At 40.7% G+C, this 144179-nt stretch overlaps 2 protein-coding genes across 4 annotated transcripts; one reads left to right on the top strand and one right to left on the bottom strand.

Moving 5' to 3' along the window:
* Positions 1–29850: 29850 nt before the first annotated feature.
* Positions 29851–124530, top strand: LOC127622828 (neprilysin-like). 3 transcript variants are annotated; one of them, XM_052096929.1, is made up of 23 exons: positions 29851–30193; positions 68014–68184; positions 69932–69967; positions 70686–70847; positions 106991–107071; positions 107983–108078; positions 108276–108394; positions 108737–108802; positions 109859–109993; positions 111345–111446; positions 114175–114311; positions 114791–114884; positions 114972–115100; positions 117292–117390; positions 117686–117763; positions 117923–118026; positions 119025–119083; positions 119187–119306; positions 119396–119529; positions 119915–119980; positions 122742–122837; positions 122931–123007; positions 123118–124530. In XM_052096929.1, exons 1-23 carry the CDS (start codon positions 30133–30135, stop codon positions 123215–123217), a joined length of 2322 nt encoding a protein of 773 aa, XP_051952889.1. In that variant the 5' UTR covers positions 29851–30132; the 3' UTR covers positions 123218–124530. The 3 variants fall into 3 exon arrangements, with proteins under 3 accessions (XP_051952889.1, XP_051952891.1, XP_051952890.1); XM_052096931.1 differs by lacking the exon at positions 29851–30193 and adding an exon at positions 67480–67534; XM_052096930.1 differs by lacking the exon at positions 29851–30193 and adding an exon at positions 67557–67792.
* A 9988-nt stretch (positions 124531–134518) lies between these two features.
* On the bottom strand, positions 134519–139179 carry LOC127622826 (extracellular calcium-sensing receptor-like). The gene is made up of 6 exons (XM_052096927.1): positions 138974–139179; positions 138144–138435; positions 137165–137983; positions 136792–137022; positions 135897–136020; positions 134519–135537 (listed from the first exon to the last, which is right to left on the bottom strand). Exons 1-6 carry the CDS (start codon positions 139177–139179, stop codon positions 134639–134641), a joined length of 2571 nt encoding a protein of 856 aa, XP_051952887.1. The 3' UTR covers positions 134519–134638.
* Between the last annotated feature and the right edge of the window lie 5000 nt (positions 139180–144179).

Below are 144179 nucleotides of genomic sequence, written 5' to 3'. Positions count from 1 at the left end.
CGCGGCGACCCTAAAGGCCCAGGGGTGGCGGTGCCACCGGCTTGGGCCCGTCATCGCTGCTCGCAGCTTTAATTATTATTATTATTATTATTTTTTTACGACTATTGGGGCACTTTTGGGGCTCTTAACGTGCTCAAAAACTCTTGAAACTTTGCACACGGGTCAGAACCCGCGGCCATTAGGGCCGGGCTGAAGCTGGTACCCGGGCGTGGCAGGGGGGCTCGACAGCGCCCCCTGGAACAGGGTACGAAAACTTGGTCTATAACTCAAACACGCTTGCATGTAATAATATGAAACTCGGTACACATATAGATCTCATCGTTTCATATATCCTTCATACTTTTACTTTTTACCCCAGACCAACAGGAAACCGTCTATTTAGGGTTGTTTGAAAAACGCACGCAATGGAATTTGGAATACTCCTCCCAGAGAATTCCACCAATCGCCACCAAACTCGGTCAGCATGATGTCAAGACATTGAGCATGAAAAATTGCCGGCAGATTTTTGATATCTCTAACGGTTTGGCCGTGGCGAGGAAACGAAATGATGGCGCGAAAAGAGAAACAGGAAGTGTGTTATAACTTCTGCATACATTAATTGATCTCCATGAAACCGCAGCAGCGTGATCGCTGGAAGAAGCCGATCGCATGGATGTGACTATTGTCAGTCAAAGTTATAGCGCCACCAACTGGCAGAAGGAAGTGTGTCACTTTCAAAATGCTTTGAAATCACCCACTTATTTTTACCCGATTTACTTAAAACTTTAGGTGTATAATGTAAACACACGGCAGATGTAGACATGTGAAAGGATTATTGATATCTTCGATACTGTCACCGCGGCAACGCTTCAAACTCGAATATTCTTTTTTGATGCTTTTGAGACTCTTAGCATACTTGAAATTGCATGAAACTCGACAGACACATCACATTTATTAGCCAGTACACATGTGCAAAGTTTCAGAAACGGGCGTGGTGCAGGGGCTCAGTAGCGCCACCTTTTGACAAAAGTGGGAGGGTTGCTTTACACTTTGACCCACAGTCACAAAACTCAGGAATTATATTGTTCTCATCGAGCCGGACAACTTTCTAATTTACAGTCATTAGCTCAGACCAACAGAAAGTCAGATATTGTGGTTTGAATGTGGATGTTTTGGAGAATTTTCTCTCCCTCTCTCACTGACCCTACGTCTCTCTGTGTCTGTGGGGAGGGTGCTGATTTTGCTGAGGAGTGAAAATGCTTTTATTTTTGTTTTTCAAGGTTTTGGGGCCCTTAACGTGCTCGAAAACTCTTGAAACTTTGCACACGGGTCGGAACCCGCGGCCATCAGGGTCGGACCGAAGATGGTACCCGGGCGTGGCAGGAGGGCTCGACAGCGCCCCCTGGAATGGGATTCGAACACTTGTCCATATATCAAACATGCTTGCATGTAATGATATGAAACTCGGTACACTTGTAGATCTCGTCGGGCCAAACAACTTTCGTGCTCTAAGATTTACGCCAGCCCAACAGGAAGTTGGCTATTATGGGTTGTTTGGAAACATGTGGTCTGGAATTATATATATTCCGCCTAGAGAATGAATCCAATCGTCACCAAACTCGGTCGGCATGAAGTCAAGACATTGAGGATGCTACATTCCGGATGGATTTTTGATATCTCGAACGGTTTGGCCGTGGCGAGGAAATTGATTTATGACTAAAAAAGGACACATGAAGTGTGTTATAACTTAGTTAGTTCTATCTACAGTTACAAAACTCGGCGTGTATATTATATATTATATAATTATATTGTTCTCATCGAGCTGGACAACTTTCTAATTTACAGTCATTAGCTCCGACCAACAGAAAGTCAGATATTGTGGTTTGAATGTGGATTTCTTAAAATTTTTCTCTTTCTGAGTGACCCTCCTCCTCCCTTTCTGTGTTTTTTCTCTCAGTGTCTCTCTGTCTGACAGACAGAATGGGCCTGCCAAATTTTTTTTGTGTGTGTGTGTGGGGAGGGGAGGGGGGTTCTCTGTTGGGTTTAGATTTGCTTTTTGATTGTTTGATTGTTTTTCAAGGTTTCTGGGACTTTTGGGGCCCTTAACATGCTCGAAAACTCTTGAAACTTTGCACACAGGTCAGAACCCGCGGCCATCAGGGCCGGGCTGAATCTGGTACCCGGGCGTGGCAGGGGGCTCGACAGCGACACCTGGAATGGGATTCAAACACTTGTCCATATATCAAACATGCTTGCATGTAATAATATGAAACTCGAACACTTCTAGATCTCGTCGGGCCGAACAACTTTCTAATTTACAGTCATTAGCTCAGACCAACAGAAAGTCAGATATTTTGGTTTGAATGTGGAACACATTTCAAATTAACTTTGAAGCTCCAAAAAGCACATCAAAAGTAACATAAAAGAAGGGAGTGTGTTATAACTTCTGCATACATTAACTGATCTCGATGAAACTTCAGCAGTGTGTTTGCGGGAAGAGGCCGGTCGCATGGATGTGACTACTGTGAGTCAAAGTTATAGCGCCACCAACTGGCAGAAGGAAGTGTGTCACTTTCAAAATGCTTTGAAATCACCCTCTTATGTCTCAAGTGAACAAACAGACCAACAGAAAATCAGATATTTTGGTTTGAATGTGGAAAACATTGCAAATGAACTTTGAAGCTCCAAAAAGCACATAAAGGCAGCATAAAAGCAAGGAAGTGTGTTATAACTTCTGCATACATTAACTGATCTCGATGAAACTTCAGCAGTGTGTTTGCGGAAGAGGCCGGTCGCATGGATGTGACTACTGTGAGTCAAAGTTATAGCGCCACCAACTGGCAGAAGGAAGTGTGTCACTTTCAAAATGCTTTGAAATTACCCCTTATGTCTCAATTGAACAAACAGTTGATAAAGAATTCGGGTATCAATATATTGAATTATGAATTATTGCAGTGATCAACTTTGATGTCCGGTTAAGATGAAAATAAACTATCAGCTCTGTCTTCGCGATAATCTTTCTGAAATACGTCACAAAATTCAAGTGAACAAAATCAGCCATTCACGCTGTCTGTATTTTATCATCTCACAATGAATACAGATGCAGCAAGCATGGCACAAAACGAAAATAATGATACATCTCAGTTCTCAAAAGATTAAACTGAACTGTGCCTTGAATATCGTATCATGCGATAAAAGCCTCTTAAAGAGACAGTAACAATTTAGCCTTCGCCCTGAACATAGACATTCCAAGTAATTGAAAAGTACAAATGGTATTATTTAAAGTTTTTTTTTAATTTCTCTCTTACGTTGTAAAATGCCACGTGTTTGAATGGCATGTAAAATGTAAAAATAATCACTCAATCTCCATTTTTTTCTCTGATCTGTTGCTATTTTTATGATTTAAAAATCAAAGCACTGACCATTTAAAGTGTGAACTTGTACATTTTGAAATAGTTATAAACAGTCACAGCAATGCAGTGTTATTATGTGCCTAGATAGTCTATCAAATAAAATGAGTTTACTCCAAAAATATATTTCTCTCATCATTTACTCACCCTCAGGCACGTGCACACATCAAAGGGGGCTTGAGCACCTGCCCTTTTTCTTCCTCGAGAGAAAGTGCCCTTTTTCTGGGGTGTTTTCTTAATTTTTTAAATAAATAAATTAATCTATATATTCCTGTTTGCTACAGCTTCCCTGTCAAACAAATGTATTTATTAAATAAAAAATCAAAACATCAGGTCGGTAGATGAGATTTTGTCGATGCCCGCCCTCCCTCCCTCCCTCCGCGTCGTGTACAGTGCATCGACTATACAGCTAATTAGCCAAAAGCAAATATAGTTAACTTGTGTCTTGCTAACATTCATGACTCATGAGCTACTAGCTAATGTAATAGGTTAGCTAAAGTCTAGCTAAGGCAATATATCATGGCCATACAGGCCAATATACTGTACTTATTGGAGACATTACAGGTGAATACAGTCACATTTGTGTGATGTACTTAACATAATGATAAATAATCTTAAAATATTATATCGTATGCTATGTATTGTGAGTACACCCATGTTAAACATGAAAATTTACTTCCATTGCATATCATAGGAACACATAAGCGTAAATTATAATTACATTGATAAACCTGTACAAAGACCTCCAGATAAATACTGGCCTTCTGGATTAACACGTTTAAGTGCTGCAAAAGATATTGACCTATGACATCCTATGACATTAAAAATTATTCTACATTTGAATTATCTCATAGATGTGACTATTGTGGTTCACGGTCATAGACCCTGTCCCAAATGGCACACTTCATATGAATTTTCAGTCTTGTGTACTTATTTCATGTGTCCATTAACTCCATGAGACCGTAGGGTGTCTCATTTTTCATTTTAGGTATCGGAAGGGTGCTCACGCATACTTTGTGGTTGATATGTGCCCTCGATGCGCACTTTTGCAGAGCACACACTGATGCGAGCACTACAGCACACACCTTCTCGACGGTCAAAGCGAGGTTACGTTATTGCCCATCGTGCACAGTGACCCTAAAGGCACGGGGGTGGCGGTGCCACCGGCTTGGGCCCGCCATCGCTGCTCGCAGCTTTAATTCTAATTGCTCCTGCTTTTGGAGATCTGTGAACAAAGCTCTTTCATTCCAGTAAACCTGCAACTTTTGGCTTTTGCAGCACACTTAAGGGATCAGAGAGAAAAATGTGCCAGATATGATTTTTATATTTTATATGTAATATGCATTATGTATTTATTGGCTTTTTGAACAGTCTGATTTAATACATTTGCATTTCAGCAGCCTGATCTCATGTAAGTTATGTGACTGTGGCAACAATTTTGCTAAATTAAATGACTTGGTTTATTACTCATTTCATTGCAGTTTCAAGGTAAAATTGTCCACCAAAAAAGCAAGTTAAATGTTCTTCCAAAAAGATGAGTTTTTAAGGTTAATGCTCTAAGGACTTTTAAATGAACACAACCTACCTCCCTAACTTACACCTAATCCTAACCAATATTGTCATAAAAAGCAAATGTGAGACGAAAGAGCATTAACCAAAATACAAACAAACAAAAAAAAACATCTGTTTTTCTAGTAAAAACAAACTGCCACTGCACACTGAATATGTTTGTTAATCTTCTGTTTTGTTACTTTCAGTCTGTTTTTCTCCATCTCATAGTACACCCATCTCTATTATGAGCATTCTTCAATTTAATCCAAACAAATTTTTGCGCTTTATTGCGCTCTGTTACCGGGCAGCTGCGACACGCAAGCACTCTGCCGGATGAACACCACCCGTTTATCCATGATCTGCACCTGACAGCTGCAGGTAGTAGTTTGTTTTATCACTCCAGCAGGGACCTTTTGTTTGGACACTTTATCTTTTCACTTGCACTCCTCCTGTATGGACTGTATGGTTGGTCACACATCTGCTGATCAATATCATACCATCAATCTGGACAATACTGTTGACCTCTATTTTTGTCTGTAGTGAGTATATTGTGTTTGTTGTTGTTTTTTTTGTTTTGCTTGTTTTTCTTACATGTACATTTTATGTTTGTTATTGTATAACATGTGCATTATGGTAGTAACTTAGTCAATTATTTGACACAATATCGTGCTGTCAACATGGCTGCGCCAATGAGGAGGCGATCAGCTCCATGTAAAATTAATCAGTTTTTATTGGGTTTCTGATATGACAAGAGTCTTCATCTAATCTGAGTGTACATCATTTTCATAATTAAAAAAGAAATGCTAATAATGTCTTCGTGTCAATGTTTTTAGTTAGCAAAATTTACTGAGTGTACTTTTAAAAGTGAGATTCAGTACTGTGTGACAACACTGCACTGTCAGCCATTCTATGTATTTTGTTTTCTGCTTCTATTTGTGGTTTCTTAAAATCCTATTAGCTGGACTTTTAGGAGATCTGTTTTTAACCTTGTCCATTTGGAAAATGTATTTGATTAATCTTAGTAAATTTGATTTATTGACATTTAAGTGAATTTGGATTTTTGTAATTTACTTTAGAATGATTACCGTAACTTACTGGATATATAACTTACTGGATTGGTGAAGTCTGCAGGGCTTAAAAGGGGTACAGTCCTATCCCTGCCAAAGGAGTCGCCACTACACACACAGACATGATTCACACCCATTGACCCTTTGTGCCAATGCTGAAGGTTACAGCCAGCTTGCATGAATGGATATGTAAGGAAGTTTAATAATAGATAGAAAAAGAGGGAGAGTACAAGAGCAAAACATATTTATATGGCTTTTATGTGACTAATAAGGAATTTAAGTTAAACAACTTTCTAAGCACTACCAAAAAAAAGATTTATACCATCAGAAGTATTTTTTTTTATTATTTATTTATTTAGGTTTGATAACCACACATCTTTTTTCATGCAAATGAATCATGAGCAATTCCCAGACAGTTTATTGTAGGAGTGTACTCAGCCATGTCAATCAATCTGCTTGTAATTATGTTGTATAAGAAAACTAGGCCAACATAGAATACCAGCGTGTATGTGGGTATTTCAAAAGGACAAGTTTTATTCCTTTCAAGCTGTTGTAATTTATTTACAGTGCTTTTAAGGCTAGCACTGTACTGATGTTCCTCCTGATTCTATTCTTCTTCATCTACTCCTAAAGGTTTAGCCTAAACTTCTCAACATACAGACTGTTTTGAGACTCCACTCACTTTGCTTTGTAGATAATTGAAACTTCATACTTTTTCAGAAATGTAACATTTATGTTTTAAAATCTCCATTTGACATTAAAAGAATGTTACCATCATAGGATTTGAATACTAACTACATACTGTATATACACAGTGTGTGTGTATATACACTCACCTAAAGGATTATTAGGAACACCTGTTCAATTTCTCATTAATGCAATTATCTAATCAACCAATCACATGGCAGTTGCTTCAATGCATTTAGGGGTGTGGTCCTGGTCAAGACAATCTCCTGAACTCCAAACTGAATGTCAGAATGGGAAAGAAAGGTGATTTAAGCAATTTTGAGCGTGGCATGGTTGTTGGTGCCAGACGGGCCGGTCTGAGTATTTCACAATCTGCTCAGTTACTGGGATTTTCACACACAACCATTTCTAGGGTTTACAAAGAATGGTGTGAAAATGGAAAAACATCCAGTATGCGGCAGTCCTGTGGGCGAAAATTCCTTGTTGATGCTAGAGGTCAGAGGAGAATGGGCCGACTGATTCAAGCTGATAGAAGAGCAACTTTGCCTGAAATAACCACTCGTTACAACCGAGGTATGCAGCAAAGCATTTGTGAAGCCACAACACGCACAACCTTGAGGCGGATGGGCTACAACAGCAGAAGACCCAACCGGGTACCACTCATCTCCACTACAAATAGGAAAAAGAGGCTACAATTTGCAAGAGCTCACCAAAATTGGACAGTTGAAGACTGGAAAAATGTTGCCTGGTCTGATGAGTCTCGATTTCTGTTGAGACATTCAGATGGTTGAGTCAGAATTTGGCGTAAACAGAATGAGAACATGGATCCATCATGCCTTGTTACCACTGTGCAGGCTGGTGGTGGTGGTGTAATGGTGTAGGGGATGTTTTCCTGGCACACTTTAGTCCCCTTAGTGCCAATTGGGCATCGTTTTTAATGCCACGGCCTACCTGAGCATTGTTTCTGACCATGTCCATCCCTTTATGGCCACCATGTACCCATCCTCTGATGGCTACTTCCAGCAGGATAATGCACCATGTCACAAATCTTGAATCATTTCAAATTGGTTTCTTGAACATGACAATGAGTTCACTGTACTAAAATGGCCCCCACAGTCACCAGATCTCAACCCAATAGAGCATCTTTGGGATGTGGTGGAACGGGAGCTTCGTGCCCTGGATGTGCATCCCACAAATCTCCATCAACTGCAAGATGCTATCCTATCAATATGGGCCAATATTTCTAAAGAATGCTTTCAGCACCTTGTTGAATCAATGCCATGTAGAATTAAGGCAGTTCTGAAGGCGAAAGGGGGTCAAACACAGTATTAGTATGGTGTTCCTAATAATCCTTTAGGTGAGTGTGTATATATATATATACACTGTCGGCCAAATGTTTGGAATAATGTAAAAGTTTGCTCTTATGGAAAGAAATTGGTACTTTTATTCTCCAAAGTGGCATTCAACTTATCACAATGCATAGTAAGGACATTAATAACATAAATGACTATTACAACTTTAAAAAAAAAAAATCTTTAAACTACTTCAAAGATTTCTCATCAAAAAATCCTCCATGTGAAGTAATGATAGCTTTGTAGATCAGTGGCATTCCAGCTGTCAGTTTGCCCAGATACTCAGGTAAAATTTCACCCCACACTTCCTGTAGCACTTGCCATAGATGTGGCTGTTTTGTAGGACAATTATCATGCACCTTACAGTCTAGCTGATCCCACAAATGCTCAATGTGGTTACGATTTATAGCACTCTTTTCAAATTATCTGTTGTCCAATGTCTGTGTTTCTTTACCCACACAAACCTTTTCTTTTTGTTTTTCTGATTCAAATTTTCCTTCATTCCTCAAAACAATTATTGACTGACGAGTTTCTAGAGAAAGCAGTTTCCTTTTGCCTTTTTTGACCTAATATTGAGCTTAAGACCTGCCAGTCTATTGCAAACAAAGACAATGTTAAGCTTCATTTAACAAACCAAATAGCTTTCAGCAGTGTTTGATATAATATCAAGTGATTTTCTTGTACCAAATTAGCAATTTAGCATGATTACTCAAGGATGAGGTGTTGGATTGATGACTGCTGGAAATGGGGTTTGTCTAGATTAAAAAAAAAATGACTTTTTCCAAATATTGATGGTGCTGTTTTTTACATCAGTAATGTCCTGAATATACTTTGTGTTCAGTTGAATACCACTTTGGTGAATTAAAATACCAATTTTCCTTCTGAAACAGCAAAATCTGTACATTATTCCAAACTTTCGGCCGATTATCCACCACATTTCACAGTGGGTGCGAGACACTGTGGCTTGTAGGCCTCTCCAGGTCTCCGTCTAACCATTAGACAACCAGGTGTAGTATCAGTGATGATATATGGGTGCTTCTGCAAGGCTGGAATCGGGCAGATTCGTCTTTAAGAAAGAAGAATGAATCAAGCCACTTACAAGGCTATCCAGGAAGAAAACTTGCTTCTATCTGCTCTGACAATGTTCCCCAACTCTGAGGATTGTTTTATCCAGCAGGACAATGCTCCATGCCACACAGCCAGGCCAATCAAGGTGTGGATGGAGGAGCACCAGATCAAGACCCTGTCATGGCCAGCCCAATCTCTAGACCTGAATCCCATTGTTATTTTCTGCAAATAAATGCTTTAAATGAGTGTTTTTATTTGCAATTTTTGGAGAAATGTTGTCAGTACTTTATAGAATAAAACAGTATATATATATATATATATATATATATATATATATATATATATATATATATACTGTATATACAGAACTGTGCCAAAGTCATATGAGATATTTTACAAAAACTTTTGTTTTAAAATGGTTATTTATTTCTTCAATTTTAGTGTGTCAATAGGAAATATACATTTTAGACTCCCAACAATTTATTTTGCTTATTGAATAGAATAGAGGAACAGGGAGCACTGCAACAGATGGCATTGCCCCTGAGCCACCCACTCAACATCGAGTCAGTTTGGGATTACATGAAGAGACAGACGCAGTTGAGACATCTATCCTAAATAGATAGAAGAACTGTGACAAAATCTCAAAGAAGCTTGAAACATCCTATCTACCAACAACCAACAAAAACTGTGTCCAGGTGTACCTAGGGGAATTGGTGCTGTTTTGAAGGCAAAAGCGGTCACACCAAATATTGATTTAGCTTTTTATGTGTACTGGACTTTGTATGATGACTGATAAATGAAAACTATTTATGGAATTATTTTTGAAGATAATTAGAAGAATAATTGAAGAATAATTTTCACTATGCAAAATTTTTCAAAAGTGCCTAAAACTTTTTTAAAGTGTACTGTGTACTTTTAAACTGTACACACACACATGGTGGTAAGAGTGATGTGATAAACTGTGGTAGCACAGCAGGATAACTCGACTAATTTTGCCTTTATTATTACATTATCATCACTTGATCAGCTTCGACCCAATAAAATATCATAGCATCTTAATTTTTGTTTGTATTATTCAATCAAACCAGTAACTCTAAAAAGAAACATGATAATTGTACTAATAAAGCAATACCTTTGAAATGTTCTTTAGAATAAATAGTGCATATATTTTCAACTCAGTTTATCTCCATTTTCTTTCACAGCTTAAATGAGAGCATAATAAAGGTCCTGCAATTCTATGCTCATTTATGAGGTGTTTTTGAATAAAGCATATCTTATGGAGAAATCATACCTCCTGCCTATACCTCCCTCCCTAGATATCTCTCTCTATCGGTTTCATGTTTCTTTTATGTATTCAGAAGCAGTACTCACCGCTGTCACTGCTCCACTGAATATGTGAATGTGTCTGAAACACTTAAGGATCTTATTTCATCATTTCATATTTTCCTGTATCTCTCTCTCTCTCTCTGCCTGACTCCTAGATGGCGTGGACAAGGCTTTGAAAAATGAGATGTGGGAGATATCACATCTGAAAAATCACACCTTACACTCATCATCTATATGCCATTTCTCTACTCAGCTGACACGCTCTCACACACACACACACACACACACACACACACACACACACACACACGCACACACACACACACGCAAGCATAACAGAGAGTCAGACACAACATCACTCAGAGCAAGTCTGACTCACATGGGCTGCCTGGCTGCATCTGGAGTCAATCAATTTCAGGATCACAGTTGGTGGGTTGGGCCAAGGGAGCGTGAGTAGTGGGAAGCCGTTTGATGAGAACCATGCCTTGGGTCTTCAAAATCCCTCTGGTGCTTATATTCAGTATGAGACACTAGGGCAATAAGCATCTCATAACCTCCTGTTGCTCTGGCCCAGAAGTCTGATATGGGGCCACGACGTTCATCTATCAACCAGTCACCTCCACAGTACCCCCTATGTCACACTCAGCAGCATGCATGAGTGAAGGCCTAGAGGGATAGCTAAGTTTAACCAACAGTCCACTGGGTGGCTTGGCATGGTAGATACAACATATGACGTTCCACATGATGGAGAGAAAGATCTGGTCAATTTGGCTTATATGAGATCACAGAGGGCAGTCCTCTTCATAAAATTTTCACCACCCCAACAGTTCTATACACAAACATCTTGCAAAACAGACAGTTTAGGGGCACATAGGACCTTTGCAGTGTGCCACACAGACAAAGAGTGGCATAAATGTATGAAATGTTCACTGAGGAGCAGCTAGCTACAATAACCTGCAGATCAATTATTGAAATATACAGGCAAAAGAAAAATAAAATTTGTATTTTTTTCATAGGATAATGTCAAGTTTGTAATGGAAGTAGCAGCTGTAGAAAATGAAGATTGAAGGACGTAACCGAGGAAAAACAAATCTGTTTAGTCAATTTCTATGTACAGTACCAACCTAAATATAATTGTATATAAAATTTCCAATTGACATTGTTAGAATATATATATATATATAAAGACTCAAACGACCACATGTTTATGGAAACAGACAGAATGGCATCTGTCGTTATTTGAAGCTGGCCACTGCGTAAACAGTGCGTCATTGCCTGCACAGCATGGCAAACTGGGACCATAACGTCAGCCTGTGTGTGTGTGTGTGTGTGTGTGTGTGTGTGTGTGTGTGCATGCTATAAAAAGCCAGTTGGCTAAAAGTAAAAGGGGAGGGTTCTAATATATGTGTGAAATAAGTGTTAAAAGCACATTTTTAATGGTGTGATTGTATTGTAATAAGTGATTATGACAATGCCTGAATATTGTTCTACTGTTATTTTCAGCTCCCCTGATATCTAGGACATATTTATAACATAGATTATAAATTTTATCTTATCTATCATATTTATAGTGTTCAGCACATTATTAAGTGATTACTGCTTTTGCTCATGAGTGTGTTTAAAGTGGCAGTCTTTAAGATGCATTCAGTTAAAGGGTTTTAATAAGAAAAAATGACTGAGAACACCTTTTAAGGAAAATCTTTCTAAATATCACCAGATTAGAGTTGCTTGGATTGTAACCATAGTGGAACCCATAGAATGCTATTTTTTTAGGTTCCATAAAGTAGCCTAGAATCTAGAGAAACAAAGAACCTTAAAGCCAATATAAAATGACATTCACAGCACATTTTACTTCTGTAAAGTGACATATTTCCCAGTAAAACAGGACATTCAAAGGTTCCATTTGTTAACATTTGTTATAAACATTAGTTAACATGAGTGACAATGAACAATACTTAAACAGCATTGTGGCAGGGCGGAGGGCGGGGTCGTGATCCTAAACACCCGGTCCCATATTAGGCTAATCAAGCCTCCCGAGAGGGATAAAGGTCGACCGCAGAGGATCGTGCGGGAGAGAGAGATAGTTTACAGATATGTCCGTCATGTGTGTTTGTGTCCTTGTTTTAAGTTTCTCATTAAAATATTATTTATATCGTCAAGCCGGTTCTCGCCTCCTCATTTCCCTTGAACTACTTTACACTGGAGCCGAAACCCGGGAATTAACTAAGAATAATAAATGCTGTAAAAAATATATGGTTAATTGTTTGTTCATTATAGCAAATGCATTAACTAATGTTAATGAATGGAACCTTATTGTAAAAGCGTTACTGAATAATATTCAGTGATGCATCTTATATAATAAGATTAGGAAAATGTATTAAGAAAAAATGGTCAATTCTAATTTCATGTTCACTATATAGCGTAATACAAAAAATATATGTAGCGTACTGAAAAATTATGATTTAGAAAGATGGTTCAAAAATGTTTTTTTTTCTTTTTTTTTAACCATGAACATGGGACAATTTTAAGTTCTACATACAAATACATATTTATATATATCTGTAATAATACAGGTGCACTGAGATTGAAAGAGAAGATTATTCCACCTTGCCTTATTCTGTGATCATGTGCAAGTGTGTCTTGAAGAATGCTTGATTTTTGAGGACTGAAGGTTGATTGTCACAGCACATTCTCTTTCTGATCCTGTTAAATCCACTGTGATTGAAACCAGGCTAAAAATAGGTAATTTCACAGATGCTGTGGCAAGTGGTGCTTTAAAGTACCTCTGGGCCCATGGGCTCACTGGTCTGCAGAGGCCCCCTTCCAGTTGTTGAGTGGAAGCATACAGCGAACATGGATGGGGAATATGGGCCCCATGTCCACTAGCTGGCCCCCATGGGAGATGTAGGCCCCTGGGCTTCAGCAAGCCTGTGCGTTAAGGTGCCCCTGGCTGTGGCAGCAAAATTATTCAGACCCAATCATTCATAGTTACCACCTCCAACATGTACAAACACCTCTATCTTGATCAGTTCAGATGAGAGTATCATGAGAGTCTTAACAATAGAAGGACAATCATCACAATCGCTCTTTGATTTCCATCCCAGCAGACTCCTCTGTTTTAATCCTTCTCTTTACCTCCATAATACCATCTGTTCTCTCTTTTCAAGCACTCCCTTTTGAGATGTGTATTTTTCCACAATATATTGATATCTGAAAGATCTCCGGGTAGCTTACCATGGCAGTATGATTTGCATGTTAATATATGTTTGTTTTTCTATAATAGTGGGGACGTTCCATGGACTTCTACTGAGCTAACAATATTTCTATCCTCTATAACCTTACCACTACCTAACCCACACAAAAACTTTTTATGCATTTTTTTAGTTTTTCACTCTCCTTGTGAGCACATTTGATCCCCACAATTTAGACAAAACCTGATCCCCACACATACAGATAAGATTACGAGGCACATTCTAACTGACCTTTAGTGGTAAAGTATATGGTTAAAACATTATTTGGACAGCAGCAGGGACAATTCAGTTTTCAGATAATAAAAGACATTGCCACATGATTATAACATTCATGGAGAACACTGAGAAAAAGCCTTAACCTTCTCTTCTGGTATCTTTAGTTTTTGTTCATGTGTGTATGTACTCTGGATGTGTGAAACTTTAAATGACATGTGATATAAGGGGGCCTCCTAACACCCTACCTAACACCAACAGCTTGTTTCTATGGATACGGTGAAAGTCACTGAATGCAAACATGGGAGTGTTTGATTGTGGGGATGGGTGACGCCATTCATTTAATAAGAAAAATTAATGGCTGTGCCATCTGCATTACATTGTGCTGAAGCATCTGGCACAGCCCTATTCAACTTATCGATATCATCCATTTGTGGTCAAAGCATCATAATAAAGGCATAATCAAACTTTTATCAGCTGTGCTGTAACCTTTCACTACCTACATTTATAAACAAGAGTGGTCCACTTGCAAACTGTCTTACTCTTGGTTATGGAACACTATCAGTAACCATGGAAACTACCATTCTGTCAAACACTCCAAGGCCGGTGAAAGCAACTGCTAATGAATTTGACCAATTTGTCAGCGGTCAGGGCTTGAGAATTCAGACTGTGTGAAATGCTGTCCTGAGGCGCTAAACGTTCCATGTGTCTTCACCCTAATGATCAGTTCAGACTGACTGCATGTTATTTAATATCCTAATTATCCTGTGAGGTTAAAAAAAGTCAACACCAAAGGTATAAAAGCATCCTTTGCTAATTTGCACTGTTTCTACACACTTTTGCTTCGTTTTTTGGAATAAACATATATTATAAAACACTGTACTGCATTACATTGCACTGAAGCAACACGTGTTTTTCATTATTTTCTCCAATTTCTTTTTATTTGTTGCACCAGATAATATTAAAATACATCTGTTAGAATGATCCAATGAGAATTAGCTATGATGTTTTGATTGAATGTTCCCAGCAAAAAAATAAATAAATAATAATAAAAAAACACATTGTAAACCTGCCTAACAATGTTTGCTGATCTTAGCTGATCTCCCAACCTGGTTTGGCTGGTCTGTTGGCTGTTTTTTGATGGGTTTGGGCACTATTCAACCGGTCAGACTGGGAGACCAAATGGCCACCCACCTAAACCATCTGAGTCAACCATTTTAGGCTAGTTAATTTATGTATTTAGTTGTTTGTTTGTTTTTCAGCATGGATGGGACAGTTTAGGGAACACACATCTCATGACATTACTTGATCTGTTTTAGAATAATCAAATCATTATGACTTCACATATGTATTATATTCATATAAATGAGCCTGCAAGAAAATACCTTTCAGACATATATACTGTGGTTTTTATTGTGATTTAAATGTTTGTAAAACTAAATAAAAATTATAATCTTTATGTTGCCATAAGGCAATATTGTGCACTTAGGTCATGTTTCTGGGATGTTTAGTGCTCCATGCAAAACAAAGCTCAACATGAAACTAGTTTTAACAAATCAAATCATGCTCATCGGATTGTAGATACTGGACACAAATGTGTAAACATATATTTGTACCTGTTTGTGAGTAAAACGTTTGCACTGGTGTGCTCACAACATTTCCCACACAGCCTACACGCCATTGTAAATTAATATCTAAATTGTGAAAGTACACACAGGCAACATAATTCAGGATTGTGATAAATGTTAAATGGTAGTGCATGGATCCATGATTCAAATATGTGATATAAGGGTTATTAACCTCTATTTCTAGCTTGAATTGCCTAACTCTCTAAGTCTGCATACAGTGACATCATAGGTATGCCCCAAAATGCAGAGGAGCAGAATGCAATGGCACTTCAATCATCATGTGCAGACAATATCATGGCAACCTTTTCTGCTACTAGTTTAGTTTACTTTAGTTTAGAACATTTGTGTGGATTTAGAAGAATTACAGATTTGTCAATTTTTCAAACTTTGAGTGACCTATTATTAAATTAACTATTAAACATTCTATGCATTTATCTTATATATTTTATATATATTGTGTTCATTTAGTATTGTATAGTTGCTTTGCTCTATTAAAAACCACTAATTAAAAAGTTCATTTGATCTTCTGCCAGTTGTATTTATTGGTCCACTTGATTGTCCTTCATTGGTGGTATCACAAGAACCATCTTTTTTATTTTTGCTAATGCACCAGAATCGATTTAGTTGGGTTTAAGCTAGAATATGCATCTGTTCAATATTTTTTTATTTGTCATTCTCCTGACAGTTTCATTCACACTGACACCCATTTGGTTCCTGTGTTATTATCAGATATACACAATGCAAACAAACATCCTCCAGTCCAGACCACTTATTGACACATCTCCCCGGCATTTGCTGATGTCAAAGACATGATTACATCTCCATGCTGCAGGTCACTTTCCAGATCTCCCCATGTATGCAGACCAGATCTTAAGGTTATGCCACTAGATGGACCTGTTGGACAAAACGTCAACCCCTGTGTCTTCATGAGAGTCCTTCCATACTGCCTGTGTGTGAGTGCTTTAAAACCTTGTTTGTGGAATTTTTAAAGTTGCAGTAAGCTAATGCCTGAGCCCTTTGGTAAAATCAGAGGACATGGTAATTAAAAGCGAAGATCCACACACACACACACACACACACACACACACACACACACACACACACACACACACACACACACACACACACACACACATGTTGTGTTTCCATGTTTTATGGGGACTTTCCATAGACATAATGGTTTTTATACTGTACAAACTTTATATTCTATCCCCTAAACCTAACTCTACCCCTAAACCTAACCCTCACAGAAAACTTTCTGCATTTTTAAATTTTCAAAAAACATAATTTAGTATGATTTATAAGCTGTTTTCCTCATGGGGACCGACAAAATGTCCCCACAAGGTCAAACATTTTGGGTTTTACTATCCTTATGGGGACATTTAGTCCCCACAAAGTGATAAATACACGCTCACACACACACACACACACACACACACACACACACACACACACACACACACACACACACAAAGACCTGGGAATAAATGTCTATGAGACATGAAATTGATGGGAACATCCGCATGATGACATACAGCCCCCAGAGTGTCACAGCAATCACAAACCCATTTAAGAATCTTATCAGAGATGGCTGTCCACTCAAAGCTCACGCAAATCAAGATAATGTATTCATGCAACCTGCAGCACTGAAGAATCAATTACTATAATAAAACCAATTACAACAATTATGGAAAAAAATCAAATAAACAAAGAAACAAAAAAAACATTGCAGAATGGTTCAGAATGTTCTCTATTTCCAAAATAACTACCTTTACATTGAGTAAATACTACAGTCCTGAGAAATGATGGAGGGTACAAGTTGTGCATGGCCTGGACATGCGTGCACATGCTCACTCCCACGTCTTCAACACCCATCCATCTGGACACTTCAAAGCGCAGATCACTGTGAAAACAACTAAAGTCCAAGGGATTAAACATCAGCCATTATGTGAAGGTGAAAAGGTTGAGAAGAGAGTAGGAAGTTAGTGTATACAGGTAAGAGATCTCATTCAGAGTCCAGTGAAAATACCATCTGGTGGTGAGATCTGGTGAGGTAGGTGTCTGTGTAAGTGCAAGTGCGTGAGGCTCTTATAAGAAGTCTGGAAACAATTAATTAGTCAACACCTGCACATTAGGGAGTTTTGCTTTGATCTCCTGACGACCACAATCATCAGAGTATGAGGTAGTATATGACCTGCCTAAGTGTAAACATAAGTATCCTGGGAGTATTATGTAATAAAACATTCTCACATACACAAGGCATACACATTTACAAGCCATACACAATGACCTTTGGTCAATCCGCATTCTCTGTTAAAGTAGTGGGGAAGTGGTGTTCAATACCCACAAACATTAGAAACTCAGGTTTCACAGTATTTAAAGCCAGCCTTAAAGTTTGGCTAAAATCAGTGCAAGAGTGTCACCATTAATGATTGTATTGTATTTTCTGTATAATGTATTTGGTGTATACATCAAACCGTTTTTATCAAATTTGAATTGAGGGATAATATGTATTTTGTAAATGTATGTAGTGTATTTGTTGTTTAGTGGTTGCTTTGTGTCTTTTGTTATGGTTTAGTCTACCTGTCCAGGGACAACAGATGCAAATTAGCTGTTAGCTAACTCTGGTACAATTGTTTAAATTGTGCGCTGTCCCTGTCAAATAAACAGAAGAAACTAAACCATACACTTGTATTATTACGGACTTAAAGTGCATTCATAAGTGTTCAGTTAGTACATATTTATCAATACATGTGTTCCCTTGGAGTCAAACCCTCCTTAGCATTGCTAGCATCTTGCTCTACCAGTCAAGCAACAGGACCACAATAATCTATCTATTTACAGTTGAAGTCAGAAGGTTATATACATCTTAACCAAATACATTTATACTCAGTTTTCTTTCACAATTCCTGACATTTAATTGTAGAAAACATTCCCTGTCTAAGGTCAGTTAGGATCACTACTTTATTTTAAGAATATGAAATGTCAGAATAATAGTAGAGAGAATTTTTTATTTCAGTTTTCATTTCTTTCATCACATTCACAGTGGGTCAGAAGTTTACATACACTTTTCTAGTATTTGGTAGCATTGCCTTTAAATTGTTTAACTTGGGTCAAATGTTTTGGGTAGCCTTCCACAAGCTTCTCACAATAATTTGCTGGAATTTTGGCCCATTCCTCTAAACAGAACTGGTGTAACAGTGTCAGGTTTGTAAGCCACCTTGCTTGCTCTTGCTTTTTCAGTTCTGCCCTCAAATTTTCTATCAGATTGAGGTCAGAGCTTTGTGATGGCCATTCCAATACCTTGACTTTGTTGTCCCAATGCTTTTGGCACTGTGCTTGGGGTCATTGTCTATTTGGAAGACCCGTTTGCGATCAAGCTTTAACTTCCTGGCTGATGCCTTGAGATGTTGCTTCAATATATCCACATCATTTTCCTTGCTCATTATGTCATTTATTTTGTTAAGTGCACCAGTCCCTACTGCAGCAAAGCACCCCCACAACATGATGTTGCCACCCCATGCTTCATGGCTGAGATGGTGTTCTTATGCTTGCAATCCTCACCCTTTTTCCTCCAAACATAATTATGGTCATTATGACAAAACAGAAACATTTTTGTTTAATCAGACCAGAGGACATTTCTCCAAAAAGTAAGATCTTTGTCCTCGTGTGCACTTGCAAACTGTAGTCTGGCTTTTGTATGGCGGTTTTGGAGCAGTGGATCCTTCCTTGATGATCAGCCTTTCAGGTTATGTCGATACAGGACTCGTTTTACTGTGGATATAGATACTTGTCTACCGGTTTCTCCAGCATCTTCACAAGGTCCTTTGCTATTGTTTTGGGATTGATTTGCACTTTTAGCACCAAACTACATTCATCTCCAGGAGGCAGAATGTGTCTCCTTCCTGAGCGGTATGATGTCTTCGTGGTCCAATTGTGCTTATACTTGTGTACTATTGTTTGTACAGATGAACGTGGTACCTTCAGGCATTTGGAAATTGCTCCAAATGATGAACCAGAATTGTGAAGGTCCACAATTTTGTTTCTGAGGTCTTTGCTGATTTCATTAGATTTTCCCATGATGTCAAGCAATGAGGCACTGAGTTTGACGATAGGCCTTAAAATACATCCAAAGGTACACCCCCAATTCAGTATATCTTCAATTAGAATCTAATTGTCTAAAGGCATGACTTCATTTTCTGGAATTTTCCAAGCTGCTTAAAGGGACAGTTAACATAGTGACCCACTGGAATTATAATATAGTCAATTAAAAGTGAAGTAATCTCTCTGTAAACACTGTTGGAAAAATCAATCAATCAATCAATCAATCAATCAATCAATCTATCTATCTATCTATCTATCTATCTATCTATCTATCTATCTATCTATCTATCTATCTATCTATCTATCTATCTATCTATCTATCTATCTATCTATCTATCTATCTATCATCTGTCTGTCTGTCTGTCTGGAATGATGCAGATTTAGTTGTATTTTTGGTGTATTTGGTGTAAATATTTTCAATGATTTCAATGGCTTGCAAGAGCTTATGAGTTGTAGCTCTTTTGTAAGGTTACTGTACTTTCATATTGCAACAGACATTAGCAAAATACAGTACATGTTCACTATGTACACTAGAGGGCAGTACTTTTGCATGGCTCCTACTAACTAATCGATTATGCCTCATGTGCGATACAGACTTCTATATGTTTATTTTCCACCTCTACTAACAATAGATATTTTAATAAAACAAATGCTTTGATACAGCATCACAAAAAACACGATAATACTGATGCCACCTAATGTCATTGCAGGGTTTTATGCTATTACAGTAAAAAAATAAAAATAATAACACTGTAGATTAATAGACATACACACACACTCACAGTCACATTGGTTTTGGCAGTAAATTAGTGGAATGTTCAGTCAGTATGTTCACCAGTCAGTCAGGTTCTGGCTTTAGGTGCACATTCTAAAACAACTCTATGGTGGCCTGTGGTTTTTTTCTTGTGAGAACTGTCTGCCTGGAAAACAATGACAATGACAGTGGCAGAAACTTGCAAATTTATGATGAATCAGTGATGTTCAGTTCCTCTCTTTATTCTGACTCCTAGTCCTGGGACAACTAAGGTCAAGTGTACACTATTAGTATGAATGATTCACTTTCGACTTGTCTCAACTCTGCTCACTTTACTTTTCTGAGCTTGCGTTTCCATTGCAGTTTAGTACTGCCTCAACGTGGGTGGGATTATAGGCTGATCGTCAAAGTTGTGCCGCTCTACTGTCGTAACATAATCATGACACAAATTCCAAAACAATAACAACTGCTAGCTCTTAGCTACTAGCTCATTGTGCTGCATAAAGCAGTTGTTTCATGGTGATTTTACACAAGTGTAACAGTTAAATTGGCCTGGTTGTTTTAGAAGCAAGCTTCCCAGTAGCTGGTCAACTAAATAAAGTGAAGCTTTCAAGCAGAATATAGAGTTAACATAACAAAAACATACCATCCTCCATCATGGATCATCGCCGTGGCACTCTCCCTCCCATTGCTCGCTGGTTTAGATAGCGCCCATTTTGTCGAACCACTTCCACTTTCCCTTGATAGTTCTGTAGTCACTTTTACGTTTTTTTTACCTTTTCCCTACACTGTTAGTAGGTCCGGTTGTAGCTGTGTGCGGCCAACAGCTGAGACACTTCCTGAAATAAATGTTATTTTCGCTCGTTACTAACGAGTGGACCGTCTACATAATTTTTTTTTCACAATTCAAAAGATATCTGAATATACTGATATCGCTGTAATTTAAAACTAGTGGGTGGTGTCAGAAATCCAGTGCTGCTGGTAGTGACGATTCTCTCTGACCGATCTGTGACCTGCAGGATTTTGACGTCACATTTAGTATTGACTCGGCTCGCCTGGAACCTTGACCGAGGTAGTACTAAAAAAAGTGTGAGTCGAGTTATACCGTGCAGTGGAAAAGCCCCACACAGGGGATAGTAGATTATATATGGACACTTTGATGGGCCAACTCAAGCAAAACAGACATCAGTGAAGTCTATTCACTGTATCAGCATTACCTAACAGAAATGTTTTGTAATGTTTCGTAATTTTCTTGCAAAATATTTCAAGGCCACAGAAAATGTATGCCAGTAACCAAAAGAAAAATATTATTTTGTTAAATAAACTTAACTTTATTAAGTTTATGATGTCCTTGACAAACCTTGATCCTTGAACAGCTATCAGTGGGTGTAAAAAGTTATGCTTTTCTGTGGTTCAAATAAAATGGATTAAGAAATGTTGAATTTGGGGAGACACATATGCAATGGGAGTCTACATTGAAAATGTATGAACCAAATCTAATTTAAACCTGGAAATAAACTTTAGGATTAAAAGAAATATTACAAAAATCGGAGAAGTTATGTACTATTTCCAGGTCACTAATCAAATAAGAAAATGTGTTGCATTGACTATGCTAACTCCTAACAAAAGGTCAGATTTCCTTGCTTTCATTACAGCACACCTGACGCTCTTTGGAACATTCTTAAATCATGCCGGGATATTATGGATCATCAGGTTTTGCACAAACATCTGCAGGCCATGCCAGCGCAAGTATATTATATAATTGACGCAAAAGAGGGACATACTAAATATTCATGTTGATTTTTATTTTCAACTTTTTAATCAAATTGATTGATTGACAATATCATTTGTAATGGAAAACTGCATATTAAATCAGAAAACCAGTGTATTTTAGGTGAAATTTACCATTTTTATGTGTGCCGCTACAAGGTATCAACATACTTTGTAACAAAACAGCAAGAAAAAAAAAACTAAGGTAAGTTTGGAAAATATCACCAGCACCTCAGTTTGCTCTTGTCCCATCTCAAGCCAGAGCCAAGAGAAGCTTTCTGTACTAGAAGAGTCTTATCTCACTTCCGTCACTCTGTGTCTTTCTAGGTTTATTTCACATACAATAACTTTTCAAAATGAACAAAGGTAACAGACATTATGACGTCAACCATATGTGCGTATGCAGGTATGTGTACATGAATGTGGGTGTTTTGTTGCAAAAGAATCTCTACATTGAATCCCATCTCTGATTTCTATCTACAGTTAGTCAACCATATCAGCACTTCATTATAGGAGCAGATATCTGTGAGTGGCAATGCCAGAGAAGGAATGCAGAGAGATAGCTTTCATCAGCTACTGCCTACTTAACATGCCTGCCGTGAAGACAGATCACCCGCTAATGTGCCTTGGGACTCTGGGACACACCAACACTGATAAAACAGACCAAATATTCCATCAAACAAAGTAGAGACTCACAGCATTCACCCTTCACATTAGTAGGAGAATGCATGAGAAGTGAATTACAGGTGGCATTGGTGGGCGAGTGGAATATTGTTACATTTCACTGAAGAACTTTATAATAATAATGCAATAAACCAACAAATATGCATTGGAGTGGGATGTTTGTTTTCTTTGTCCTCTTGATGCCTAATAGGAGTATCATAATAATGAGTGAAATGCCAAACATATGTCGACATGGACCATATTATAATTTAAAACAATGATGTGTTAAGTTGTTACTTTGTATTGAATAGTTGAATAGTTCAGTAAATGGCTTAAACAACTGAAAAAGCACATCAGGCTTGCTTGAAAAAATTGTTCTGTCACCAGAAGGGGCTCTTGTGTTCTCTCCAAGAACTGACAAGACGTCAAGCTGATCTGCAGCTATCATCGCACTGAGCTGCATATCATCACAAATGCAATAGTGCATAGTGATTCTGTCACCAAGCGTTTTTTCCTACACTAAACTGACATCAGAAAGCAGAGGCACAACAATTTGTTTTTATTAAACAGAATTTCTTTACTGCCTATGGAAAAACGCATTCTACTGCATGCCCAGAGGGGATAATTACACAATCACGCACTTTCAGAAGGTAAAGTTACTCTATGAATTGCTTCCTGAGGACATTTTCACGTCTGGCTCCTTTGAAGCATTTGCTTCGGAACCTGTTGTGTTTTCTATCTTGGTTTGGTTCTATAGGCATATATGAACACAACAATCGCAATCAAAGCCACACCAAAACAATCGGTCCATGACCATCTGGATAGGGAAGAAATCTGTTGGTCAGCTCGTCACTGTAATTCTTCATTACAATGCAGATATAGCCTTTTGGCGGCTATATTATATATAGGTTGATATTCATGATCGCTTCTCTCTTTTGGATAGCGGCAGAACAGACACAAGTAGGACAGCGTCAGCAACTTTATGACAGATAAAAACGTGGCTTCACAGAAAGAGAGCGCTCTGTACGAACGTACTTTTCAATGTAGAAATAATGCAAAAGCAATCAATGACTGATTAAACTAACCACAACGGAAATTTGACAGTTTTAGTCCATTTTGAAATATTACCTTGTTAAACGTGAGCTGAACCAGGAAGAAAATGCAACATTGCAACTATTTTAGCCTCTGTTTCATAACAAATCAAACAAGCTTCAAGTCTGAAAGCACTCTTAATCACTCTATTGCAATGGTTTATTCCTCACATGGTACTCATGTTGTTATTTTGGCGAGCTACACTTGACAGGGATTAAGAGAGAGAGAGAGAGAGAGAGAGAGAGAGAGAGTTGTGGTGCGTTGGTATGTCTGTCACCACTCCACAATTTTTTTTATAAGCAAGTGTGTCATACCTCTGACTGAAGAGAGCAAGATCTCAGAAAAACAGTCTACATGTGTGACACCCTCTGCCAAAATAAAGATGTTTGGAGTCTGCTAGTGTGGCGCCGGTTTAGGCAGAACTTCTTTTTGCGGCAGATAAAGCTCTAAATTGCCATCTTTTGAGCATGGAAGTCTTATTTGAGAACCTAAAGCACTTTTTTTAAGTTTCTCTGGATAAGAACATCTACTCAATGCCTTAAATTAATGTAAATGTAATGAGAAAACTTGCTCTCAGGGTGGCATGAAATGTTTAGATGTAAAGATACTGAGAATTAAAAATTTAGAGATAGATAAAGAAAACTTAGATAGCAATGAGAGAGAGCAGAAACATCAACAACATTTGTACAGTGAAATTAAAATGTGCTTCTTGTGGTAACATCTAAATTAATTGGTTTAATTCAATTTAAAATTATTATTTAACATCATTGAATCAACCTGAATAGATTAGGTTAGATTAAAGGGATAGTTCACCAAAGAATGTAAATTCTCTTTCGTTCTTCTGCAGAACACAAATTAAGATGTTCAGAAGAATATTTCAGCTCTGTTGGTTCATCCAATGCAAGTAAATGGTGGCCAGAACTCTGAAATTCCAAATATCACATAAAGGCACCATAAAAGTAGTCTATTTCCATACGACAGTGGTTTCCAGCGGTATTCTGAAGTGATCCGGTCAGTTTGGGGTGAGAAAAGACAAAAATGTAATTCCTTTTTCATTACAAATCTTGACAACAGTCTCCTTGGTGGTTATCACATTTAATGAAGTTCTTGCTGCAAAATAAAAACAAATTTCAACATTTAATGCACATTAAACCTCATAATGCCAGATGTTTGCAACAAGCTCATAATTGTTACTCTAATTATAGAATTTGAAAGACCCAAAAGAACACAATTTTAGTTGTCCATGCTAAGAATCTGACGCATACCGTATCATTGTGGGTTTGGCTGAAATGAGCCAAGCTTGCTATTTTATGTGTGAGTTTGCTTTCTGAACATGCACCAACCCTCTACACTAAATTCCAGTGACCCAGAGCTCACTCTAGCCACATACATATCATACAACCCTGCTAGATTTGTATCAGAAAAATTACTTTACTCTTTATATGACAGAGAAGTGTGGTTAGTGGGGCATTGGACAAAGATAAATTCGAACTTTCTATTCATAGGGCTTTGCTAGAGTTTGATTGCTTTTTTCTCTGTGTTTGTAAAAGCAAGAGGCCAGCCACAAATTCAGAGTAAATTGCAAATAAAATGTTTACCCGGTCCCCTAGGCCTACAAAGGGGAACTAGAGAGACTATGTGCGTGTGCAATCAAATGGGGATGTAATCAGACTGGATGATGATGGCCGCATGCCTATAAAATCACTGATTTATATGCCAGTAAAGCTTTAACACACACGCATATTTGCATATTTAATTGTTTTACAAAGTCTACAGCAGCCATTTATGTATTAAATAACAATAGTACAATTATTTTAATGCCCTACAAGCAGGTATAGGGGCCAACAAGAACATTTTATTTAAATTACAAAGCAATATTGAATAAAGTGCCATTTTGCTAAGTAGATGTCACTGTGTTGAGATACTTAAATCTTGCTACACACCAATAAACAACAAAGGTTACATTCTGTGAACATAATATATTCCATAAAGCCCACTTCCATTAGTGCAAAACCACTGACAACAGCATGTTCTGCTTATACAGTAAATGGGTAGAGGGATATTTTTTTGACCATTAGCATAATGGTATTTGGGCAAATTAGAGTTGTGTATGAATTCTCATTATACGGCACTTAAAACTAATTCAAACCTGCCATAAAACATACTGTATAGTTTGTTTCTAAGTGTAAACGTTAATGTCCACATTCAAAACAAAAACACTCCTTAATTTACCTTTGCACACACACACACACACACACACACACACACACACACACACACACACACACACACACACACACACACACACACACACACACATGTTGTGTTTCCATGTTTTATGGGGACTTTCCATAGACATAATGGTTTTTATACTGTACAAACTTTATATTCTATCCCCTAAACCTAACCCTACCCCTAAACCTAACCCTCACAGAAAACTTTCTGCATTTTTACATTTTCAAAAAACATAATTTAGTATGATTTATAAGCTGTTTTCCTCATGGGGACCGACAAAATGTCCCCACAAGGCCAAAAATTTCGGGTTTTACTATCCTTATGGGGACATTTGGTCCCCACAAAGTGATAAATACACGCTCACACATACACACACACACACACACACACACACACACACACACACACACACACACACACACACACACACACACACACTACTCAGAAACAGACATATGCTAACATCAATTATTCATCGGACACTGAGCATTCATCATGGATTTGCTGACAGCATTTGTAAAACAAATACCTTTTGTTGGTGCACATACTTTACAATTTGAGCTATCATAACAAAATACGCAATTTTAGATTACATTTCTACACATGTGGCATTAACCTGTGCTATTATGAAAAACATATTTAAACGACAAAACATTATGTATGATATCTAGCTTACTGTTGTGATGACATTTGTTAAAAAAAGGTAAAATGCTTTAGATTATAATCATATCAGTAATAAATTATTGATATTTCACAGTTGCTGGTAATAACCACACCTACATATCCAGTGTTGGGTGTAATCTGATTACAAAGTTATATTCATTACCACAAAAAAAAAAAAAAAAAAAACATCTGGGTTGGAGAGAGGCACTTACAATGGATGTCAAACAGGCCAATCCGTAAATGATAAAATGCTAACTTTTTCAAAAGTACAGCCACAAGACATAAACAATATGTGCATTAACACAATTTATTGTGCTAAAATCACTTACTAAACTTTTCTGTATAACGTTATAGCCCATTTTTAAGCTTTGTGGCATAACGATGTACTGTTAACAAACACTTCAACAACTGTAAAATAAAATACAATTTAAACAACTTTACATCAAATAATACACATGTTTTAACATAAATATTTATGCAAGTGCTTTTATTAATAAGTCTTGCATTTCTGCCTTTAAAACCTCAAAAAAATGGTCCACATTCACTTCTATTGGAAGAACCTCAGTGTAATTTGGATCTTTTAAAGAAATGGAGGGACTGGTCGAAATACATTTTTGTGGTAATCAACATTATGCCACAAATGCTGTCGAAGAAGCTTAAATTGTACTGAACCCGGAATATTCTTTGAAGTTAATTTATTTTATTCCTTGGATTACACATTTTGAAAATACATCTCTAATACATCTATTACAGCTGAAGTGCAGATGATCCCTAATGAATCATTGTAAGGGAGAACCACGTGGTGCTGAGTGTATGACTTGCGTTTGTAAAAGTACAAGGAAATATAGACATAATTTTGAATTAATTGAGAAAAACACAAACCATTTTCTGTGAAAAGTGTTTTATAAAGTGTGTTAAAAGTGAGGAAATAAATAATGTGATTACTATTTTGATGAAGTAATCTTACTGTAATGTTATAGAAGTAATTAGTAATTTATAGTGGATTAATTTCCCTGAATAACTTACCAAACACTGATAATCTCTGGAATATGACATGCTCTAACTGCGAAAAATGACATGCAAGATTTCACTGAACAATTAGTAATCCCAGTGATCACAATATTTCAAAATTGACATTTCCCAAAATGACTCTGTCTTCCCTGTAGATATTTCAGGAAATGCAATAATGTCATTTCACATCTGTTCTTGTACATCTAAGGCACCACCCAAATAATTGTGGTTTTCAGCTGCAAGATTCACCTTAACAGTTTTTGTGCTGACACAGTGGCAGAGAATGTATTTGCTGTTGCCATGAATCATGGTAATGGCAGAATTAGCATTAGTAATTATAGGGGAATGGAAAAATGCATTGAGAAATGCATATGGTTATATGAATTGAGTGCTGTAGTGGATCAGGGAGCTGTTAAGGTCCCTTTTTTTAAATGAAAATCTGGGCACATCGACTCAGTTTGTTTGTTTTTTGGGTGGTTAGCAATGAAATATGAGAACACGCAAAACACAAAAGACCTGGATCAGGATTTCAGTTGCAAAAAATAAATTTATACTGTACATAATAATAAGAATAAGAATAAATTGTAGTTTACATTGTATTTTCATTCCACAAATGTTGAAATCATATTCAGAGGAACTCTGTAATAACAAACATAAATATGCCACTTTTGTGCATGCCATTCTACAAAAAGAAAAAAAAAACCTTGTATAAATTATTTTGAATCATATTTAATCTTATATTTCATGCCTGCAACTTACAGGCTGCTGCTGACAAGTGGTGGTGTCATACTTCTCTATAGTGTCACTGCTATGCTAAACCTATATGGCATCTCGCTGACCTCACAGGTTTGTGCTGTATTGACACCTTCTGCTTTTAAATCAAGAACATGTTGTGTAAAAGGGCATATAGAGAGCCAGCAGTGTTCTCAACAGTGTGAGCAATGCCTTTCCAACATGTAAAAGACATGAATAAATGAAAAAAGCTCATTTGAACTTAAGGTAGTATGTCAGTCCAATCAATATGCTATTTACCCTTTGACTATGAATGTTTAATTTGTCACACAGTTACAATTATAAAGCCACACTTTCTTTTAATATCAAATAAACATAATTTCATGACAAGCTGGACATATAACACTGTAAATAGTGGTTATATGCGGTTGTTTCATTAAGGTACTGTTTCTAATTGATTTGAATGTTGGTGAAACCTAACATATTCTGGTAGCTATTTTTTTACTTGAATAAAACACTTAATTTAGATGTTACCACATGAAGCACTTTAAGGTTACCTGATAAGTTTTACAGAGTATAAAATGCATAGCCTATAATACAAAGCCTTGTTTAGGAATCTGGTTACAGGAGAAGCAGACTTTTATAATATTATAGTTTAATAATACTTAGTAAAATTCTCTGGACATTAAGAAGTGGTATAACCTGCAATTGCTAACTTAATGAGCTATTTCCACTTGATCTAACACCCCCATAAAAAAAAAAGAAAAAAAGAAAAGTGTTGTAGGTGTAACAAAGTATTCAGGTTTAGTGATGTAATATCTTTGACTTGAATAAAACCAGTTTATTTAGATTCAAATGTTAAGGTTATGTATGTTTTTCAGTGCAGAACTAAAGTCAAGCAACACATTACATAGTCATATTTTTCCAAATAGTTTTTAACGGTGAAGGTTATAACTCCTGAACTGAATGCTTTAACTAACCATAATGGTCATACTGTAACAACCACAGGTGGACGAACTTTTGAGGTAGTTTGCACTCGCGCAAAGTAAGAAACATTTGAGCTCTAAAATTAGTCATTTTGTTATACACGAATTAATGTAAGAATCCAGAAAAACTCCGTACACAACCGTGACATAAGCTAAAAACATTTATTTGCCTTTGCTGAGAGGAGCGCACAGTTGAGCGTGTGCGAGATCACCGCACAGTCGCGCGCTCGACTCCGCGCTGGCATCGCCGGCAATCTCAGTCACTCCTAAACACCGCCTTTCGTGGGAGGCAACATTAGACACCGGCTGAACTTAAGTACTTCGGTTTGTCTCACATATTTCATTTCGCTTTATTAATCATAAGGTTTTTTCTTTTCTTCTCCAGATGTTTGCTTTAGGCGCGCAAGATAATTACTGTATGTGACACGAGCACATCCCGCTGTCGCGCGGTAACAGGTAGCCAAGGGAACTGACATCACTAAATTTCTTATCGATATCATAGGCACCCAGAATACGCTAAACTTATAATCGATCGTCCGCTGGAGTGACACGCTGCATGGAAAAAGGAATCTTTCTCACGGATTTGATGGATGTTTGATCGGTTGGTGATGCCCATTTATATCATCGACCGCAAATTTCCAGATACACCTGGTGAGTCTGTTACACATGCTGCACATGGCATAGAAACATAGTATGCTGATCAAGGTACTTAATTTAAGCACATGCTGAGAAACGTCTACTTGAAGTTATTTTCGTCTCTGGTTTCGATAGCTGACATGGAATGCGCACAATTAGTTGTCATGTCCTACAATATATGAAAATGCGCACTGCTCTGAAAATATGGGCTGCATTTAATGCATTTGAGCCTTTTTACCACCTCTAAACAGAGAGACGTAGAGAAGTACACAACAAGACATGTAAGCTTGCAACACTGACACCTCCTCACTGAACGCATGATAAGTGATGAGTGAGCGTGAGGCATGCTCAACCAATCTACATTTGCTGATTATTATAATGCTTTCATATATAAACATTTAATGGAAAACCCAGGCAGTGAAGGATCCAGTCTGTTACATCCTAGATCCTGTTGAACTGATTTTATGGCAAAAAAAAAAAATGACCCATACGCCACTCTTTACCAAACACTGCCTATTGAGATGTGTTATCCAGATTACCCTTTGTGTTTGTGTGCACATGTTGGATGTGCAGAACATTCTGCACTTTTAATCTGCTTGTTGTTTCAACACAAGAGTGAGATCATGTCAGTTTCTTGTAATAGATGGAAAATCATATTCAAAGTTTAATTTAACCTGTTTGGGCATTCGGCAATAAGTGAAGCTCCACTACATTTCTTAAACATTTTCTGAAACTTTTGTGACACACAATACAGTTAACCATGCAATTTCAAGAAGCAAGACTTTCAAACCAGAGAACACATTTCCAGTCCCTTTAGTGACATCTTCTGAAGTTTAATTAATGCATCTGGCCACTGCCCAAACACATAAAAATAATCTCATAAAAATAATTTACTCTCAGTTCCAGTATGATATTAGAAAGTAATAAGTACAATAATTAAAGCTAATTTCACGTCAGTTACCCATATAACTATGTGTAAATGTATAACAATCAATGAAAACAGAAAGTTGGCCAGAATATGTGCAAAGTGAATGTTAAAACACCAGTTGAAATCTGGCAGCAATGTTGGGGGAACAAATATAAATACAATTAGGCATATTTATTTTTGTAAATTTTTATTCAGAGCTCATATTATATGTAATATGTTGCTTTTGGTTGTCACTATTATTGTGATTTGTATGTCAAATAATCAGGTCCATAAGTGTTGCGTGGCAAGATCGTCCTCAGTAAAATGTGCCAAGAGTGGAACTTATTTTATAATAAAAGTCATTGATGTCAACAAAGTTGTTATTTGTTAATTGATTATTTGTTTATTTATGGAGCTCTCTCAGGCATGGGCCAGCCCTGATCATTGTTTCTTTATACTTGCGTAGCAGCTGTTTACATTGCCCAGCGGCCCACCAGGAAAACTCCCGGTGCTCCCAATGGCCAAGTCGCTCCTGCTGACATCCACCCCATTCTGCCAAATTACTGACAAGACCCATCTCCCATTAGACATTTTAAAATTAATTCAAGTACGTTTACATTGCCCTGCAGGTCAACGGAGTGCACGCTGGGTCAGCAAAATCACAGACCTGAGTTCGTAAACCATTTTAAAACAAGGAAGTAATTATGTTTTCATAATCAATGATGAGTGCCATTTGATTACATTTTTACTCCATTCAATTTGCATGAATTTTCATTGAATTAGCCGAAAAGAACTCCCTTCACAACTAGCTTTTTGCAACCTCTCCAGGACATGAATGGAGCTCACATGTGCCTATACAGCCTTCACATGTTGGCCAATGGGGGTAATGTTTTACATTTTGGTCAGCAAATACTGATTTTTGCTAAAGAAAAGTCAACCTACTCTTTCTGATTTCACTGTGAGATCAGGCTGGCTAACACATGACCTTACATTTAAAAGTACTTCCCACTTCGTCCACTGGCAACAGTTCGAGAATGCACAGTAAATGAAGAACTTTCGATCTTCTGTCTGAATTCACAGTGAGATTAGTCTGTTCCAACCGGTTACATGTTTAAAGGGAATATCTCCTACAACAGGATCTGCTACATGTGTTTAACGATTTCTGATTTTCAGAGCACTAAACTGAGAGGTAGCAATCCAAAACATCCTTTAGCTTTCTCTAACCTAATCTTCAAATGCTCCCTGACTCCCCAACTAGTGTCCCCCTAATGAATTGCAGCATTTCCACCACTGGCCAGGACAGCTTAATGTTTTAAGTGAGGTCTGATTTGAGAATTAATTAGTCTCTTGTTTTAAATGATTTCATCTCTTAATTGGTAAAACACATTTACAAACTGTGTTGAATTGAACTCTTGAGTCAAAATGAATGGAATGGACTGATCAAAGAGTCCACAGATCCTGCAGTGAATCAACATCAAGTTCCTGATCCTGTATGCCATCATGTTCAACTCAAAATGAACATAACACCTGAAAATGATCAAGGCAGGAAACCAATGAAGCCTATAGTTATCAAAAGGCCCACTTTAGTTCATTAAGTTCATAAAGGCCCAAAGGAAACCAGACCTTACGATTCATAATTCTTCTATTCAGTGAGAAGGTGTTTGAGATGTGTTGCAGAGCACTGCTAGGTCAAAGTGTCATGTGTTAAAAGAGGCCTGCACAAACCCATTCCAATTGTTGAAGTCTTGGTGTTGATGTTGTATCAAAGTCAACTACACAGGAAAATTATGTAGTTGTACAACACTAATTCCAAAAAAGTTGTGACACTATGAAAAATGCTGATAAAAACAAAAAAGAGTGATTTGCTACATTGAAAGTGCTACAACTACACATGATATGATGTTTTACCTCTTTTATGAAAATGTACAGTAATTTCAAATAATTTTATTGCAACACGCTCCAACAAAGATGAGAGGGGCAATTTAAGACTAATAACAATTTGACGAGTTGAAATAACAAGGCAATGTGAAACGGGAGATGTTATACTGGTGAGGCATTTGTGTCATAGCACTGTATACTGTATAAGAAGCCTCCAAAAACAACCTAGTCCTTCAAGTGCAAGGATCATTCAAGACTTGCCAATTTGCCAACAGATTCTTCAGCAACTAATCCAGCATTTTGAAAGCAATGTTCCCCAAAGACAAATTGGAAGGATTTGGGGCATTTCACCCTCTAAAGTGCACAATATAGTTAAAAGATTCAAGGAATCTGGTTAAATCTCGATGTGTAAAGGGCAAGATGAAAACCACTTAAAAAACCATAATTCATATGTAATGATTATCATGAACATGGGCTTGCGATAAATTTAGTAAACCTTTGTTAGTCAAAACCACTTGCTGCTGCATCCATAGATGCAAGTTAAGTCTTTTTTAGTCTGAAGAGTCCACATTTCACAAAGTTTTTGAAAAACACAGCCGTCGCGTTATCCGGGCCAAAGAGGAAAAGGACCATCCAAGCTGTTATTAGCATCAGGTCCAAAAGCCATCTTTATGGGCCAGGGGTGTGCCAGTCCCCATGGTATGGGTAACATGCACATCTGTGAGAACACCATGAATGTAGACAGATATGTAAAAATTTTGGAGCAACATATACTGCCATCCAGCACCGTCTTTTCCAGGGAAGCCCCTGCATTTTCCAGCAGGACAACTTCAAACCACATACTGCCCGGATTACAAGTGAATGGCTGTGTGAGCAGACAATGTGGGTAATAGATTGGCCTGCCTGCAGTCCTGACCATCTCCACTTGAGAGTGTGTGCACATTATGAAGCGCACCATACGGCAACTAAGACAGCTAAAGACCTACACTGTTAATTTTTTATTTTTTATTTTACAGGAAATGTTCTGTATTATTTATTTTTTATTCTTTTCTTTTTTTTTTTACAGATTTTCCCTTTTTTTTTTTTTCATAAAACAACTAAATGCCTGTTGTTTTCAGATATTTGTTTTACCCTTTAAAATTACTGGTAATTAATCATATCTTGAGATTACATCAATATTATGTTTTTTAATGTCAATTTACAGTACTTTTACAAATTAAAAATGTAGTTTTACATAAAATGTGAAGTAATATTTTACAAATTTTTCCTGTTCATGATAACAAAGAAATGAATGTAAAATTACAGAAACTTGACTTTATGGATTCATGTAATTTGTGGAAGGGGGACAAAGTGTCATGGTATGGTACCCTGGAAAAAAAAGCACATTGTTTTTTCATAATTTATATTCTTAAATTGTTATATAATATATATATATATATATATATATATATATATATATATATATATATATATATATATATATATAATATAAATATTTGCTTAGCAAATCTGCTTTGTAAAGGCCACAGATTGATGAAATAGTGATTAAGGTCATTTCATTTGATGTGCTGCATATATTTTGTGCATGCTGTAGGCTCTTTATTGATAAATATGTGATTATCCCTGGTTTCTATTGGCTAGATTTGGATTATTATGGGAGATCTTATGGTTGTTATGGGCTCTGCATTGTAATTATGGTCTATCCTGTGATTGCTATGGGCAAGGAATTGCTTATTATGGTCTGCCCCCGATTGCCATAAACCTACAAACCACTTACAAACACCTTAGCAACCACTTGAAATCATATAGCAAACACTAACACCGAAACCACTAAATGCTTACCAATCACCTTCAAACAGCTTAGCAACCACTTCTACTTACACACCTTTATCACAGGCAGCAAAATTACCCATTATGCTTAACTTGTACATCTAATGCGGATGCTACAGACTTCTGCTTCGCAGCTTATTCCCATTACCAAGCACTAAAATATCACTAACAACAGTCAAAAATGAGCAAAAAGTCTGCGTTTACTTAATGTAAATCCCTTTCTCACTAAAGGCTGCATGTGAACATTCGGTTTCGACGGCAATTCCTGAATAGATTAATAATCACACACATTTACGTGGTAAAGTTTCTGGACACTAGAACTCTCTGCACATGCCCTGTATGTGTGTGTGTGTGAAGAGAGACAGAGAAAGAGAGAGAGAGAGAGACAGACATACATCACATAGAGTGAGAGAATTCACGTATATGATGCGCTAGATTTAATTACGTTTTTTGTTGAGCAGTTCAATATGAAAACAGCCAAATCGCAGACATTTAGGGAATCTAGAAATCCCAACTGGTCACTTTTTAAGGTTCGAAAAAGAAGAAACATTTTTGAATGGAGGAGGGATGGTCATAATAGGTTCCAGTTAAAAATTGTCCGATTTGAGGCAAATAGCTTTGCATTATTTCTGCATTAACAAGTGCCGCCTTCTCACGCACTCTGCCGAGAACAACTGGGTCTCTCCCTCATTCACATACACTCACAGCACGACATGAGATATGAACCTTGAAAAGATTATTAATAAAACAAAGGCTTGGTTTAAATGTTTTTCTTCTTTGTTATCTTTCAAAATGACGGACAATATTAGGAATTATCTGTCAATGTTTTTTAAAAAAAGGCAAGTGACAGAGAATTAGTTTAATGCAACCTCTGATTATTAAATATGCTTCAACTTGGAATATTTCAGCATTGTCAGATTTTGGGGGGCTTATCATTGTGACATTAAAGACATTTTTGAGCCACCTGTAGTTGTTATAACACCCTATAACAGCACATAATTACCCAGACCCTTAGCTGGTCACCAACACTAGTAACGTTAGTCTAGCTGATAATAACAACTAAGTGGAAGCGTGGAGCATCTGAGAGGAAGTCTCTTGCTGCAATGGCACCGCCCATGGAGAAGTCAGGAAAAAGGTGGATAGCAAGCCTAAAATAATGAATAATGTCATCCAGCCCATTGCACTATATAGTGAAGTATAGGGTCCACTCAGTCATCACAGCTATACCCATTGGGATAAACACGCAACAGAATCTTTATATGCAGAATTGGGTTCCTTTATAGTCAATTACATACAAAAGAAATGCTGGAATCACTACAGGCCTATTTCAATTTTGGGCATCAAAAATAAACAAATTTTCAAAGAATCTGAGTGGTTTTCACCAGGTGTGTGGTAAACCATATCTGTTCTAACCAGTAGTTGCAGGTTAATAATCTATATATATAGCTAGGGGCCAACAGTTTGGAATAATGATTTAGCTGAGGACATCTGAGGTGTCTATTTCTCAAACTTGAGTCTCTGATGTACTTATCCTCTTGTTTAGTTGTACATCTGGGCCTTCCTTATCTCTTTCTGTCCTTGTTAAAGCCAGTTGTCCTTTGTCTTCGAAGATAGTAGTGTTAACCTTTGTATGAAATCTTCAGTTTTTTGGCATTGTATAGCCTTCGTTCCTCAAAACAATAATTGACTGACAAGTTTCTAGAAAAAGCTGTTTCTTTTTTGTCATTTTTGACCTAATATTTATTAATAATATTGAATATTGATTTTTGACCTTAAGACATGCCAGACTATTGGATACTGTGGTAACACAAAAACTTATGTTAGGCTTAATTTAACTGACCAAATAGCTTTCAACTGTGTTTGATATAATGATTACTTAAGGATAAGGTGTTGGAGTGATGGTGCTGGAAATGGGGCTGCTAGTGATGGCTAGTGACAATACTTTGTGTTCAGTTGAATGCCACTTTGGTGAACAAATGTACCAATGTCCTTCCGAAACAGCAAAATCTGTACATTATTCCAAACCTTTGGCTGTGTATATTTAAGTAATATCACATGAGAAAGAGTGCGATATTGCTTATATACAACAGTTTGATGAACAAGTTAATTAAAAAAATTAGGAAAAACTGAGTACGGTCATAAAAAATGCATATGTGGATGAAAACACATTCTTACGTGATGGATCAGAATCTGCTGTTGCTGGTTCAAACTAAATGATGCATCCAAGCCTTAGTAATTCAAAAATTTCACTTTAGAACTAGTATCATGGCTTGGGCTGTTTCTAACAAGTTATTGTAGAAACAAAGATGTATGTGTGTGTGTGTGTGTGTGTGTGTGCGTGTGCGTGTGTGTGTGAGCATGATAGAGCAGTTGTGGAGAGAGTGGAGAGTTTCCCATACCTGGGCAGTGTGCTGTGTAATGTCAAAAAATTTTATGTAAAGAGACACATACAGTAGCCCTTAACACATCTGCACTTTAATTTAGAACAGCACGAACACATGTAGAGTGATACACACAGTGAAGTGTCGGAGTGCTGATGGTGTGAGACCACTAGAACTCATAGAATGTCTCTAGTCCAATCAGATTCGAGGACTAAATGTTGTATAGATAAACATTGATCAGAATATTTCCAAAGCAAAATTGAAACAGCATTATTCTAATTTCAACTCCATAAATCAAATTAACTTTCAAACTTTTAATCAATAACACACTTTATTCTGAGGCATATATATTTGTGTGTGTGTGTGTGTGTGTGTGTGTGTGTGTGTATGTGCACGTGCATATCCTTCATCAGATGATGCAGATTCAAATTTGTAGTACATTTCCAGTTTGCTTCATCCTGCCAACAACGACCAACGTCGGATGTGTCTTGTTGACTTTGTGGGAGAAAATAATGTGCCCTTTCAGCAACGCTCTTGCACAGCACCTACATCACAAACATAGCAGCCTTTATCAATGCCACAGCAGACGTCAACCGACAACTGGTTGAGGTGTCTCAGATAACATGTGAACGATATTTTCAATGTGTCATACCATGTGGCTGCAATTTTATTTTGTCAAGTTGACAGTCTTTAAGCTAATGTTAGCAATCCTCTGATAAATTGCTACTGTAACGTTAGCTATTGTTAGCTTTATTAAAGCTATGTAACCTTAACATTATTGGCAAGTCTACTAAGGCAAATCTTCAATGTATGAAACACAGTTAAGCCAATTATCTTAATTTTCAAATTGCTCTTGTTCAGCAAGTTAATGCTAATGACATATGGGTTTGGGTTGCTGGGTTGCTGTGTGAGAGGTTCCAATTTGTATGATTGATTTAGGAATGGGTACCGAAACCCAGTGTTTTGTTAAACGTCTTGGTTACTGTCATAACCTCCGTTCCCTGATGGAGGAAACGAGACGTTGTGTCGATGTAGTGGAACTTGGGGTCGCTCTTTGGAGCCCCAAACACCTCCAATCTTTGAGAAAAGGCAAATGAGAATTGGCAAGTGGAATTCGCATGCCACTCCCCTGGACATACGGGTATAAAAGGAGCTGTAATGCCCACTCTCATTCAGGTTTTTTACTGAAGAGCCGAGACAAGGTCCCAAGCAAGCTGCTGCGTGCATAATAGAAGGTGCATCATGAAAAGTGTTCTTTTCCTTTCCTATACTTTTATGGGGAAAAAAATGTGCGGAGACCACATCATGCCCAAAAGGGGAGGTCAACATGTGGCAATATGACACATGGGCTCACCAGCCGCACATGGAAGAGGTGCGGTGGTAGGTCCAGCCTCAAAAGAGAGGAGCTCTACAAACACAGCGACTGGGGACAGAGAATGCTCTGCCCAAGGGAGACGTGTGTCTTCCGGTAGGGACTGTACCATGATCCAGCCCGACTTGGAGGCATCTGTGGTGACCACGACGCATCTGGACACTTGCTGTAGGGGAGGACAGAGGGTTCCGGTTAAACCCTATGCTCGCAGTGGCCCGGGCAAGCATAGCGGTCAGCTCTGCGTCGGCCTCAGACAGGGCGGGCAGACCCGAAGGTGGCAGCCCAATCGAGTCCTCAGCGTCTGACATCGGCAGTGCGCTCTCCGATGCAGCGATCGAGAACTCATCCTGCTCACTTGCCCCGAAAGAGATGTTAAGCTGGACATGAGGCAAGCTGGTTCCATACCGTAACTCGATGGGGGCAAACGAATGTGCTGGGGTACGTGAGGTCCATGGGGATTTACCCGGCAAGACCGCTACCACACTTAGGTAGAAGGCACAGTGTGGGGGGTGGCTGGAGTGGCTTTCCCCTGGAAGAAGGAAAGCCGTGACCGCAACGTTGCCATGGTCAAGCGCCCTGAGGCGTAATCTGCACTAGGCGTGCAGAAGTGGAGAATGCCGCTGGAATGCGCCATATATCCAACAGCATATGCTTCTTCGAGGTGAATGAAACAGCAGTATCATTCAGCTCGTTGATACACAACCGCTCAGCTCCAAAGAATAAATCTGAATTGGAGTGGGCATTCCAGCTCCTTTTATACCCGTATGTCCGGGGGAGTGGAATGCAAATTCCACTAGGAAATTCTCATTGGCCTTTTCTCAAAGATCGGAGGTGTTTGGGGCTCCCAACAGTGACCCCTAGTGTCACTACATCGACACAACTTTGAGTGAGTGACAGAAGGGGAACTCTGTCTCCCCATTGGGATATTTTTCCTCCCAGCAGTTCTGTATGGGGGGAACAGTATCTGATGAAAAAATTCTCCATGGTTAGAATGCGTTTCCATATACACAAACCTAACCCTAACCATTACCTATCAGGGCTAGGGGGAAACCAATTCCGGCAGGGAACACAACTCGATACAACATTGGTATTAAACATGCCAGTGGCTAAATTATTAAAGACTGTAGTAATAAGCTCCTAAGTTATCGGTTCTTTTATCGATACTTTTTAACGTTTTGGCGTAATTTATTATCAGACTTCAGGTGCTCTCCCAGCCCAGTATGTGTCGAAAAGAGCAGAGGTTTGTTTTACACAAGCACAGCACACTAGTTTGGCTGATAGCGGCTGAAAGCTGTCTGTATGTAGTCTAACTCTTTAGCTTAGTTTGCCATGTATCTTAAAATCTGAAAAATTCTTGTCAACTTGAAACTAGAGATGAAACAGTATGAAAATTTCATGTCACGATTATAGTGACCAAAATTATCACAGTTATTAGTATTATTGCGATATTGATAAAACGTTCTGGCAATGCTCAAAAAGTACTGATACAACACACTGAAATAATCTCACCAAGTTTTATATTGAAGCCCAACTCTACAAAAGGAATTATCTTATGTATTATTATTGGTGTTGTTAAATTATAATAATAATTATTATTATCACACACACACACGCACACACACACACACAGTCTCTCTCTATCTGTCTATCAGTCTACACAGTCTGTGTTGCATTTGAGTATATGCAATGACCCACAATTTACATAAATAAACTGAGTCTTAAGCAGACAGTTATAGTAATGGCAATGAGCGCAACAACTGACATAAATACAGGAGTATTGTATAGTAATCTATAGTGTTTCTCCTGTTGGAACTCATTTACAACCAAGTCGATGACTGCCAGATTTTAAATGAACAAAATATGGTGGTTGGGTGACTAAACGACATAACGTGTTATCGTTTATAATGGGCAAATAGTGTCTGCAGACACATGACACATACAACCTGTAGTGTTTTAAAAACTGTAGCTTCAGTTCACATTTTTGACAAGCTATTAGCAAGTTTGTCAGACAAACCAGGACATTTTCCCCCATTCCGTTGTCCCAACATCAAGCATTGAGCAAAAAGTTAACTAACCTTCTAACTACTATAAAGTAGTGGGTGGTGGTCACAAAGATGACTCAAGAGATTTTAAGTGTTGCCCCCTTTTGCAGCATTTATTTTTTTTGCATGTTCTGCCGACAAGGTGACCATCTTCGATTAAGTTTCCCTCAGCACTCTTGTAAAACACAAAATATGACCACACTTCAGATTTGGTCCTCTTAGAAGGTTCAAAAATATCACGAGTGCTGTCACTGCCTACCGCCATGTTGTCAGACTGTTGCTAACTTTGGTTGATGCTAGACAGTATTTACCATGAGTTTTTCAAACCGCGGTAATCAAACATGGTTTTAATGATAATTAAAATTTGAAATAGTAATACTAACCGTGAGGAATTTACTGTGGTTTATTGTGAAACCGATAACCGTTTCATGCCAAGCTGAGACAAACCAGCCTCTTTTCTCTACCAGCAGTACTTGCAGGCAGTGAATCACATCAGCAGTAGTAGGAGGACAAAGGACAGGAGGAATGACTGATACTGACTGATGTCTGTGTTCTTCATTCTTTCTAAACTTCACTCAGTATTTTGATGTCAGGAATATTTATTGACATTTTAGATTTGTTTCCAGTGAGATATTGAGTTTATATAGTCACTCATTACTGACCTTCAGTAATGTAAACATTACTGTTGCTGTTCTAGAAACTACATTTAGTTATATTTAAAATATATAAATAAATTGTAATCCTGTTCTGAATTTATAATTTTTTTAAATAAAATAGTTTTTTAAAAAAGTAATTATTTAGTAATGAAAAAGAACCGAAAAGATTATCGATAAAGAACCGAACCGATAAGGAGTATCGATAAGAGTAGTAGTATGTAGTAACTGATGGTCAACCAAACTAAATGGCTAAAGCTAACTGATCTATAAATGCAGTGCAGCAATGTAGCTAATGTTAAGGGCACCATAACATTATCATGGAAAAACAGCCTTGTTCTCATTGATTTTCTGTTTCCAAGCTAATGTTACATTTTAGATATTACAGTTAAGCTAAGGAAATACATTAGTGGCCAAAATTCAAGTTTGGTTGGTGGATCTGTAAGCTTGTTTTAATTACAGATTCCCATAGATTTATATCGTTTTTCATGTTAGGATGGCCTAGGTTCTACCTGTGATGTGTGATAAGAAAAAAGCAACTATATTGCCATATTATCAATCCTAAGTAGAACATTTGTTTACTGCCATACCCTTGATATGTTTTAAAATCGAACTCGGAGGAAGTCTGGATAGTTTCTAGACAATTAGGAACAATATTGTAAATATAGACCTTTATCTACATCACCTAGACGTCCAATCCTTTGTCACAACAACAGTGTTGGTAAATGTGGCAGGGCGGAGGGCAGGGCCGGGTCGTGATCGTACACACCCGGTCCCGTATTAGGCTAATCAAGCCTCCCGAGAGGGATAAAGGTCGACTGCAGAGGATCGTGCGGGAAAGAGATAGTTTACGGACATGTCCATGTGTGTGTTTGTCTTTTTGTTATTTTTTATTATAACTTAAACAAAAGACAAACACACACAGAATGGACATGTCCGTAAACTATCTCTCTCTCCCGCACGATCCTGCCCTCTGCCCTGCCACATTATAAGAGATTGTCTGTAAATGCATATCTTTTTGTTACTTTGCCCCAGTCACACATTGAACCGAATGCGAAACTGTTGAATGCAATTGTTTGGAAGAAAGCTCACCTGGCAGTAATTTTTGGGTGAACTATTCCTTTAATCACAGTCATAGCCCCTGTCACTTTCCTGATAGTAAAATTTTATTTTGTGACAGAATGCAAAGATTGATGAAATTGCACAGTCTGATCACATCTTCATTACCTTGTCTTCAGGCTTTTTATCTGCGACCTGAACTTATTGCTGGGCACAGCCTCATACCTTTGGTTTATTAGCATCAGCCATTTCCCTTGAAGTGATATTGAACTTGTGTTGAGGTTTGGGTTGTGGAGTTTAGTGGCCATGACACAAGTCCAAATATTGCTGATCATTTTCATCAGCTGCTCCCATGCTTTACAAGTGTGGAACAGAGTATAGCCTCCCAATACACATTCATTGGATTGTGGATAAAGGTCTCAAAAAGACTCTTATTGCACATAAATGGGCAAAAGGCAGATCCTTCTAGTATATGTTACAAAGATTCTTGTAATCATGTCAAATTAGGCCACCTTTTGAACTGTGATATTACTGACTCAGTACACAGAAGGTAAAAAGGATCTGGTAGGCTAATCTTACCACTTGTTGGTGAAAAGCGTTTGCAATTGGTACTTTTAATAGATTCCACTCAGTTTCTGTTTCTGAGGGCTATTCAACGTTACCTACTTGTGTAGCATAGGAGCAGCTGCTGGAGAAGATCAATATTTTGAACTTACAGCATGGACAGAACAACACAAAGTTCTACCAATTCAATATCACTTTAAAGGATAAAGCTGTTGTATTTTTGTATTTTTCTTATTGTAAACATGGCCTGTGAAAAGAGCAAAAGCTTGCATTTCTTTTCTGTTACTAAAACTATGGTCCATCTTGCCACCACCAGATATACTTCATATCATGTAATTAATTAAACTCTGTGGTATTCTAAAATTAATCAAAAATGTATGCAATTTTGCTTTGGTCTGCATAATTTATTGTTACGATGACATTTCATGATGTTGTTTTCCAGAAAAGTGTAATGATGAATTATGCTGATCAAAGAAAAAATATAGGTCTGTGACTTGTTTTCACAGTCTTTTGGAATACAGTGTTTCTGATAGTGGCTATATGGGGCATAGCTGAATTGCACAGTAGGTCTTTTTCATAGGCCTTGGGGACAAGAAGTATAAATGTACAATCCCCATTTAGAGAAAAGTCGTGATATTTTGTAAAATGCTATACATTTACCAGATGCTTTTATCCAAAGCAACTGACAGTGCCCTTATTGCAGGGACAGTCCCCCCAGAGCAACCTGGAGTTAAGTGCCTTGCTCAAGGACACAATGGTGGTGGCTGTGGGGATTGAACCTACAATCTTCTGCTTACCAGTTCAGAGCTTTAGCCCACTACGCCACCACCACTCCATGAATGCTATAAAAACAAAAATCTGGGATAGGGATGTTAATCCTCTTGAACCTTAATTTAACTGACAAATGAACAAAGAATAATGTCCAATGTTTTTACATACCAACTTAACTGTATTTTGTAAATATAAACATTTTGAATTTGATGCCTGCAACCCTCAAAAAGTTGGGACAGAGGCATGTTTACCACTATGTTACATCACATTTCCTTTTTATTACCCAGTTTAATCGTTGGAAACTGAGGACATTAATTGTTGTAGTTTTGCAAGTGGAATTTTTACCCATTCTTGCTTGATACAAGATTTCAGCTGCTCAACAATGGTTGTCATTGTCTGTTTCTCCTCTTCATGATGCGCCATACATTTTCAAGAGGAGACAGATCTGGACTGCAGGCAGGCCAGTCAAGCACACACTCTCTGTGTCTACAAAGCCGCAGTGTTGTAGCATGTGCAGACAACACATTATTACTGCTTATTGTGGAATGTTTCAAAATGGTGTAACTTGAATATTCTATAAACTTTAATAGAATTTTGCCCCAGTCCTAACTTTTTTTTTTAGTGTGTTGCAGGCATCAAATAAAAAATGTGCTTATATTTACTAAATACAATCAAGTTGGTTAGCTAAAACATTAAAAGTAATTTCTTTGTATTATTGTCAGTTAAATAGAGAGTATGAACAAATCATTTTGTTCATATCATTTGGTATTTAGGCGAGGCAAATACTGGAGTCCATTCAGAAAATTTCTTCGGAGCCGATGGTCGTGCATGCAGTCTGCTGCGAGTCACACACCAGTTCCTGTTTAATCCTCTGACGCTCTGGATGCTGTTGGATCTTATGGCGCATAACAGCGGCTTTCTCCTTCCTTGCACGGCTGTGCATTGTTGCCCCTGGGCGCTTCGACAGCGCAGACAACTATAAAGAGTTATTCTAAAAGTGTAATTTCACTCTAAAAAGAGCAAAACACAGCAGCGTTGAACATCCTTTTCAGGACGCGTCTTTTTAAAGACGTTTTCTGCGTCCCTGTGTAGTTTCTGGATGCGGTTGATTTCTCCCCACCTCTGACGGTCATAAAAACTGCCTCGCTTACCTGGGTTGCGATCGCAGCGTTTTTATGAATGGTCTATGTTTTCAGTACGAGAACATAACCATGACAGCATTGCAGTTGCTGCTTTTTCTTGTAGTGAGAGAAAGCCACTTCAGCCCCGCGCCTCGCATCCTTCCTACGGGATTGGGGCAGGCGCCGTGGGCGATGAAGACGATCTGGGGACAATGACGGGCTCCGTTTCCCCCGGGTAAATCCCCTTGAAACCCCCCGCCTCCCCGGCAGGCTAGCTTGTTTCTGTCCGAGCTCAGGATGAGCATTCTCTCCAATGGGTTATGTTTGCAGTATGAGAACATAACCGCGGCAGCGTTACAATCTCTGCTTTCTCTTGTAGTGAGAGAAAGCCACTTCAGCGCCCCCCCCCCTGTGCCTCGCATCCTTCCTACGGGATTGGGGCAGGCGCCGCGGGTGATGAAGATGATTTGGGGAGAGTAACGGGACGTTTTCGCCAGGTAAATCCCCTCGAAACCTCCCGCCTCCCCGGTACGCTTGCCTGCTTCCCCCGAGCTCGGGATGAGTGCGGTCCGCTTAACGGCCGACCGTCCGGTCCAACGCTCTCCTGGACATTGGATGACGACATCACCGCTGAATCGGAGAGCATCACAGCGGAGTCTGATGCGGATAACTCACCTGGGCCGCCACCTTTGGGTCTACCGCCCAGTCTGAGCCTGACGCACGGAGGTCCGCTATGGTTTCCCGGGCTTAATTGGTTCCGCGGGCATGTGCGCCGCTCACAGCCACCTCCCCCCCCCCCCCGGTTCCTTCATGGACGTGCATGACGAGCTGAGCAAGCCGAGCTTCCTCGCTCCTCCGCTCTCGCTACCCTTGGTGGTAGAATGGTCCCAGACCGCTCCCCCCTGCACCTCATGGCCCCGTCCTGCAAGTCCACCGGGCCAAGGCTCTTCAAAATTTGCACTTGGATAGTCCTGTTCTTCACATGCCGCAGGGACTGCACTCGAACAGGCGATGGCCACCCTCGTGGTCCAGAAACGTAACACATGGACTGGACCTGGTCGCAGTACAGGAGGTAGACAAAGCATGCTTTCTCAAACGCTCCCGTCTCCCAGCTCCGTCCATTCTGCGACACCACTTGACGACTCTGCCCAGCAGTCCTCAGCGGTGAAGAAACAGACAGAGGCTACTTCACACATCTTGCCCTGCCGCAAACCTGCCGCCAGGGGCCATGCCCTGTCTGCTCGCCGAGGGCGTCCTCCTGCGGCTTTCAAGAAAGAAAGAAAGTGGTGCTCCGCCTCAACTAACAAAAGAGAGTGGGCCCAGCTCTCAGCCCCAGCGTCAAGCTCCCCGCAGAAGTTGGACGCCCCTCGTCTGACGGACCCCCTCGAGGACCCGGAAGGCTCCCAGGCGCTCCTGAGATGACTGACCTAGAGACCGAGACGTTAGCTCCTGAGCTGTTCCCCGGTGGAGGGCCGGGAGGAGAATCTTTTTGTTAAATTCATTACATTCTCAATAATAGAGCTAATTCCTTTTGTCTCTGGGTCACCTGGCCGACAAATGCGTTCTCACGGCACTCTGCCGCCAGATCACAACAGCCCCGGCTCACTGAACGCAGAACCTCCGCCCTCAGCCCCACGACTGTTCCCCGGCCGGCCGGTTCTGATGAGTCCAGAGGACGCCAACATCGGACCTCCTCCTCAGTCATGAACCCGCCCCCTGCCAGGTGCGCGGAGCAAGGTAAGTGTCCAGAAGGGGAACGTGTAGGTTACGTATGTAACCTCCGTTCCCCGATGGAAGGAATGAGATGTTGTGTCTTCCCCGCCACGTCGCTGAGCCGAGCCACTGTTGTGGCCGGACCATTTCCGGCTCCTCAGAAAAATCCTGAATGAACTCCCGTATTTGCCCCGCCTAAATACCTGTATGTCCGGGGGCGGGGTATGCAAATACAGTCTGCCAACTTCATTGGCCTTTTTTCATAGATCAGAGGCATATATCTGCGCTCAAGAGAGACCCCTAGTGTCGCTTCTCTGACACAACGTCTCGTTCTCTCCATCGGGGAATGGAGGTTACATACGTAACCTTGACGTTTAGTGCCATAAATTAAAAGAACATATTCTGTGTTTATACATTGTGTTTTAGATTTTTTACTTGGAGAAACAAAACTCTTACAGGAAATAACTAGGTAGAGAGGGCAGTTGCATAACATAACTACTAAATACCCTTAATTTACAGAGGTTGGCCATAAATGTAGCTATTTTTGATGTACTATGCTTGTTTTTCCACTGTCTAATCAACTTTTAAAAAATATAATAGTTCTGTAAAATGACTGATTAATACTGTACATGTGCATACATTTGTCTTTGGTTTTATGTACTTATTGCATTTTTATACATTATTTCTTAATTATTGTACAAGAAATTATTGTATTTTTTGACTGTTTAATGAACATTTATCAAAAATAATATACTCTAATTTAATTTTGACTTAAATCTGCTCTGTATTTTTACAGTTTATTGCATGTCATTTTGTGGTATGTTTATTTACTGTAATTTGCTGATGTCCATCTGGAAACTTTGCTGCCATACTTTTTACCATTTTTTTTTTTTACAGTTTGTTTTCTGTACAGAGTACATAATGGATGAATGGGGGAAAAATCCACTTTCTAAACTTAACAAACTTGTGTCTTCAGTGCCCAAATACTTAATAAGTGTTATTGGAACAAATGGTGTTTCACAGTGGAAATTGATGTGAGATTGTTGCAATCATCTGATTTAAAAAAAAAAAAAAATTTAAATAATGAAATTCAAAGGTAAAAACATTGTATAATGTGTAGTTGTGGTGCTTTCTATATAGCAAGGGTTAATATAATTTAAATATCACTCATTTTTGTTTTTATTGGCATTTTTTATACTGTCCCACATTTTTCGGAATTGGGGTTGTAATTATGTAGCTACTTTAAGATGAATATAGGTAAATTGGTTCACTTTTAAAAGCACTCTTAATGTAAAAGTGTGACCCAACCAATAATTGACCTTACTTAGAAAGGAATAAGGTTTTTGTATTTAAACTAACTATTTGTCCTTAAGATTTCAAACTATTCATTCATCTTATAAAATCAGATATTTTACAAGTCAATGTATTTTTACACTGATCTCTGAAGAACTTAAGATTCAATTTTTTGAGTATTTTTTATTAAAGCACACTGGTAGACTAATGTTCTTTATGCCAACTAATATGGAGTGATACCAATGCACATCTTTCATGTTCACTGTCTAGGAAAATGTCTGTAAGTCAGTTTCCAGTCATTATTTTGCTGATATTTGCTCAGTATTACCTTCATTCTGTGTATTGTTGATGATTACAGATGTTGCCTAATTGGCATGAATCTTCATTTTTTTTCTCTTCATTTGTTTGGCCTTTTGTTCTCTGTACCTAATCAGATAAAATTTACGATCAATGTTGGGCAATGTTTGACACCTTACAAGCAAGAGGATTAGCAATTCATTTCACCATATTCAGTAATACATTTTAATGTTGCCTTCAAGAGTTTATGGTTGAAATTAGGTTGGGGGTTTGGATTAGATGCAATAAAAACACACTATATCGTGCATTTCTGGTATGCTTTGTAAAATGTGCTCACTTCACCTCATGAATTAATAATTTCTTAACATCCATAATGATTTTTGTGCACTGGTTAAGCTGGCATTCAGAACACCATGCGAGTGTTTCGAATGAAACTTAAAAAGGGTCATGAAATACTATTTGTTTTAAAATAATTGTATTATCTTCCCTGAGGTCCACTGATAATGTCAGTAATGTTTTTTACACCAAACATGTCAAAGTTTAGTAATAAATTATAATTTCCCACCCTGTCTCTGGCCCTCTGTCTCAAACCCCCATTTTAGCCTCAGCATCCCCTTTAAACTTCTGTGTTAATGCCCACTGTTCTGATTGACATCGTGCAGCCCCTAAAATACAGCCATTCTGAAACACAATTGGAAGAGAAGGAACAAGCTCCACAACATTATAAAACTTAATTTGTAACGAATGAAGCTAGGAAGCAAGTTGCAAGTGACAATAAGTTTATTAACAGTCAAAATGTGAAGATTGGGGAAAAGTCCGGGGTGACGGTTTAGTGGTGCAGGAACTCCAATGGTCAGATGAATCCGGTGAGAAGCGTGGTGAGGAGTGCTGAACAAACACGACGAATCCACATAACATCCACACGAACACGAACAGGAACAACGAGGGAACAGGACTGGAGCTTAGAGGGATCAACACAACCGGACATCACAAAACCACGATCTGACAATGAGATCTTCTTCTTCTTCTTCGTTTTTACTGGCGACTTGCAATCATATGGAGCATTATCGCCACCTACTGTATCTTAGTTACATTTGTTTAAATCCTTATGTTTAGTCCAGTTTGTTGTAGATACGATGGCACAATTTTAAGCACCATCTTTCCGGAATTATTTGAGAAAATATTTGTAATATCCATTTGTTTGATTCCTTCATGTTCCAGTCCATTCCTTAGAGCCAGTCTTTGATTTGAGTATTTAGTGCACTCAAACAGCACATGTTCCACAGTTTCTGATTGACTGCATATCTCACACTTTCCCGTTGGATGCTTCCCTATTATGTGCAGAGATGCATTTAACCTTGTGTGACCTAACCTGATTCTGCTAATCATCCCCTGCTCTCTCCTGTTCTTCCCCAGAGTCTTTCCTTCCCCCACCTTCTGCTGTATTTTAAATAAATGTCTTCCTTTACTTCCATTATCCCATAATTTTTGCCACTGTATCTTAATTTTGCTTTGTACGTATGATTTAATCTCTGCTTTGCTAATTGGTACTGCCACTTCTACCTGATTTATCTTTAACCCTTCCTTAGCTAAAGAATCTGCCATCTCGTTTCCTTGGATGCCAATATGTGCTGGGATCCATAAAAACTGAACATCAATCCCCAGACTATTTATACGATATAGTGATAACAAACTTTCAAACATAATATCCTCCCTACATTTTGATGACGCACTTTTGAGACTTTCCAATGCTGCTCTTGAATCTGAACAAATTAGTATTCTCAAGGGTTTGACTTCCTCTATCCATTGTAATGCAAACATGATTGCCATCATTTCTGCTGCATATACTGACAAATGATCAGATATTCTCTTAAACACCTTAATTTTTAGTTCAGGAATGTAAAATGCACAGCTTGATTTTCCATTCTCTGGATTTTTTGACCCATCTGTGAATACATGTACATAATACCCATATCTCTCATGCAGCACAGTATTCACACAAGCTTGCATACTAAACATGCTTTTGCTTGAACTAACCTTTTTTAATAGAGAAATATCAACTCTAGGTTGAGGTAGTAACCATGATGAAACAGCTGGTATTACGGCAGTTGGACTAATTACCCAATTGTTGATTCCTAGCTCCTTAGTTATCTCTATAATTCCCCTACTAAATACCTCCTTTTTAATTTTACTGCTTTCCCAACTTTCGTTTAAACTTCTTTTTGTTGGGTGTGTTTCCTTTTGACTTTGTAAGTTAGCCCAATAATTTGCCCTCAACTGTTTCATTCTCAGAATTAATGGCATTTCCCCAACCTCCACTTGAAGCGCTGATATTGGAGTTGATTTTACTGCTCCACAACATAATCTCAATGCTTGAGCTTGAATTTTGTCCAGCCTTTTTAAAGATGAACTAGCAGCTGAACCAAAAACAATACATCCCTGACAAAGAGATGAGAAAGTGGTGAGTATTTAAGGATGACGAAATGGGTTGCAGCTGGTGAAGGGAAGTGATTACAGCTGATCGCTGAACATGTAAACGAGCAGTCACGCCCACACACATGGGACCGGAACCGGCGGATTACTGCGGGAATAAAAAACGGGTTTTATTTTGGATACATGAAAGACGGGGTGAATTCTCCTGTATGCCGGAGGAAGGTTGAGGCGGACTGCCACCGGACTAACAATCTTGGTGACAGTGAATGGGGCGATGAATTTGGGTGCAAGTTTATTCGATACGGAGCGGAGAGGAATGTTCTTAGTAGAAAGCCACACTTTTTGATCAGCGACGTATACGGGAGGCCTAGACCGGTGGCGATCGGCTTTGTCCTTGGTGCGCGACCCCACTTGGAGTAGAGTCTCACGGGCCCTAGTCCAAGTGCGGTGACACCTCTGGACGAAGGCGTGAGCGGAGGGGACCGTGACCTCGGATTCCAGACTAGGAAAAATTGGTGGCTGGTAACTTACACTACACTCAAACGGAGATAGGCCCGTGGATGACACTGGCAACGTGTTGTGGGCGTACTCCACCATAGAGAGTTGTTGACTCCACGAGGAAGGATTCTTGGATACCAAACATCGTAACGTACTCTCCAAGACCTGGTTGGCTCGCTCAGATTGACCATTGCTCTGGGGATGAAACCCTGAGGACAAACTGACAGTCGCTCCCAGTAGTTCGCAAAACTCTCGCCAAAATTTTGACACAAATTGGGGTCCTCTGTCAGAAACCACGTCTGTCGGGAGGCCATGTAATCGAAAGACGTGGTCAATGACGATCACCGCTGTCTCCTTGGCTGACGGTAATTTGGACAAGAGAATGAAATAAGCCGCCTTCGAGAATCGGTCCACCACGGTTAAAACTACCGTGTACCCCTGGGAGGGTGGTAATAAAATATAGAGCAATATGGGACCAGGGTCTCGAAGGCACCGGCAGCGGTTGAAGTAACCCGTCTGGGGGTCGATTGGAAGTCTTACCAGTGGCACAAACTGAGCACGCCAAGACAAAACTGTGAACGTCACGAGCCATCAGAGGCCACCAGAATCGTTGCTTGACTAAAAACTTAGTTCGATTAACTCCCGGATGACAAGCCACATTGGAACAATGTCCCCACTGAATAACGCTGGACCGTAACCCCTCCGGCACAAACAAACGATTCGGTGGGCACCGAGCCGGGGGCGTTACCCCTTCTAAGGCCATCTTGACCTTCGATTCGATCTCCCATGTGAGTGAAGAGATGAATAGAGTCTCTGGTAAAATGCACTCGGGAGTGGACGGGCGTTCGGAGCGATCAAAAATACGCGATACAGAATCGGGTTTGATGTTCTTGGAACCCGGGCGGTATGAGAGAGTAAAATCAAAACGACCGAAAAAAAAAAAGCCCACCGAGCCTGCCTGGAGTTTAGTCTTCTAGCTGTGCGAATGTATTCCAAGTTCTTGTGATCTGTCCAGACGATAAAGGGTACCCCCGAACCCTCCAACCAGTGGCGCCATTCCTCCAAGGCTAACTTGACTGCCAACAACTCTCTGTTACCAATGTCATAATTACGTTCGGCCGAGGACAAGCAATGAGAAAAAAATGCGCAAGGATGCATCTTGTTGTCTGAAGGAGCACGCTGGGATAACACTGCGTCTACCCCCACCTCTGACGCATCGACCTCTACCACGAACTGACGTGACGGATCTGGGGTTATCAGAATGGGAGCTGAAACGAAGCAACCTTTTAGTTTGGAGAACGCAGCCTCGGCTGCATCTGACCACCTGAACGTCGTTCTGGGAGAGGTCAAGGCGGTCAGAGGCGTGGCTAGTTGACTGAAATTGCGAATGAAATGCCGGTAGAAATTGGCGAACCCCAGAAACCTCAGTAGAGCCTTACGGGAATCTGGACTTGGCCAATCCACCACAGCCTTGATCTTCTCAGGATCCATGCGCATTCCCTCAACCGACACGATGTACCCTAGGAAAGGAACAGACTGTGCATGAAAAGCGCATTTCTCCACCTTGACAAAAAGCCCATTCTCTAGCAACCTCTGAAGCACTTGCCGGACGTGCTGCACGTGTTCCTGGAGAGAAGAAGTAAAAATCAATATGTCATCCAGGTAGACATATATGAACTGGTCGACCATGTCTCGCAGCACGTCATTAACAAGTGCCTGGAAGACCGCTGGGGAGTTGGACAGGCCGAACGGCATGACCAAGTATTCAAAGTGTCCCCTGGGGGTGTTAAAAGCAGTCTTCCATTCATCCCCCTCCCTGATGCAGACCAAATGATAAGCATTACGTAAATCCAATTTCGTGAAGATAGATGCTCCCTGCAACCTCTCGAAAGCTGAAGACATCAACGGCAACGGATAAGTATTCTTTACCGTGATGCTGTTCAGCCCCCGGTAATCAATACAAGGTCGCAGAGATCCATCCCTCTTCCCCACAAAAAAGGAGAAGAGGAAGGGCGGATGAACCCTGTTGCTAGAGCATCAGAAATATATTTCTCCATAGCCTCCCTCTCTGGAACCGAGAGTGAATATAACTTGCCCTTAGGCGGAGACGTACCTGGCAATAACTCTATGGCACAGTCATAGGGACGATGTGGAGGGAGAGAAGCAGCCCGAGACTTACTGAACACCTCCTTCAGGTCCAGGCACTCCGCGGGCACGTTAGATAAATCCACGGTCTCCTCCTGAAACACAGGGACAGAAACAGACGGACAGGCAGACATTAGACAAGACTTATGACATTGAGTGCTCCACGCCGACACAGACTTCAATTGCCAGTCCACTTTAGGGTTGTGACGGGTGAGCCAGGGATGACCAAGGACGATGGGGGTGAGAGGATTGTCCAGGATGTAGAAGGAGATGGTTTCGGTGTGATTGCCTGACGTGATGAGGGTGATGTCTTCAGTGGCTAGTGAAATGGTGGGAAGTTCCTGGCCATTGAGGGCGTGTACAGCAATCTGATGTGTGAGGGACCTGAGGGGAACTTGGTGGTTGCGTGCAAACGTGTAATCCATGAAGTTACCTTCAGCCCCAGAATCCAGGAGTGCTCGACAGTTGTGACGGTGGGTGGACCATTGGAGTCTTACCGGAAGGAGAGTAGATGTCGATGAGGTCTTCTCGGCGGAGATCCCAACCGATAGTAGCCTCATACTTACTATCGGGCTGGACCTTTTAAAGGACAGTTGTAAGCGAAATGTCCAGCTCCTCCACAGTACATGCAGAGGCCCTGGTATCTCCGCCTTTCCTTCTCCTCCCGGGAAAGCCGGCGCAACCCACCTGCATGGGCTCGGGATGGCAGATGGGGCTGACCGCGTCCCCACCTCCAGAGCGTTGGCCTCCAAGTCCTCCCGAAGGATGGTTGGCTCTGTGCTCGCTGTTCCACTCTGGACAGCCTAGCGTCCACTCTTAACGCTAGAGCGATGAGGTCGTTGAGCTTGGTGGGAAGGTCCATGGCGTATATCTCACTTTGGATGTGGTCAGACAGCCCATGCAGGAACATGTCCCACTGCGCCTCCTCGTTCCATTGGCTCTCCACCACTAGGGTCCAGAACTCGATAGATAAGTCCGATACGGATCTCTCTCCCTGACGCAAATCGGCCAGCACTCTACCGGCAGCGGCACGGTCAAAAACTTGCTTCATCTCGGCAGACAGAGCTTGGAACGAGGCGCAGCATTCGTCTTGGTTCTCCCACACCGCTGTTCCCCATAGCGCCGCTCTCCCAGTCAGTAGTGTCAGGACAAAGGCGACCTTGGTTCTCTCATCCTGGAATGTTCTGGGCTGGAGAGAAAAATGCATTGAGCATCGTGTTAGGAAAGCTCGACAAAAATTGGGTTCACCTGAATACGGCTCTGGAACCGGTAGGCGGGGCTCCGAGTGGGAGGGATCCGCTGGTGGTGGTTGGGGAATCGGCGGTGCGGGCGACGCAGTGGGAGCTCGCAGAAGTTGGATTTGCTGGGTGAGTCCGGACACCTGTGCCACTAAAGCCTGAACAGCGCGAGCTGTGTCATTGAGATTCTTCTCTTGGTTCTCCATACGAAGTCTGCTGTTGTTCACGAATTCCTCCAGTCTCTCTGAACTGTTACTCACTGCTTCCATCTTGGGTCAGATTGTTCTGTAACGAATGAAGCTAGGAAGCAAGTTGCAAGTGACAATAAGTTTATTAACAGTCAAAATGTGAAGATTGGGGAAAAGTCCGGGGTGACGGTTTAGTGGCGCAGGAGCTCCAATGGTCAGATGAATCCGGTGAGAAGCGTGGTGAGGAGCGCTGAACAAACACGACGAATCCACATAACATCCACACGAACACGAACAGGAACAACGAGGGAACAGGACTGGAGCTTAGAGGGATCAACACAACCGGACATCACAAAACAACGATCTGACAAAGAGATGAGAAAGTGGTGAGTATTTAAGGATGACGAAATGGGTTGCAGCTGGTGAAGGGAAGTGATTACAGCTGATCGCTGAACACGTAAACGAGCAGTCACGCCCACATACATCCACACACACACACACACGTAAACAACAGAGCACGAGACGAGGAAGAGACAGGATTTATGAACCGTGACATAATTTCACTCAAGCACATCAGCACCATAACCATCAAACAGTCGTGACCTTTGAAATATTCATGTATTAAACTGTTGACTTAATGTTTTGCGGTCAAGACCAAGTGTTCTTAACTGACCCATAACTGTTCCTCTGCAAAGCTTGAATCAAATTATGACTGGTTCACAATCAGTCCATGCTGATAATAGCCACACATACACAGTCCATAGCACAGTGAAACATGATGGAAACACAAAGACGTCCAGCTGGTGCTTGTTTACATACACCAACAATTAAAATTATCGCATTGTTTCAGTGATGAACGACTCAATTTTGTGTAGAAAAATTGTCATCTAACTTACAACATAAAATCTTTTTCACAACCTGCTGACATAGACCTGTAATTGAGTGCAACAATCTTTTTCTGGAAGTAAAAATCGTATAAAAATTCTTCTATAGAAGAATTTATTTCAGTGATAAATTTTAAACCTTTAAAGACAGACCTACCGTGAGGCCCGAGGTTGTTCATCGTTTGATATTCTTCCACTGCCATCAGTCAACTTCTGTGTTTTGACAGTGGAATTCATTGTGAACAACTACATTAAACATGCTCCACCAGAGAACGCTTCACCAATCAGAGAACTGCGGCCAGTAGAGTCTGTATCCCTTCACCCTTAAACTACTTATACATTTGAACATATCAGAGTATTTAGGAATAAATGTAAAATATATTGTTTCTATACTCATAATCAAAAAATATAAAAATTATATTTTTATGTATTCCCATCGTTCCCAATGGCAATGCTTTATGGGACTGTGGTTCATTCCTTCGTGAAAGATGGTTAGTACACAGTATTGTACCTATGTCATTTTGTCCGATTTTCAAATACTTTTGCCTCAGTACAAAGTTTGTTATGTTGTGATTCACCTCGGTGCTGGTTGGCTTGCTCCGTGGCTTACAACTCTTTTATGGAGGATTTTATGATAAGTCTATTCAAAAAATTTAAGGGAAAAATACTTCAGGAACCCAGACGTCTGAAAAAGTAGGCGGGTAGTGTTGCGCTCAGTTTGCAAAAGTGGTCACCGAACGAATCCGCAAAAGAAATCAAAATCAAAGCTGAATCAAATTTTATATTTACCCTTATACATAGTGTGTATTGAAATGTGAGAACAGTTTTGAAAATGTGTTGCACAAGGAAACCTGGAAACTATTTGAGACTGGCAGTGGAGACCAATGCAGAAATCTAATATCCCAGCTGTTTGATTTTGAAGAGCACTGTAAGACTTAAAACTTAAAATAATTGCAAAAGTCTTGTCATGTACTGTTAAGCTTCAGCTAGAGTGCCAAAACATAGAAAAGGACCTTTTGGAGATGCGTTTTCTTCTATGGACCTCTGGATACAGCTACAATATCTATGAAGTGTTTGAAGCCTAGTATGTTCAGTTGGGCTACTTTGGTGAGTGTAACGGCATTGAAATATAGTCTAATTCAGGAGCCTAATATGTTCAAAGACTTTTAAGATTGGATGTGTAAACAGTGTGGATTAGCTACAGATGTATACTGTCTGTACACCAATAAACTGTACAAACATAACAGTTCTCTTACGAGAGGTTCTCTCGTATTGCATAAGCTAGCTTACGCTACGGGAAAGATTCATCTTTTCTGAGATATTGAAGCCAAAAAATTATCCTTAATTTTTGTATCCATTGTCAACGCAGTGCGGCAGCTGCAGACCTTGAGCGGGCTAGCTAGCGAGCTCATAGGTTGCTCTGCGGCAACTGCTGCAGCCTATAGACGAGCTTGGGCTGAACTCGCGATCCAATGAGAGGCGCCCGCGCTCACTGCATCAAAGCCCACCAAAATGGGCGTGACTAGAGTGCATATAAGCGTAGTTCGTAGGCTGGAACCCTGATTTTCATCTCTTCAGCGAAGCTCTTCGCATCGCTGACCTGGAAGCCGCGTCGCCGTTCGAGGGGCATCAAGCAAGCGTGGACAGCGCTAGAAGAAGCCGGCCGTCTCAGCCACCTTCAGCCATCCTGCGAGCTACGCCATCCGACGACGTATCCTTTTTATTCAGCAAGCTAGTTCTTACGAACTATTCACAAAAGAGTACGAGCGTCTTTTTCAAGATGCCTCGTTCCACTTGCGCCTCATGTCGCACCCTTCTCAGCACCGGAGACCGCCACATCATCTGTGCTCTCTGCCTGGGACTGGGACACGCAGAGCTTGCCCTCACTGAGGGTGGATGCGATTTCTGCGAGGAGCTACCGATGTCGACCCTGCGGGCTCGACTCGAAGCGCTCAAAGCAGAAGCCGCCACGCCGCTTTGATTCCGCCACAGCAGAAAGAAGCGCCGCTCCCAAAGGCTGCCGGAAACTGTGGTTGAAGCGACTGCCTCGCCGGAGCCTCTCCCTCGAGCATCATTTTCACCCTCCCCGCCCCGGACGCCAAGCAGTTGCCGGCGAGCGGCCGCACTGCTGCCATCTCGGATGATGAGGTGGAGGATAAGGGCTGCTGTTCCATCATGGTTTCGGACAGCGAGGAGTGGTCAGGCTCCCAAGCCTCCTCCTCGGCCCAGGAATCCAGCAGGACCCGCGCTGGAGTCGAAGGGGAGTTAACACGCCTCCTCACACAAGCCGTTGACCGCCTCGGGCTCGATTGGTCACCGCCCCCTGAGCAGGCACCCAACAGACTCGACGGCTGCTTTCTTCAAAGCCATCGCCGCTCTACACCCGCGGCCCGGGCCGCTCCCTTCCTGCAGGAACTACACACGGAGCTTGCAAAGTCGTGGAACGCTCCTTTGTCGGCCAGGTCCCGTTCCCACGTCTCCACCTCTCTCGCGTCGGTGGACGGCGCCACTGAGAGAGGCTACTCCTCCATCCCCCCGGTCAAGGACTCGGTAGCAGCACACCTTTGCCCGCCCTCCGCGAGATGGCGATCTAAGCCTGTGCTCCCGTCCAAGGCCTGCAGAGCGACTTCCGCCTATGTTGGCCGCGCCTATTCCGCCACCGGCCAAGCCGCATCTGCTCTGCACTCTGCATGTTTTACAGATCCTACAAGCGGACCTTCTTCGGGAGTGGGATGAGAAAGGCAGGCACCCAGAGGCTGTTACTGATCTACGAAGCGCAACAGACCTCGCCCTTCGTGCTACCAAAGCTGCAGCTCAAGCTCTAGGGAAGTGCATGGCCTCGTTGACTGTGACCGAGAGACACCTGTGGCTAACGCTAGCCAACATGGGAGAAGCAGAGCGCTCCACGTTCCTCAACGCACCGCTCTCTCCGACCGGTCTCTTCGGCTCCGCGGTGAGTGGCATTGTTGACCGCTTCTCAGAAGTCCAGAAAGCCACTCAAGCCATGAACCTCTTCCTGCCGCGTCGCGCTAGCTCCTCTGCAGGCCACTCACGTGATCAGCCTCCTGCACGAGCCTCTTCACAGCGCCCAGCTCAACAAACTCAGACTTCTCAGACAGCCGCCGCAGACCACGCCCCCGCGGGCCTCGATTTAAGGTAACGCTGAAACCAGAGCAACCGAAGTCTTCCTAACTTTGTTGAACAAACGACGGCCCAGTCCCGCCGCGGCCGGACCACCGTCAAAGCTTTGCCCCCTGTCAGTCCCCTTCTCTCAGGCTACTACAGTGGTGAAATTAGCAGCCAACAAGCCGGTGACACTGCCCGCTTGCCTGCACTCAAACGCCGTTTTTACGGCGACCCAAATAAATCTTGTAAAGAGCAAATATGTCTTATGTGTAGAACATGTGCCCACAACCCAGTATTCACCCCTACACACAAGCATAACACATTCCGTGCCCCTATCAGAGCACGCTCACATAAAGCGGTTACGAACCGCTCGAGCGCCAGAGTCAATGAAGGCGCTCACGAATGCGTCGCGCGCTCCATTCTCTGGCCAGCTCTGTCACACGACCAGCCCTATGTGTAGAAAATGTGCCCACAATCCAGTGTTCACCTCTACACACAAGCACTACATTGTCTCGTGTCCCCACCAGAGCACGCTCACATAAAGCGGTTACTGAACCCCTCGAGTGTCAGAGTCAATAAATGCGCTCATCGAATACGCGGCGCTACCATTCTCTGCCCGCTCTGTTACACGGCCAGCAAACATTCCTCTGTGTGTAAGTCCCGTGTCCATGACTATGCTTACGCATCAAGTAACAGATGTGACTCTTTCCCCATTCATTCCAATCGGAAGTCACTCACAAAACAGCCTGTTCATGCTGTCTCGCGAGCAATCATGCATAAACACACTAAACGCTCACACATTTTGTTCAGCGCTCTGTGTGCGGCAATCAGAGCAAATTGGCCATTCACCCTCTAGCGTTACGCTTCAAAGCGTGGGAAGCTATTCCAGGGATATCCAAGTGGGTGTTAAGCACAGTACAACAGGGCTATTTGCTACAGTTCGATCGCCGCCCTCCTCGCTTCAGAGCACGGCTCGAAACCACTGTGAACACGGAAGCAGCGTGCATGCTTCGGTCAGAAATAGCAAGCCTTCTGTGCAAAAGGGCCATAGAGAAAGTGCCACCCTCTCTGAGCGAGTCGGGGCTTTACAGCCGTTATTTTCTTGTTCCCAAGAAAGACGGCGGCCTCAGACCCATATTAAATCTCAGGGTTTTGAACAAGGTGCTTGCAAAAAGACCATTCAAAATGCTTACAATCAGGAAACTCCTCGCGCATGTGCGCCAGGGGGACTGGTTTATTTCTCTCGATCTGAAAGATGCATACTTTCAGATTCAGGTAAATCCCGTCACAGGCCATTCTTGAGATTCGCCTCGACGGCCAGGTTTATCAATACACCGTCCTCCCGTTCGGCCTGTCCTTAGCACCTCGTACTTTCACGAAGTGCATGGATGCGGCGCTCGCACCCCTGCGGAGTCAGGGTTTGCGAATTTTGAACTATTTGGACGACTGGCTGATTATGGCACAGTCACATATGGAGCTTCTGTCTCACAGAGCAGTTCTCCTCAGCCATCTGAACAGTTTGGGTCTTGCAGTCAATTGGACCAAGAGCTTACTACAGCCCAGTCAGACAATTTCCTTCCTTGGAATAGAACTAGACTCCGTGGCAATGACGGCTCGCTTATCTACACAGCCGCGCGCCGTGTTCAGCGACTAGCCGCATCTTTTCAGATGAACAGCCTCACGCCTCTGAAGAAATTCCAGAGAGTGCTAGGTTACATGGCCTCAGCCGCAGCAGTACTTCAGCTGGGTTTACTGCACATCGCTCGCTTCAGCATTGGCTAAACACCGCGCGTCTCGCCGGGCTTGGGCCACAGGCCGCCAGCCCATCAAGGTGACTCAGACCTGTATATCAGCTCTGCAGCCCTGGACAGTGGCCGAATGGTATCAGCGGGAGTGACAATGGGAGCTGTATCTCGCCGAAAAGTCATCTCGACAGACGCGTCCAACACGGGTTGGGGCGTGGTCTGCGAGGGCTCTCCGGTTTTCGGCCTATGGTCAGTTCAGGAAAAGCTCCTTCACATAAATTGTCTGGAAATGATAGCGGTCGAGTATGCGCCATGCGCTTTCTCCGGTCATTCAGGGTCACCACGTCCTGGTCCGTTTGGACAACAGATCTGTGGTATCCTACCTAAACCGTCAGGGCGGTGTCAGATCCAGGAACCTCTTCCATCTGACGAAACTCATACTGAGTTGGTCCCAGTGCCACCTGCGCTTGCTGAGGGCAATGCATGTGCCAGGCCACCTGAACGACGGCCCGGACAGACTGTCCAGAGACAATATTCCCCCAGGGGAATGGTCCCTGCACGCTCAAACAGTCCAGATGTTATGGCACCTATTCGGCAGAGCAGAGATAGACCTCTTTGCGTCCAAAGAGAACTCTCACTGCCCAATATTTTTCTCGAAAAGCGAGGACGCGCCGGCCCAGGACTGGCCCAGACGCCTGCTTTACGCCTTCCCTCCCGTCTCGCTATTGCCACAGGTAATGCAGAGGATCAGGGAAACGCGTCACTCGGTGCTCCTCATAGCCCCGCGTTGGGAGAATCAGACATCGTGTCCCATCCCAGTGAGAGCAGATCTCCTCTCTCAAGCTCGCGGCACAATCTGGCATCCCCACCCAGAGCGCTGGGCGCTGCATGCGTGGGTGATCAACGACTACCCGTCGCTCTGCCAGAAGGAGTAATAAACACCATCATACATGCTAGATCCCCTTCCACGAGAAGACTCTATGCGTCAAAATGGTCTGTGTTCTCAAAATGGTGCACCGACAGAGACCTGGACCCGCGGACATGTGGGGTGTCGTCGCTGCTCATATTTCTACAAGAGCTGCTGGATAAGGGCAGATCCCCATCCACGCTCAAAGTGTATGTGGCGGCCGTTGCGGCGTTCGCTGAACCCCTGCACGGCCAGTCATGGGGTAAAAACGAGCTGGTCATCCGCTTCCTCAGGGGAGCTAGAAGGATGAACCCCCGCGCCCCATCGGTTCCTATCTGGGATCTGTCTATAGTTCTCGAAACTATGAAAGCCCCCTTTCGAACCACTTCAATCCGTGGATTTGAAATACCTTTCACTCAAAACCGTTTTTCTGACTGCCCTGTCATCAGTCAAACGTGTGGGAGACCTTCACGCGCTGTCTGTCAGCGCTGCGTGTCTTGAGTTTGGACCAAGTGACTCCAAGGTCATTTTAAAGCCTAGACATGGCTATGTTCCCAAGGTGATCGGTACTCCTTTCAGAGCACAGGTCATTTCCCTATCGGCGCTGCCAGCACCCGATAGCAAACGCGACGCCAATCTCCTTTGCCCGGTCAGAGCACTGAGATTGTATACGTTCAGACGCTCTAAGCAGCTTTCCGTTTCATTCGGAGGGCGCACCAAAGGTCTCGCCGCCTCGAAACAGACACTATCTAGATGGATAGTGGACGCTATTGCTGCTGCATACGCGTCAAAAGACCTGCCATGCCCGTTGGGCATTAGGGCTCACTCCACTAGAGGCATGGCATCCTCGTGGGCATGGTCCAGCGGGATTTCCATTCACGACACATGTGTGGCAGCGGGATGGACTTCCCCCTCCACCTTTGTCAGATTTTACAATATGGAAGTGCCCGCTCTGCAGGCAAAACTACTAGCGGTTTAATACGCTACAGCTCCCCTGGTGAGCTGCACTGATGGGACACATTCCACACAGACCGGCACCGCCGCTCTGTCGCTCCCTTCCCACTATGTGCTTATGTATTACACAATCAATGACCCGCATTCTTGCCGGCCAAATATTATTTCCCCACTCATAAGGGCTCCCCGGGTCCCCCTTAATTCCCTGGGGCTCATACAGTGGATGCTTGGCGCGCACGGCGTTGACAATGGGTTCCCGTAGTGTAAGCTAGCTTACGCAATACGAGAGAACCTCTCGTAAGAGAATGTATCGGTTACCTAACGTAACCTCGTTTCTCTCTATATGAGGGAACGAGTATTGCGTAGCCGGCCGTGCTCGCGCCACGAGCGACTTTTCGCTTCAGTCAATGAAAACCAGGGTTCCAGCCTACGAACTACGCTTATATGCACTCTAGTCACGCCCATTTTGGCGGGCTTTGATGCAATGAGCGTGCGGACGCCTCTCATTGGATACGAGTTCGCCCAAGCTCGTCTAAAGGCTGCAGCAGTTGCTGCAGAGCAACCTATGAGCTCACTAGCTAGCCCGCTCAAGGTCTGCAGCTGCCGCACTGCGTTGACAATGGATACAAAAATTAAGGATAATTTTTTGGCTTCAATATCTCAGAAAAGATGAATCTTTCCCGTAGCGTAAGCTAGCTTACGCAATACTCGTTCCCTCATCTAGAGAGAACCGAGGTTACGTTAGGTAACCGATACGTTTTCTAGGGGTGTTACTTGTGCATTACACTTTGATGGAGAAGTCATCTGGATGATATGTGGACATGTTTGTATAAACAGTCATGCTTAGAGGATTCACCATTTCTTTGCCAACATGAAAGCAGATAGCAGCTACTATAGCCAAGTCTATGATTCACCATTGCAGTGCCAACAATGAAACAGACAGAAGCTCTTGTGAAATACCCCATGCAATTGCTTAACAAACACAGTTTTCTTTTCTTGTGTTGACATAGTTCCTTTTAAAACAGGAAGTTTTCGAGGGTGTTGTCCTTACCAGGATTTTCTACTTGCTATTGCTTGTCAGAAGTTGGTGGGCTGCATTTAAAAGCTGAAAAATTATTTTAAAAGCTGAAAAAGCTGTGTATTCAGAGGTTGGACATGCACAAATTCAATGTTTGCATCACATCCTGTCCACAAAGATGCCCTCATCTGGCAGTACAGATAGTCTCCTTTACAGCCTTTTGATATTCCAAAAACCTATGCAAATGATTCCGTAGTTGGCTGATGGAATGCAAATGGCATGTGAAGGACTGGTTGAAAGTAGGGCTGCAGCTAACGATTATTTTGATAATCAATTAAACTAACGATTATTTTGATAATCGATTAATCTAATGATTATTAGAAAGGTTATTCGACTATTCTGCGATTATTGCACGGTTAATCATCAGCTCTTATCCGAAACATGCTTACTAACAATAAAGAGGACAAAATCATCTTTTAAAAATACCTCTTAATGAATAAAATACTTCTTATGAAATTTAATTCAGTAAAGAAATTCATTTTCCATTTAAAATGTTCTAAAAATCTTTAAAAAAGATACCTTAACTTGAGAAGCAAGTTATAAGAAATTTAGATTGCTTTAAGAGAATGTATCTTAAATATAAGTGGATTTTGTATGTAAGTGGATTTTTATCACTTGTTTATACTTCTGCGAGTGCAGTAAAGACAAAATATACTTCTATTCAAGCTCTGTTCTGTAAAAGCAAGTCTAAATATCTTATATGCTGCTCCTCATGTGAATGCATTTTTAAAGGATTTTTAGATATTTTAAAATATTTAAAGGATTTTTAATACTATATTTAACATTCTAAGATAACAGAATAGCTGCTAAGGAAAATTTATGTTGTTTTGAAGACGTTTTATATATTTATATTGGAAAAAAAGCCAAAACAAAAACAAATCAAAAACTTATTTTGTTGCAGTGTATAATGGGACGAAGACCGTCCTCTCTCTTCTTAATAATATATTATGAGTCTATAAGTCATGAGCCATCACGTTATGATCTAGCTGCATTAAGTGTGCACGCTCGAGGGATGAGCGTCCCAGCAATAGAGTGGGCATCAGCCGGGTGCAGTTTCAATCTCTCCCTCTCCAATCTCTGACCGCACAGGAAAATGCCCGTTTCTGAGCTTTTAGTTATTTACATGATCTGCTTCCATATTATTTTAATTTTAATAAAGCTATAACTCATTAAATATACCAGCATTTAAGATGTTACGCTGGGGTGTTTCCATTAAAGATGCTCGGCACGCAAGTTTTGCTTCAGCGGAGCGGCAGATCAGCTCCATATATTCAACAACAAGAGTGCTTCTGTATTTACTTGTTTTGTATTTTTGCATAATAATTCCGTCTTAATTTTCAATCTACATCCCCTGAAGCTATTGGTAAAGTTTAGAATGCATCTGGTCTGTGAGTTGTTTTCTTCCTCTCCTCAGTCAGGCGCGAACTGCAGTGCTGTTCTCGCGTGTCATCATTAAAGTTTAATGTGATCTCATGTTACGTTAGATGAGATCAAACGACTATTCGACAACGAAACATTTTTTAGACAATTTTTTTATTGTCGACAATTTGTCGATAATGTCGACAAATCGTTTCAGCCCAAGTTGAAAGCAATTTTTAGCTAATAAATGTCCCATTTTCTTTTCTTTTTTCAACTTATGACTTGATATAATGACTTGGGCATGTCCAATTATTTATTAATTTGGCAAGTAATCCTGTAAAAGGCTGGATAATGTATATTCAGCTGGTTGTTTACGCAAAATAAGCCCCTTTAGGATGATTCTAGACCCCTCTGCTTCTCGCATGGGTCCTAATCACCCTCTAGGGGATTATTTTGCACTAACAACCAGCTTACTGTACATTATCCCTTACTTGTCATGCTTTTTTTTTGCTTATTCATTGTGAAATATGATCAAATTAATATTTGCTTACATTTCATCCTAGTGTGTCTTAGCTAGCCAATGTTAAATCTTGCTAGTCAGAGCTGTTAACCTATAACAATGACAACGACAAACTATGGAACTGGATTGATTTTGTCATTCAAGCCACTATCGTCAAACTATCTCTATAATATAAGACAAATGATTCGTTCCACTTGGAAGAATCTGTAAAAAATTTTAAAATACCATCTTATGTCGGATATGGGAAATGCATCCAGTCTGACCAGAAGCAGGGATAAAACTTATCTCCTCAGGGGATGAAAAATAAATGAACAAAAGGGGGGCTATTAAATAGCAAAGGCAGGTAAAATATCCTTTTAACAAATTGCGATTCTCTGCCATTACTTTCTGTGGTGAAAATAGGATTAATGTTCTTGAAGTAGATGTCTAATGAAAGTGTGGCTTGTAAACACACCAGCATGGCTAAGCTGGAAGAGATTAGGTTGAAAGGTCTTCCTGTTCCTTAGTCCTCCAGGGAGATTGTAGTTCTCCGGCTAAGGCAGTTTGGTTCCCTGCTGTTGCACATACGTCAGACGATATCCGATCCGGGGGTCCTGGGGATCTCCATGCATGTCAGGATTATGCCTGATGTGGCAGTTGATTCATCTGCCACTATCTCATGCACTCTCCCTCCCCTTTCACAATAATCTAAATTTACTGAGAAGCTCCCTGCCTGTGTGCCATAGATGGATTCGGAAAGTTGATGAAGGCACTCTGATTCTGATTTGCTCCAGTCCTGCCACAGTCACGAGTAGATACACAAGGAAAAATATTTTTGCACTGAGCTCTGATCATGTCCACGGTAGGGAGGCAGTGGACATGCATAAACTGGTGCATGGACACTTAGGGAAATATCACAGACCAGGGCTGGTAAAGATATCCAGCAAGACTTTGTCCATGACTGCAGATGAGCTTAGATGTTGCCCATCAGACAAAATTGGATGGTTATGGGACAGTCCTAGAATATCTCCCTAAAGATAGAGATGTAGACATAATGAGTTCCAATGTGAGGGATGTCACATTGCAGGTATTCGTTTTACTGCAGATGTAGAACAGATGTTAAAGAAAAAGAAAAGAAAGATAGTGAGCTGGTTTTCCATCTTTAACTTATGTAACTATCTGACCAAATATTTGTCTCTCAGGCAACTGCAATCAATATTCCAATCAGCCAAGCAAGCATCCAAATACATAAATACATGCAAATTGAGACTTTTCTCTTCAAATGCAATAAAGAGTGGATTTCTTAATTAAAACATGTTAACTCCTGTTTAGTGGGATGCCCTGGAGCAGCTCTGTGGGCTGTTAATCCTCTCAATTATCCAGCTCAGAGTACATCACTCTCTGTTTCTTTAATGCTCTATTATTGGCACATGTGGCCGACACCAATAAACTACAGTTCAACACCATATATTAAGCATTTCAGCCATATTGATGTTCTAAGTACATACATTTTAAGTGTTTAATGTCAGCATCATTATCGTCAACAAACAAAATCACAAAAAAATGCATTCCACCTGTCCTCTACTGGTCGGTCAAACATACACTCAGCAGACAATTTCTCATAATCTATGGTTTTTAAGCAAAGTGGCCCCTTGCTTTTGAAACAGGAATTTGTTGTTTGATGTATTGAAGGGATTGTTCCTTTTTATTTATTAGCCAATAGTTTTCAGGTGACATCACAGCAAATGTCTATGATCTGCTGCTTGCTATAGTCACATAGTGCTAACAAGACATGACAGGGTTGTCTGCACATGCAAATGATTCACATGAAAGAGGTTCACATTAAATTTGTACAAGTAGTTTATCATTTATATTAAATATAAGTAACTACAGTGCATTTATAAAACCAGCCCCTGTCTCAAATAGTTACACCAGTCACAAAGTTTCCTCTAAAAGTCCACAAGATTAATCAGCCGTATCTAACTCATGTAGAAGTTGAGATGTTACAGATATAAGAGCCATTGCCCCCTGGAACTACATATTAGCCACAAGTGACTCATTAGCCAAATTAGCCTTGACATTTTTCCTTCCTTTCCCAAAAGAAAAAAAAACGTCCCCTACCGCTAAAGAGACTTTACTTTTATTTTCCATAAAGACCACAGTAATTGAAGAGATAAAACTGTGTGTAAAGAGGGGTGCAGAGTGAATGTGATTCTAATTTTGTGTGTATATTATGCATGTGATGCTGAGCTGTGTGTGTGTGTGTGTGTGTGTGTGTGTGTGTGTGTGTGTGTGTGTGTGTGTGTGAAAGAGAGTTTCATGTCAGGGTCTCCTTCAAAGGGAGACTTAAAGACTTTGTCCCCAGGTCGGGGTCCTGTCATCTCAGCCTACACAACAGGAATTGCCTGTCCGCAGAGTCAGGTCTCTGCCTCTGCTTCTATGTGTGTGAGAATGTGTTTGTGTGTATTTATGAGTGTTTCTTTATGTGTGACATAGTGGGTATCTATACCCATTATTATGTGTGTGTGTGTGTGGTGTAGGGGGATAAATGATTAATTGCCTGTTGCGATAAACTTAAAAGCTTAGAGTGTGGACACTGCTTTTTTGAAAGCTGGTAAACAAGCTCATTCTGGAAAGAAAGACAGAAGAGACTGTAACTTCAGTACAAACAAGCTAAAGGTTTTCAATACTTTTTACAGGTGCATGTGTTAATCATAGACAGCAGCCTTATCAAGCCTTATTGAAGCTGATACTATTCTCTTTCGATTTTTTGCCACTTTTTTGCCACAAGTTGCCTTTGTCACTATGGGTTTTAAAACTGCTTTGGGACAATATGCTAAAAAATGCTTTACAATTGAAGTGAACCTAACTGATGTGAATTAAATTCTATAACTTTTAAGGTGAGTCTCTACAAGCTGCTCCAGAGGGACAGCAGACCATGGCCGACAACAACACCCAGAAAAAAAAGCCCCATTGGACCTCATTGGAGATCGGTCTCCTGACAATTGTTTCTTTACTCTTTGTCATTATTGTGGCTCTCATCATCCTCTTCATCACACAGAGTGGCAAAGGTGAGTGCACGTACATTATTTCAGAATTGTATTAATAATTTACTGGAAGTGCCGCATGTTAATTTCACAATATACTTATACATTTTTAAATCAAAAGTTATATTAGTTAACATTAGTTAATGCACCATGAACTAATATGAACTAACAATGAACAATTGTATTTATCTTAACTAACATTAAACATGTTAAATGTTAGTTCATGATACCTATTGCATTATGTAATGTTAACAAATGGAACCTTATTGTAAAGTGATACCATTATAGTTGATGTTGAACTATCTGTAGGACTAGGAAGATAAAATCCCTAGAAATACTCTTGATAACTAAGGGTTTGGCCTTTTCCACTTAAAATGCTAGGTTAAAGAGTGTATGGAGCAAATGCTGAATCTTGTCTTGCGGAAGTCATTTTACACATGCAAAGCATAATTTGAAGCATAAGTCTAACTCGTACAAAAATATACATAAAAGTTATAGCTGAAGGGACATGTTTTCTTGGTTGTAGGAGCTGGGCGATATATATTAGAAAATTGCATTTCAATTTTCATTTTAGTTATAGGAGGCGTAACATGAACCAGAGAGTAATTGTTGCCAATAAGTGTTTTTTGAAATGTTTATCGCAATAAGTAAAATACATCAAATATGTATAGTTAAAATAAACCTGTCGATTATATCCCTTGATATTGTAATCATGATTATTAATGTTGATAAATAAATTCCTTGTTGATTCTAATGGAAGTGATCTAGTTTTGTTGCATTTGCAGTGTATCTCAACATCTACATTGCAAGTGAGCTGCGCAGCATGTAACAATTCCTAAATAATACCAAATGTTCTAAAGCTTCTTTTAGAGTATCAGGTGATGTTTTTTCAGAATTCATTTTTGTGTGCCACCTCGAACAGATGTGAAACATAAGCATCTGGGCATCAGACTGTTTTAATTCACGCATTAGGATTGGTTGTCATTACTAATCGGACTATTACTTAACTATCACTGGTCTGTAGACTAATTTAAGGGTCTCTGATTTTCATTTACCGTTTAATTGCTTAAAGGACATGTCTGGGATTGCGTGGAATACTCAGCTATTGCAAAAACTCATTGGAAATAGAAACCTTTGACATAACAGGAGTAGACTTAAATCGATTGCTGCAATCGTTAATTTTCACTGCATACCACAATTTATTTTGGTTTTGTGGGTAGCTTCACAGAAAATTCCTGAAAAAACCTGCCAACAATAACAATTCCCCAAACAATTTAACAACATACAAACCTTACAATATGCTATAGCTGATTACCCTTTTATGCCCCTCTACCCACCTCATTAGAGGCCTCAGAGCAGCAGATGGAGCTTCTAGAGACTCAATGAAGCTTCTCACACCCTAATCATCTGCTATTAATGTGCTGATAAATGTTTAAACAGCAGATGAAGACAGAATGCAGAATACGGAGATGATCTCCACATACTCTTCCTCACAGCCACAGGGGTCTGGATGGGAGGGCAGGGTGATAGAGACTGAGGCCAGAGGGTGTCAGCTTGGAGGCTATGGGCTGATGCCTCTTAGCACAGTGAGAGCTACTGATAAACTATCCTGTACATGCACAGAGGACATTTTCTGTTGTCAGAGTTCAGTGAAGCCACTGATGAAACATTTTCTTTAAAAATATTGTAGATGATTTATCATTAATTAAATTATGAATGATGTTTGTTTGCTCATGACCTCGGACCCCTTCTGTTTTTTAATGCTTTATAGATGGAGTTTGCATAACAGCTGACTGCACACAGTCAGGTAAATATATTTTTGCAACATACTGCAAATAATTTATTACTTTGTTTGGTCTTGCAATGTCTGGTAGAATTTTACAGATTTATTTTGTTTTCAACTTATTGGAAATGCTTTGCCACCATGAATAGGGTACAATTTCCCATTAGTTTATTTTATAATCATTGGATGTGTATCCAATCCCATGCTTTTGGGAATGCATACAAGAACTATGTTAGAAACTATTATTTTTAATAACATAAAATTAACCTAGCATGAAAAGTAACAACTTTTCAACACATCAAATGCCTGTATCCTTATGTTAACATAGTGATTTTAGTCTGTCCTACCTCAGTGTCTTGCCAGTCTTGACCTTCTAGACTGTATTCAACAATTAAAATAATAATAAAATAAAAAATACTACAATGTTATAATTTTGAAATAACCTTTTGAAGTGGTATTTAATTAATTATAGTAAAAAAATAGAAACTAATTGTAATGACCAAAATGCCCCACAGACTGTGGACAATCTTATTGCATAATAGTGTTAAACAAAATATAACTAATATTTTTCTTTCTTTTCTTTTTCATAAAATCCTTCACAGACCATGTGTTGAAAAATAAAAAACGTAATTTTTAAGCTTTGAGGACCTATTTTGTAACCTATTTGTGGAAAGTGACATTTAGCATGGTGTATTCATGATGTTTGAGCATAACTAAATGGTTCCCTTTCATTATACTGTAGCATCCCGGCTTATTGATAACATGGATCCCACAGTGAATCCATGCAACAACTTCTACCAGTATGCCTGTGGTGGCTGGCTAAAGAAGAACATCATACCAGAGACAAGTTCACGTTACAGCACCTTTGACGTCCTAAGAGACGAACTGGAGGTGGTACTCAAAGGTACAATTACACCGTCTTACATTGAAAAAATAAGTGCTTTATGTGATAACATAGAAATTAACTGGTTTTATTCAAGTCAAAAATATTACTGAACATCACTGATGGAGAAATTACAGAAAACATAAGGGAGAAGGGGACTGGGTTTGGGTAATGACCTGTGCTGGATTTGAATTCAGGTTGCCTGTTTCCATAAGTGCCACCTTGCAACATGCCAAGAGTATGTGTGCTACCCACCAGTCCAAAGCTCTGACTAAGATCACCTTTCTGACACAATATTGTAATGTACTCTATGGTTCTGCTCCAAAACCTAGTGAGCTGCATTACTGTCTGTGAAGGAAAAATGGGCATGAGGTAATTACAATGTAAAGTCAGACAGGGTACTAGACGCTGCTTCTAATTCTTCGTTTGCTGAGTAGAGTGATTAACAAAAGAGGAAAGCTTTTCTGGCATATTTTTTTATATCTCAATAAAGCAAAAACACCAATTACAGACTTGGTGCTATTCTCACTTTCTTCAGAACACAACAACTGATGCTCTTCGCATGCGCAGAAGTTTGGTTCAGAATACATGTAATGCACATGTAAACGAATATTTGTATTGGATTGCAAAGTTTAGGGGACATAACAGTACAGCAATCTGCAATCGGATTGAATTTATTCGGATTGATGAAAATTTGTGCTTTTAAACACACTGTGTCGAGATTTATCCAGTGTCCATGTTGCGTTCATTAATGAGAACACATGCTCAACAGATGCAGATGTCCCAGATAGGCATAAAGCAAACTACACAACCTTGGCTAAGACTCCGAAGTTGATGGTCTTTCTCTCCAGCTCATGTAAAACGTCTATCCACTCAGTGATGCGATGAGTAAAAATGTTTGTCGCACAAGTCCACTCAACAAAGAGCGTGGTTTTGTCAATCAAACTGAGAGCAGGGATTCTGGAGTAGAAGTGGTGGTGGCGTAGTGGCTTTCTCAGTCACGTGAGTATTCTAATCAAAGTTAGCCAATGGTGGTGGCGTAGTGGGCTAAAGCACATAACTGTTAATCAGAAGGTTGCTGGTTCGATCCCCATAGCCACCACCATTGTGTCCTTGAGCAAGACACTTAACTCCAGGTTGCTCCGGGGGGATTGTCCCTGTAATAAGTGCACTGTAAGTCGCTTTGGATAAAAGCGTCGGCCAAATGCATAATTGTAATTGTAAGTGTTCGAGGCTGCTCTGAATGTCTTTCCACTCTGGGATGTCTCTCAGTAGAGTCCACTCAAGTTTTTCCTGTGTTCTCCAAAGAGCGTCTCCAATTTTGGAGGTAATTTTCTCACTATTCAAAAGAAATCATCTTCTCGCATCTGCTGTCACCAGCTTCATCCAGGGTATCCAACTGCTTTTTTAATGTCTGAGGGTATGAATGATTTCTCCAGCCTGGCCTGCAAGACTTTTCTCAGGTTATGAGTGTACAAAGCTATGGCCATGCACAACAGAATGATAAGCAAAAAGTTCTTCATTTGCGTGAACCGTGTTAGATTCTGGTCTTTGCTTCCCAAAAAAATCACTAACATTGGTATGGCACACTTACTTTTAGCAGCATCCACATGCTTTTTTGTATGAACATGCTGCGCGATGTCTGTGCGGCCTCCATGGGTGATGGAAAAGCGAGCTCCACAAATCTCACACCTCAATTTACTAGGCTCTGTCTGTGACTCCTTTTTTAGAAATGTTAACTTTTTTTGAAGATCCTCATTAAATGTACATGCACGCTTCCTTGATATTTTTCCAGCCACAATTTCAACTGTTTGCTCTTTCAAACTGACGTTCACTAACTGGACGTCTATTGATAGGCGATTGTGATTGGATAGTTTAATCCAATCATGTACTTCAAATAACACTTTGTGATTTTAATGGTTTCACAAGCTGTATTTGGTTAACTTTGATTAGAATACTCACTTGACTGAGAAAGCCACATAGGCGATAGAGACATTTTCAGAGAGGGGAAATACGGGACAAAACACAATTTTTTCCAAATAAGTAGGGACACTAGACAAAGTGCTTAAATACGGGTCTGTCCTGGGAAAAATTAGACGTCTGGACACCCTAGGGAGATAGTATTGATGTTTAGTATGTACAGGAAGTGGATTGACGATGTGGGAATGGCTCTGGGGCGATGTGAGCCCTCAAATTAAGATCGACCCTCAGCTCCTGGAGAAACTAGAGATCTGCCATCTGACCGGGAATGAAAAGCTTATTAGCCCCAGCATGGGCACTGATTTATAGGGACAATTCCAGAGCAGCACCTTGAGGTCAAGGGATGTTTTAGAGGTGGTGTGAATGGGGAAACGTGTGCTAATGATCATGTTCCAGGTGGTGGAGGGAGGACTGCTTGACCTGAGAGAGCAGTGGTAAGTGCTTATGGTTTGGCTGGAGAGGTTGGAAGCTGTGGGGGGCTGGGCACAGAGGGAGGCTCGTGAATGTGTTGTTAAGTTACATGTTATGGAATCTGTGGGGAGCTCTGCTACAGGGGTCAAATGCTACCAGTGCTCTCACATTACCTGAAGAGATGTGCTTTTCCATATACACAAGCAATGATAAGAATGTCAAAACTAATCTCACTATTTTCTCTCTCTCTGATATTATATATATATTTTTTTAGGTCTAATTAAATTTAATTACCTCTGGATTGCCTCTGACCTAACTCTTGTTTATTTGGTGTCACATGCATTTGAGTAGGATAATCTATACTATTTTGACATACTGTAATCTTGCTTAAATACATTTAAAAAGCTTACTTAATCAAAATATGAGTTTTGATATGAGTTTTTGGGTTTTACTGTGTTTGGGTTAAATTCCGCCTTTTGTCTCTACTCTTAAAATTTCCTTTAAAATTACTTAGAATAATAATAATAAATAGTACTGAAAATAAAGCTTGATTTCATCGCAGTGATTTGGTCACGGTGAAGATTGGGGAGTTGTGAGAAAGGTCTGATCCGGATATAATTAGCCATAGTTTTAATATAGTAATATTGTAGGAACCATGTTTTGTTAGCGGAAGACATAGTTTTAATGCAGTTACCCACCGTGTTACTATAGTAATATCTTATTAATATAGTAACCATATTAATTTTGCGGTAACTATGATTTCACTACAGTACTATGGTTCCTTTAGTAAAATCATGGGTAATTTTTGTTAGGTTTAGGGGTAGGGATTTTTTGTAGGGTGTAGGGAGTTTGTGGGACTCGATAAACACAATAAACACACTACAGTGATGCAACTATGCTGTATTTTAGTATTTAATTAGGGGTGAAAATAATATCTGCCACTATTTGCACTTTGCGCAAAGAAGCATTCCACTCTTATTTAATCTACAAACAAATAGAGAAAAACAAATGTCCAGTCAGAATTTATTCCTTGATGCTTTTTATCGAAGTGTGATAACTGTTTCACAAATCACATGCACAAAGCAGCACGTGAGTTTGAGCTCCACCCTATCAGGCCTTTAGAATTTTTTCAGAATCACTCAACAGTTCAAATGAATGCGCATCTTATGTCAGATTGTCAGATTCATCAGCAAATCAGATTGATTTATTTGTTCTTAGTGGGTGTGATCTTTAGGATATGTCCTGGTCGAGGCCTTCTAGCTGGCCTTGAGTGACGCAATCATGTCTTAAATAATATACATAATTTGAAAGCGAAGAGCCTGATATCTTGACTAGTAGGCTGTCATCACTGCTGGTATTGCCATTGAGAAAGAGATACTTACGGATTTAAAAAAGTAGTTATGAATGTAACTATGGATCTGTGAGACCAAAGAATGATGTCACTATGGTCTAAATAGAATGATAACCTTTGTTCTGTCTTCCTCGTGACCTTATGTAAACAAAGTCAAGCCCATGACCCCGGAGGCAGAACTTCCCGCACTATAAAAGTGGGTCGAATTTCCAGCTCGTCCTCTTACCTTGAACGCCCCAGTGTTCTGAGGCAAGGATAGTGATGATCATCCTTTGGTCTCACAGATCCATAGTTACATTCATAACTTACAATCTGTTTCGACCTCACTCTGACCGTCACTACGGTCCAAATAGGATGACTCGCATCAAAAGGGTCGTGAGGAACTGAAATTTCTAAATGATCAGAAACTCACTGGTCAGCAGACATCAGAACTGCATTGCTCACAGGTGTTGCACAGGTCACATCAACTCTGTAAAATGTTGTAAATATACATGGTGTGGACCATGATGCTGCAGCAAAAAAATCTCCCACAGCAACTCATTTCAGTGCAGCCATTGAAGTGGCTACACTTCTGGTTGAGTGGGCTCATATTCCTGTAAGAATTGGAAACCCTTTTCCTGCATACGCATAGAGATGACATCAATCAACCAATGTGAAAAATGCTGCTTGGAGAGTGGTTAACCCTAATCTGGCTTTTCTGTAGCAGACAAAAAGCTGAGAATAAGACTTCCTTGAAGGCTGAGTATGCGTTACATAGGAACATAATGCCCTAACTGGACATAGAGTCAGTAACCCCTGCTGCTCTGCCTGTGAAGAGGAAGAGGGTTGAAATCGAACCACATCCAGTACTTGATTTATAAACTTTCTGTGAGAAATGTAATGTTGTACATATTGTTCTGTTCTGTGTACGTGTCTCTTGGCCTCCCATGTATGATCTGTTGACCCCAGATGCAGGCTGCAGCGCGCACGATAGTGAGTCAGCATATTTAGCAACTGCTGACTGCATTCTCTTCCCCTTTATCATGTTCCGCATACTTATTTCTGTGATCTGATTAAGGTCACACCTCGTCCACCGAGGTCAACCGTGAGGCATCACGGCTGGAACACCTATACATGGCCTCTTTGCATTAGACCCATATTCTTCTTGTTACCGCTCTCCCATTGGCTGCTTACTGTCTCATGAACATATAAATTACCTGCTTGCTCTAATAAACATTGAGTAGATTGAATACAAACCGAGTGTGTGTGTCATTCTTTCTATTCCCTTCGCGAAGTCTACAGAGACCCAGCCTCATGACTGCGCTTCACTGGGCACGAACATAGACATACGGGACCGGGAGAATTGGAGATCGTGACCAGATCCAAAATATTCCTAACACTTTCCATCTTAAACAATCCTCACTAAAGAGAGTGTGCACAGTTCTCCTACTTGTCTGGCAGAAACGAGAGAGAATAGAAAAGACATCATGAGTGATAAAGCTTTCAAATCTGCTTCAGAAATCAGCTCATTGGGAGATTTAGTGAGAGAGTTCAAAACGAGAGGTAAGTCCCAGCTTGGTGTCTGCAAAGCGTGGCTTGGACACAAGCGACGAGTTCCCTTGATGTACTGACACACTAAGGGATGTCAAGCCAATGGCAGGCCATTCACCCCCTCATGAAATGCTGAGATAGCCGAGGCATAAAATTTAATTGTACTAGTTACTTTGCCCAGATCTAATTGAGACGGCAGGAAGCAAAGAACAAGCAGCACAGGACAGACTACTGGGTCAACTTTTATGCCCAAACACCAGTCTAATAAGATTCTCCATTTAAGTGAGGAATTAGCTTGTGTAGATAATAATAATAATAATAATAATTTAATTTGTAAAGCACTTTATATTTAAGCAAATCCCAAAGTGCTACATGATAAAAACAGGTAAGTGCTAAACATATAAACACATGGAGAGCATGAAGATAAAGTTCAATCATAAGCTCTCCTAAAAAGGTGGGGTTTAAGGCCATGTTTAAAAGCATCCACAGTCTGAGGTGTCCTCAGGTGGTCAGGGAGAGCATTCCACAATGTGGGAGAAGCAAAGCAGAAAGCCCGATCTCCCATTGTACGGAACTTGGTCCTGAGAGGTTTCAGTAGATATGCTGAGGCAGATCGGAGGGCTTGTGTTGAGGTCTGTGGGGTTAGGAGTTCCTTGAGGTAGGAGGGGGCTTCACCATGAATACATTGGTGGGTAAGGAGGGAGACCTTGTACTCAATCCTGAATGAGACAGGAAGCCAGTGGAGTGATTTAAGGATGGGGGTGATGTGGTCATGTTTGCGAACCCTCAACAGGATCCTAGCAGCGCTGTTCTGGATGTACTGCAGGTTCTGAAGGCTTTTCTCAGGGATCCCGGTGAGGAGCGCATTGCAGTAGTCCAGCCTGGAGGAGACAAAAGTGTGGACAGGCTTTTCCGCATCTGCCGGAGTGAGTGTGGGACGTAGTTTGGCGATGTTCCTGAGGTGGAAGAAGGAGGTCTTGCAGAGATGTTTGATATGAGCCTCAAAGGTCAGATGGGAGTCCATTTTAACACCCAGGTTGGTAACTGATGTTGAAAGTGGAATATTTTGACCAGAGAAGGTGATGCTGGTAATGTCAGATGACCGAATCTGATGTGGAATGCCGACTAAGATGGCTTCAGTCTTGGAGCTGTTTAGCTGCAGAAAGTTTTGCTTCATCCACGCCCTTACCTCCTCCAGGCAAGTAGTCAGAGTGGATGATGGCAGGGCAGCAGAGGGGATTGGGTTTGTCCTGAGGTAGAGCTGAGTGTCATCAGCATATCAGTGGAATGGAATTCCATGCCGACTGATGACTTGGCCAAGGGGGAGCATGTAGAGAATAAACAGGGTGGGGCCGAGCACTGAGCCTTGAGGAACACCACAGGTTATGTTGTGTGTCAGGGATTTAGCCTCTCCCAAGGCGACATGCTCAGTTCTCCCGGTGAGGTAGGATGAGAACCACTCATGGACAGAGTCAGAAACTCCAATAGTGGAATTTAGACGGTGGAGGAGGATGTTGTGGTCCACAGTGTCGAATGCTGCAGTCAAGTCCAGGAGGATGAGAAGAGTTGGGTAGCCAGCATCCGCAGTCATCAGCAGGTCATTTGTGACCCTGACCAGGGCTGTTTCTGTGCTGTGGCCAGGGCGGAAACCAGACTGAAATTTTTCGAACAGATTGTTTTGTTTTAGATGGTCCTGGAGCTGTGCGGCAACTACTTTTTCCAGAACCTTGGAAAGGAAAGGAAGGTTGGAGATGGGCCTGTAGTTTGCAAAGACTTCTGGGTCTAGGGTGGGTTTTTTGAGAAATGGCCTGATGACAGCGGTTTCCAGTGTTGATGGAACATGGCCAGCCTGGAGGGAGTGGTTAATGACCTTTGTGATGAGGGGACTTATGGCATGAAGGTTGGATTTTACCAGGGCTGTGGGGAAGGGGTCCAGGGCACAGGTGGATGGTTTCATCTTTTTGATGATGTCCTCAACCTCTCGCTGTGAGATGACCGAAAAACAGCAGAGAGGTTTGGACATCCCAGGCTGTGGGTTGGCAGTCGGGACAGGCAGTGTGGAAGAACTGGATAGCAGGGAACTGATGGTGTCTATTTTTTTTCTGAAAAAAGTGATGAAATTGTTGCACCTCTCTTCTGTGGCTTCTGAATGAGAGTGAGTTTGCGGTTTGAGGATGTTATGTATGGTAGAGAAAAGTTGCTTGGAATTGCCAGGGCTGGTGTTGATAATGTTGGAATAGAACTGTGAACATGCATCTTTTAAGGACCTTGCATAGTACTTCTGATGTTCTCGGTAGGCCTGCCTATGAACAGTTCAAGGACACGCCCAGCTGTTTTCATTTGCTGGAGTTTGTAGGTGTACCAGGGGTTGTGCGTAAGAAGCTGATAGTTCTAATTTTAACAGGGGCGTGGAGATCTAGGAGACTGCTCAGAGATTGATTGTAGAAGTCTGACTCAGTGACTGAGGAGAAATCAGCAGAGGAGAGATGTTGGAGGTCTATGGTCAAGATGTCCGGGTTTATCTTTTTCAGGTCCCTATAGCAAATTTGACGCTTGTCTTTGTTGTGTGGGGAAAGGAGTGTCAGCTACATTGAGATGGCCTTGTGGTCAGACACACCCAGATCGTGCGCCAGAAGGTTGCTTATGGGGGCGGAGTTGGAAATGACCAGGTCCAGTGTGTGCCCCCTGGAGTGTGTGGGGACATCGACATGTTGTTGGAGGTTGAGACAGTCCAATAGTTGCAGAAACTCAGCTGCAAAGTGGCAGGAGGGGTTGTCTACTTGAATATTAATATCTCCAAGTATAATAATGTTGGCAGAGGTGGTGCAGAGTGTAGTGAGAAGGTCGTGTATCTCTGAGATGAAAGCTGAGTTGGATTTGGGGGGCCGGTAGATGAGGAGTATTGTCATAGGGACGGGGATTTTACATTTAAATGCAAGGCATTCAAATGAGGACAGTGTAGGCAGGGGGAGGGGGGACAGCTCCAAGTTCTGTCGGTGTATGACAGCAAGACCGCCACCACGACCAGTGCTGCGGGCTCTCTCCAGAAAGCTGTAACTGGGGGGACAGACTTCATTAAGCGCTGAGTAAACCCCTGGCTGGTGCCATGTTTCTGTCAGGCACATAAAATCTAATCCTTTGTCCATGATGTGGTCTTGTATGAAGGATGCTTTATTTGTGAGGGATTGTGTATTGAAAAGTTCAATTTTAAGTGTTGTTGCTGTGGTGAATCTCTGTAGAGGCCACAGTACACTGGAATCCACTCCGCGCTTTCTGGCCTGCTTGGTGTGGAGAGATCTTGCGGTGTTTCCCGTGCTGCTCAGCTGAGCGTGCAGAGATCTCACAATGTTTCCCGTGTAGCTAGCACATAGAGCGACACTGCTCTGATGACACGGCAGACGTGCAACAGTGCTCCAGATGGATGGAATGTGTAAAGCAGGCTGGCCAGGCTGATGGTAAACAAACTTTCGACGGGAACTTCTGTGGATGTAACGCGGATGGCGCTGAAGTCCAAATTCTTTGATGGCTGCGATGCACGTTGGAATGGAACGGTTGTTGAGAGTTAGCAGCTGTGGGATAGAGTATTTGAGCTTCATGCCGGTCGCCGAAAGTGTTAGCCAAACACAGAGATGGAAGACTGTCAAGCACAGGGAGAAGATGGTCCATATCATAGCAGCGGGGTGCGCAAGTCAAAACCGGACCGGGACAGCTAGATGGCTGCCCCAAGAGTGAAGTTAAAACTTTGTAGTAGCAGCGCTGGAACGACGGAGAAATCCGGGTGTTCACCACTGACAGCGGGAGGTGAACAACAATCCGCTGATGTTGAAGGAGATGTCAGTAGGTGAGTAAAGCCTCTCCTGATCATCGTTGTCTTAGGTGATGGATGATGGATAGGATGGAGCTCTAGTATTGCTCAGTGTCTCACGGATAGTCTCATCTAACTGCTGAGAGACACACTCTGCAGAGGCCAAACCCATAATCACAGAGCAGTTTGGTTTGGATGCCAAATATGTCCCTCTGCTTGTGACAGAAAATATGCTTGTGACGTTGTTGTCACAGGTAACCCTGCATTAGCTGAATCAGGTCTGGAAACCATGGTCTTCCTGGCCAGCATGGAGCTACCAGCAGATCTGTGCAATAACCCTCCTTGACCTTCCTGCAACAACACTGTCGACCATTCTTGTGACAGAGCATCTAGGCCTAAGCTGCCCCTCTGTACCATGAGGGAGTACCACTCCTGGAAATGAGTTGTTTCGCTGGATGCAAAGAGATTGAACTGAGACTCTCCTGGGAGAGGCCTTGTCCTGGACAAAACGTCAGCTGCTCTGTTTGCCGCACCTGGGATGTGAATGGCTCTCAGAGAGGTCAATCAGGGCCATGCCCATGTTGTTAGTTCTTTTTCCACCGTAGTGACCATGTTCCCCCCTGGTGATTTATATTGTACACTGCCGAGGTGCTGTCCGTTCTCACCAGTACATGCTTGTGGTGTTTGAATGGGAACAGTCCCTTGAGATCAAGACGCATGGCCCTCAGTTCAAGTCAACTCAAGTGGTTTTTATTGTTGTTCAACCATATACAGTTAGTACAGTACACAGTGAAACGAGACAACGTTCCTCCAGGACCATGGTGCTACATAAAACAACATGGGACAAACACAGAACCACATGAGACTACACAGACTAAATAAAATACCTGTATAAAGTGCATGTGCAAATGTGTGCAAAAAGTATGGAACAGTACAATAAATTACTAAAAATTGACAGGACAATGGGAACAGTGAGAGACAGTGCAGCACCGAACAGTAAACATTAGTGCAAAAAGATGACAGTTTCTAAAACTGTCAAATGTAAACATAACATACTATGAGATAGTGCTCTATGCACATAGCAGTTATTGAGGTAGCAGCCAGGTATAAAGTGACAATAATTAAAGTGCAGCTCAGGACACTTGTGTGTGTGTGTGTGTGTGTGTGTGTGTGTGTGTGTGTGTGTGTGTGTGTGTGTGTGTCAGTCCAGTCTCTGAGTACTGAAGAGTCTGATGGCTTAGGGGAAGAAGCTGTTACACAGTCTGGCCGTGAGGGCCCGAATGCTTTGGTACCTTTTGCCAGATGGCAGGAGGGTGAAGAGTTTGTGTGAGGGGTGTGTGGGGTCATCCACAATGCTGCTTGCTTTGCGGATGCAGTGTTTTTTGTAAATGTCTTTGATGGAGGGAAGAGAAACCCCGATGATCTTCTTGGCTGTCCTCACTATCCTCTGCAGGGCTTTGCAGTCCCAAACCAGGCAGTGATGCAGCTGCTCTCAATAGTCACTCTATAGAATGTAGTGAGTATGGGGGATGGGAGATGTGCTTTCCTCAGCCTTCGAAGAAAGTAGAGATGCTGCTGGGCTTTCTTGGTAATAGAGCTGGTGTTGAGGGACCAGGTGAGGTTCTCCGCCAGGTGAACACCAAGGAATTTGGTGCTCTTGACGATCTCCACAGAGGAGCCGTCGATGTTCAGCGGGGAGCAGTCACTCTGTGCTCTCCTAAAGTCACCATCTCTTTTGTTTTGTCCACATTCAGAGACAGGTTGTTGGCTCTACACCAGTCCATTAGCCGCTGCACCTCCTCTCTGTATGCTGACTCGTCGTTCTTGCTGATGAGACCCACCACGGTTGTGTCATCGGCGAACTTAATGATGTGGTTCGAGCTGTGCATTGCTGCACAGTCGTGAATCAGCAGAGTGAACAGCAGTGGACTGAGCACACAGCCCTGGGGGGCCCCAGTGCTCAGTGTGATGGTGGTGGAGATGCCGATCCGGACTGAGTGAGGTCTCCCAGTCAGGAAGTCCAGGATCCAGTTGCAGAGGGAGGTGTCCAGGCCCAGCAGGTTCAGCTTTCGAATCAGGTGCTGAGGAATTATTGTGTAGAATGCTGAGCTGAAGTCTATGAACAGCATTTGAACATATCGTCCTTTTTATCTAGGTGGGTGAGGGCCAGATGGAGGGTGGTGGCAATGGCATCGTCCATTGAACGGTTTGGACGATATGATGTGCGCGATACGATGTGCGCGCTTTGCCTCTCTGATGGCATGGGACAATTTGTCCCTCGCTGTTCTTAGGGCGGCCTTGTCGCCTGCTCTGAAGGCGGAGTCTGGGGTTCTCAGCAGCGCACGCACCTCCACAGTCATCCACGGCTTCTGGTTGGAGCGTGTGGTGATGGTCTTGGAGAAGGTGACAACATCAAAGCACTTGCTGATGTAGCTGGTCACAGATGCTGTGTATTCCTCCAAGTTGGTAGAGTCGCCATATGTTGCAGCCTCCCTGAGCATGTGCCAGTCAGTACACTCAAAACAGTCCTGAAGAGCTGAGATGGCTCCTGCTGGCCAGGTTTTAACCTGCTTCTGGAGCAGTTTTGTGCATCTGAGGAGCGGTCTGTATGCTGGAATTAGTATAACAGAGATGTGGTCTGAGTAGCCGAGGTGGGGGCGGGACACCGCCTGGTACGCGCCTGGGAAGTTTGTGTAAACAAGATCAAGCATGTTCGCCCCTCTCGTTGCAAAGTCCACATACTGATGGAATTTAGGGAGCACTGTCTTGAGATTCGCATTATTAAAATCTCCAGCGACAATAAACAGTCCGTCAGGGTGAGCATTCTGCAGTTCACTCATAGCCCCATACAGTTCACAGAGCGCTTCCTTAGCGTCAGCGCTTGGGGGAATGTAAACTCTTTGTAACGTATTCAATGGAAAGGAGGAGGCGAGAACCGGCTTGATAATATAAATAATAGTTTAATGATAAACTTAAAAGAAGACACAAACACACACATGACGGACATGTCCACTAACGATCTCTCTCTCCCGCACGACACCCTGCAGTCGACCTTTAAACCTCAGAGGCTTGATTAGCCTAATATGGGACTGGGTGTGTATGATCACGACCCGGCCCCACCCTCCGCCCTGCCACACTCTTGTTATAATAACAGTGGTGAATTCCCGTGGTAAATAAAAAGGTCTGCATCTAACAGTCACAAGCTCCACCAGCGATGAGCAGTAACTAGAGACTAGCATAGAGTTATTGCAACATTCCGTGTTGATGTAAACACACAAGCCACCACCGTGAGTCTTACCGTTTCTGTTGGCATGAACAGCCGTGCTTTCACTTCCTCGCACACCGCTTACGACGTCCCCTCACCTGGGCACTGGCATCAGGTGGCGCCGAGGACTGGAAGCCTGGTCTCCGCAGCAAGCTGAGTTTGCGTAGCTACTCCTGCAGATCATCATGCAGCTTGGTTGTTGCATGAATCTTATATTTTTATCCGGAGTGTCAGCTGCGTGCTACCGCGCCACCATCTTAGATCTAGTCCTAGTTCTAGTTCTAGTACATTTATATGCTGTGATAACCAAGGGGGCTTCCACGGCCCCTTACTGACCTGCCTTTCCAGACTGCTCCCCAACCTGTCAGTGATGCATCCGTTGTGATCACTGATCTTCTGTGAGGAAGATTTCCCAGTGGGGTTCCTCTCATAAGGAAGTTCCTGTTTCTCCAGGGGAGCAGGGCCCATATGCAGGACTGTGCCACCTGCAACCTCACCTCTTTGTCCTTTTTTGGTTGGAGATGAAAAAAATTGAATCAACGCTGTTCAGGGCATGCCTTCAACAGTCCCAAGGGAATCACCATTGATGCTGCTGTTATAAATACGCACAGTTTCTGAGCAGTCACCAGTTTCCCTGGCTGAAAGTGTCTTAAAAATAAATTTTCACAGAATCAAAGTGGAGTCCAAGAAAGATTATTTGTTGACAAGATTGGAGACTTCTTTTCTTCCAGTTCACTATAAACCCCAGAGATTGAACATGGGCCAGTACTTTCTCTGTGTTCAGTAAAACGTGATCTCGAGAAGGGGTGCAGATTAACCAATCAGCCAGACATGGCAGGATTTTAATACCTATTAACTGAAGGGGGGCTAAGGCTGACAAAACCACCCAAGTAAAGACCATTGGTGCCAGGGACAGGCCGAATGGTAGAACCTGAAATTGGAAAACTTGGTATTGGAAAGCAAAGCGAAGAAAAGACCTGTGTTCTGGACAAATCGAAATGTGGAAATATGCATCTTTTAAGTTGAGGGATGTAAACTACTCTCCTGCACTTATGGACTGCATTACTGTCTTGAATGAGTACTTTCAGGTATTTGTTGAGACGCCTGAGGTTGAGAATAGCTACAGCCTGCACCCCTGCCTGAGTTCCTCTGTTGACCTCCGCCTCGGGACTGAGGTCTCCTCTGTGAATGTGTGGGATTCTGACTGTGGGTACAAAAACTCTGCTCCTGAACACCAGCAGTACCACCACTCACATGCCTAAACCAAGCAGAATACTGCAGCTTTTGAGGTACTCTAGCCATTTGTCTGAAAGCCTGGTTTGGTTTATGACAAGCCCGTTGAACAGTTTGTCTCAATGCAATAGAGCGCTCAGCCCTATCCAGCACATTATGAGAATCTGGATAAAAGACTTGACCGGGCATTAATTGGAAATTCATCAGTTCATTCCTTATGGCATCTGGCAAAGAAGTCTGTGCCAGCCATATTTGCCTGCGACATAAGAGAGCTGATGACATACTCTCCCCTACATCACGTGTCAGTTGTGAATGAGCCGCCAAAGCGGAATCAATAAGAGTTTTGGAATCCTGATCCTCTGCACCTATTGTTTTCCGCAAGGCTGCCAGGAGGATAGCCAAAGCATTTCCCATACGAGCTGCACGTGCAGCAGCATTAAAAGAGCATGAGATCATGCGGTCGATTTAGCACACTCCTTACCAGGACAGTGAGGATTAGCAGATACTCAGGCTGGCCCTAGGGTTGTCCATGATGCTACTGACTGCTCTACCCATGGCATATCCCCAAGACCGGTTTCTACTGGGTAACAGGCATTAGCTAATCATCTACAGCCTGTATTAAATTGGGGCTTTTGAGATGGTTCCTTCCATACTGTTTTCAGCATTAGTCTGAGATATGCCCTCCCAGACACCTCCCACAGGAACTGGTTCAGACGCGAGTGGTTTTAAACCAACAATCTTGGCTGCACTAAATATTCTATTAACAAGAGTATTTGCATAAGATTCTTCCACCTTTGTCGATTCCACATCCACTTTCACGTTATCTGAATGGAAATTTCCCCGATGGTTTTCCCTTTCTGATTGCAGAGAGTGGGGAGCAAAACTAGACAACACATCAACCTCATCTGTATCACTGAAGTATAAGTCTCTACAGAACAGTAATATGCATTTCTCAATCAGTGGGTGTTTTCGAACAGGGATAGGCATTTTTCAACTATCCAATGTAAGTGAATCTCAATGTAGTAGGCAAATTGTGTAAAGCGGCAGAAAAATAGATATGGGCGGATCGATCCTAAAGTATCGATACTTTCGATACTGATGATGCATCGAAAGGATCGATTCTCAAATTAAAGTATCGATTCTACTTGGGATTTTTAACACAATTGATTTTTATTCAGTGTGAATATTTATATGGTATAAAAATATGCACTTAACGTGAATAGGAACTATTCTTCCGCTGTGCGCATTCTGCTGTGCACATGCAAACAAGGCATAACGTTCACTCTGTCAGAGTCAGAGAGCACACTCAGCTCAGTTTTAAAGAGGGATGCAAGTGCATTACTGAGGCCATGGCTGACAGAAAAAGAAGCATCATATGGAGGTATTACACTCCACTTAACAATGATGAAGCTACTTGTGACATTTGTCAAAACACAATACGCCATTGTGGCAATGCCACAAATATGAGGTAGCATCTAAAAGTCAAACATCCTAAAGAGCATGACGAAGTACAGCTGAGGCGAACAGAGGAGGTTACACAGACATGATCCCCATATTCTGGCATGAGGCAGAGTTCTTTACCAGAATCCTTTCAGAAAGGCAGGCATTATCCAGGTACAAAGAGGTTATATTAGATTATTTTAGTTATGTGAATTGATATCTCATGAGGAGGAGAATATTACAGTAAAAAGATGCTGTGTATATAGTATAAAGCTTTAGAATTGACCTTATAATTCAAAAAGTTAGATTTCTATCAATACATTTGAATACATTTTGCATTAGCCTATGTCTATTTTTGTCACCTGGTATCTAATAACTATAGATTATTTATTTATACATAATTTAAAAATGATTTATTAAATAAATTACATTTACAGTTAAATGTGAAGTAATACCTGGTAGAGAGTTTTACTGCCATTATAAATTATTGTCTACATGTAGCACAGCTTTGAAGACATATATATGTAATATATTTTATAGATGACTCACAGAGAGCATCAGAAATTACAAGAAGCATAGGAGAGATGATTGCGAGGGACCTCCAACCAATCTCGGTTGTAGAAGAGGTTTTATTGCATTCGTCAAGACTCTTGATCCATGTTATCAAATCCCTAGTCGGAAATGGTTAATGGAGGGCACAATTAACTAAATGTATGCTGACTGTAAAGTAATTGAAACATTACAACATGCAAATCATGCGATTCTCACATCAGACATTTGGACCTCAAGGTCCACAGAGGCATATTTAACTGTGTCCTGTCAATTTATTGATATCTGGAAAATGCAGGAATTTGTCTTGGAAACCTACAATATTAGTGCACAGCACACAGCTGAAAATATTAGTGCAGAGCTGAAAAGAATATCTGAAGAATGAGGCATAACTCAAAATGTGCTTGCAGTGGTCACAGACAATGGTCATAACATGGTTTCTGCAGTGCATAAGGCTGGGTGGACGCACTACCCATGTTTTGGCCACACCCTGAACTTGGTGGTCCAAGATGCGATAAAAACATCTCCTGAGATCTTTCACCTTCTGGAAAAATGCAGAAGCATTGTATCGTTTTTCCACCATAGCACAAAAGCCCCAGAGAAGCTTTAACAGATACAAAAGCAACTGAAGATGGCAGAACATAAACTGATCAATTCAGTTGAAACCAGTTGGAATTCAGACTTTTGCATGCTGGAAAGGTTTCAAGAACAACGGGAACCAGTTACCACAGCCCTCTGTCTATTTGGGAAGAGTAACCTGTGCTTTTCCAATGAAGAGCTGTCTGTTATCCACCTGGCTTTTGAGGCCTTGAGACGTTTTGAAGAGGCAACACGAAAATCAGCAGAAAAACATGTTTCTGTCTCAAAGGTCATTCCCCCTGTGTCACTGCTTTTTAGAGCAATTGTTGTCAGTGCGCATCAAGGTAGCTCTCTTGCCACAGAACTAACACAGCAGTGTCAGCGAAGATTCCGTGAAACTGAAACCAATACACAGCCTTTCTGCCAGCACCTTCCTTGAAATTAGATTTAAAAATCTTGCATTTCGTGACAAAGATCATGTACAGGTCGTGAAAAAGCGACTCCTATGTGAAATACTGGATGTACACGTGCCCACATCAAAGATAGCTACTGCACCACCACTAGAAGCTACCTCAACATCTGGCATAAGCTCTGCCTCAATACCTACAGAAAGTTGTGCCTCATCAGTGACTTCTCCAATGACCCCATGTACTGCCTCAGCTGCAGCTACAGGAGGCATATGGGAGGATTTTGACTATCAAGTTCTGTCAGCACAACATCATCAATCGACAAACACTGATTCAATAATTGAAATGCGCCGCTATGCAGAGGAAAAGGTAATTCCCTGCAACCATGACCCATTGGTTTGGTGGAGAAATCACGAACAAACCTTCCCATCTCTCAGCAGACTAGCAAAAAAATATCTTGGAATCACTGCATCATCTGTACCTTCTGAGAGAATTTTTTCAAAAGCAGGAGAGTTGATCAGTCAAAGAAGAAACAGACTCAAAGGGAAAAATGTCAACATTCTCTTGTTCCTTCACAAAAACCTATAAAGGGGAAGGAATGTAGAAAGATAATGTGACAATTATAAATAGTTTGAATATGGTTTGTGTGACATTATATTTTGTTAAATGTTTATTTGATTAATAATGTTCAGTATTTTTACAAATAAATATAACAAAAGAGAAGTCAAGTCCATTGTCAAGTCCATTTTTAAAGCTGTAATTCCCAGGAAGACCATTTGTCCTGCATTTCCGTTTCTTTATCCTTAGATAATTGTATGCTGTTGGTCACAATATTGTTTCTAAATGTCACTAATATTTATTTTCTCTTCTCTCTAGACTTATACTTTTTCATAGATGATTTATTCTTCACAGGGTTGTGAATTGTTTTTTCTTCAGCAATGCTTGAAATTGTGCCTTCCGCATGGGTTTATCCAATATTACTTACAGCAGGTCTCTGCGATAGCCCATTTAAAATCCTGTCACTGAATTGTATGCAGGTTTACCTCTCTATCTCGCTTTCTCTATCTAGGTGTCTTTCCAAGACTTCACCATTACCTACCGAGGAGACAAAGATGGAAAACATTTTCGTTTTTAAGAAAGCACAACTGCGGTGCCCCTGCCATTGGCTCAAAACCTCCCTAAGCAGCACAAATTTGCTGTCCACGTGCCACAACTGTAGCATTTTCCGGGTTATGCAACAACTCCCATGACATCACAAAGCAGCGCAAATGTGCTGTACAGGTGCCGCAACTGCGGAACCTTTCAGGCCGTCCAACTAAATCTCTCAAAAAACCGCAACCATGTTTCCTCTTATAAAAGTCTAGAGGCATAGCTCATAAATATATACCCATCGCAAACCGCAATTGGTTTTTTTATTAAACATTGTGCATAATAAATGGTTCTACTAAAGCATACAATCTTCTATATAGCATTTATGATTTATCCATGTGCTCGCTGACCTTTATTGTAAGCATCTTTTTGGGGGGTAAATTTAGAGTTTGAGATGAAGCTGCTTCCTTGAACCCCTCCACCATGGACAGCAAGCCAAATAAGTTTAACCTTAGTAGATAAATGATTATATGGGAAAACGAACTCGTGAAAGAAATGTGGTCTTACTCTGATAATTTCGGGATTAAAAAGACCATCCACATGTGGAAACAGATCAGACCAGTTGAATCAATGTCCCAAAGGTTAGCACAAAAGCAAGAGTTAATAAAAGTAAAATTTAAAGCAGGGTGTTTGGAATACATTTTGAATACGAAATTATGTATATTTGGGCATTTTTATGTGTTTATGTTTTATGTGTAATAAAAAATGTATGATATGTCATAATCAGCAATTTTTTATGAGCATAGTAATTCAGATTTGTAATGATTTCTTGATTTATAGCAAACGCAGACAAAAATCAACAAGGATGTCCTTTTGTTACCATTTATTATTTTCTTGATGAGAATTTCCATGACTCCTCTCACATTGTTTAATGTTTCATGATTTGAAATCATTGCTAATCAATGAACAAACACAAAGGGTGCAATAAAAATAATTATCAACGAGGGAAATTGTAGTGGAGATTGTGACTTCCCTGGAGAAATCTAAATCCCCTCATTAGCATTTCCATTGTGCTGAGCCTTTGAGGGATGAAAGGGAATGCTGATTGGAAAGTAAGAGTCTATTTAGGAGCTTGATTAGACTTTTATGCAAATACATTGTTGATGAACTTAGTGTTTAGGGCCCTGGCTCTGGTTTTGTATCCTAACTATCATTTTAATGGTGGGTGGTACTGAAAGACAGGTTTAAATTTGTAGAGGAAGTGCTTATAAAGGCTTGTGCATCATGATACACAAGGTCATAACTACTGTAATGAAGCCTCAGGCAAGTTGGGATCCATCTGCAGTGATTTATTATACACAGAACACAAGTCGTACAGGCAGGGTCAAAGGCAGGCAAACAGAGGATATAGTAGGCAGGCAGAAGAGTAACTAGAACAGGCAGGGGTCTGGGCAGGCAGCAAACAATCGTAGAACGGAACAGGCAAGAGATTAACAAGGCAGGCGGCAAACTAGCAAGGTCTAAACAACAGGCTGGAACGGTACACAGAGTAACTATAAGGGTAAACAGAGGGTAACTTGCTTGGAAATGTAGCCGGAGCGAACAAGACTTCGCAAAGAGTGAATGAACTGAGTGGCTTTAAATAGAGCGTGGGAAACAGGGAACAGCTGTGGAGTAATCAGACCAAGGTATGCGGGTTTATGGGAAATGTAGTTCTAGCGATCAATACTCCGGTGAATCAGATCTCCGATGACTTGAGAGGGAGGCGCTCTCTGTGTTCGTGACAGAGCCCCCCCCGTGAGCGGCTCCGGACGAGAGGATGTGACCTGCGTCGAGGTCTTCCCCGAGGTCGAGGGGCCGGTCTCTCCGGTTAGATCTGGTGGAACTCGGTGATGAGGTTGGGGTCCAGGATGTCATTGCCGCTGACCCAGGATCTTTCTTCTGGGCCATACCCCTCCCAATCCACCAGGTATTGGATCTGACCTCGGTGACGCCTGGAGTTGAGCAAGGTGCGTACCAGGAAGGCCTCCTCACCGCCCACAACCATGGGGAGGGGCCCGGGAGGCGCCCCCTCCTCAGTCCTCGGAGCATCAGCCGGTTTGAGCAGGGAAACATGGAAAGTAGGAGAGATACGGTAATTAGCAGGGAGTTGTAAACGGAAAGAAACTGGATTGATTTGTCTAAGAATTTTGAAGGGACCCACATACCTAGGACTGAGTTTTTTGCATGGTAGATGCAAATGGATGTCTTGGGTAGAGAGCCAAACCCATTGGCCAGGGATGTAACTGGGACCGGACCGGCGGTGATGGTTGGCTTGCTCTCTGGAGTAATTCGCCGCCCGCTGCAGGTGGACGTGGGCCTAGTCCCACACTGCCTCACTGCGCTGCAACCAGTCGTTGACGGCGGGGACTTCGGAGGGTTCGCCGGACCACGGGAAGAGAGGAGGTTGGTAACCCAGAATACAGGTGAAACTCGAAAAATTAGAATATCGTGCAAAAGTTCATTAATTTCAGTAATTCAACTTAAAAGGTGAAACTAATATATTATATAGACTCATTACAAGCAAAGTAAGATATTTCAAGCCTTTATTTGATATAATTATTATGATTATGGCTTACAGCTTATGAAAACCCCAAATTCAGAATCTCAGAAAATTAGAATATTACATGAAATCAATAAAAAAAAGGATTTTAAATACAGAAATGTCGGCCCTCTGAAAAGTATAATCATGCATATGTACTCAGTACTTGGTTTGGGCCCCTTTGCATTAATTACTGCCTCAATGCGGCGTGGCATGGATGCTATCAGCCTGTGGCACTGCTGAGGTGTTATGGAAGACCAAGATGCTTCAATAGCGGCCTTCTGCTCTTCTGCATTGTTTGGTCTCATGTCTCTCATCTTTCTCTTGGCAATGCCCCATAGATTCTCTATGGGGTTCAGGTCAGGCGAGTTTGCTGGCCAATCAAGCACAGTAATACCATGGTCATTGAACCAGGTTTTGGTACTTTTGGCAGTGTGGGCTGGTGCCAAGTCCTGCTGGAAAATGAAGTCAGCATCTCCATAAAGCTTGTCTGCTGAAGGAAGCATGAAGTGCTCTAAAATGTCCCGGTAGACGGCTGCATTGACTCTGGACTTAATAAAGCACAGTGGACCAACACCAGCCGATGACATGGCTCCCCAAACCAACACAGACTGTGGAAACTTCACACTGGACTTCAAGCATCTTGGATTGTGTGCCTCTCCATTCTTCCTCCAGACTCTGGGACCTTGGTTTCCAAATGAGATGCAAAATTTGCTCTCATCAGACAAGAGGACTTTGGACCACTGAGCAACAGACCAGTTCTTTTTTTCTTTAACCCAGGTAAGACGCTTCTGACGTTGTTTGTTGTTCAGGAGCGGCTTGACAAGAGGAATACGACATTTGAAGCCTCAGTCCACTCCTTGTGAAGCTCCCCCACACATTTGAATGGCCTTTTCCTGACAATCCTCTCCAGGCTACAGTCATCCCTGCTGCTTGTGCACCTTTTTCTTCCACACTTTTCCCTTCCACTTAACTTTCTATTAATGTGCTTTGATACAGCACTTTGAGAACATCCAACTTCTTTTGCAATTACCTTTTGAGGCTTTCCCTCCTTGTGGAGGGTGTCAATGATGGTTTTCTGCACATCTGTCAGGTCAGCAGTCTTCCCCATGATTGTGAATTCAACTGAACCAGACTGAGAGACCATTTAAAGGCTCAGGAACCCTTTGCAGGTGTTTTGGATTAATTAGCTGATTGGAGTGTGACACTTTGAGCCTACAATACTGAACCTTTTCACAATATTCTAATTTTCTGAGATTCTGAATTTGGGGTTTTCATAAGCTGTAAGCCATAATCATAAAAATCATATCAAATAAAGGCTTGAAATATCTTACTTTGCTTGTAATGAGTCTATATAATATATTAGTTTCACCTTTTAAGTTGAATTACTGAAATTAATGAACGTTTTCACGATATTCTAATTTTTCGAGTTTCACCTATACATTGAAATGGTGTGAGGTTGGTCGAGGGTTTGAGGAGGGAGTTCTGGGCATACTCGGCCCATGGAAGGTAGCGACTCCAATCCGCCTGATTGTGATGGCAGTACGTTCTGAGGAATCTTGTGATTTCCTGATTCAGGCATTCCGTCTGACCGTTGGACTGCGGGTGATACCCGGAAGTGAGGCTGATGTTGACGTTCAGGCGGTGGAAGAAAGCTTTCCATACCCGGGACGTGAATTGTGGGCCCCGGTCGGAGACGATGTCCTCGGGAAGTCCGTAGTACCGAAAGACATACTGGAAAAGGTGTTCGCGGTCTCCAGGGCAGTGGGCAGTTTGGGCAACGGGATAAGACGGCAGGCCTTGGAGAATCGGTCAACAACAGATAGAATGGTGGTATGGCGTTGAGAGTTGGGGAGATCCGTGATAAAGTCCACAGCGATGTGCGACCAGGGACGTCGAGGTATGGGTAGAGGTTGAAGCAGGCCGGCTGGTGGTTGTTTGGGGGTTTTGGCGACGTTGCAGGCTTGGCATTTGTTAACAAAGTCGGCCGCGTCATCCGACAGCGTCGGCCACCAGAAGCGGTTCCGCAGCAGGCGGATGGTGGCAGTGATGCCAGGGTGACCGGAGTACGGGGCGTCATGTACCCAGCACATGGTCCTCTCCCGCAGACTGGGAGGTACAAAGGTCCGGTCAGGCGGGCATTCGGGCGGTGGAGGAGCGGAGGCATGGGCCTGAGTGATGTCCGCCATGAGGTCCCACTGGATAGGGGCTAAAACCAACTCGGGAGGAACTATGGGTTCGGCGCTGCAACCTTGAGGTGTGGCTTCGTGCTGTCGGGAAAGAGAATCGGCCTTGACATTCTTGTACCCGGGGAGGTAAGAGATAGTGAAATCAAAGCGAGTAAAGAAAAGAGCCCATCTGGCATGCCTGGGGTTGAGTCTCTTGGCAGAGCGAAGATATTCGAGATTTCGATGGTCTGTGAACACTTGGAATGGATGTCGGGCCCCCTCCAACCAATGTCGCCACTCCTCCAGTGCGGCTTTCATAGCCAGGAGTTCACGGTTGCCGACGTCATAATTTTGCTCGACGGAAGAGAGTTTGCGGGAGTAGAAGGCGCAGGGAAACAGCTTAGGAGGGTTACCTTGGCGTTGGGAGAGGATCGCTCCAATGCCTGTGTTCGAGGCATACACCTCCACGACGAACGGTAGGTCGGGGTCTGGGTGGTGCAGAATGGGTGCAGAGGTGAAGCGCTCTTTTAGCTGAGCGAAGGCCCGGAGGGAGTCGGGGGTCCAGTGGAGCTTGTGTTGATTCCCCTTTACCAGGTTGGAGAGAGGTGAGGCGACGGTGCTGAAGTTTCTGATGAATCTTCGGTAAAAGTTGGAAAATCCCAGAAAGCGTTGGAGTTCTTTCACTGTGGAGGGTTGAGGCCAGTTTAGTACGGCTTGGACCTTATTATCGTCCATGGCCACCCCTTTGGGGCTGATGATGTACCCCAGGAAGGTAACAGACCTCAAGTGGAACTCACATTTCTCGACCTTGGCATACAATTGGTGCTGGATAAGACGCTTCAGGACAGCTCTCACCTGGATGATGTGCTCCTCGAGGGAATCAGAGTAAATTAGGATGTCATCGATGTACACAATAAGGCACCTGTTGAGCATGTCCCTGAAGACATCGTTCACGTAAGATTGGAGCACTGAGGGGCTGTTGGACAGGCCGAACGGCATGACCCGATATTCATAATGGCCGCTGGTGGTGGAGAAGGCGGTCTTCCACTCGTCCCCCTCCCGGATGCGGATCAAATTGTAGGCACTTCGGAGGTCCAGCTTAGTATAGATCTTGGCCGACCTCAGTTGTTCCAGGGCTGAGGGAACCAGGGGCAGTGGGTATCGGAACTTCACTGTGACGTCGTTCAGGCCACGATAGTCAATACAGGGGCGTAACGAGCCGTCTTTCTTGCCCACGAAGAAGAAGCCGGCTGCGGCTGGAGAGGTGGAGTGTCTGATGAACCCCTTGGCCAGTTCCTCCTCTATATCGGACTTCATGGCGAGGGATTCAGGTTCTGACAGGGGATAGATTCTGCCATGGGGCAGTGAGGCTCCGGGGAGGAGCTCGATGGTGCAGTCGCGTGGGAGTTGTGATGCCTTGGCCTTGCTGACAGCCTCACTGAGGTCGGCGTATGCCGGAGGAATAGCGGGGACAGCGCCGGAGTTCCCTATGACGTGGGCAGCCCCCACGGGGGTAGGTCGGCTGGAGCGTAGGCATCTCATAAAACAGGTGGCCCCCCACTGCGTGAGCTGATTATCCCGCCAGGAAATTCATGGGTTGTGTAGTCGGAGCCAGGGAAAGCCAAGAATCACAGGGTTGCGAGGAGATTGGATGACGTTGAAGCGAATAATTTCAGTATGAAGTGCCCCCACCTGCAGGAGGAGGTCACGGGTGGTGTTGCACACTATGCCGGATTCCAGGGGACGACCATCTAGTGCCGCCACTGTCAAAGGAGGATTACACGCCGTCAGAGGAATTTGATACTGTACACAGAACGACTCATCGATAAAATTCCCCGCTGCCCCCGAGTCAATGAAAGCTTGGGTGTTAGTACTGGTTGACCGGAAGGTTATTTTAATGGGCACCTCGAGACAGGTGCCTGGCAGAGTAGAGGAAACGAGCAGACTCACCCCAGGACGTGAAGCTTGTGCGGGACGCGTCGGGCAGTTGACGCGCTGATGTCCAGCTTGACCGCAATAGAGACAGAGGCGGTTGGCGTAACCTTCGTCACGACAAGCCAGCTCAGACTGGAGTTCTGCCTCAAGGCCCTGCCGGAAAAGGAGTTTGTGCGTGGATTCGAGCCAGCCGGTTTGAGCTGCGAGGGTTCAAAAGAAGAGTGTGTAGTCCGCAGCTGTCCGTTTGCCTTGGTGGAGAGCCAGAAGTTGCTCGCCAGCGTTCTTGCCGCCCTCAGGGTGATCAAAAACATCGATCAGACTTTGTCGGAAGGATTCGAAGGTAAACTGAGCAAATCCGTGGTTGGTCCACAATGCGGTCACCCAGTCGAGCGCTCTGCCAGAATTTTGCTTTCGTCAGTGGGGTAAAGTGCCGGTTGCTGAGAGAGGAATAAGGAGCATTGCATGACAAACCCCTTGCATTTCGACGGTGAGCCGTCAAACTTCTCGGGCAGCGCGAGTCGCGGACTCGCGGAGGTTACTAAGAGGGCCGTGGCGGTCGTCGCCGAGCTGGCTTGAGTTATAGCGGGTGCCGGTGCGGGTGCCGGCTGAAGGAGTACCTGAAGGAGTACTTAAGTGCGCTGACAGCTGATTAGCTTGGGCTGTGAGTTCCTCCGTCATGCGTGAAATCACCGCTGGATCATGGTGTGGCGAAGTCTTCTGTAATGAAGCCTCAGGCAAGTTGGGATCCATCTGCAGTGATTTATTATACACAGAACACAAGTCGTACAGGCAGGGTCAAAGGCAGGCAAACAGAGGATATAGTAGGCAGGCAGAAGAGTAACTAGAACAGGCAGGGGTCTGGGCAGGCAGCAAACAATCGTAGAACGGAACAGGCAAGAGATTAACAAGGCAGGCGGCAAACTAGCAAGGTCTAAACAACAGGCTGGAACGGTACACAGAATAACTATAAGGGTAAACAGAGGGTAACTTGCTTTGAAATGTAGCCGGAGCAAACAAGACTTCGCAAAGAGTGAATGAACTGAGCGGCTTTAAATAGAGCGTGGGAAACAGGGAACAGCTGTGGAGTAATCAGACCTAGGTATGCGGGTTTATGGGAAATGTAGTTCTAGCGATCAATACTCCGGTGAATCAGATCTCCGATGACTAGAGAGGGAGGCGCTCTCTGTGTTCGTGACACCTACATTTAATTTTTCAATGGTTGATTCTTAAATAATTACATTTGATCTCCTGCAATCCAGAATATGTGACTGCATGAGTAACACCTGTTAAATTACTTTAGTTTTGAATTTTCATAAAAGTAGCATATGCTGTAGAATTCACTTTTATAGTTTACATTCAAATTTTTGGCAGATGCCTTTATCCAAAGCTTACACATGTTATCAGTATGTGTGTTCCCTGCGAATGAAACCCACAGCCTTGGTGTTGCTAGCTCTACCAGTTGAGCTACAGGAGCGAACGGTATGTGATTGGTTGAGAATGTGAGTATACAGTATGTGTAATGTACTGTAAATTTGTGCAAGCGATTAGGGAGTAAAGATCAAGGTTTATGCTATTGTGTAATCCCTGGTGAAAGTGTTTTAGACCTGGTTTGCTTGAACTTTCAAAGCCCCTACTAATAATTTAAAAAACAAATGCTTCATAATGCTTACAGTGCACCTTTGGCGGTCCAGAGTCTAATGTTTAGTTAATAAAAGCATAGACCCTTTACAACAGTTTAACATGATGGGCTACAGAAAAACACTTCCATTTAACTCTATCTGCAGTATATATGCCTCAGTTTAACCTGCATTTTATTGACCCTCACTGTTTGCTATTGACAAGCAAGCCTATATCTGACCTGCTAAATCTCTTAAATTTTAAAAAGGTGTGTTTGTGAAGTTAATTCTGTTCCATTTTATCATAAAAACTTTACCAGTTTTAGCATGTAATTGCAATCTTAGACATAACCAGGGTTGGGAGGGTTACTTTTTAAATGTATTTCACTACAGATTACGGAATACATGCTGTAAAATGTCATTTATAATGTATTCCGTTAGATTACTCAAGGTCAGTAACGCACTCTAAATACTTTGGATTACTTCTTCAGCACTTATAGATTTTTTTCATTTGTTTTGATCAAAACTCTACAAAATACACATGTTAAAATACATTCTCTGAAAAATCTAAATATCTTATGCAGTGTTGTTTCTAAAACAAGATAAATCAAATTGATATTGTTTTAATGATTTTTTAGATCATTTACAGGAAAACAATAAAAAGATTAATATCAAGATTATGATTTTTGCCCTAATATCAAAGATCTTACAAGAAAATAAGAAGTTATGATCCAACATGAATTTTCTTGATATAAAAATATGATCGTGTCTGGTAACATGTGCATGTAAAATGGCTAGAAAGAGCATGTTAGCTTAGTGTAAAACTGACAATTTACACAAGGTTTATTTCTATTTCTTCTGCTCCAAACTTTAAACTTAATTCTCTGTCTGCTCGTATTAATGTAACACATCATAAGAAAGTGTTTCACTGCTGTTCAAATGCTCTTTGGATCGCATCATTTATATGTATAAATGTTTTCCATCTGAAAGGACTAAATATTAAATTAAACAAATGACAATAAAATGCAAAGTAAACTCTTCAGCAATCAAAATACTTTTTGAATGTAACTGTATTATAATTACCATTGATTTCAATTGTAACTGTAGTGGAATAGAGTTACTTATATTTTGTATTTTGAATACTTAATCCCGTTACATGTATTCTGTTACTCCTCAACCTTGGACACAACTGGCCACTGTCTTACATGTACTCAACACCATATGCTTGACATACTTGTGACCACTGAACAGGTTACAAAATTAACTTGCACCTGCCACTGGTGGGTTCATGCCAAAAAATTGCTGAACATGATTATTTATTGCCAGCCATGAAACGGCATTATTTTTTATTTAATATCCCTTTTATAATGCCCTATGACAATGGGATTGTTCAGCTGTTTGTTTTCTGTCCATTTTTATGAAAAACAAAGTAAATGACATGAAGAAACCATGAAGACCAACAGTAATTTTGTTCCTCCAATTTTCGATTTGGTTGCTTAATGCCAAATATTTTAACATATGTGTCTACTTAAGGAGTCCTGGAGAGAAAAAAAAAACTTACTAGATAAACCATGATAATGATAACATTCACACAGAGGTAAATTTGTTTGATGACACATCCACATTTTTCTTTAGATAGTTTGCATGCCTTTGATTTCAATTGTGCATGTAACTTACATCAGCGAGGGTCAGACTATCATTTTTAGATTCAAATTTTAATCATGTAATATTGCTGTTCCTCAAAATGTTACCAGCCAGTGTATTTACTTATCAAAGCCAATTTGTACTCACATTTCACACTTGGATAGTTTTGAGGACACGAAAAGTTGACTCTGCTTTTGCCTTTCAATGAAAGTGGCCTTTTACCCTGGATGCTATTCTAATACTTTATCTCGTCAGTGAGAGTTTTTATGTTTATGGCTGTGGAGCATGTGTTCTGCTCAGGTGTGAGGAGTTGTAACACATTAGACATAAACTCTAGCATGCAAAACTGCTGAAAAAACCTCAAGTTACAGCGTAAGGAAATACCTTGCGATACTGTCTAATGAAAAATTCCTATGGAGATTGTCAGAGGAGATATAAAAGTGAGACATAAACAGGATGGGAAAGACTTATGCTAGCAATTAAAAATTGGTTTTGTGATTACTTAATTGTTCATTGGAATGTGGCAATATTATGCTCAGTTTACTTTAATTGTTCTGATTAGTGTCTACCTAATCTCCCTGCTGAAAATAAAAGCGTTTAAACCTAAATGGTGGTTAGGTTGTCTCCCATCCTGACCAAGCTGGTTAGGCTGTCTGTTAGGGCTTGGAACATTTGTCAACTGGTCATGCTGGGTAACCAGCTAGACCAGTTTAAACCAGCTAAGACAAGCAAACCACCTTAGATGGTTATATTTCAGCATGAAAAATTAGAGAAATAATTTAAAGCAGACCAATAGAGAGGTAAAAGATGAGGAAATGGAGAAAATGGAGAGGCATTTCCATACTTTCTTTTTTCATTTTCCCGCAGACAGTCCACTTTCCATGAATTCAATCACAAAAACGTCTCGGGTTACATGTGTAACCCTTGTTCCCTGAAAAAAGCGGAACGAGATGTTGCGCTGCTAAGCGCTACGGGGAACAGCATTAGCTGTGAGCCGAGCTAAATAATGTGTGGAACACGTCAATGAACATTGACCGGAATTTATAGCCTCGGCTGATGTAATCATTAGATGCACCTGAGGCCAGGCTATAAATGGATACGTCACCAGGTGTCGTCAGATACTTATTTTTGAAGAGCAGTCCTGGGACGTCCCAGTGCGGCAAAGCAGCGCAACATCTCGTTCCGGTTTTTTCAGGGAACAAGGGTTACACATGTAACCCGAGACGTTCCCTTTACAAAAAGCTTCACTACGATGTTGCGCTGCTAAGCGCTATGGGGAACGCAATACCCACGCCGCCGCACTTGGGGCTGTCCGGACCCCTACGGATGTGCAGTGTACTCACAAAAACACGAGAGGTCTCAGACATGAGCTTCAGATGTCGACTCAAGGGCATAAGAGCCCGGAGTAGCATAAACATCTAAACCATTCAATTTTGATGAATGTGTGCGGAGAGGACCAGCCTGCCGCATCACAAACTTGTTCAGGCATGAGCTGAGATGTCGACTCAAGGGCATAAGAGCCTGGAGTAGCAAAGCATCTAACCCATAAAGCTCGATGAATGTGTGCGAAGAGAACCCTATCGCACCACAAACTTGTCATAAAAACTGATGAATGTGAGCGGAGAGGACCAGCCTGCCGCATCACAAACTTGTTCAGGTATGAGCTGAGATGTCGACTCAAGGGCATAAGAGCCCGGAGTGCAGAACATCCAAACTAAAAAAGTCCAATGAATGTGTGCGGAGAGGACAACCTGCCGCGTCACAAACTTGCTGCAGAGGGAGACCTCTAGCCAAGGTTTTAGAGGAGGAGAGCCCTCTGGTAGAGTGCGCCCTGAAACCTACTGGCGAAGCTTGACCTCGCGCCTCGTAGGCCCGGGCAATAATGAGGATGCCTCTTTGAGGGCACCCCGCCCACCAAGCTGTGGCAAACTGCAGTGGCCACATAGAACCTGGCAGTGGTGAGGCAAGTGCCCGCTGACAGTTCTTTCTACAGAAAATCCAGAACTGAAGCAAACTGGCAGTTAGCTGGTTCTGTAATAAGAACTTTAGTAGAAGGAAACGCATGCAGGCGCATTTACGTTACTACGTTCAGCCCCTCCCGAGGGGGGGGGGACTGGGCGACTCGGGGAGAAGTAGAGGAGACATTAGCTATCAACAGAGGCGAAGAGGTCCTCTTCTGCCCTGTAAAATCTACCCAGATCAGTTCCAAGTGGAGTGAGCCCTAGCACTAGAAATGGTCTCGATAACCCCAAGAGAAAACCCCGTGAACCCCATTTGGTACCCTTAGGGGCCAGAATGAAAGGTTTCACAATTCGGGCCAAGGATGAGAAGGTCCTCCCTGTTCGGAATCGCCCAAGGCGATCCGTCAAGGAGAGGAATTAGCTCCGAGAAACATATCCTGTTTGGCCAGCGCAGCGCCATTAATAGGAGGCAAGACCCTTGCTGGTGAACATCGCCAAGACACCCGGGAGCAGAGAAACTGGGGAAAGAAATGCATACAGACGCATTCTGGGTCATGTATGTGTCTTAACGTCCAGACCCAAGGGGGGCTGGGTGATTTCAGGGAGAAGTAGAGGAGACATTGCGCTATCCATAGAGGCGAAGAGGTCCTCTTCTGCCCTAAGATCTCACCCAAACTTGTTCCAAGTGGAAAAAGCCTGGCATTTAAAAAGGTCTCGATAACCTCAGGAGAAAGCCCTGTGTCCCTCAGTTGGTACCCTTAGGGGCCAAACATGAAAGATTCCACAATTCGGGGCAGGGATGAAATATTGCCCTGTGCCTGAGACAGAAGATCCTTCCTGTTCGGAATCGCCCAATGCGAGTCTTCGAGGGAAGAGATTAGCTCCGAGAACCAAGCCCTGTTCGGCCAGCGCGGTGCTATCAGTAAGAGGCAAAACCCCTTGCTGGCGAACTCTGGGCAACTACTACCTTAGGGTGGAGTTCTTAACTCCCCCATTGGTATTTCCTGTCTGGACCGTAAATCTGCTCCTGTATACGGGCATCCAGGGATATAACTGACCTGAATTAAAGGAGCTTACCCTGGGCCCTAAGGAGAATCCGACGTGTCAGAAATACAGCTGACAAGAACGTGGGTCTCCTTGAAGATTTATGTAAGAGGCTACCGCTGTATTGTCCACCCGCACCAAGACATGGCAGCCTCAGGAGGAGGTATTTCAGGGCCAGAAATACAGCCATCAACCCGAGACCGTGACTGTGACAACCGAGCTGACGACCCTCCTATCCCCTTAAGCTGGACGACCACTTAAGGCCGCTACCCCTCCCATCAGGGAGGCGTCTGTCGTTAGCAGTCTGCGACAACAAGACGCACCTAGAGTGGGACCCAAGGCAGAAAACCGGGGTCTGAACCACATAGAAAGGGAACGAAGCCTGAGGCACGTAACCCTATTTAGCCCAGGGGTTTTGGCTCTTGGAAGAACTCCCCTGGCTTTTGGCCACAACAAAAACGGTCTCATGAGCAGAAGGTCCAGAGGGATCACCGTGGACGCGTTCGCCCTGAGACCTGGAAATCGTTGATAATGATAACAGTGCAACCTTGACCTAGCCTGACTTTGCTCAGGGTGATCTGAATGGACTCAATCCTAGCGGGAGACAGTTGTGCCCGCATTGTGATTGAACTCCATACGATGCCCCGATACACAGTGTTCTGAGTGGGAGAGAGGACGCTTTTCTTGGCGTTGAGCCTCAACCCCAGAGAAACAGATGAGCTAAGACGATGTCCCTGTGCTGAACTGCCAGTTCCTGGAACTGCGCTAGGATCAGCCAGTCGTCTACGTAATTCAGAATGCAGATGCCCCGGAGTCGCAAGGAGCCAGCGCTACATCATGCATTGTGAATGTGCAGGTAAAAAGGGCTAGGCTGAGTGAAAGAACCTGACCCTGGAAGAATTCACCCCCGGAAGTGAACCTCAGGAACTTTCCATGTTGTGGCAGAACTTCTAAATGAAGTATAGAAGTGCATCATAAGATCGATGGTGACCAGCCAAACGAGTTGTAGGGCTTGAGACATGACCGTCTTGACAGGCATCATCTTGGACTTGAACACCCACGGGTAGTTCACGCTTTAAGATCTAAGCCAGACGCCACCCCTCACCCTCCATGGGAAATGGGAAGTATTTAGTGTAATAACCTAACTCTCTCTCTGGATGGGGAACACATACCATGGCCCCTTTAACCAGGAGATTGAGGTTTTTTTTTTTTCTTACAAAAAAAAAAGAAATCCGGTTTACAGTAGTGAGAACACGCCGTTGAAACACGGAAAAGTGGCGAGAGAATTAAATCCTGACGCCCTTATAAGACCCACAGAAAAGAATATATCCGGCAGAAGTTTCCACGCTGCCAGGATCTCTGAGATGGGTATTATATTTTAACACTTCCTGTTGAGGGGTTGTTGGGTGTTTCGCGTCCTGAATAAAATGCAGGAACAGCAGAAACACCCAATTTTGAAGGAAGCCTCTGCAACCTGAAACACCAAGAGGTGGCGGGAATGGAGGGGCTTCGAGGGGGTACCGGGATGGGTGAAGTGAAGCACGCGCCCCGTCCCGAGGGGAGCTACCCCCTAATCTAGGCGCAAGACCATCAGGGTTTTCTCTTACTAGAATTTATAGTCCTGAGGTCTTGCTTCGGGGCTGGCGAGGGCGTGCAGACTGTCCCCAATCCCTGGGAGGAGGAGCACGACTCGCCACGCTTTGCTTTTGAGCCTCGCTTCAGTCAGGACCGAGGTGGATCTGAGGCTTGCTCGTCAAGCGCAGAACCCACACTCAGGTCGTCCAGGAGGTCAGCCTGGTATGCCTGAAAAACAGCATAGTGTGCAGAGCAGCACCAGCCTGACCTGCTGCTTGATAAGCCCTTCAAACTAAAGTGGAGGTTGTCCTACAAGGCTTTGAGGGAGAGAGGGCTCTTAAGTGACGATGCCGAGCCCGGAGAGATAGCCCACAAGCATCTCTTCGACCGGAGGCATCACTGAATACCCCGTGCCTCAGCACCCACGATAGTCGAATATAATGACGTCGAGGGTATGTGAACACCGGAAGAAAATATATATATTTTATATATATATATATATATATATATATATATATATATATATTTTTTTTTTAGGGGTTCTCCATGAGTGAAAAAGCTCTTCATGGAGGTTATCAAAGAAAGGGAAGGGACCCATGAGGCGTTCCCTTTCTTAGACTGGAAGATAAAATCTATCCCCTAATTTGGAGCATTTGGGGGTCTCTTTTTCGCGTGGCCAGTCCAATCTGGCAACCGCACGAGTAACAACATCGAGCAATTCCTCTGTAGATTTTTTATCGCGGACGGAAAGCTTCGGAGGCGGAAGAGAATCGCGATCCACCTCATGATCCGAAGAAGCGTCGGAGCAGCCGAGATCATGTGAAGGACCAGCTGGGTTTGGGGAGAGAGTGAGAGAAAGGGGTCAACCCGTCTCTTGCTCCTCAGCCAAAACCATGCACGAGCCCCACGAACGATCTTTTCGTGAGTGCTGACTCCGAAGCAAGCGAGGGAGCACGACGCACTCTGCCTGTTAAAGCAAATTGCAGTGCTCACATCCGCCCTGCTGCAACGCCGAGCAGCGTGCTCTTACCCCCAAACAAACAGCAAAAACTGATGTGTGCCTTCTTCAGCTATAGAGTGAGAAGAGGGAACACGCACCGCTTATGGCTTTCAGTCATTCTCTCTTTTTTTTCTTTCTTTTTTTTAAATATATATATATATATATATATATATATATATAATATTTTCTAAACAGAAGAGAAAAATAGAACAACGTTCACTGCACACTGCCTAACTGATTCTATCTCCTAACAGAGGAAAGAAAGTTTTGACAGGGTGTGTGAAACACACAGAAACAGAATCGCTCTGAAAAAGAGTTTCTGACTGACACCTGGTGACGTATCCATTTATAGCCTGGCCTCAGGTGCATCTAATGATTACATCAGCCGAGGCTATAAATTCCGGTCAATGTTCATTGACGTGTTCCACACATTATTCAGCTCGGCTCACAGCTAAAGCTGTTCCCCGTAGCGCTTAGCAGCGCAACATCGTAGTGAAGCTTTTTGTAAAGGGAACAGGAATATTTGGCCAACACAGAAATTGAATAAAACTCCCCTACATTATGGATCTCGATGGCTAAATGTTTACATTTCTCTCACAGACTTAGAATGCTACAATAGGCTGTCGGCAAGAGGTGTAGTCTGCATTGTATCAAACTGACAGAAAATGGGATATAAATACAGAACGCTTTTTTAACAGAGACAGCAGGAATACTCATGCAAATACATGCAAAAGATGCTAGAGGGGCTGTGTACTGCCGGAACATAGTGGCCTTTGTCAGGAGATGTGGGTCAGATAAGGCTACAGCTGATCTCAATGTCAAAAAGTTACTTTCAGTAAGTTTGTATATTGTGGCCAATAAATCGCCTGACCTATAAAAACTGTTGTTTGGCTTTGATATAGATACATCTGTTTTCATTTATTTTGACATAACAGCTCCTCGGCCATTAAATGTGGACATTTAGTGCTGTTTTTTTTTTTTTTCTTTCATAATTTTATGCAAATTTATAATTTGTATTCCATAACTTAAAAAGTTAAAACTTTCTGAAAGAAAAACATCTGAAACCAGCCTAAGGTGGTTTGCTAGTCTTAGCTGATTCTAATTCTGATTCTAGTTTAGCTAGTTATCAGATACAGTAGCCTAACTGGTCTTCCAGCCTGGCCAAGTAGGTGTTTAGATGGTCGGCCAAATGGTCTCTCAGACTCACCAGTGGACATGTGCCCCAAACCCCTCTAAAACCAGCTAAACAGCTCAGCCTAACCAGTTTCGTAATCCACCTTAGACTAGATTAAGTTTTTTTTTTTCCAACAGGCAAATCTTTGATTAGGTTTGTTGTTCAGCAGTCAGTTTGTTGCATTTGTATTTAGGTAAATAGCAGCCTATAAAAAAATTATTACGAATATTTTATATATAAATTGGGTCTACTGTGAGAGGAAAAAGCATGTAATTTGCACATTTCAGATGAATAGAGAAAAAGGGTGACTGAAATGAAGTGACGGAATTTTGAAGCTATAGAGGTTCGTGCCACATAGACACCAGGCGGTCTCTAATCCAATCACACACACATGATCTGTGCGCTTTCACAGGAAACACTCAGACCCAAGCACTAATTAAAATCTGAACACAAGTACTGCAAAACAGGATACAAAAGATTTAGAGCAACAACTGGGCCACTTATTGGCCAAAATATTGTCTCTTTATAAGCGAAAGAGACAGGGAATAGACACTGCTGTGTGGCTTAATTCATTGAACGCTTAATTTACAAGCATGAGGTCTTCATTTGGGGCAATGTTTAGACACTCACTACAATGCAGAATGCAAAACTGTTTATTCATATTACATCCAAACATATTTAAACTCATCTATTAGATACTGGTCATTAGAATGTTAGTAGCATTGTATTTAAGATGCATTTCCCAAAACCATAGTTATCGAAGTAACATGTAAAAACCTTTGTAAATAAATGAGATCTATAAACCTCTCTTAAGAGCAACTTAAACATATCTTGCTAGCATACATAAGCTTAACAGAGACAAAGGGACATTTAATAAATTGTATTAATATATTTTGATCATTGGAAAGGCATTGAATTATACTTCAGAGTGTAAAAAGTGTCGAACAAATTGCATTGAAAACAATAGGGAGTCTCCACAGTCTGCACATGCGACATTGATGATAAGTCAAAATTTGCATGGCACGTAATACAGTATTATGCTATTTTGGCATTCTCAGCTTAACTATAATGGCAATATAAATATGATGTGCTCTTACTAAACTGATTTCTTAACAAGGCATATGTGAGTAAATTGTTTTACTAAACAAATACGTTTTAAAATTCAATAAATAGATGTAAATAAATATTTAAAACATGATTAACAAAAGTGATTAGAGTTATTACACCCCCATTATGCTAGTAAGTCTCAGTGCTTAGAACTCTAACCAGATAATTAATAATTAGATAGGTCTATGAGTAGTACATGATGCTCATTATTTTATTCCTTTTCTATGCACATCTGTTCAGTTTTCTACCAAAGAAACAAAACATTACATGAGAGTTCCTAATGAATCACATTGCGTGCATTCACATGCATTTCTTGCATCACTTTCCTGTCTTAAACCCTGTCTTAAAAAAAGCCATCGTTATTAATTAATTAAGTAATTATTAAGTAATAGTTAATAACTTTCGGCGCCTGAGCAAGTTTACATAGAATTTCCATGTTTGCCAGTATTTGTGCATTATTATCATGTTGAGAAGACAAACTGCTGGACATATTGGCCAAAGTTTCAGCACCTTTGGCCGGACAGCTCCTGTTACAAAGCACTTACGTTCTGCTTTATAACCAGCAATTTACATGCAGGTCTGGGAAACAGGGTTTACTCCATCGTAAAATAACGAGCAACGTTAGTTAAGATGATTGAGAATGCTTAAGTAGCAATGTTATCAGGAAACGCAGCCATTCTGTGAAATTCTCAGTGATACTTTACATTTATTTCACTTTAGGAGTGTTGGAGAAAGAGGACAGTGGAAGCAGCAGCTCATTGGCAAAAGCCAAGATTCTTTACAGGTCCTGCACCAACGAGAGTAAGTACAACAACCACCTCAAGAACAGGACTGGTTGGTGACCAATGGCTGTATATTTTGAGCGCTAATATAGAAACTTGTGTTTAATTCCCAGTAAAGTGAACTAGAATAGCCATAATCCTAAAGCAAAAGATCTACCAATCAGAGAATTGTAGCAAACAAACTGCAGAAAATGAGCTCAGCAGCAACCGTCCATTCCCATGATGCATCTCAAATGACGTAATCGAGTCGGTCTCTCTACACTCTCACACAACTTATATACAATATAATCACTACATATCTGAATATTTTGCAGTAAACTTAAAACATAAGTAATACATAAGCAGTGACTTTGTAAGTGATAATGTACAGTCAGCTGGATGTTTTGAAAAATGTGATACAAGGTGATACAAGAGGTGATTCCTGATCACTCTGTCTGGGTTCATTTTGCAATAACAACTGGCAGTACATAATCCCACTTATTACACGTAACCACATAAATAAATACATGGACATTTAATATTGATTTGCATGAAATTGTGTATTGTGTACTGTGAGAAGAAATAAATTGCTGAACAGCTAAAATACACCTCCAGTTGTCTAAGAACAATTAACAAGATTTTCTTTACTAGAATTAAGCATAAACCCTAAAAACTTGTGTTAGAATTCTCTGAAAACAAGACTTAATATCTAATGTCACTCCACTTCTGAAGGAATTTTGCTTTATTTTTCAAGTCTGTGTAGATATTTCTACTGGATAATGAGACAAACAATACTCAGTAAGAAAATATTTTTTTTTGCAGGAGAAAATGAATGGAAAATATTCTTCTGGAATCAAGGCTGCTGATGAAATGGGCAGTCACTTTTGTGCTATGTTTTCATTGCATGCTAAAATGAGTGTATCACTTCAGAATTTTGCATTTCTCTGACAGGCTTAATTGAACAGAGAGGTGGGACACCTCTGCTCACAATGCTACCTGATGTCTTTGAGTGGCCAATAGCAACAGATGATTGGGACACCACATATGGTATGAGATGATCGCTCAATGGAATTGTGTATGCATAACCACAAATATCATAAGTATAGACTATATCCCAAAACTTCTCTTCTCTTCTCTTCTCTTCTCTTCTCTTCTCTTCTCTTCTCTTCTCTTCTCTTCTCTTCTCTTCTCTTCTCTTCTCTTCTCTTCTCTTCTCTTCTCTTCTCTTCTCTTCTCCTCTGCAGGACTGAATTGGAGAGCAGAAGATGCCATTGCCAAACTGAATGAGAAATATGGAAAGCAAGTCCTAGTTAGCTTTTTTATCGGTACAGATGACAGAGACTCAAATGCACACATCATTCATGTAGGTTTGCACAACAACAGACTACTTCTATTCTTTTTTTTTTTGCACAAAAAACACACACTTTCATGTTCACTTACAGTACATAAGTCTGTTTAGAACACTTGTGTGATCTCTAAACAGCCATTAATTATCTCAGCCAAAGCCAAAGATTTTAAATCACAAAATCTCCATGAAGAATCTGTGCCCTTGTTTAAGTGCCTTAGAGGGCACTTTCAAGTGCTTTCTCAGTTTTAATTGTAGTAAATGATACAGTTTTATTGGGACAGTTCATCATGCGGATGCATCAGGTTTCCTTTTAAGAATGAAAGGCTGATTGTCTTTTGGTTTTGTTCCTCGTGCCAGTTTGACCAGCCAAGTCTTGGCCTCTCCTCAAGAGACTACTATGTGTGCACTGGGCCCTATGAGGAGGTAAGAACAACCTGTTAAACAGGCACAGGTGGATTTTGTCAAACTTATTCTCTAGCTTTTCTCTTACTATCTCCTCAAGCTCTCTAATGTAAAGCTGACTGATTATCTAATATTTTTCATTTTCAATTCTATATTTTTCAAGTATGGATTTAAATTTCAGTACTTTGTTGGCATGATTGTTTTGCATACAATTTTGTTTAATGCACACATAACAAAACAGGGCCAGAAACGAAAAGATATAAAGAGATTAAAAGGTGGCAATTATGTTATCATACTCAATATTAATATTATAATAATAACAATAATAATAATAATAAATAAAAAATGTAATCTATCTCCCCTTACTCTCTCTAACTTTTTTATCCAATACAAAATCCCATATACAGTATATCATATTTGTAAAATGTGAGAAAAAAATGTTACAACCAAAATCCTTTTTGTATTCAAAATCAATGCACCAGCATCCAGATAGCGGAAATCCACTTTTATCTGCTCTCAGAACCGGATAATCAGTTTTTCCTCTGGCTTTAATTGAACTTGCCCAAACCACACAAGTTAGAGGTACAAGATGATTCCGGACCATTTTGTAAAATATCCAACAGTCTTGTTATGTAAACACAAGCTAATCAGTTTGAAATTAATTTCTCCTAACCAGCCACTCTTGGGTTGGAGTGTACAGACCCAATGGACACTAAGTGCTAGTTATCATCTAATCTATATTTAAGTCAAGCTTATAACTCTGAGTGCTATGTGTCTTTTATCCATTTCAGCTCTGGCTGGTTAATTAGAAACAAAACAGGGAATAGAGCAGGTTAAGGAGCTTCAGACAAGATCTAGTCTTTTGGTTCTAGTTTAAAGATGATCAGTCAAGATAATGTGAGGAAGGGTAGAAAGAAGGTATTAAATCAACCCAATTAGCCTGAAAAATGTCTCGCAAATCTTCATGAATGGCTGGGGAGCCAGCATCTGGATCCTGCCGTATTTGAATTAGAAACATATGCATGCACACAGGTATTGAATTTAGCACTCATGTGTTTTCAATGTGATTTTTTTTAGGCCTGTGTGACATACGAGAACTTCATGACTGACTTGGCAAAGCTTATCCGAACTGACCGGGGGCTGGAGGTTAATGACACAAATATCAGACAAGAAGTTTCCCGGTTGATGATGATGGAAAAGGAAATTGCTAATGTAAGCATGAAAAATTTCCACTATACAACCACTCTGATAAGATTTATACGTATCTTATGATACCTGAGAGACAGTTATTGGCTAGAGATTTCCTGTTAGAGCAGGGAAGTGCTGTAATCAACTACTTTCATCCTATTGAGAAGCATAACAGTCATTCTAGCACTTTAATATGGGACCATTTTTGATAGTGGGACCTTTTTTAAATATATTTAAAAATCATTTTCAACTTTATCTGTGGGTTAATTCTGTCCAGAGCCATTGTTATTTGCCAACTAGCTTCACTTTTATCTCTACATTAAATCATTTTAATCATTTTGTATCCACAGTCACTTAGAATGCGTTCAGGATATATACAGTATTTTATTTTGTTAAAGATAAGGCAATTCAATTAGATGGAAATTTGTTATTCAATTGAAATGGATACATCTTGAAAATAGGCTAAAATTGTATTACTAGTGTCAAGCTCTGTCAGCTGAGAAACTGTAACCTCTAAATTGCAACTTTTGCCAAATGTTAGAGTTTTGTAAAATATTTTGTTGCAGTATGTTATATGTAATAGGAAATGTGTTCACATATGTTAACAAATAGTTCCTGGAACTGCAAATCAAGGTTTTGGAGTTCACTTGAATAAAAAAGAAAAAAAAAGTGATTTAAAATGTTTTAAATATTTATTGTATCCTATAAACTATGTACTTTCAATTTATAACAAATGTGATGTTTAAAAACTGCACATCCTTTTTGATGCTTATTTAGCTGGTGAGTTATTTGCAGATTTATTTTACATTCAGTGCCCAAGGAACAGGATGTTTCTTTGTTTAACCCATATGTTGTGTTCGTGCTCCACACTGAAACAATTTGCCATGGAGGCTGTATTACCAGCGCAATTTGGTACATGTTTGTAGTGATGTTTTTACCTTTTAAAATAATGAACTCATTCCTATTCAGTGTACAGAGCACGCTAGTTTGTTTTAGAGCTGAATTCAGACCAGCACTGCTGCTATGTTCATACTTACAGTAATAAGCCTGTTAAATCCTTATACACAGTTACTATCACAACAGTGCATACAGATTTGTTTATTATGGGTAGGTTTGGTTCAGCTTAGTGTACACAGCTAGGTTACAGGTCCTAGATTATATGTTCTAATGAGGTAAAGGCTTGAAACATTTTAAAAAGAACACTGAAGTATGCTTATATAAGGACATTTAAGCTGTTATGTGTTTTAACGTTGTAGGAGGAAGTGAAGTTTCCAGAAAGTGAAAACTGAACACATAACTGTTGTATCGCCCCCTCACATCCTATGAAATGCTCTGTCACCCTTTTGAAAATGTCATGCTTTCATTGTTGTCACAGGCAACAGACACACCCGAAGACAGAAACAACCCGGTTCTACTTTATAACAAGATGCCTTTGGAGACCCTGAATACCAATTTCACCCTGGAGTTTGATTCTGGGGTAAGAAAGTGTCACCTCCCATCTGAGACTCAGTGCATACAAGTGTTCTTATAAATTAGTTCTTACTGTTGTTCTAATGTTGATGAATCTGGATTACAGCTGTAGATTTAAGTAGGGATGGTGGGGACATGTCCCTATCAACTTTCAGAAAAGGAAAAATGTCTTGACCAACATTTGGGAAATATTTGCATTTTTAACTAATATTTCATATTTTGTGCACACAATGTAAAGCAGGGGTCGGCAAACTTTTTGAAATGGAGTGCCATTTTTTATTTTCCTGGACAATGGCTGTTTACTTTTGAGGTTTCATTTATATTTTGAATAGTTTTCGATTTTTGAATCACACGATGTGGGTTTATGTTTTCTCTTTTAATCGTTTAATGTACAGTACAGTATGGTTTAAGGAGGTTGTACCTGTATGCTGAGTTGGAAATCTCAAGGATTAATAGTGGTGTTTTCCTTATTACGTCACGTGTTGTTCTGAAAGCAAAAATAAACAAATGAAACACAGAATGCAGGCTGTCATCCACGCAGCCTAACTGAAGCAAAGCGGGTGCGTTTACTAGCGCGATTAACCAAATGTGCTGCCGGCTTGTGATGTGCGAAAGGTTTGCACACGCTGCATGAGTCTGTTGGGTATACTGCAGTCTTGTCATATTTTTACTTTTTGTTTAGCCTCATGAAAACATGCTGCATGATCATGAGGAAGGATTACATCAAGATGTAGATTGGAATGCAAGAGCAGAGTATATATAAATAAAAGTCTACTCCTTTCTCGCTGTTGCTGGTGTGCCAGTGATTACCCCTCATGTGCCAATGCTGGCATGGTGCCATGGGTTGCTGACCCCTGGTGTATAGCATACATTTAGCCAATACATGTTTATTTTGTACATTGAAGAAGAACATCAGGGTAGATAGGAAAAGCATGTTTGTGTATAAAATACAGAAAGTAATATGTAACCTTTGTGATCAAAATAGTGCTAGTAAAAACAGGATCATATTTAATATGGTGGGGCAGAAGATTAGAAAATGAGACTTGTTTTATAAGGAAATATTGTACAGTAGCTATAGACACTATACTTTCTCTCACGCTTAATATTTACATTTTGAATAATTTTCTCCTTGCATTATGTCCCTACCAACTTTCAAAGAAAACCTACGCCCTTGGATTATTTATAAAGATTAAACTGTGTCTAAATTATTTGAATGCACAAAGTAAGATTTGTGAAAGCGTAAATCAAATTGGAAGCATAAACATTTTTGCATGTGCAAAGAAAATTTTGTAAATGTCTAAATCAAGTTGCAAGCAAAAAGAAATATAGATATATTTGCTTTTTATGTTTGCATAAGTGTAATTCATGTGTTGTGAATCTGTAACTTCAAATGAACAATGTCAATTTGATCTGTATTCTTCTGACTTCCTTTTTTCCCCACTTATACTATTGACAATGTTTTTGCTCCTGATCATGTCCAAAATCAATGCAAACCTGCAATCTGCGAAATGCAAGCAAAGAAATGATATCATGAAAAGCACCATAGATTGACCTATTGCAATAATCTATTGCAAAAGTGTAATTGACTTATGTTTAGAAATAATAGATGGACATGTTTCAGTCTTCCCTTTTTTTGTGGTAACACTTTTTAAAAAGTTTTGCATGCATGAGGGGAAAGCAGGTCTACCTGCTTCTTGTAACCAATCAAATGAGGTTTTTGTTGACCAGTTTACTCTGACCTGATTGGTTTAATTATGTGAAAGACAGCTTCTTCATATGGCTCAATGTTGTTCCTACAGGGATATCTCTACTCTCTTAAATATTAAACTTAAATATTAGTACACAGTCTTTTTGTGTATGTGTGTAAAGTTCAGCCGACAGCCATCATTTATTAATATAAATATGAATCTCAATCTGGTGTTCAAATGTTTCTTCTGGTTGCTGTTAATAATTTTAATTATATGTTTTAATTACTTTTAATTATTATTGGCATGGCATTTGGATGGATGAATGGAATTAGCTGGTATCATTGAACTCATGAAATAGTAAAGTAAATCATATAAAACTAAACTCTCTGAACAATAGAAATCAACAGAAAATAGTTTTGACTCTTTCTGCCAATTCTGTGTAATTTTGTTTTTGTGTTTTACACTTAATAAAATAATTTGTATTATTTTTTAAATATAATATTTAAGAGAGGAGAGATACCCAGGGGAACTAGGCTATTGGGTCCTTAATACCATGTAACATGACAGGAATGGCAGCTGGAGGAGTTTATGGTGCCCCCCTTGGGTAAGATGGTGCCCCCCTAGGGTAAGATGGTGCCTTACACATACCATGTAATATGCGTATAGAGAGCAGCAGTACTGCGAATGTCTCCCTATGCAATCTAAAGGTGCACAAGCTGAGCAGGCACATCAAAGATCATTTTTATGCAGAACCCCAGAATCCTAGAGCTATAATAAGCTTAATTTTTGCTACTCTGAAATAAGACTTATTGTAGGGTCACTTAAGTATTAATACACACACACACACACGTGTTTTGCACAAATACTGTACTTGCACCGTTGGTGAATGAATGCCTTAGTAGTTAAACACTTCTTCACTTCTTTAAGAGTTTGTATGTATAATGTTTGAATTGATCCACAATGAACTATATTATTCATCTTATAAACAACATGAATATGTCTGATTTTCATCCAATATTTATTTTGACCCACACTACTTCTGTTCAGGTGTTCAACTGGACACTCTTCACTAACAGGATCATGGCCACAGTTGGCGTTCCTGTTACAGGCAGTGAGGATGTTATTGTGTATGCCCCTAACTACTTTAAGAGGCTCAACCCTGTTCTTGCCAAGTACACTAAGAGGTAGTTCGCACAACCACTTCAGTTATACAATATTTAGCTCTGTTAGCTGCTCTAAGATCTGCTACTAAAATAATGGCTATAGAACACCACCATTCTAGTCATACTATTTTGTCAAACGGAATATGCATATCCTGTGAAGTATGCATATTTTCAGCATGCATGGGATACTTTATTTGCCAAACTGTCCAGTATACAGTATAGCAGAACACACTGTATGAGAGGCTGTATTCCATACGAAATAAACTTAAACAAAATTATAAGTGTGCTTGGTGCATACAGCAAACATAATTTAATGCACAGTAAGCAGCACATTAGCCTTCCAAACAAAGCTGTTGACTTAAGTTGGAGCCGTGGTGCAGTGGTAGATTGTGTACGTGCGACACAAAGTCACAAGTTTTGACTGTCTTTCTAATAAAAGTGTTAAGAGGCAGTACATTTCATATGATGCAGTATGAATACTTCTGTGATTATGCATATAGGGACATTCAGAACTACATGGTGTGGCGCTTCATTATGAATCTGGTGGTCGGTCTGAGCAGGCCATACAGGGAGACCAGAAAAGCCTTCAGAAAGGTGAGGACCAAGGAAATTCAATTCAAACTGCGAATTGCCTTTGCTTGTGTTTTTACACATTTCGACTATTGCTCCTACTTATCTCAGGCTATCTATGGGACCACCTCTGAAGCAGCGGTTTGGAGGCAGTGTGCCATCTACGTCAACAACAACATGGAAAATGCTGTGGGGAGATTGTACGTGGAGGAAGCCTTTGCCGGAGATAGCAAAGAAATGGTGAGATTTAATGCAATTTTCACTGGGTATTTTAAACATTGAATATTAATATCATAATATCACATATCAGTTTATACTGAAAAATATAATGTATAATAAAAATACCTGCTGTGTGGGTCTTATGTATTAGTCTGTGGTCATGTGCACTTTTCATGGTTTCTGGAGTGCTTGTACAATCCTCTCTCTGGACTGTGTGGGTTGACTTGAGTCGTGTCCATTTCCTCGTATGTATGTACGAACAGCTGAGCATTGCAACAGGACACCTGTCATAAAACACACTCTCTAACACTCCATCATTCACTGGACTCTCCCGGCCTCATGCCCACCACATGTACATGGCAACACCCTGCACAGTGTGTGCGTCTATGTCTGATATTGTAGATATACATTTTCCACAATGTTATGTATGAAACTACATAACATCATCTTAATTGTTGAATTCCCTCAATGTCCTAAATTTTCAACCAGATCAGTTTTGTAAATGGAATAGTTAATCTAAAATAAAAATTATATTATTATTCACTCTATATTATTCATGTTGTTCCAAACCATATGCCATAACTTTTCCCGTGGAACGCAAAAGGAGAATTTTTGAAGAATGTTCCAAAATATCTTTTACATATGATTGTCAGGAAGATTATAAGTGAATAAGGGCTTAAAATGTGTCTGTTCCTCTCATAAAGCAGTCGTATGGCATAAGACTTGGAATATAGTGTATGGGTTACATGGAGAACTTTCATGGTTATTTGTTTGTCCTTTTTGGACCTTGAACTGTTGTTTGTAGAAGACCTGTGTGAAGATATCTTAAATTGTTTTTCATGGATAAACATTTTTTTTTTGTAACAACACAAGAGTAAATATTGTCTGGATTTTATGGGTGAACTATTCCATTAATAATTGATCATTGAGTCTATGTCCTTTTTTCCATATGTGTGTAATCATTCCATGCATGTGCTGATGCGCACATTGGTAAATGTCAGCATGTTTGATGACGTTGGTGTTTTTTTGGCACATAGTTAATGGCAGGCCTTAGCATTTGTGTGTGTGTGTGTGTGTGTGTCCATGATCAGGTGACATCTGCAAAGACTCAACCACAGATTGTTACTCACAGCATCCATTTTGTACCAGTGCGTTTGAGGTCACCAGGATAACATTACAGATATGCACAAAAAATATCTGCCAATAATTGGTCTATTCCCCATCCACTGCTGTCTATCTGTCCACCAGTCTATTAAGACGTCATGACTTATTATAGCAATGTTCTGTGAGCAATCAGTGGTCTCTCAGAATCTGTCAGACTGTTTAATAAATGAAAGAACAAGATTTCTTATAAGTTCCAGTCAAAACAACCCTGTGTACAGTGTGAAAATGTATTACACAGAGCTGATTTTTCCATATCTGTATCTATGTCAGACATGAATAGGATACCCTATTATAGAAAATGATGTTCAGGTAAAAGACCACAAAAAGTAAATTTCATGTTTTATTTAACAATTTAGAGAAATATGAGGCAAAAAAATTTAAAAATTCTTATAAAGATAAGACCCTCCACTAAACCCCTCTAAGTATTTTCACAATCTTGGCCTGCATCCTATAGCTGCCTGTCCAAACAGCATGAAAGCTTGGGCTTGTGTTAAAGTCCTAGAAGGCATTCACATTTAATATAAATAATAAGCTTTTGAAGTGTTTGTTTTTGAAGGGATCTTTTTAAAGCTATCTTAAATGAGAATGTGATAATCAATAATTTTCTGTTAATAACTGTATCTGTTAAATTGTATTTGTATATCCACTTGTACATGCTTTAGATTTGATCAACCAATGTCCCAATTAACCAACACTAACAATTTAGTGCTAATATATGAACTATTTGTTAATCTTATAAATCATAAACACAACCTAATAAACAATTCTTAATTCAGTCCTTATTAGTCTTTAACTTCTGTGTACTTTCCTTAAAAATACTAATAATTTGATAAAAATATACTTATTGTGTATGTGCATATTGTTACATTACTTACATTAAAACAACACACATTTACATGATAAGTAAATTGCATCAAACTCTTTTTCTTTTATGTATGTCCATAGTAGTTAAAAACACCTAATATAAAGTGGGACCAATAAATGATGTGTGTGAATTGAATGTCCTTGGGGAAATGTCTCATGGTGTCCTCCTTTGTAATTGGTTCAGATGGATGAGATGATCGCTAACATCAGAGAGGTGTTTGTAAGTAACCTGGATGATCTAGCTTGGATGGACGCTGAAACTAAGAAAGCTGCAGAGGAGAAAGTGAGGCTTATTTTCAATTCAATTTCTAAACTTTAAGGCAATCGATACTATAATATCACTGCTGATCTAAAGAAAAGCCATGACTTGAAATTATTCCATATGGAACAAGGGCATCAATATGTTTAAGGCCTTTGAGGTTTTGGCAGAGACATGGCAAAGAGTAACTTTGAACCAAAGAGAGATCTTTGACGTGTGTAGCTGTAATTTTACATCGTGAGGAAAGAGTGTTATAGCCATCCAGAACCATGAAATTTAAAAGCCATATTACATTTTTGTTTTAATCTTCCTCATTCAGGCACGAGCAATCCGAGAAAGAATTGGTTTTTCAGAAAACATCATGAATGACACATACCTAGACCAGGAATACCAAGATGTGAGTGGCTGCCAAACGAAGGGTTGACTGTGCATGGGAGGAGTATATTTTTCAGAAAATTTTAGACTCCTTTGAATAATTTAAAACAACTGAAGTGTTTATCTTAACTTTACTATGTTGTGCATAGTATGTCTAACTTTTCATTGTTCCTATTACTAGTTAAGCTATAATGGAGACGAATACTTTGAGAACATTCTGAAGAATTTGGAATTTGGTCAGAAGAAACGGCTGAAAAAATTAAGAGTAAACGTGAACAAACAAGAGTAAGAAATATATCTTCATTGTTTATTTTTTTATGTATGTTATATAAATTTATTACTTGATTTGCATTTTCTGCAAGAAATACCAGTACTTACAATGAGGCAAAAGAATAATGCTGATACTTTAGATAGGTTTAGGTTTTAGGCTTTGATTCTGTGTAAATGAAATTATGCATCAGGGCCACTTTGCCATGACACTCAGCGCATGTCTTGAGAATCAACACATAATGTGATGCAAGAAAGAAGAGACCAATTAAGTACACAAATAGATTTAATAAAGAAAATTTGAATTCAGTATTCAGTATGCAAATGTTATGATAGTGTAATCACTGCTGGTTAGATTTTGAAATGTAAGTAAATGGGAGATTTACAAACATCTGTCGAAAATGTCCTAAAAAGTTTTAATAAAATGGAAAAAAAAAAAACAGACAGCACACCAAAGGCTGAAATTATCTACAAAACAAAGTTAAGTGTATTGGGCTTATGGTTAAAGATGTGAATCAAACCCTAACCAGAATGTTTGAGTAATATAAATATATTACCGTAACAATGCTCAATATTTACATTAATTAAAAAAAATATTTAAGACCTTTTTTTAAGATTTACAAATTTAGGTATGTATGACAAATTTCAATCAAACTGAATTGAGCTATCTTTAAATAATGTACGTAATATTATGAATTCGGAATAAATGTGAAGTACTTATTTACTTATTTAACAAAACTCATTAGTTTTAAACAATTTAGTATGAAAAATGGCTAAGCAAATACATTTGCTGTGACATTAAATTAACTAATTTTGTATTTATCAAAGTTAACCAGATTTAAATAAAAATGTCAACAATTTGTTTAAATCCATTGCTGGTAATCATTTGAGCACTGGAACTAAAATACTTTGTCTAAAATAGCATTGCAAATGCTCCAATTTAGTAACTGCCATAAACCCCTTACTAATAAAGATCCTTCATTAAATATTAAATTGATATGCATCTTTAATTCAAGGTGGATCACAGGAGCTGCTGTGGTCAATGCATTCTACTCATCAAGCAGAAACCAAATAGGTACTACTAAATCGCAAACTTACACATAAAGCATAGCAATTATTGATTGCCAGAGCAATCAATTAATTATTTCTATACTTAAATGCTCTGCTCTCTCTCTCAGTATTTCCTGCAGGTATTCTTCAGCCTCCATTCTTTGGGAAAGGTCAGCCCTGGTCTCTGAACTATGGAGGTATTGGCATGGTCATCGGACATGAGATCACGCATGGCTTTGATGACAATGGTATAAGACCAGAGACTGCAATTCTTTATGTTTCTTTATGACACTTCACCTTCCATGTGCTTGACATTGCCATTTCTATTCTTGTTCAGGCCGTAATTTTGACAAAGACGGTGACCTCAAAGACTGGTGGACTCCATCTTCGACTCAGAAGTTTCATGAGCTTTCGAAATGCATTGTGGACCAGTATGGAAACTTCTCTTGGGACTTGGCAAATGGACAAAATGTATTCCACCAATGTTTTCAATAACTGTGTAATCCAACCATGACTATTTTTATATTACACTTACTGCATTACCCCTATAGAGAATAGTAAACTGTAATATGATGGTCGCTTTATAGCACATGATGAGTTTTTTTATTTATCATGGCAAATAATTTCCAGTGTGAAAATGTTGTTTATCATGTTTGGTACATGATATTCATGCATCAGTCAAGGGCTCCTTTCTGAGAGTTGTAGACAATAATATGGGCTTAATTGTCCACAAATTGTTTTCCTGGAACTAGAGTAAGCAATAATGTTCTGGAGATGTGAGAGACATCTAAATTACTGTCTTCTTTTCCATCCCTGCCGTTTCTTTTTCTCTCTCGTCTGTCCTTTGTGTGAACAGCTAAATGGGAATAATACCCTTGGGGAGAACATTGCTGACAACGGAGGTATTCGCCAGTCTTATCAAGTAAGAACAGGGCATCTTACACTTTATTGTGGCTGTCTTGATAGCCCTCTGTACTGCCAAAAGAATTGGTTTAGTTCACCAAAAAATTAAAAACAAGTTGTTAAAATTCATATCCTGTTTTTTCCTCTTCTGCTAAACACAAAGGGGGGATTTTTAAAGGGCACCTATTATGGCATTTAAAATGTTCCTAATATTGTTTTGGGAGTCCCCAACAACAGTTTTACATGCATGCAATGACAAAAAACACTTTTGTTGTCTTATAAAATGCATTTATGTTTACCTGTTTTGCTCACCGACTCCCAAATGATTCGTTCAACGACTCATTTTTCCAAACCCCTCCTTTGCGTGACACTAATCTGCGGTGATTGGTCAGATGACCAAGTCAGTTGTGATTGGTATACTCTGTGCAGAGATTGTCGGAAACGGAACGCCCATCACCGCTTTGTAGTAAAAAAATCTAAATCAGAGAAGGAATTTGAGTTGATTTATGTTAGTGATCATATCCCAAAGTTCGGTGGTAAACACCCAATCAGTTATTGTTTGCATTAGCCCAACGCATAAACATCTTGATAAAGCACTGCATTACTAGCCTACAAGTTATTGCTCTATTCTATATGACAACTCCAATAACATCGACAAACATTTCACATATTTCCAAAAAATTGACATTGGAGACCTAGAAGCTGCGCTGAGCGTAACTTACACAACACACACAAATACTTATTAAGCATGCTAAAAAAACACATAAAAGCAACAATTTTTAATAATACTTACAGGTTGTGATTCGGAGGAGGAAGCTGATCCAAATAAACTTGGTACTGAACCTTCCTTAGCAGCTCGCGAATCCACACTTGAAAGCATTCATGTTCGTAAAGAAATCGTCATTAAAATGACGCGAACACAGCACAAGGTTTGGGCTATACTTGTGTGGTATAGTTGTAAATATAAACTCTAGCCACTGATTCTTCACATGCTCGTCCCTGGGCAGTGAAAAAAAGGTCTCTTTTGATATGCACTTCAGAACACAGCGTCTTGTTGTAGACATGATGTTTTCAAGTTTTCCCTGGTGTCTCTTGGCGTGCAATGAGTGGAGCGGCCAATTTGATAATTTTTAGTCTTGACATCACAACGAAAAGGAAAATGACTCATTGGAAAAACGATTAATTAAATTGACTCAGAGTCGACTCCTACTTTTGAGAGACAATAACTTTTTTTACGGTGAACTTTCATATATAAAACTTTGCAGGATGTTTTTGTTCACTTAAATCTATGTTACACACTACATGAAAGCTAATTTTCTAAATTCCATAATAGGTGCCCTTTAAGCAGTACTTTTCTGTACAACCCCCATAAAAAAGAATGATAAAATGTCATACAATTTATCTGCAGTATTCAAAGTTATCAGAAGATAAACAATAGCTTTGTGTGAGGAATTTAAGTAATTCTTCACTTGCTATGTTTCCATCCAACTTTTTTATGCAAATTTTTAATTTGCACTTAAGAAAACCTGAATGAAAATGCTTGATATGCGATTAAACTCGATTAAAAGTTATGTGCTAAATGTGTTTAATTCGATTAAAGGTTTATTTGCTAAATGTGATTGTTTGCAAAAGTTATGACGTGCTTACCAATTGTGCACTTGAAATGTGTGATGGGATTCTCATTGGTTTGAATGGTCTGTGCAATAGCTTGATGTGTCTGGTCCAACGAAAGATCAGATCTTTGAAAATAGACCTTTCCATTCATAATTATGTAACCCACAGCTGGTCATTAAAAGCAAGTTCTCACAATCTATCAAAACAGTTATGAGCATGAGCGTTCCCAGGTATATGGAAGCTGGTGGCTCAATCCTTGTTATAAGAGAATACGACACTCATTCTGTGCTGTCTCCTGGCAGCACTGAATAAAGTTATGTACAATTTATCCAATACCACATACAACACTACCTAAAGCAAGAAGGGCATTCAGCTGCTCCATCATGAAAAGGCGGGCTCCCTCAAGATAATGCGCATGACATAGTGGATGGAAATATACAATAATTTGCATTTGATTTAGTCAAATTTTTTGAAACTGTGTAAGTGATAAATGTCCACAGTTGCATTACACATTATTATAATATGGCTTTAGAAAACTTAGAATGTTGTACACAAGTCAGATGGTGTATTTTGCCCTTTTTGGGCCTTTAGAGATGTGGTCACTATGAACAGTTTTTTAGTTGGAAATAGCTTAATGATGATTCTTCAAAATTCTCCTTTTATGTTCTACTGATAAAATAAATGCAAATGGGCTTAGAACATGAGGATGTGTAAATAATGCAAGAATTTTAATATAAGGGAAAGCTATTCCTCTGATACATCTTTATAGTGATGATAGACTTTCATATGCTGAGCAGAAAGGTCAGCTCTGTTTGTTCCGCTGTGGATAGATTTCTGTCAGACTGTGATGACAGAGGGAATCAGCTTAATAGTTTAGTCTTGCAGAAAAGCTGAAGGGGACAAAATGGCTCATTGACTGTATGGTTTAGTGTGTTTAATGCTAGGCCATACTGCACCATCAAATATAGGCAATCAGTATGCAATCATAAATCAGTGACTGATTCACAGGTCACATGTGATTCAAATTTTCTTCAGAGAACATTTGGCTGTGAGATGATACTTCATGTCTGATGTTAATTTTTATTTAGAAATAATGAACATACTTTATTTCCAGTAACCTCTTCCCATGATTTGTCATTATCGCTGCTGTGTTATCACTTTTATAGGCCTACCAGCACTATGTGAAGAAACATGGAAAGGAAACCCCTCTGCCTGGAATTGACCTCAATCACGAGCAACTATTTTTCCTTAACTTTGCACAGGTATAACTTCAGAATATATGGGATCCACCTGTAATTAGGGAACAGGAATGTATCCGTGAAGCTTCTTGAACATTCTTATTTTTGTTTTTTAAGGTTTGGTGTGGAACACATAGGCCTGAACATGCTGTCAACTCAATCAAAACCGACGTCCACAGTCCAGGGAAGTTCAGGTATGTCCACCTTCATTCCCTCACAATGATAAACTTTGGTTTTCATACCTTCAGACTGTTAACCATCATATTACAACTTGATCTCTACTTTGCCATTTCTCATTGTACAGAGTCCTTGGATCATTACAGAACTTCCCAGAATTTGCCAAAGCCTTCCAGTGCCAGAAACATGACAACATGTTGCCAGAGAAGATTTGCCGGGTGTGGTGATCACTCTTGCTACTGAAGATGAGGGTTTTATTGAGGGCCTGTGGTCTCTCTGTTGACTCTTAGACCGCTATGGCAGTAAACTAGGGTCCCTACGCTAAACTCCACCAGTGCAATTGCGCCATTTATGGAGAGGGGGAGCTATATCGATACACTCCTACAAGCGACAGCCAATTTATTTGATTTTAGTTAGTGCAATCATTTCTCAATCCATGGCTCTTACTGTTTGTATACATTGTCAAATCTAAAGTGACATCTATGTAGAGATACTGTTAATTTTTGTATCCTTTTTGTTAATATCAAGTAAAACTGTGAAATGGCAATATCAGTAGCATTCTGTATAGGCCTATAAAAAATTTTGTTTTGCAATACCAGTATACATCCACTGCTTGCACCACCGCTGGTCAACCATAATTGATTTTGTATTACACAACCAGGATATGCCAAGAATTGTATGTATAGTACTACAGGAGTTAATAGATATTTTAGTGAATTACACTCTGTAATAATTTTGTCTGGAAACAAGAAAATTATCTCATTTGTATTTAGCACAGTGAAAATTAAAATATGTAGATTTATTTGTAATTTGTGTCAATTGATTTTCCATTGAGCATTTCATAATATCACAAAATATTAATGGACACATCCGGAATATAAAAATAACTTTAACATTTCCAGCAATTCAGAAACTGAATGTTTGATCTGAATCTCTCAAACATGTCTCATGACATCAGAAGCACAGGAGTTATGAAGTGCAAATGAGTCTGCTTATATTACTTGAATATTTTGAATCAAGTGTATTTGTGTGATGGTCTACATTTGTTTGCTTTGTTTTCCCATTGTATATGCTGGCCTTGACATTTGCTTGTATGAACAGGTGTAGATGCAAAAATAATATGCAGCCTGTTCGCCATTTTTGACTTAAAGCCTTAAAAATTAGCTATTGATTTTGTCGTATGAAGAACAAGGCTAAGCGATTCATACTGAAATCAATCCATGCGCACAATAAATATTAATGCCAAAGATTTTTACACTTACCCTTGCTCTGTGATTTTATGTTAATCTAGAAAATATGATACGATAGTTTAAGAACTGCTGGTCCAAACATACCCTTCACAACATCATAAGCAAGTATTAAAGCAACTCTTTTCTTTTACCACATTTATGAAAATTTAAAGGATTATACTTGTGATATTGTTAGTGATCAGGTAACTATGTATTTACATGAGCTGTACAAGTTTTTTCCCCAAGGGCATTGAGAAATTGTAAGCTAAAACATGCACTTAAAAAAAAAAAAAAAAAAAACACAAATAAAACACTTAAAACAACATAAATTTAATTGAGAATCAAAAAGTTATAAAATATATTAAATCTTGCTTTCAGTGAAATTGAATAACATTTTGTGAGATTTATACTTAAAAATGGCCAATGAGGTAAGACAATTTTGCATTAACCTCACGTATAATAAACCACAAAACTTTGTTAGATTTCTCTGAAAACGAGATTTAATATCTTGTCATTTTGATTCTCGAGTAAATGTTTCTTGTTTTAAGGATGAAAAAGGTAAAAATACTGAATAAGAATAAGTTTTTTTTTCTGCATTTGTTTTATTAAATTTTTTTATGTCCATTTGTTCCCTGAGTATTGTCTTGGTATTTTTAAGTTTGTGAACACTGCTTTCCCCTCTGATAAAATCCAATACTGTTCACCAAAATCCATCTCAACTAATCCACAGACAGATATACCTCAGATGCTTGTGTTTAGATACTTTGTAATAAGCATCCTTGGAAGAGAAAATTTGTTTTAATAAATTGTTAATGTAAAATCTGTTTTTGTTGTGCATTTTGTTCTCTCACGGTCTCCGCCTTTAAGATAAAAAGCATCGAACAGGGAATAAAAGCATTCCTCAAAACACAGCATCTCTGTCATTTTCTTTGGCAGGCAAACAAGACCTGGGAGACTGTGGTGCAGCATATCAGCAGCCCAGTGAATAGAAGCATTGTTATTTTTCTCAATGTAATGTTTTTACACTGCATTAGATCAGAGTCAGAGTGGGTACATACTCTTACGTGGGGCCTTGCAAAGGTCAGAGTGTACAGCCCTTTAATGTGTGCATGCTAACAAATCTTCAGATAGTTGTAAATCATCACCACAGGGATTTTCCCCTCTGCACTCCATAATTTCAGTGCTGCAGATCCTGTCCACTATTGCCTCTTTGCAGATGAGTTTAATATACCACCTGCAGAACCCACCTGATTAAAAACACATTTGTCAGCATACTGTTGACAGGTTGCAGTGAGACTGAAACTTGAACTGCGGGCATGCAATACCCTCCTCACCCCTAATATCACTCCTCAACTTGTAGCAATGTTAGATTTTCACACACAAACATACATGCTTACCTAGCTATAATTGAGGGCGTACTATAGACCTAAATATCCCTAACTCATGCCCCTAAAAGCATTTTTATATGTTGAAAAACAGACATGAATTGTTACAGGACTGCACAATTTTGTGTTCTTCTATTTACAGGTATGTGTTTTTTCCATTTGCCTTGGTTAGCAAGTGTCAAAAATCTTCAATCACACCGGACACTCAGACTTCATTCTGCACAGGCTAAGGCTCCATTCACAAACACTGTGGTGAACGGAGTACAAGCACTATATCAACAAAGGAGCCGAGGTCATCAGCAGGGTTCAAAAACTCGAAACCCAGGCCCCCTGCTGGAGGTCATCAGCTCCCATATAAAAAAAGAAAACAAATTCAGTTCACAGCAATACACCTACACAATTAAATTGGAAGGGTGAAAAAAGAGAAGAAAAAAAGATCACCAAACTAACAATCACAATACTACTCATTAAAGGCCGAAGCCCAGCCAATATCAATAAAGGACAATGAAAACAGAAAAAAGGAAATAAAACACTTCCAGTTACAGTAATGAGGAAAACCTCACAAAAACACACATAAACCGATCAGGAAGCATACACATAAAACAAATCAAAACACAGTGGCCTAACACAGATTCCACACAACCAGATGGAGAATATTTCACATAGAATTTTTTTTAAATAAAACCCCAACAAAGCAGGGAGCCCAACGGTAATAAACAAAGTAAATAAACAGAAACAATCCAACAGAAAAGAAACACACCCACACAAAACAAACACAAAATCAAAACAAAAACTGAACACTGCGGCTAACAAGAATAAAAGCAGCAACAGCAGCTCTCCGACGGAAGAGGCCCTCATGCATAGCCCTATTAGCAGGGAAAGTTTTCAGTGCATTAACGTGACCAGTCTGCCTGCAACAACAAAAGTATTAAATGCATGCATATTACTTTAAAACCCCTCACTATAAACACTCACTAACGCATACTGTACATACCCGAAGTTTCTCTGACTCGATTTAGTAGCAACCACGATAACAGTATTGGCACAAATAATCCAATCCGCCCTCGGTATAGAAATACCCACACCAACTGAGAGGGTGAACACACCCAAGTGTTCTAAAATACACAAACACTTGTTGACAACGCTACAATGCACTCACAGCAGTACAAACATGGAAGAGGAACTAGCGCCTACCTGCAAATGAGCAAATCCTCTCACAGCGCAGATTATAGAATCAACACTTGGCTCTCTAGCAAATAGCGGGTATAATTAAGTGCACCGCAAACACCGGATGGCATTCGGAAACAATTCTGGTTAGAACACGGACCCTATATATAGTTCCGTGCGTCCCACTGATAGGCGGCTCAATAAGCATTGACCATGTCAAATTCTATTTGGGGGTGGTCTTCACTCCACCACACCAGCATACGCATGTAAGGAACCAATACTATACAAGAGTGCTGTTGTCCTCAATATCAGCACAGCTGTGTAAGTAATTACAGTCATGCTGATATTGAGTTTAACAACTCAAGTATATGTTTTTACAGTTCTATAAGCAAGAAGTTAGTGTTGAGTAACTTGCATCATAGGCACAATAAAGCCAGCTATTTTGTTTCTTTTTACTCAACCAACCAAATTATATCCAAGATAATCCAAAGCAGGATCATTGCATGTCATCTAAATGCCGCAAATACTGACAAGCAGAGTGAATCAGAGTGAAAGGTTCTAATGATATCAGCACTATTGGAATGCTGATCAAATCAGAGGACATGAACTAAAAGTTAATATTCCATATATTAGATCATTTATTTTAGATTGTGGACCCTATTTTAACAGCGTGATGCTTTGAGAGCAGCACAATGCGATACGTGCAAAGTCAGTGGGCATGGCCATGAAGATTTAAAATTTTCGTGCATGCATGTGCTAAGTCTAGGCGCAAGTGGGTTGGTGAAATCATGTGTGCAAAGTGCTAATGGGCTGGGTAAAGTGCAATTTAATTCTGAGGTTCTTCTCTAATGCATCCTATAGTCTATTCCCTGTCATGCAGCATCGATATAAATGAAGAAAGCCCATTCATAAGCATTTGGTGTACATGGTCTGTATGCAATGCTAGTGGTATCCCCAAACTGAAAATGCAGGAAGAGAGTTTAGATTTTGTCCCTAGATTAGACATGCTTCTCAGGCATCTTAGCGCAATTACTTTTTCAAAAAAATTGTGCTTTGCACCACTTTATTAACAGACAATACACCCACAGTTTGTGTGCATACACCCACAGACACCAAAAACACTTCCACCTACAGCCACTTGCCCTTTGCGCTGGCACAAAAAATGCACTTACAATTAGCGCTCTTACAAAAAACGCATAAGACATATCACAGCGCTGCGCCTAGCGTGGTCACGAAAATAGAGCCCTGTATCTGCCCTGGAATGAAAGAATTGCAAGTGTAATGGTAGCCAGCTGGTACATGCTGTGCAGTGTGTGTAAACCTCACTCCCCTGGCCTCAAGTGGGGCAATAGCGACTGACACTAGGGTAGGGCTGGTTCAAATTTTGACATGATTTTATATTTTTTCTCGAGAAATCTAGATTTTGCTAAAAATATTGCAAATACTATAATTAGATACATTGTAAATCCACCAAGGCTGAATAAGGAAGAGAAAAAAATTAATAGCGCTTGTCTTAATGCCGCTTCCGATCTGATCAGCTGCACGTGTGTGATGCTCCAAATGAACGTGACAGTTAACAGAGATTGATATAAAAGACAGTGGCAATATTCCCAGTACGATTGTACACAATGTGATTGTAGCTCAGCTTTGTCCATCATGCAGGTATAAACTGGCTTAAGACCATAACTGGCCTCGGCATGTGCATGTCGATGAATTGACTCCTTTCTTTTCACCCATAGAAAAGCATGAATTATGTGACAGTAATGTGTGCTACATTTCAAATCATGGAGAGGCTATATATAGGAGAATCAAACATCCGCCACTCCATTTGCCATAATGATTCAAATAGATGATTCTATGACATGTTTCAAGTGTAGCCAACATTTGGCAAGCGATCATTTTGACAGACAATGCTAGCTGAATTGTAAGGATAAATTATTTCATATTGATGCGCTGCTCAGCATGAACTGCTACAGGGCACGTCTCTATCTGCAGGGGTTTATGAATATAAACACAAAATAATTGGTATACAATGAGTACTTTCTAGATAAACTTGATAATTTATAGATAATGACTTCTAGATAACTTTCTAGATAGACTTGGTATAGATCAAATGAATACCTACACTGGCTAAGAATTATTATGCATATTTCAAATTCTATTATTTCTTAACATCTGGGTTTATTAGATTTTAATTTATTTTACATTTACATTCTGTTGGCAACTTCCCCCTGTGGTGCATTTGTAAATTTTTCACACCTTTGTTTGAACTTGGATTTCTCTAACCAGGATGCCTTGCATTCTAATAAATAACTTGCAGTTTGAATCATGTTGAGTACATTTAAAAGTAAAAAAAATAAATACAATCTAATTATGAATCGTGAATCATCCATAAATTTGATCAAATTAGAGATTTAGTTTTTTGCCATACTGCCCAGCCCTACACTAGGGGCTGTAGACTTTAGCCTCCTCATTAGTGCGCCCGCCTCCCATGCAGGAGACCATTCGGAGCAGGTTGAGCAGGAAAGGTTACACTACTGCTTTATTGCTCAGATCTCATAATATGCAAACTAATGCATGAAGATTAACTGGAAATTAAAAATGCATGCTGTTATGAGGGAGTATTCATTAAAGTCACATGATAATCAAACCTGATTGTGACTGAACATTGCTCTATAGCTTAGCAGCATGAGACTGAATTAAAGCACCAAAAGGCCAAAGGTGGAGTGTTGAGCTGGAGTGGGTGGGATTATAGGATGATTGTCATAGTTGAGCCACCTCTACCGCCGTAACATCATCTTAAACGTGACACAAACATTACTGTTCATAAATAATAACACAACCGCTAGCTGTTAGCTCATTGTGCTGCATAAAGCAGTTGTTGCATGGTGATTTTACACAAGTGTAACAGTTAAATTGGCCTGGTTGTTTTTGAAGCAAGCTTTTCCAGTAGCTGGTCAACTAAATCAAGTGTCAACATTTAATATATTTTTTTTTTTTTACTTTTCCCTACACTGTTGGTAGGTCTGGTGGTAGCTGTGTGCGCAATAGCTGAGAAACTTCCTGAAAGACTTTTTCGCTTCACGTCATTTCGTTTGTCGCTAACGAGAGGAACGTCTGCACCTCGTTTATTGACCATGGTGTGGTTTTGCGCACAGCCATTTCTTTTTACAATTCGAAAGGCACATGAACAAATGATACTGCTATCGCTGTTGCTAACTTTAAAACTTGCGGGTTGATGTCCCATGTCACAAATCCAGTGATGCTAGTAGTTACGATTCTCTCTGACCATTCAGTGATCTGCAGGGTTTTGACGCCACATTTAGTTGCTTTGCTTGGCTCGCTTGGAACCTCGACCGAGGTGACTAAGAAGTCCAGGTACTATACACAGTGGAAAACCCCCAAAACGTGAGCAGAGTTGAGTCGAACTGTACCATGCAGTGGAAAAGCACCATAAAATGGTAACTGGAGCCTGTTTAAGGTAAATTAATTACATTAATTGTGATTAACTGATCTAACGAAGAGACGGGAGAAACAGGTATGCGCGCGGCACGTAATCCCATTCAGTTATTAGGCGCGCAGACGCAGTATTGCTATTTTCACCCGCAAACTCTTTTTCTTTTGGGTCACATATGCTTCGTAATCTTGACAAATTGCGGTACCTTTCACATTTGACCCATACATTTATAAGAGAGACTATAAAATATATCTATCAATTTTCTTAAATCCTAAACAGTGGTTGTACTGCATAAACTCCGACAACTCTATATTATATATATGCAGTAAACATTCAGTGTTCAGTATAACATTTCAGTGATTCTTCATATTTAAAAATATTTTGTGGGCAAAAATAAAAATGGTAAAGGTTTAAAGAGATAGACATTCTGGTCTGTGAGGAGTCATTTAGCAACATACAAACCACAAAAGCACCATGACTTGAAAAAAAGGAAAAATACTTCTTCTATATGGACTGTCAATTATGGAAATAACAATAACAAACAACAGGCACTTTGTTATCTGAGAAGCCAAAAGTATAACAATGGGTGATACAACGACATCATGTGGCGGTAAGAGATATTGCAGCTACGTGACAAAATTCTATTAAAGTGAACTTAAACACAATTAAAAAAACTCAAGTTTAATAATCAGATGTAAAATGTGATATTTTGTTTACTGTATGGGGAAGGAAATTCTGGTTTGTAAGGTAGCATGATATGTTTTATTCTCAAAAAGGCATTTCTATATCTCCTATACATGTTTCTGCATGCTGCTTACACCCAATTTTAATAGCCTCAATTAATTTTGTAATGACTCATACACTGTACACAATATGAGGAGAGAGAAATTCATGCTTGAGGGTGCAACATGTGTGTTTAACATGTTCAAAACATAAAACGGGTTAAGATTCCCATTAATTTGATTAGCCTGCAGGTGAGAAATATTTTATGGCTTCTAGGTCTGTTGAGTTTTGTATGTAAGCCTGATGTATTGGTTTTGCTTTGTTTTGTAAGAGTTCAGCAGAAGAATTAAAGTCATTCACATCTGGATGGCATGAGGGTGTGTAAATGATGGCATGAAGGTGAGTAAATGATTAACTATTCCCTTAAAATGAACGGGAATGCTAGCGGATATATTTCTCAGGGATTATAGACTTGATTTTCTCTTATCCCTACCGGCTGCTAAAATGTGGCAAGGTCAAGAGTGGACTGCCGACCACGAACGGGGAGGGGCTCCTGGGCGACTGCCTGGAGCGGGAGAACTGCTGCCAGGGGCAGGGAGACCCCTACCTTACACCGAAAATGTGGCAGGGCGTTCCGTCCGCCAGGGGCTGGAGGACCTCCTCCAATCCACCCGGGGAAATGCGGCTGTCATCCACAAGAGGATGGAGGAGTGGCCCGAGGACCAGGCTACGACGTATCAGAGAACTGGCGAGTATGTTTTTTTTTTCTCTCTCTCTCTCTTCTCTCTCTCTTCTGCTGTCACTCCGTGTTGGCCTTACCCTCTTGTTTTTTTTGTTGTTGTTGTTTTTTCCCCTTCCCTTGTCACCCTCCCAGGTCCAAAGAGGCAGGGATGACCTGCCGGCAGGCAGGGCCAGGGAGTGGTGGGGGGCTACGTCATGCTGAGGGGCTCCCCGGCCTGAAGGAAAGGAGGGAGGAGTGTGGCAGGGAGGAGGGCGTGACCGGGTCGTGATATTGCACACCCGGCCCCTAATCAGGCTAATCAATCCCTCAAGGGGGATAAAGGTGACTGGAGGTGGCAGTTCGAGAGAGAGAGAGTTACGGGCATCTGCCCTTCACGCGTTTATGTTTGTGTCTTTTAGTTTTATTAAAAGATTATTTATATTGTCAAGCCAGTTCTCACCTAGTTTCCATTGAACTTTGTTACACATATAAAAATAGTTTATATACACACACAAATGCATTAATATTAATAAGAGTCCTTGATGAAATAGTTGTTACCAGCCCTTTTTTAAGTTTGCTTGAAAACCCATGTTTACAGTAAAGAACAAAATGTTCAAATAAGCCCTCTGGCCCCATGTGTTGCCATGGCAACAGCATCACTTTCAACACCTGATGATTAGTATGTATCTCTGGACCTCATCACCCGAAGCACTCTCATGATCACTTTAGCTCAACAGTACTCAATGAGTCAAACAGACAGACAACCACACAGAAAAAGAAAGAAAAAAAGAATTTCTTTTCTTTTCTGTAAATCTTGCATGCCATTAACAGTTACAAAACAAGCACTTTTATCTTATTGTATTATTAAAGAGGCAACTTAGTCTTTAACAGTTCAAGAGTGTTATGCAACCACTCCAGCTTTCTAAATGTCAGTGGAAATTAACAATAATGGGTTGTGAGAAAATGAAGAGGCAAAATATAGAGACTGCATTACACCGAATTAATAATCTTGATCCAGTAAAGAACTAAGTGTTTGCAATCCAGAGGGAATTACTTTCCTTTTAAGTTAGATTAATCACAGAAATATATTTACAATGAAACTTTGAAGATTCAGTTATGTCCACCTTTGTTTCATCTTATGACAAATCTACGGCACTCGGCCTGTGGCCGAATCACAGCCATGCTTATGTAGGGCAATATCACACTATTGCTTGTATGATATTGCTTATACAACAGTTTAATGAACATTTTAAAAAATTTGGAAAAACTGAGTATGGTCACAAAAAATGCATTTGTGCATGGAACTTCTTAAGCGATGGATCAGAATCTGCCATTGCTGGTTCAAAGCAAATGATGCATCTAAGCCTCACAAAAACATAATTTTAGAACTAGTATTATGGCTTGGGATGTTTCTAACAAGTTATTGGAGAAACAAGGATATGCGTGTGTTTGATAGAGCGAGAGAGAGAGATATGGAGCATGTGCGATTACCGGAGTTATTTGTGATTCTAAAGCAGAGATGATGCAATGCATTAATCATCTTTCTGAAGATAATTAAAATTTTATCAAATGCATTCTATATTCTCTGTGGAAAAATAGCCATCAGAGCAGGTGTATCCCTCTCTATTTCGCAGCAGCCGGTGCACAAGAGTCATTCACTATTGAAACCGCAACCTCCTCCGCCATTTTGAACAGTATGTCCTCTCTCATGTGAAAACTCTGGCAAGAGGTAAGTGCTGAATCGCTTCATGCTGAAGTTGTTAGTTTAAAGCGTTTAAAGCTATTTCCCAGCTTTAGTATTGTAGTAGTAATCTCAGCAATCATGGAGTGCAGATGAATGAAAACACTGACTGATGCTTACTCGCACCTCACCTCAAATGTCTCATATTACACACAAAAATTGTCTTTTGTCGCCACCACTGGCTAAATCTTTAATGTCACACGGAAAAATGAAAAGATACACATAGCTCTTTTACACAACTGTGCTGATCTTACACTTTAGTTTAGAACACCATGAACACATGTGGGGTGAGACAAACAGTGAAACGTCCGAGTGCTGATGTTCTGAGATATCAGTACTCATGTTCATGGAACTTATATAGTGTATACAGTACACACAGTATATATATATATTTATATATAAATCTTATATGGCTTTTAATTTCAGTCCTTTCAAAACTATATATGATTTTGCAATTCTTCACTCTGTGTGGCTCAGCAAATTCCTGAATAGCATTGCAGAAAAGTGTATTTTACATTATTGTCAATTTATTTATTGATTATAGTGGCATTTGCAACCATTTTAATCACATTCTGGATCCTCATGAATGGCTTTCCCCCTTCTTTTATCCTCTTTCATTGAAGATGTGGTACATCTCCCACCCTACTTTCTCCCATCTGATTTATGGAACCCAGGTTCCACTATGGGACAATTCAGGGTGACTTACAGCTTGACAAGCTCTCTAATATTTGTAGGGGCCTCTGGGCCAGAGTCACTCTTGATAACCCTGATATTTATCTGAAGTGTATTTGAATGAGGCATGCTTTGTGAAGGTAGTTAATAGAACAATGAGCCAGAATTGTATGTCCTGTGTTTGGGTTGTGAGTTTGAGTGAAAGTGAATAGACGGAGAATGGTTTATGAGCCCATGAACTGCAATAGACCTTAGTGTTTTCTCCTCAGTACACGCTGTGGGGATTAGGCAGGGTCAGGGATGAAAGCTGGAAATAATTTATTTCAGTTTATTTATTTCATGTTGTTTACTGAGACACAGTTCAAAGAAATAAACCTTATACAAACAAAGCATCAATCATATTTAGAAGGAAACCATCACCACTTCCCTTTGCTTTGAAATAAAACATTGCATTATGCATTTATATAATATTAAAATGATTTCTACATATAAATAGATATTATCTTCATGAAAAACGCAATTTCTCACAAAAGTCTGCAATTTGTTTTTATCCTTATCTGGCCATCATGCTCTTTTTTGTATTTTTTTCAGGTCTAAGCATTATTATATAACACTTTGGAGTAAAAATACAAAGAAGCAGGCCGTAACTGGAGGCTAGAATGGCGAAAATCTCCACAGCCACTGTGTATTTCCCTGGTGAGCTGACATATGCTGGAACAAATGCAATCCACACAGCACAGAAGATCAGCATGCTGAAAGTAATGAATTTAGCCTCATTGAAATTGTCTGGGAGCTTCCGAGCAAAGAAAGCCAGCAAGAAGCAAACTACTGCAAGTAGGCCGATATAACCCAGCACCAGTACAAACCCCACTACGGATCCTACCGTGCACTGGAGGATCACCCGAGCACCAAGCTCACCTCCTGTACTTTCTGTGGGCAGGGGGGGAGCCAGCAAGAGCCACAGCAAACAAATGACAAACTGAATCAGTGTGCAAAGGAAGATGCCTGCCCTCTGCTGGATAGGCCCAAAGTATTGCATCAGGTTCGATCCAGGCAGAGTGGCCCGAAAAGCCACCAGCACCACCACAGTCTTACTGAGGACGCAGGCGATGCAAATCACAAAGCTTACTCCAAACAGGGTGTGACGTAGCATGCAATTCCAAGGTGCAGGCCGGCCAATGAAAACTAATGCACAAAGGAAGCAGAGTGTGAGTGATACCAACAGCAGGAAGCTCAGCTCTGAGTTGTTGGCTCGCACAAGGGGTGTGTCACGGTGATGAAAAAAGGCTGCTAGAACAGATGTGGTTAGTGTTGCCCCAGTGACAGATAAAACTGTCAGCACAATTCCCATAGTATCTTGCAAGGACAGAAACTCCACAATCTTTGGGATGCACCTTGTCCTCTCAATGTTTGACCAGAACCGCTCCGGACATTTCATACACTCTGTAGAGTCTAAGGAATATTATGGCACAGATGGAGATGTGACACATGATAATGGTGGGTTTTACATTTAAAATTATGTATTTTTTTTATCTAGATCAGTGAGCACCTTCCAGAAATGTTGAAAAAATTAGACTTTTCTGTCTTTGCATATAAACCCATAAAGTATGAATTGTGACTTGTATATATGTAAGTGTTGTCAGTTATTAATAATAGTATGATTAATATGAATTATAAATTTGAAGGAAATCTAGTAAACTTTACGTGTAATGTGTTTGGTTACTTGCACCGTGTAAAAGGTTGAAATGGTTGAAAATGATCATGCAATCATATCTTATTTACTAACTAAATTTATCAAGGGTTTTTAATACCTGTCACATTACTGATTTCCCCTACTGCACAAGGGAGGCAGTCGAAACAGCAGACTGGTTTTCCTCTCTTTACAGCCTTCCTGGTGCCTGCGGGACAGCTTGCACTGCACACAGACACAGGCACCTGAATTATAGAGGAAGAAAACTCCATCAACCTCACAGCAACCCTCTAACAACACAATATCTGTCAATACTATAATGCAACAAGCACCTTAAGGAGAACAGAAAGAATGAAATTGCTTTATTGCACACATGATGGATGTGGTGAGTCATTCACATTTTTTCTATCAAAGACACATGCACACTCATACACAATCATAGACCTGTCCCGGTGGCATATCTCTACCCTGTCAGCAGGGGTCTGCCTATTAAAGGATGTTATTGGTGACCCATACTGAGACATTACAAACTACACCCACATGTTTATGCATCCACATTTTAGTACATGTGTACTGAAATTGTTGATTACAAAATGAGGCCAATGCACATATACTCACAAACTTACACTTTCAGTCAGAGTACATAATGTAAGAGTGAGTCCTAAGCAATTAACACCATGCATAGACTGTTTTCATATGGGAGGAAATTTATGCTATTGAAATTGTTCTTTTAGTGCTTGCCTTCTGATTTCACCCCCTCTATGGAAAGAGAGTCCTGTTGGCCCCTCAGAGAACACAATAAGAATAATAATAATAAAAAAACAGAGCAACTGTGTGTCTATATAAATGCATTACATATTTTACGCTTATTTTGAGAAATGTTACAAGTAAAAAAAGTATGATTGTGTGATTGAGCCCCTTAATCTCTTATTGTATTTGCATTTATGTAGCAAGATGTTTTCTGTAAAAAATAAAATTAAAAATAAACAAATAAATAAATAAGACTGAACTTTAACCTGGTCAGTCCAGCCCCCACCCCAAACCACTCGTTCAAGGTTTATGTTCAGCTCCTGGCCTGGTCCTTTGGCTGCATCAAACTGTCCCACTTGGACAAAATTCACTGCTCCGCTTTCATCTACATGCCAGTTCATAATGTCATAAGAGGCAGATGGCTCTCCGTTATCTTCAAAATAGACCAGCTCACCCACTGGTGTTGTGAAGTTTACTGCATATAAGTAGTGCATTAGCTGTTCAAAACAAAGTCTGTTAATTATGCAGATATATGCATATTTATGTCTTCCAGCAAAAGTTGGTTTAATGAACACAAAGAAATAAATTAAATAAATGGATATACATTTTTAAATTAATGTTCTAAGACCTGTCATCTACCTGTCTGGGCTTTATTCGGGTCACATCAGGACATTTTCCATTTTCAAATGGCCCTCTACCAGGCTGACAGGCCATCATGTTCTGAATAGCATTGGCAATAGCATATACAGCCTTATACACATTGTAAGTGACTCTCAGCTGTGTGACATCTGTATAGATGCGCCCATGCTTCACCACATCCTCTGAGCCTGTGCACTTTGGTCTTTTAAATGAAGGCTGCCAGTCCTGTGCCAGCGAGCACCCAAAAATTTCTTCCCATACATCTTTTACGAATGGCTCATTTGGCTGCCTCTCAGGGCTCAGCTGGGCAAGAAAAGCCACAAGACCCCGAATATCAGCCCTGCGCAGGGCAAAGCCGATGGTACCATCTAGGAGAGGAATACTCGCTGGATCAGAGTACTGAGTGGAAGTGCTCCAAGCCTCTGTGGCTATCCACTGCCTGTTGGTCACATTCTGCATAACAATTTCTTTGAATATGACTTCTAAGTCTGGGCCGATGGCAAAGGTTACCACCACACGAGCTGTGGAGGTCTGAATTCTCTGCACAATCCGCCTGATTCTGCTCTGTGAATGTGACTTTGGAATGATTTCAAGGTAGTCCACACAGACCCCTGAAAACTCCAGCTCTTTTAAGAGCAGCTGCACACCACTTTTGCCATATTCATCATCTCCTGCAACCACACCCACCCAGGTCCATTCCAGTAGGCGCAGCATGTGGGCCATGGCCATGGCCTGGAAGGCATCACTGGGAACAGTACGCAAGAATGTGTGAAATCTGCGACTGTCACTAAGACAGTCACAAGAGGCGAAGTAACTCACCTGAAAAGACAAACCACAGAGACAAGAGTTGCATAAGGGGTAATTGTGTTAAAAAAGGGATGAATTTCTGATATCATTTGTTGCTCTGAATATAAAAACATACAATACAGAGGTACAAATATATGCTGTCAAAAACAGATTACTGTTTAGAACATTATACCATGGGGATATCAAACACTCCCAACGTGTCAGCCACCACTATTGAGGCAGAGGAACGGGCATCTCCGATAATGACAGGCACCACTGGGGCCCCATTGCACTCTGTTCCCGACACAGTCTCCTCCTGCCCCGTTACCAAAGCTAAAGCAGCACTGAGGGTCGTGCCCTCAGCCAGGCAGGTGTCGGTTACCAGATACCCCAGGGTAACATTTGGAAGCAGGACAGGGTCACGATTAATCTCCTCCACTGTGAAGATCATAGCTTTGAGCCAGCGGTATGAACGAAGGTCAACACTGAAAGAGAATGTACAATTTAGAGAGAGCTGTTGCATTAATTTCAGAAGGAATTAGGTACTTGATGCCCTTCAGTAATAACCCATTGTATAAAGATAGATTTTATCTCAAATTGAGAATAAAAAATGTGAGTGCTTTAATGTGAGGTGGAACTGGATTATTGATGCACATAGAGGGGATATAGACAGTTTCTCAATATGACAAACTTTAACATATTAGAATATACCCTGTAAAAATATTTTGTCTGGTAACCTAAAAATCATGATCTATGTGGAAACATCACATGACCTAAAGGTCAGAAAGAAAGCAATTTTAAGCTGTAGGACAATTGTATAGCTGATATTAAAAATGTAAGTATAAAATTTATACCGACAATAGAAATTTGCGTGACTTTTTAAAATGTTATTAATATCCATAACTTGTCCTGGAAATCACAATTTTACATTTCCCAGATATTTCCAAGTATATAAAACCATGGCATTTCAATTGTCTGAACAGTCACTCTACAGCCAAGCATTTTTTGTACATAAAAACTCACCCCTGGCATCGAGCTCCATGCTGTATTTGAGTGAAAGCATGTTCAGGCACTGGTGCTTCAGTGTGTACAGGAAACAGTCCACCAATTATCACATCTCCCTCTTTATACAGGCTCTCTGAGACAGATCTGCCCCGTAGACCACAGGACAGACCTGAACTCAACACCCTGACTGTCTCAGCAATGAATCCCACCATCCACAACCACATAATAAAACTCATCACTTTATAGAGGTAGATAGACAGAGAGACTGAGGAAAGAGTCAGGAAGTGCAGGCTCACACTTTTCCAGCAAAGAGCGAAGGATTGGATGATAACTTCCCTTTTGTAGCCTTTAATTTGCCTGGGGCAAAAGAACATGCAACATGAAAACAGGTGAGTGGGGGATAATTGTAGAAAGCCCTTGTGGAGTTTAATTTTCCTGGAGCTCAAGAAAAAAAAAAAAAAAGAGCAAAGCTTTTTTCAGCAAGCAGGGCCTTTTGAGTCAAGGATACAAATAAATGTAATACAATAAATATACATATAATACACTATGTCAGACCAACAATATTCCCCCTAATCTCGTCCAACTAGCCTATCAAAGTTGTCTGAACAAACTATTTCATATGGTAGAATGTTGCTGATTTGCGAGTTTAGTATGCATTGCTGCATTAATAAATTATTCGGTAAGCATTATAGGCTTTTTATTGAGCTGTTTTCTGTCTTTATTGATGCTGTTGTTAGCTCTTTTTGTCAATGTTAGTTATTTGTTGTTTCATGATGTTAATAGCTCTAATTATTATTTAAAGTCATTTATAGATCATTACAGTTGCGTTGGTCTACAGTATGTCCATATGTATATATTGTAAAACTATTTTAAGTATTGCCTTCACTTTGGAAGATGTTCTCTTCTTCATAAAATGGTGGCAAATTAAAATTTCTTGTATTGCTAGTTGATAATTTGCTGCATAAGATATTGGAACTTGCCTTCAGTCATATCAGTAACTTTATAAGAGATGTTTTATTCAAGGGTCTCCTCATGGAGGCTGTCATGTTGGGATCACATGACCAATCGATCGCTAATTGCTTAATCTCAGTAGCCATCCTGTTATTGGACACTTCTACTTTTAACTCTTTCCTCGTGGATTAAAGTAATCATGGCTGCCTGTTTATTAATGAATTTCTACAATGGAATCTGTTACTGAAAACTTTTATTTTATGTTGTCAGCCAATGTAGTTGTGTGACCTCAAATATATTTTTGTGTACTGTATATGTGTCATTGAGGGTTCTGTTTAGCCTACAGGCAAAAAGAGGTAATTACAGCAAATTAAGCAATCATTTTGACACCAGGGATAATGATTTTGTTATCTAGAATTGGAGAGAGTGATTTGTCACACATTTTCTCCCTTTGAGAATCTCTCTCTCTCTCCCTCTCTCTCTCTCACACACACACACACATGTTGGGTTTTCATGTTTAATTAGGATTCTCAGTAGAAATAATGGCTTTTATACGTACAATTTGAAACTATATACTGAAACATTTCAGGTTTTACTATCCTTGTGGGGACATTTGGTCTGGATAATACCTGGACACACACACACACACACACACACACACACACACGCACACACACAGGAGCTATAGAACCATTGTTTAAACACACTTAAAATGTTGCCTTAGAAGAGCCACTTTAAATTCCTATTGAGAGTTAGGGGTTGAGAGGAACAGTGTTAACCTCTTTCTCTTGCCCTTTTCCTGCAGATTATGCTGCTGATTAGCGTACATCTAGGCAATTACACACTCAATGCCTCCTTATGTGATCCTGAAAAGCTGCTTTTGTAATCCACTTATGTTGCCTGATAATTTACCTGTTTAAAGGGAAATGAGAGTGACTGTATCATGAAAATCATCTTCTTTTGTTTCTTCCATCCATTTGGAATCAAATAATTGTTTACAAACATGTTTTAGGCATACTGAATATGAGATTATGAATTTTAACTGTAACCTCAGCCATCGGTTTACTGTAAATATAAATGTAATACATTGTGGACTGAATAGACAGAGTTTCCTCAAGGGCCTGCAAGAAGACCAGCTGGTGGAACTTTTCCTGAGGGAGGGGCAGCAGTGGGGTCTCGGCCTCTAACAGCTGGGATAGATCTCCACTGGGAAATATTAATGCAAATTCTCAACAATACTAAATGTATTGCTTCTCAAAGGTAGTACAGTCATATGCATAATCATAGAAATACACATATTAAACTTTTGAAAAATTTTAAGGAAAGATTAACCCCTAACTTTAACTATTGTTGTGGTGAAATCAGTAAAAAGCAATTAAGTTCTCCGTGGGTTAAACTGTGACAAGGCTGTGCAAAATACTCATTCAAAAACAGAAATGACTTCAGTTGAACCACATGTCAAACACAGGATATCCCATTATACAATTGTTTAAATTATATGTAAGGGTGTAAATCAATAAACTTCCTCTTTGCATATCTATATCTTATCCAATGCTTTCTGTAGTACACAAACAGTGTGTCCCTGAAGAGCAATCTGTTCTAATATTACACAAAAGTTTGAAAGTAAGATAGTTTATGTATATGTAACCGGTTCGACCTACTCCAAATGGGATTCAAATCAGCATCTCCAACATGGGAGGCAGACGTTCTAATGAGGAGGCTAAATGCTACAGCCTCCAGTGTTATTCGCTAGTGCGCGTCTTGAGGCCAGGGGAATGAGGTTTTACACACTTCACAGCACGTACCAGCTGGCTCCCGTTACAAATACTTTTTTGCAAGAGAACTATTTGTCTCATAAATGGGGGCAGTGGTGGCTCAGGGGTTAAGGCTCTGGGTTACTGAACAGGAGGTCAGGGGTTCAAGCACTGCACCACCAAGATGCCACTATTGGGCCCTTGAGCAATACCATTAACCCTATCTGCTCCAGGGGTGCCATATCATGTCTGACCCCAGATTAGCTGGGATATGTGAAAAAAAGAATTTCACTGTAGATATGCAGATATAATGTGTGATAAATTAAGGCTTCTTCTTATAAGTATGACTAATTTACTCTGCAGAAAAGAGCAACTGGTTATTGCAAACTGGAATATGGATTCTGAATATTCCATTTCATTTACAGTATACTATTCTTTTTTTGACAAGCATTCTTTCACATTCTTTTCACAAGGCACGTAGAGATGTATTTTTCTCTAGATTAATAGATTCATCAATGCAACTTCAATAAAATGGATAATGATGACAACAGGTAACACTCAAAGAGTCACATTGTGTCTTGTTTTTCTGGTACTGTATGTGGTAAATTTTAGTCCCCACTGTGTCCCCACTTTTCATTGACAGTTATTTACAGTACATTAATTGAAGAGACAGGACCCCTAAAAGTGTCTCACTAAAGGGCACAATGTTTTCTGTAAAAAAAAAAAAAGGGCTCAAATTCAGACTTGTGTCCAAAAAATAAATAAAACTATTCTAAAAAGTGTTTTAAAATAAATTAATGCATTGTATTGAATATTGATATGTGTTGATGTAGGCTAATTTAAATATTGATTCAGCATGCAAAGCAATGCTAACACTTTTGAATATGTTCAAAATTTAACTCATAGTCTTTTTTTTAACATAGTCAGATGTTAGCCAGAAGAGGGCAGAGTTGATTGTACGTGGTTGGGGCGATCACAGGGTGCAGCTAACCTTGTCAGGGCCAGTCCTGACTTGCAAACTCTCAAGTGATCTTTGAGCTTTGCCTCAACATCTGTTTTTTTATTTTTTTTTTGTTTGTTTTTTTTTGTACTACTGACTTATTAGAGGTTTGATTTTCCTGTCAACTTATGACTTTAGCATTGATCTACTCATTTGCTGATATTATGAGCACCGAATGTGTCCAATTTTGACCATTTGTGTCTTCAGAACAAATCTGAAGAAAGAGAATCTGAGAGCAGATCACTCTCTCAGAGCTCTAGGAATGAGAAGGATTACCCCTGGTGTCATAGTGATTGCTTAATTTGCTATAATGAACTCATACCCCCCCCCCTCCCTTGAAGACTGAATCACCCTCACTAGAACATATACATAAATATAATAAATCTAAATCTTTATGAGGAGAAGGGGTTAAAATATGTTGTTTTCTGCTCAAATGCTCTCAACTGCATGAAAGGGAATTAAACAGAACTTTGTTAATGATCCTCAAAGTTGTTGTTTTTATGGGATACAGAAGAATCATCTTCCACAAGGATTACCTCCCCACTCACTTATTGCACATTCTTTTGCCCCAGGCAAGTTAAAATCAACAAAAAGGGTGGTCATTTAACTCTTCTTTGCAGGAAAGTTCTCTCTCTCTCTCTCTCTCTCTCACACAGCTGGCCCGAGGCCTACGCAAGTATGCGTTCCCCCAGTGACCTTACTTGCACCATTTCTGTGCAAAGTCAGGGAGGACGAGGAGCAGGTCACCCTCGTGGCTCCGTATTGGCCCACTCAGACCTGGTTCTCGGACCTCACACTTCTCTCAACAGCTCCTCCCTGGTGAATTCCCCTGAGGAAGGACCTTCTTTCTCAGGGAAGGGGCACCCTATGGCACCCATGCCCAGACCACTGGAATCTCCCAGTCTGGTCCCTGGATGAGACGCGGCGGACCTAATAGGTCAGTGCTTTCCTTCCTGCAAGAAAGACTGGACAGGCAGCTGTCCCCCTCCACTCTCAAGGTTTATGTAGCCATAGCAGCGTATTAAAACGACATCCAAGGTAAGTCCCTCGGTAAGCACGACCTGATTATCAGGTTCCTTTTAGGAATCAGGCGGTGAACCTGCAAGCTCTGTCTCCGGAGGACGCAGACCCAGCCTAATCGTTGCTGTGTCCGGTGTGTGCTTTACGCATTTACTTGGACTGCGCGCAGAGCTTTAAACACTCTGAGCAGCTCTTTGTCTTCTTTGGCGGACAGCGGAAAGGGAACGCTGTCTCCAAACAGAGGCTTGCCCACTGGTTCGTGGATGCCGTAGCACAAGCATACCAGGTCCAGTCCGTGCCCGCCCACTTGAGGGTTCGAGCGCACTTCATGAGAAGTGTGGTATCCTCGTGGGCAATGACCAATGGCCAATGGCTCATCAGCTGGGGCAGCGAGCTGGGCAACACCCAATACCTTCGAGAGATTCTACAATCTCCGGGTTGAGCCGGAGTCATCCTGTGTTCTTTCAGGTACAATCCGGTAAGTTTCGTTACACTGACA

Source organism: Xyrauchen texanus, chromosome 29 (assembly GCF_025860055.1).
Source record: "Xyrauchen texanus isolate HMW12.3.18 chromosome 29, RBS_HiC_50CHRs, whole genome shotgun sequence".
Classification (NCBI taxonomy): domain Eukaryota; kingdom Metazoa; phylum Chordata; class Actinopteri; order Cypriniformes; family Catostomidae; genus Xyrauchen; species Xyrauchen texanus.
This window is presented reverse-complemented; position numbering and strand designations above follow the sequence as displayed.

Coding starts and splice junctions, on each gene's coding strand:
- LOC127622828 (XM_052096929.1), top strand. CDS start 30,133: ATGTTTGATCGGTTGGTGATGCCCATTTATATCATCGACCGCAAATTT. Junction 108,395..108,736: donor CAAATGCACACATCATTCAT/GTAGGTTTGCAC, acceptor TCCTCGTGCCAG/TTTGACCAGCCAAGTCTTGG. Junction 123,008..123,117: donor CACAGTCCAGGGAAGTTCAG/GTATGTCCACCT, acceptor CTCATTGTACAG/AGTCCTTGGATCATTACAGA.
- LOC127622826 (XM_052096927.1), bottom strand. CDS start 139,179: ATGTGGTTGTGGATGGTGGGATTCATTGCTGAGACAGTCAGGGTGTTG. Junction 138,436..138,973: donor CATGGAGCTCGATGCCAGGG/GTGAGTTTTTAT, acceptor ATTCTCTTTCAG/TGTTGACCTTCGTTCATACC. Junction 137,984..138,143: donor GAGTGTTTGATATCCCCATG/GTATAATGTTCT, acceptor TTGTCTTTTCAG/GTGAGTTACTTCGCCTCTTG.